At 41.8% G+C, this 121,896-nt stretch overlaps 1 protein-coding gene across 1 annotated transcript; it reads right to left on the reverse strand.

Annotated features, from left to right (window-relative positions):
• Positions 1-44,355: 44,355 nt before the first annotated feature.
• Positions 44,356-121,688, reverse strand: KCNK13 (potassium two pore domain channel subfamily K member 13). Its single transcript, XM_067556357.1, has 2 exons — positions 119,355-121,688; positions 44,356-45,248 (listed from the first exon to the last, which is right to left on the reverse strand). The coding sequence occupies exons 1-2, from the start codon at positions 119,695-119,697 to the stop codon at positions 44,356-44,358; spliced, it is 1,236 nt and encodes a 411-aa protein (XP_067412458.1). The 5' UTR covers positions 119,698-121,688.
• Between the last annotated feature and the right edge of the window lie 208 nt (positions 121,689-121,896).

Consider the following 121,896-nt stretch of genomic DNA (forward strand, 5'->3'; position numbering starts at 1 on the left):
TATCTGATTGATGTGGATTGGCTCTCTGTCACATGATTTGTACACCGACCATTTCAGGCTCATCCATTTCAATGATGGGCAGGAAAAATAAATTGCATTTATATTGCACCATTTAGGCCCCAGTTCAACAAAATATTTAAGCATGTGCTTAAGTCCCACTGAAGTTACTAGGACTTAGCAGGTGCTTAAGTGCTGTGCTGAATAAGGACACACTACTGCATCAGGGACTTAACCCAGAGAGATCCGAGCTGTGTAAACACATCACCACTGAAATGTATCCACCTCCAAAATGGGGGACAGCAACCAATCCACACATTACACAATAGTGGGACAAAGGAAAAATCCTCATTTCCACCCATTGGTATGGCTAATAGACCAAATACCACTTGCCTTACTTATACAAATTGTTCCGCTGATTTCAAGGAAGATGAGCACGGATTGTTCCAGCAGAGATCCTACCCCCAAATTCTCTTACTTCAGTAATTTAATTCTTTTCCAATCGTTTTTTACTATAGAGCTGCTTTTTTGGCAGTGAGTTTAGTTTGTAAGGCCTTTCCAACCAACCATCTATGAATGTTGCTATTTTATAATGCAACATTAAGTCAGTGAAGGAAATGTTCTGGTTCTCATAGCATGATTAATGCAATTATGTTTTACTTTAATATACAGCATGTGCAACATGGGTGAATTATGGTACACTTTTGATCAGCTCACTAGTAATTCAAAATACTACGTATGTGCCAAGTGGGTGATTTATGGCAACATTATAACCCCCCTTTTTCGTTGCCAGTTCTATAAGTGCCAAGACCCTGATTCAGCACAGCATTGAAGTACATGCTTAAATTCCATTGGAGTGGATGGAACCTAAGCACATCCTTGTTTGCCATGCTGAACTGATGCCCAACCTGAACTGAGAAACACTGAGTACCTACATGTCCCCTTGATTTCAATCAAGTTGCAGGAACCCCAGCAAATCATAGAATCATAGAAGATTAGGGTTGGAAGAGACCTCAGGAGGTCATCTAGTCCAACCCCCTGCTCAAAGCAGGACCCACCCCAACTAAATCATCCCAGCAAGGGCTTTGTCAAGTCGAGCCTTAAAAACCTAAGGATGGAGATTCCACCACCGCCCTAGGTAACCCATTCCAGTGCTTCACCACCCTCCTAGTGAAAAACATTTTCCTAATAGCCAACCTAGACCACCCTCACTGCAACTTGAGACCATTGCTCCTTGTTCTGTCATCTACTACCATTGAGAACAGCCTACCTCCAACCTCCCTGGAACCCCCTTTCAGGTAGCTAAAGGCTTCTATCAAATCCTTCCTCATTCTTCTCTTCTGCAGACTAAACAAGCCAAGTTCCCTCAGTCTCTCCTTTTAAGTCTTGTGCGCCAGCCCCCTAAACATTTTTGTTGCCCTCTGCTGGAATCTTTCCAATTTGTCCCCATCCTTTCTGTAGTGAGGGGCCTGAAACTGGACACAATACTCCAAATGAGGCCTCACCAGTGCTGAAGAGAGGGGAATAATCCCTTCCTATGATTTGGCCCTAAACGTATAACCCTGAAGTTGCACAAATACAAGGTTTTTTTGCATTTAATTTTCCTAGCTGTCTTTCTGTACAGAAAAATAAAATGTTGATTTCCTTGTTGCTTTTTCTTTAGAAAAAGAAGGGGGCCCACAAATAATTGCTCTGAGTGCACTTTTACACTGCGCTCGTTCATTTGAATGAGAGGTAGCATGGCAACGAAACTAATGATGATCTTAGTGCAAGCGATCTCAGCTGAAGACTGGCAAAACAATGTTGATGCAAATCTGTGGCGATAAGTGAGGTTATTTCTGCAGGCAGGACAAGGTCATTCGTCTTCTTCTGGGATGTGAAGGTTGCCAAGCCAATTTACAGCAGCCTCATCGACAAAGGGCCTAGCCCTCAGACCACTATCCAATCTGGTCAGAAGGCAGTCAGTGTCACTGAAAATAATACATCTAATTGCATAACATAACATATTGCCTGGCTGGCATACAGATATTCCAAAGTTTGAGGGGGTGAGGGGAAATGTGGATCCCAGGTTCTTGTGAAAGCCCATCTCTAAATAAGATCAACATCTAAAATAGGCCAACAGAATCCAAGGCTATTTATGCTGAATTAACAGAAATGGAGCTAATTGCAGTCAGAATCTAAGACAGATACATTTATGTAATGGGTCTAATCACAAGTAAATTCCATATGGCCTTCTTCCAGTTGTGCAACAAGGAAAGCTACTGAACAGCTTCTACTGATAAACTAGGGTTACAATAGCCATTAGAAACTGTGAAACATAACCAAACTCAAACAGCAATATACTGCAGCATCCTCATTTAGTTCAGAATCCAGCTGATAAATGAGGAGAGAAGTGAGAAATCCAAACAGCCAAAATATGCAAGAGATTGAATCTGTTACTGATTTCTTTGTCATCTAACAGCTAGATGAAAACTCAGCTGCTTTTATATCTCAAGCACAAGCTGCTTCAGTTGTTCACAGCTCTTTTGCATGCTGTAGGCTCACAAGGAGTCAGCATAGTTCAAGGGAGTTGTAAAGGCCACTATCAATCAGCAAAGCTATAATTATCATGATCATATTCTGTGGTGACTAATTAGGAATCAAATTATGATGTTACCCTTGTTTTTCATACAAGCCATTGGTGCTTTAAATTAGATATGATCTAAGGTTGCTGAAACGCTGATATCTGTTGAATTTTAATATTATAATTTCTGTACTTTACAGTAAATAATTATTGCAAATTTCAGCTCATCCTGCGAGCAGATCAGCAGAAATTTCCATTTCTGAAAAATGCTCTGACAATAGAAAACATCAACAATTCATCAGCTAACTAAAGAAAAACATTGCAAAGTTTAAACAATGAAAGACCTAGCTTTTTCAAGGTAATTAGGTGTTGTACTGCTGAGTGGAGCAACGCCTAATTACCCTGAAAAATCTGGATTTAAGTGCTTTATTTTAGGTTATATTCCTCGACAGAAAAGATGTACATGACAGAAACCTAACATGATACTGCAATGAACTGGCTAGTGTGTTATTACTATTGACCTCTACTGGAGTGAATCAGAACTGCTCAACTCTGTTTCATAGGCCCTATACCGCTAACAACTAAAGTAATGTCAACTTTAATGAAAAATTCTCTTACTCCCTTCTTACTCTTACTCTTACTCCTTCTTACTCTTACTCCCTTCTTCATTGGGTCCTGTGTAAAGTGCAGTTCTGCTGTCTAGAGGATTGGGGCCTGCATATTCCAGTTTCATGTGACTATTGGACTTTTCCTCACCCTCAAGGGAGCAGCCCTAATGCATCTTTTTAAATTAAAATATTGACATTTAGAAGTTCTTTTCCTTTTTCAGAATTGCCAGCAATTTAGCAGCTATAGCCCTCTCCTCAGATGCATGCTAATGCAGGCAGCATGCTCTACAATTTGCATCCAGATACAACACTCAAATTAAATTGGCAACACCTACTCTATGCTATTGTAATATACAGATGGTTCTTACTTTAATGAAAGATTGATGCCCTGTCTCTCCGTATTTTAAGTTTGGATTTTTTGCTCTGATTTGGGATAAATCCCATTACTCATAAATTGAGTGAAAGTATAAAGATTAGAGACAAACTCATAAAGAGAGACAACAAGATAACATAAAACATATTTTGACCCAGGGAAGAGGATGTCAATTCACAAAGCTATTTGCTTTATTAGAGATATTTTGTTGGCTGACACTTATTTTTACATTTAAATTTAATTTAGGCAGTCACACTGAGATTTTTGAATCAGTTACAGGATATGCCTTAATATTGATCTTAAAACTGGATTCTTCAAAAGCCTATCCCAAAGGCATCCAACAAGCATGTCAACTGTGCATTCATTATGAAGAAATTAACTTTTCTGATTAAAGAACATTCAGTTTCATTGGAATTGTACACTTCACAAAATATAGTTACCCAGGCATTTTTCATACTGATCAAAGCTAATTGCATGTAAAAGGAGGGTTTTCCTTTTCAAAGTCTGACTTCTACCACTTGAGCTCCCAGAGTTAATTCATAGAAGCAAATGCCATTCTCCTTACTCAGGGTTAAATTCTGGTACCTCTTTCAAGCCCAAGTGCAGATTTTTTTTTCCAGGGAACAAAATCCTCCTTCCAAATCAGAAGCAAGACTTGTGTATCTGTACAACTGGCATTAGTAGCTGCAGCTCACTACAGTCTTTCACCATCACCACCTGGGCTTTATGGCCAACAGACACATGCAATCTGCAGATTTCCTGTTGGCTAAATCCCTGCAGACCCCTCCATATTCCAGGCCTCCTCACTTCCTAGCCCTTCCACTCAGCAGAACCACAGCGGTTCCAGTGGTCTTGGGGCCCTTAGGTGCACCCCAGTCCTTAATCAGGCAGAACTTCCAGTGACTTTAATTGGGGTTTTGCTCAATTAAGCACCAGATAAGGACTGCAGAGTTTTGCCCATAATACGGAATACGGAACATCACCATCCATTTCCCCCACAAATACAGACTGTAGTGGATACGATATAGCATGAAGCTGTGATGCATTGGCTTTCTTTGCAGTGGACCTTTCATATAGAGCAGGGGTGGGGAACGTCTGGCCCGCGGGCCGTATACGGCCCGCCGAATGATTTGGTCCAGCCCACGAAATCATTTGTTGTGGACCTGGTGGCAGGGGGGAATTCGGCGGCGGGGGATAATTTGGCGGCGGCGCGGTTTCACGGCGGCAGCGGGGTTCCATGGGGGGGGGGGGGGGGGGGGGCAGTGTCCGCTGCCGAAACCCTGCCGCCATTTGTCCCTTTTCGGCAGCGGGGGACTTCGGCGGCAAGCAGTGCCCCCCGTCCCCCATGGAACCCCACCACCGCCGTGAAACTGCGCCGCCACCGAATTCTCCCCCACCACCGATTTCTCCCCCGCCGCCAGGGCCACCATCAGGCCCTTGACATAAAAAAGGTTCCCCACCCCTGATATAGAGGGTAGTAGCAGTAGTAGAATTCACATAGCACCTAGGAGCGCTAGTCATGGCCTAGAACACCATTGTATTAGTTGCTGCACATACACAAAACAAAAAAAGACAGTCCCTGCCCCAAGGAGCTTATGTGTATATTCTTGAGACACGAGGCATGGCCTGGCACCCTGATTGGTAGAGCACCAGTCAGATCCAGCCCAGCCCTGCAGGGAGAAGATAGAGCTACCAGTGGTGACCCAGACTGAATCTGGGGGTTGGGTCTCTATACAGTTCCCTGTAATTTTTCAGAAGTCAGTGGGATTGAGAGTGGGAAAACACCATAAAGGAGAAATCCATAGACTGGAGGTCAAATGTCTTCATGAGTTATGTAGCATAAATGAACAAAAGATACCATGTGAGCTGAACAACTACAGTACTTGTTAATTTTTCTTATTTTAATTTGTGTGTGCTTAATATTGTGGATGCTGACACAATTGTTTGTGGTAAAACAAAATGTTTTATCTAGTTGTCAGTATAATACCCAGGTTGAGCCTACATGAAAACAGAAGATCTCAAATTGTCATATGTCCCAATCCCTGCATTTATTTTGTAAGACAAATATATATATTTTAGTGTTTAAGTCCTGTGTTATATTCTTCATTTTAAAGGAAAACAACAAATCTGTAGTTGGGGGGGAGTTGTCTAGCTAGGGTGCTAGATGTTTGTCTAGTTACTGCTGTGCTATAACAGTTTATCTGTGGAATGTTATGTACAAAGCCTGTATTTTTTTGGATGGCTTTGCTCAAATGAGATGACTTGGCACTAATTTCCAGGTAGAAATAGGCTGTACTGCCTTATTGCTTCAATACCTGCATAGCCTTATTAGCTTCCTTATGAATCTAGCCTGTGCTATTTCAGAAAGTTGATATATCTGACACAGGGCAACGTAATTCCTGTTTCTGTGGAGTGCAGAATATGTCACACTTCCAATGACCCAATTTGCAGGAGTGTGTTGATTTTAAATTTGATTTAAAACATTCTGATTAATTTTTATTAAGACTTTGACGTAGTTTATTTTGTGTCTTCAGTTGCTGATATGGCAGGGTATCCATTGCTGTGACCATATAGGCACCTCATTCATTGTCAGTTTAAAGACAGATTAAAAAAAAAAAAGAGAGAGGAACTGGTTTCAGAGATTCAGTAAGCTGGCAGCTTCCCGCTGGTGGTCCTGTGAAGCTCAGATCCTACTAATGACAGCAAAAGCACCCTACTACATCTTAACCATGAGGATGGGAAATGAAGAGGTTCTGTAAACTAAGTCCCTAATGCTGTAGGACTTTTTTGTATATATTTATATTTGTAAAACTACTTGTAAAACCACCAGCCAAATAATTAATAAATAATAACAACACCTTGTATATTAGGGGTTCAGTACAAAGAAAACATCTTACAGCCAACAGTGATAGCCTTTGACTTCAGTGAGAATCAGATCAAGACTAGAGTGAGAGGCAGAGAAATGTCAATATGTCTCATTTGTAATATCCACAGTAGCAAGTTTCTAAGAGTCAAGAATGTTGTGTGCTGAACCTTGAAATAAAGAAATACGTCTCAAGGTGCAGAGAGGCATAAGAAGAAATGTGTATGCTACAACTATTACACAAAAGTAGCTTATATTAACAATTATATTGATAAATACTTAGGATGATTCATTATTATATTTGCTCCAGCCTCCTTTTTCAACAACATAATTGTGAAGGATAATCATTTCCCCAGATTATGCAATTCAAGAACAGAGAGAGATTTGTGACTTGCATACACATTATTTTGGGCTACCACAGGGGTGTTCTTTATTAAATCCAGCCCTTCTACAAGAGTGATCCATAAGGAAGCTTTAGAATTTATTTATTTATACCATAAAGCTTCAGGACATCCAAACTGACCAAGCGAAAACATATTTTATTTGATAATTGACAACTAAAGACAAAAACCCAGGTGATGCTCCACCCTAAGCACCTACCCATTTGCCATTCTTCAGTAAAGAACCTCTCATCTCAAATCAAAATGCTTCCCAATGTAAAACCATTCCTGTTTATTCATACCTAGGAAGGTGAGAGCATTCTCAAAGGCAGTCATTCTAACCAGCAGCTGAAGCCCATCAGCTGCAGGACAAATGTCATCCTTAGAGCTTTCTGTGCTCATAGTACTGTGCTCTCTTGACGCCAAGTTTTTAGGAACAGTTTGAGGCAGTATGGTCTAGCAGCTAAGGCACTGGGCTGCGAGCACTACTCTTCCTACTCACTGTTGCATGATCTCTTCTGTTTCCCCTCCCATCCTTTATTCTGTCTGTTTAGCTTGTAAGTTCTTTGAGGCAGGGACTGTCTCTTACTATGTGTTTGTACTGTATCTTGCACAATGGGGCTCTGATCTCTGCTGGGGACTAGCATAATAACTAAGGATGGGGGTGGGGAGAGGACATCACATGGTCACTAATATACAGAAAGGTCTGAATCTATCAGATCTGAAGGTGAACTTTCAAAAGTATTGACTCAGCTCATAGATATTGGATCAGCCATGAAGCTTCCATCAAAGGATGCTGGGTTTGACTGGGGGGTTTTGGTTGAGGCCTCTCTCCCAACGGCTGAGCTGTTTGAATGGTTGTTCTCAATGTTAAATTTGGCCTGCACCCTCTCTTCTGGAGAGATACCAAAACCTCTTCACAAGCTATTTAAATAAAGCATCCCTGAAATGTAGTTACCAGCTGGCCACAAAGCACACTGCATGAGTCAGAGGAAAGGAAACGTTGCCCAAGAACATAGGTCATACCCCTACTCTGACAGTAAGAGCCAAGGAATCTTAACAAAAGATACAACAGATTTGTTTCATTAACTTTCCAGCTGATCTAAATAGCAGCCAATTTCAGACCGGTCTCTCACAAAGCCTCCCATCCAAACAACCTCAACTTTGTCAAGGTCTGAATCCAAAGTCTCCAGAACAATGTTTACTGCCAGTGAAAAATGCTGTTTATTCTTTTTATTCTTCAGCATTACCCCAATTTGCAAGATGCATCTGCCTTTGTATGCATGGTGTGGATAGTCCCATTTATTTTTAAATTTCTTTAATGCTTTTTCTAATTTAGCCTTGAGCTCACCTGTCTAGTCCAGATTGCCAAGAAATAAGAAAGTATTTTGTCTGACTGAGGTTCTGCTGCTATCTCTGGGAAGTAAATCCTTTGTATTCTCTGTCTGGTTTCTGCATGACATTTACTAGACAACCCATTAAGAGCTTTGGGCAGATCATGTCTCCTTGTCTTACCCTTCTTTGGTTTTTGTTTATCTCAAAGTAAGGCAATAATTATAAGGACTGGGAAGGAGCATTGTGTCCCTGTTTCTACTAAGAAATTTCCTATTTTTTGTGAAAAAGAATCTTTCCCACTCTCTCTCATATATTATATACAGTGCTTAATTTGTGCTGAGCTTTAAGCAATTAGGGGTTGGGGTTCAAGCAATTTTTTTACATTCATAACTGATGCAGCACGCCCAGAGGTGCCAGGTCTATGAACTGCCAACTTTAGAGGAACCAGGGCTCAGCCCTGGCAAAAAATTGAGCACTGATTATATTTATCACATAAATAACCCTCCCTCCGCCCCCCCAACCCTCCTCCCCTCACACACATACACCCTAGTTTAAAAGAACACTAAGATTGCAAAGTTGCACACTAAAAAAATTAGGAAATGCCAAAACTAAGGTTGTTTGTGCAACCTTAAGCTCCCCCCCAAGGCATATGTATTATGAGACATTCTTTAATTACACGATTGCATAGGGTGTTTTCCAAATGACTCATCTTATTCAGTGCACAGGATGGATAGTGCTCAGCAAATGAATCAGAATTGTGTAGTGAATGAGTGCTGTTGGACCATTAGATTGCACTTTCCTCTGTATACAACACTTAGAAACAATTTTCACGTCAGTTCTGAGGGGTGATTCTTCCAATCCAAAGAAAGACTGAGCAGGACAGGATGATGATTGTAAAGTTCTCATAGCAGTTTACTTACTTGTCTATATATATTTCTAATTAAATGGAGCTTTTCAAAACAATGAATATATTTCTCAACCTGTCTTTAGAAGTTATGAGTAGAGAACTTTTTTCCATGCCACCTTCACAAGTGTTCAGAATGTTTTATGTAACTTAACACCAGCACAGATCAGTTGACACTAAAACAAATATTTGTAATTCTATATGGAGATCTTGCTGGTGGATCTGCTCTCTAATCAGCTCTTTAAGGATGAAATGCTGGTTTCCTTTTATATAATCATTCTTACACCAATGTATAATAAAATATTTTGTGCAGTAAACAGTGCTGAAGGACAGACAGATATATAAAAAGGGACACAGCCTAGTTCTTCTTATATCAGTCATGTGAACATTGCCTGATAATATCACATTATTCTCTTTTCTCTAAGTAGCTCTTGTTTCTTTCCATTCCACCACTTCTGCAATAAGAAATACTTTTGAACTTTGGCTTTAAACCTCCCTAAAAAACTTGGATCTGATCTTTCAAACACCACAAAGTTCACAGATGCTCACACCTTTGGTGGTTGAGTCCATTATAGAGATAGGGTCCTCTCTAGATTTGGCTTTGGCATAACTCCAAAGGTTGGGAGGGGTCATGCCTGGATTTTTGGCTCAACTCTTCTCTAAGTTTTATGCATGATTTATTTGTGTTATACTTCATATCTTGACATCTGAAAACATTTCTCCCCTCTAGAGTTTCAGGAATCCAATATTGGACTTAGTGTGTGTTTGGAACCAAATTTGACTGAGATTACAATACTATAAAAATAAGAGCAGGATGGATAGATGTGTGGACACTTTGTCCCAAGAGTCACAAGTCCAGGGCTTAATAGGCTTTGTCAGCTAAAAAGTTTTGTTTTGGGTTTTTTCCCCCAGAAGGAAACTTCTGGGATTGATCTTGTATTTCCCCAGGCCATAGGTAGTATCTTATTTTAGTTAAAATATTAAATATTTCCTCATAGTCACAGCCTCGCTCATTTTATGTGAATGTTCTCAAGAAACAGCTATTGGAGTCCTATTTGCACCTATTTCACTAGAGCATAAACATACAATGCATCATATTCAGTCTAAAATAGTATATGTGACCATTTGTGTTACAGAAATGAGAGCTGGAAGAGACCACGTAGGTCTTTTAGGGCATTCCCAGCCTGTCCAATATTGTTCCTAGACTGTATGTTGAGTGTTTTGTCCAAAGGTTATGTTTAGGCATTAGAGTTAGGGTTTGTTTTCCATTTATTATTTATTTCTAATATAGTAATACCTAGAGGCCTAGGTTAGGATGCTGTTGTCCAAAGGAAGAAGCAGTACCTGAAAATCTTACAAGAGAATGGATTAAAGTTTCTTAAAAATCAGAAAGTGTTCCTGTCATAATACTGCAGTAATACAGTATGTTTTTAAACATCTCTTCCTATTTCTGGGGTAGGGAGTGTCACAGGACATCAGCCATAACCAATGCTGGTTTCAGTCTTTCAACTAAATTACAATCTGAAACAGGCAACAAGTCTGCAAGACTCAAACTGAAGCATGGATGGCAGCGCTTCTAAACGGTTACCACTTTAGGAGGAGATGGGGAGGGTTGGAGACAGGAAGATGGGCAGTATGTCAGCACCGTGTGTATAAATGAGAATGAAAAGCCAATTTGATGAACAATTCTTCAGAAGATGATGCAAGATGAGCCAGGCTTGCAGGGGAAGGGAATCAATCTCCCTTACCATTTCCTTGGACACTGACAAGCCCCCAACATCTTTCTGGATTGTCCTGTTGTCTCAGTATAGGGGAAAAAAATTAACTGAGGGATAATTCTATCCCCAGACAGGATTATTTTGCTACTTCTCTTATTACTTATATGGCGCCCACTACCGTAGCATCTGAGCACCTCACAATTAGGGCTGGTTGAAATGTTTCCATTAAAAAAAACCCCAAAACAAATTGTTTTTTGTCAGAACACATTTGTGAAAAGTGCTTACTTTCCATGGAAAATATTGATATTGCACCAAAAAAAGAAAAGAAAAAAAAAAAACCCAAGCAAAAAGCAAACAAGTATTTCAGCTGAAAATTACAATATTTCTGCAGTTCCTCATGCAGTTGTCGTTTGGGTGCTTTATACTCCTAATCCACTGTGGGTAGGGTTCTCTGGCTAGACGCCCTCGCTCATGATTAGGGCTCTGTGTAGTTCACTGAAACTGTCTACAACAAAGAATTTGATTAAAAAAAATGACTTAGCCAGTCAATTTCAAGGATGGAATGAATTTTACAACTACATTTAGTCAATTTTATACTAAGTTGTAATGTCAATCAAATTTAGCCCCTCCCCCTCACCATCTCCATGTATGGAGGGGCAGATAGGCCAAACATGAATGGCACTATGTTCCATTTTAGCCACTTGAAGTGCTGGGAGGTCTGGTTATTCCATTTTACATGTGGGGAATAGAGGCAGAGAGAAACTAAGTGATTTGCTTAGGGACACACAGGAAATCTGCAGCAGATGTCAAAGTAGTTAATATTGTTATTTGAACCCCAGTGAAGCAGATCCTGCTAGAATCTCCTGGGGCACGGCATTTCAGACACTGATTAGACGTACTTTGGGGGCGGGGCAGAAGGGTTCCTGTGTATTTAATTCAAACTTTTTAAATTTAAATTTTAAGCATGTGCTAAAGCTGATCAAAATAAATTAAAAAGTGAACAAAATATGAAAGATATCAACCGGGAAGTATGATGAAGGTAGTTCAGAAGTAATCATGATTTAATGGAAAGATTGTACTTAAAACCCAGTGTCTATACTGTAATTTGTTTGCTTTTAGGATCAAACCTCATCCGGTATAACAGAGATGCCTCAAGGCTCTGGTAAACTCCATGGTCACTGCTTCCTCACTCCATGGGAGCTTTTGACTTGTGGATCATAAGATTTAAATAAATAATACATTTTAGGGTTTTATTTACCTTCTAGTTTCTGAACGTTTGGGTTGCAATTGGGCCATATTTTCTCCCAAACCATGATGGCTAGAAACTTGGGTGGTTTTTTGTTTTGGTTTTGTTTTTTAAGTAAAAGTTCAGATCCTTATGTAATCATTTGTCAGCAGGAGCTGAGGCTTTAAGAAAATACACCGTTTCACAAGACTCATGATGAAACTGAGTTGGCAATGAAATACCCTTGTTTACATTTTTCATTTTTTCCATCCAACATCATCATGTTTTGTATTGCCCATTTTGACTCTTTTGTTGTTTATTCCCAATTGACTGATCCACTACTATACAGTGTGGCCAGGCAGTTATCACTGCAGATAAAGGTCTTCTTTCTTCACTTAAGTTCTGCAGCTCTTACAAGTCATATAAGCAGAATGAAATTTGCTTGGTGTTGTTGCCTCTTTTGCATAAATTACGTTAGCATATTTATCAAGATCCAAGGGAACAGTGGCATCAGGATAAAGGGAAGTCTCATGTTAAGATCTTAAAATAGCTGTTAACAACTATGGCCATAATTTGCACAGCCTCCTCATTAAGAATCACAAATATCATAGTCGTGAAATCAATGGGAACCACCCACGCATGTGGATAGGCAGAGTTTGGCCTATTGTCTGTAACCAGTGAATGACTGACTAAACTACATGTACAGAGCCAAGTTTCAGAGCACAGCATCACCACCATGTTCCACTAGCTGTTTCAAAAGGTAGGTGACTAGTCTGTACATTTGCAGAATGAGATGGCAGTGTGGATTTTCTTTAGTAGAATGCAGCTGTACAGCTTAACACCCTACAGCAGTGTTTCTCAATTAAATTTGGCCACGGAACCCTTTTGAACTCCATAAATAATGCAGAACCCCCCAAACTCTTAACACCAAACGTCAGCATTTCTCTATTAAATTTCACTTAAATTACTCTTGCACTAGATACCCTCCGCCGACAAATCCGGGACATCTTCCCTTTTTCGGTGGCGCGGAGAACAGCTGCTCTCGGCGGCGTGGAGAACAGCTGCTCGCGGAACCCTAATAGTGTTCCCATGGAACCCCAGGGTTCCGCGGAAGGCCAGTTGAGAAACACTGCCCTACAGACAATAATGGTGCTCATTAACATAACTTCCTACATCATGTCTACAGTAGTGTAGCCATGTCAGTCCCAGGAGATGAGAGAGAAAAGATGGGTGAGGTAATATCTTTTATTGGACCAACTTCTGTTGGGAAGAGACACAAGGCTTTGAACTCGGTAAGCACAAAAGCTTGTCTCTCTCAGCAATAAGAGATATTACCTTACCCACGGTGTCTCTCTGCAGTAGATTATGAGATACTGCAAACATAGGATTCATTTAATGAACAAATGCCAATACTTCCCTCTTCCCACATGTTACCCTGAATCAGTCATAGAATGGTAAACACCACGCATATAGCTCAGGGCTTACAGGAAAACACAGCATGTGTCACCACAAATCAGTTTCCAGGGAATACCAGACAGGGTCAGTCCTGCTCACAGAAGTCACCTCGCTGAGTTCATCATGTCTGAGAAGGGCTTAGCACTGTTAGTCATTTATTATAGAGACCACATTCCTCATGCACAACATGGAATGGATACACATTGATCTGAAGATATTGCTACCGGGAATGTTTCAGAACAAAAGCCAAAGCCAATAAAGCTCGCCTGCTTTGGGGATTTGTTACAAACCTGAAACTTGAGCTCATGTTGTTGAGGTGGCCAAACATTTAGCACAGCCTGTGTAGTGACTACATCTGTTGCAAACAACAATTGTGATTAACAGATAAATCACTTGTGCAGCTTGGACTAGAATCTCGGTCCTTCAGCCTAAAAACAAATCCTCTGTCAACTTGCTAAAGAAGAGTCATAGATAGTAGTAGTAGGTCCTTCAACATCTCTGTGGGCCAGCCATTGGAAGGCCACACACACTGCTCCCTTCCCCTTAGGCGAGTTTCCAGTGCTACCTGATTTATGGCTTTGGTTGGGAAGCGCATGACACTGTTATGCTGAGAGGTACCACTGGCGACTGCATGAATCACAAACCTCTGAGACTGGGGGTGAATGCACCCTTCACTAAATATAACTGTCAGGAACTGTTAATCAGACACCCCCACCTAAGACAAAAGGGGGTTGTGAACCCCCTCTGGAGTCTGGACTGAGGGGGTCTTGCTGAGTATTGTTTGTGTGCATGCACGAAGGAGGAACGCACAGAAACTGAGACCAGGCACAAACAGAGAGCAGCAGAGGCAAAAAACAAGAAAACCAAGCAGCAGCCAGTGAGTAGTGTGACCCTGGAAAAAGCTAGACAGGGTTTTTGGATCTGTTGGCTTGGGGCTGTAAATGAAGAAACTGCTCCTTTTGTTCTTGGTTCCTCCTGCATTCAGAGCAGAACTTTGTACATTTCTTGTAAATAAACAAGACTGCATCAAAGAAGGTACCAGATGCCATCAAATTTCTACATCCAATGGGAACATCCCCAGGGCTCTGAGCTTTGACTAGGTGCTCAGGTCAGAAAGAGGCAACAATGCATTAAAGGAAGGATGGCCTTTAAATCAAAACCATGGATATGGATTTATTGTGGCCTCTGTCCCTGACTGCCACAGTCTTTCTATGTGACTGTGGGCAACTCTCTCATCTCTTGTTGAACCTCCGTTGTCCACTTTTAAAAGGGGAAGATAATGCTTCCCTACCTCTTAGATATTATATTAATGACTGGCATAGAAAGGACAAACTATTGCAAAGTGGCTGGGCTGTGAAACACACATAAACCAAAGTCAAATTCCAACTCTCCCTGCCACTTTGTGAGATAACACCACCTGTTTCTCACAGCTCAGATTGCTGAAGATAGAGCCCCCGCGTTCCATCCAAGCCTGGAACATGGCAGCTTACACACTCATCACATTATTGATTTTAAATCCATTGGCTCCTCTTTGTGAGCTGAGATGGGACTGTGAAGGGACAATCCTTGAAAGAATGTTTTAAAGCAATCAGATCATCCCTCAAACGAAGGATGTTAATTCATCTTAGCACAAGCAGGGTGATGAAATGACTGAATACCAATACGGAATACCAGTGAAGCATATAGTGATGGAATGATTAATAAGTTAGTCACAGTTCATAAAAGTTATTTGCAGTATTGCAGATCCCGAGTTGATCCCAGGATATGAGGGAGACCTGGTAAATGATGTAATATCTTTTACTGGACCAACTTTTAATTAAAGTTAGTCAGATACTATTTATAATAGAAACTGCAATGCTGAGACAAAAAGCATTGCTCTTTTTTCTCTGAATAGCTGTGATATGGAAGATTTGACTTATTTCATCTGTGTACTTGCCTTTAAAATAGCCCTGTGGAGCGAGGGTTTTGCAAAATCTGTGCAAACTGTGTTGGCAGTTTGCTTATCAGATGTGAAAGTAGCTCTCTTGCTATGGCTTTGGAAAGTAGGGATGGGCAAACTCCAGTGCCTTATTTTGAACCAACTTGAATATCAGAGGGAGGATGGTCTAGTGGTTAGGGCCTAGAGTTTGGGAGACCTGCAGTCAAATCCTGCTGCATCACAGCTTTTCTGTGTGATAATGGGGGAAATCCCTTAATTTAATCCCTGTGCCTCAGTTCCATATCTGTCAAATGAGGATAATAGCCCTTCTCTACCTCATAGGAGTGTTGTAAGGACAACTACATTAAAGATTGTGGGGTGCTCAGATCTTATGGAGACAGGGGCAATACGTGTTCCAAAGGTAGACTTGAACTTTAGTGAGTTTGTGTCCCACAAGAGGTCTGTGACAATGATCCAATGGCAGTATAGATTGAAAAATGGAGCAGATTGAGGAGAAAGTGAAAAATACAGTAAATGTGAAATAATAGAAGGGTAGAGAGGAATGAAAAAGCAATTAATATAGGTCATCTCCTTGTGGCAGCCTAGCCTATATGAAGAGAAGTAGAGGTCTCTTTATAAGAAAAGCTTCCCTTTAGCTAGAAAAGCACAGACTGTCTTTAGACAGACTGTCACTGACTGAAAATATTTGCACATTTAACTACTGTATTGTTGAACTAGGTTTGCAAAACCTCTCGCACCATGGCATTGTCTACACTAGTAAACTTCACTGAAATTCACCACTCATGCAGTTCCACTAATGGTAGCTGTTGTGTAGACAGGACTTAGTTGTTTTTGCCATGGTATTGTCTGGCCTTCCCTTCTTCTTCAGACTTAGTGACCAGATAAGGCAGGTATTTACTAAAATTCAGCACAGATAAGCAAATACCTGTTTAACTTTAATGTTATGGTACTGGAAATCGACTCTTCCCAATCCAATTTCTGTTCTGTTTAGTTTCTTATATTGCACCCATCAGGATGTATCAAACACTAGCCACTTATTCACTCTTAGGGACAGTTCATTCCTTCCAACTCATTTGGAGAGGGAGACCAAACCCGATGGATCCAGAGGGCAGCAGTATGAAAGGGAGAAGTGCCACCTTTCTATTATCCTCCTTTATCTCTTGACCTTGTGGAAAGCTTTCTGTGTGCACAAAGAATGGAGGGGTGAGCGGCTCTCTCTATGTCACTGTCCCTGCACCATGTCTGTAGGGAAATCAGCCAGTAGGCTAAAACTGACCCATTCCCCCCTCTCCTCCCCATCTGTGCTATGAACCCCCTTCCCCCATAAAAAAGATTCAGGGACATCTGCAATTGGGGACCCTGTGCAAGTATAGTTCCTATTGGAGTCATAAAGCCACAGGAGTCTCAGAGGTTGGAGGAAAGGCAGTAGAGATGCCCATGGCCTTGGCCTCCAGAAGATTTCCCCACAGGAGCCATGGGACAGTCCCCCCGGCTAGTGTTGCAGGAGACCAAAGCCCAAGCCCTGAAGGAATAGCCTTAGTGGAAACTAAAGTCACTTATTCAGGGAAAGTCCTATTAAACTGAACAACTGTGTCATGTCTGTTTGGGGAGACCAGCCAGGAGAGTGGAGCTAAGGTATTGAATATCTACATGACTTAGGAGACTGAGTGGGGTTAACCTCTCTTTCCATCAGCAATTAGCCATGATTATGGTTGTTTGTAAATGATCAGCTTATTCTATAGGGTGCTTGGAACTAACTGAGACACTGATGCATTGTCTGTACAGTAAAGGGTAGCCTGTTACACCTGGACCTCTATGAGTGAATGCTGCTCCACTCTAACCACTGTGTTCAGATCTTGCAGGAGACTTTGTCCATCCATCCACTCCAGGGTTACTGGGCCACATGGGAAAGGTGTGCAGGAAATGCAGAGGTATTAGTCAGCAGGTAGCTTTGAACATCAGCAAATACAAAACTGAACACATTTCTGATGCTGTGAGCCCAAGTCTTCACTGCCTTGCACCATAATAGTTTATCCACATTGTGTTTAAAATGTTATTACAATCAAAGATAACCCATAGAACTCACTGACATAATATGTTTTTAGAACTAACATCTTAACGTCACAGGGTTCAAAAAGAATGGACACATCCAGTTACATTAGATACATTTTCATCCTATCAGCAGTATAAACCCTATTGTTTCTGGACAGAAGTCAAGCTTTAACTGAGAGGAGTTAAGAAGAAACTTCCCCGGTCAGCAGGTTATTTCATAATTGTCCATTAATGGAATTCTTGCACCTTCCCCTGAAATATCTGTTATTGGCTACTCTAAGACATGGGACTAGATGGGGATTGCAATATTGGATCAGATTAATTGTTCTTTTTCCTACAGAATTATAAAGAAAGACCCAGATACTTTTGGGGGGGAAAAGCTAAATTATTTTTCTGAAGTGATTAACTCTCTGATATCTCCTTCTATAATGGCTTCATTTTCAATATTTGACATTTCTAATGTCAATTCAGAGAAATTAACTTCTCTTTGGACAACATTATAATGTTAACGAAAACAAATCCAGGAGAGACTTGCAGCCTTGGGTAATTTGTGAGAACCAGGTAATATGGAATTTGGGGCAAAATGGTCAGGGAAGATGGCAATGCAACTTTTGCATTTTTATAGTGCTCGTCATAATCACATAAGAATCTCAAAGGCACTTTACAAATAGTACTTAAACAAAACTGTGAGGCATTATCCCCAACAGGAGACTGAAGTGCCGACAGGTTTAACAATCACTCAGAGTATGTCTACACAACATTTTGGAGTGAGCCTTCCAGCCCCTGGGTAACGGGCTCAGACTAATGAGCCTTGTGCTAATGCTCTAAAAAAAGCTGTCTAAATGGAGCTTTGAAGTTGTGGCTCAGGCTGGAGCTCAGGCCTAGGGACGGGGGGGTGGGCTTCAGAGCTGGAGCCCCAACTTCAAAGTGCTGTATATCCAGCTATCTTTAGAGCGCTAGCACAAGTCTGTCAACCGAGGCTGGGAGGCTTACCCCAAAATACTGTGTAGACATGCATACCCACAGTGGCAGAACTGGGAACAGAACCCAGAACTGGATTCCAGTCCTCTAAGCGTTACCTCACTACTATCTCACATAGAAAAAATGGCTGATAAATCTGCTTTAGCCCATCTTTCAATGACTGGGCTAAGAACAAATTAGAGAGATTACAAAGTCTGACAAACTTAACAACTAACTCTTACTCAGTATGAAGTTCTTTCCTTAACACTGCTTCAGAGCACCCACAGAGCTTACAGGATGGAATGGACAATGAACAGGGACCACATTATTTATGCTGTTGTTTGAACTGGCTCATCACATGTTGACTTTCTAACCTCAGAATATTATTGCCTACTCCATAGTGAAGAGAAAACAGGCGAAAGTACCAGCCCCAAAGGTTGATTGTGTTGCTTTTTTGAGTTGATGAGGCATGCACAACGGAGTCTTGCCTGGGTTAATGGGCAGAGTTAGGCAATGTCTAGACATTGTCTCATACAATGTCCCTATCCTGAATTCATTGCTGAAAGAGACCTACTGAATCACTCAGTTCATGTTCTCTATAATAGCTGCTAGTGTTTCCTAGACTAGTTTCAAATGGTCAAGAAATGGAACTTCCATCCTCTCCTTTGGAGAGAGGAATATAGGCTGAATGACTCATGGACAGTGTCTCTATGGACGGATTTGGGAAAATAAGGGAACATCAGACTTTGTTGCCTACTCATCTCCATGACATGTAGTAGCAATGGCTTAACTATGGAGATTTTCATGCAGAGCCAGGCACTTCACTCACATTTTGCGTTGGTTTGGCCGACAAGCATTATGGAGAATTAGTTTGATTCCGACGTTGATTAATCTAGCTCCCAAAAATGAATTTAAACTCCCACTAGGATAAATCCTGAAGTTTTATTTGGTTTTTACTCTGTCCTCCCCCAGGCAACCTTCCCCTCCCCCAGAATTTTACTTCAACAAAGACTGAGTAACCAAACCTGGAACTAAACCCCACTCTTTTTACTCCCTGTAAGTAGGCCCACTGGAATCAATGGGATGATATGCAAGAGTAAAACAAGCAGGGCTTTGTATAAGAGTTGGAAGATTAAGACAATGAAACAGGCATAGATTGTATTATCAGTGTGTGTAAAGGCCTAGCGGGGAACATGAGTTTCCCTCATTGTTAATGTTCTTTCAGTTGGCCTGAGGAGCCATGTTGCTAATTTTCAGCTGGGTAGGTTGTATACACTTGATCATTATAATCTCATCTGTATTGCTGAGACTGCCCATTTAGGATCCGGGCCCTTAGCTAGTGACTGTACAAATATATATTAAGAAACCATTCTTTCCCCAGAGGTCTTAAATTACATTATATGATATGACACAACAAATAAGGGGCATTGGGGAGAGAGTGAAGGTAACAATGGTTGGAACATGTAGCTACATGGATTAGCTATGTGCAAAGTAAAGGTTTGAACTTTAAAGTCATTCAACCTTTTAAATATCATTCAGATATAAACAAAAAGTGACAGATATCAGTAATTGCTATGACCCACCTTCCACTTACCAGTTGGCAATTGACCATAGACGTTATGCCAAGGTTTTGTTTTTGAGGAGAGACACGAAGAGGGACAGGATAGTGGCTTTATGATTAGTTCAGGGAAAGCATTCCATGGATTAGGATGCATGGGAACAAATGGACAGTCAAGACTGGCCTCACTGGCAGAGGATGATATGATGAGATACAGAAACAGATAAACAGGGAGGCACCATTCTGATGGGCCTTACAGGTGACGGCAAGAATATGAATTTTGATATGGTGGAAAAGGGAGAGCCAGTGAGAGATGCAAAGTAGGAGCAACATTGTCAGCACTACAAGAACATATAGGCTCATTAATGGTGCTTCTGCAGAATGTATCTGCACCTGTTTGGGGCTGAGAAAGATGTTGCCTGTTTATAATAGCCAACCTAGGCAGTCTTTATTAAATGCAAATACTGGAGAATCCCTTTCCCCAACCGTTACAAAATATTACCACAATTGGTGGAGGAGCTGGACAACTGAAAGAGAATTGAGGGTGGGTGTCATGTCTATTCATTGGAACAAAACCTAATTGAACCCGACAGGACTGCAGCTATTTTGCCAGAGTTTGTTGGAGAGAGTGCTGCCAAGTGACATCAGTGAGAGAGGTTATTTTTCAATAAAATGTAAGCCCATATCCACTGCCACAGGTATAGTGTGTTGAGCTATAGCTTAGCCTAGACAAAGTTTCAGCTAATAGGGCTCTTCAAGTATATGGAGATGCTATCTAGACAGCTCACTTGGTATCCTGACAATAGGAAGAGGGAAGCAGTACAATTTATGATCCATCTTCAAACTAACAGTTTCCTTCTGAAGTGTTTGGCCAAGGAACAGGGAATACAAATCAGTGGTTTAATGAGAGATAGCATTAGTCTCTATTTTTTAAGGCTCCAATTTTGTAATTGCCAGAGCAACGCTGCTCTCTGAAGTCTCGAAGCACCATTGTAGTTTTCCCTTTCCTTGGACTCTCATTCTTTCTTTGACAAGAAAATATTCAGCAGAGCCACTTGAGACTGATGAGGTTTCAGAGGCTTATCATGGAGAGGTGCAGCTGTTATATGCTGAGAACTTAAATTGCAAGTTACCTTGATAGTCTATGATAAGCACAAATTCCCTACTATGCTGGAAGCTGTATAGTAGGTCTGAGAGATCCATTTTATTAAGAAATATAGCAGCAAACTGCATGTTGTTTTATGTTTAGCACAGACATGAAATGGCAAAACTGCTATAGTATGTGTTTAACATTGCCGCCTGACTACATTAAAGAAATGTGTAGCCGTGTAACTACAAGTCACTAATGTAGATCCAGAGCAGAGCAAGCTGCACTGGTGTAAACCCTGCTGTATATTGGTGCAGCACATCTACATAATGGATGTGGGGTGGTACAACCACATTGATGTTATTATACCACTGTAAATTTTGCTAGTGTAGATGTGATGTTTATTTCTCCATATCTGAAAAGCAGTGTCTGAATCCAGGTCTGACCATGATCTAGAATTGATGTAAAGTGTAACAATGGGCCAAATTCAGAGATACACCTGCTTGCAGCAGAGTGGACTTTGGTCCAGTTTCTCTTTTCTTCTTAGAGTGAGCAGTTTGGTGGAAGCATGACAGGTGCCAAATATGAAACCAAGACCCTCTGGAGTGGAAAAGTGCTTTGGCTATCAAGTATCTTGTATACATAGCACATTTCATCTGAGGATGTCAACAGTCTTCACGAACATAGGCCAGTTTTAATAAGTATTTTATTGAAAGAAAACTTCAAGCACAGAAAGGTAAAGGCCAACATTTTCAAAAGAGATTTAGCTGAAAAGTTATGAGTTATTGACAAGGGGGAAATTTCTTTGTAACCTTAACTACACCAGGCAGCTAGTCCCAGCATGTTAGAAGAGTATAACCTTTCTTTGATTCTTACTAAATTGTTTCCCTCCAAGTTATCCTGTGGCCTTGCATTATAACATTGAACCTTTGGAAATGTTAGTAGCGTCAAAATCATTAAGTAAATGCACATGTAAGATAGGGCACAGTTTCAATTAACTGTACATTTGGTACAGTGAAGGGTATCTAGGAAAGCAGAGCTTTTCAGGCAATAAGAATGGAACCTTAATGCTAGTTCTGATCCAGTAGAAATTGTATGAGTGTAACAAGTATATTGGACTACATATTTCATGGCCAAATATGATTTCAAGTTTTATGAGTCCTATAAATGAAAAAAATGTGAAGAACATTGTAATTGAACAATTAGTATGTATATGTGTCACTTCCCTCTACTGGCTCGAAGGGGAACTGCTCAACTTTGGACCACACGGCTTAAGATAATTGAGTGTTACCTTGAGCTCAAGTGGTAGAGAGACGTATGCTTTTGGAGCAGGATCACTCAATTTCTACTCTTGATGTCACTGCGAAAATCCAAGTGACCATGATGTACTGTGTAGTAACAGCCATGAAGTCCTAGGTTACAGGACTTACTGTTAAATGAAGAAAATAGCTGAGCGCATGCTAAAGATATGCCTACTCTGCTCCTTTATCTGAGGCAGATGACACAGTAGGAGTAAGTAGTTTAAAATATTTTTACTGTAAAACTGGTCCACAACCAAGTCCTTAAAAGGTAAATGATTCTGAAGTTCTGGAGGAGAACCACATAGTGGTGGAGACTGAAGATATTTGGAAGCAGGTAGACAAAACTAACCATTTGCTCAGAGCTGATATGCAGCAGTGCATAAAGATCATACAGTATCGATGTCGGAACAGGTAGGCAAAATTCTCCCCTTGCCTGCCCTGAGGAGTCTCCACTAGGAGTCTTGGAAACAGCGTGGGCTGTCTGCATTTACTAAGGACCTGCATGTAAGCTCGTTTTCTAGCTTTTCACATGAACAGCGTCAATTGGCATTGGCATTTAAACTATGAAGTGTCACGATTCTCCCGTCTAGCATTCAGTTATCCACCTCAGGAAACCTACAGGACTTGTATCTTCATCAGTGGAACTGGAGTTGGAGGGCCCCATGTTCCCCAAAGAGATTGTTATTTAAGGGACACCCAGGAAACAACTAATAGAATTATGCTGAAGGCAACTCAGCCAAATGAACTGAGCAGTGCATAGGGTTTGATAAAGTTCCACTTCTTCAACTTAATCTGCATTCAGTTTCACTCTTTGCAAATGAAACGTTTTGGAAGCATGTGAGCTCTGAGTTCTCCACAGTGCCGCAGCTGGCAGCACGAGCCATGGAACTCAGGCTGAAGCCCCTCAGCACCCTGGCTTTTGCAGACACAAACCTGGTACAGCGATGGACCCTGGTTGATGAAGAAGTTCCATCTTTACACAGACATGGCCACTGTTACCAAAGAGGTGAGACCCGCTGCAGCCAGAAGGATGTGGACACCGAGAAGAGATGGCCAACAGTCAGCAAAAGCAGGCACTAGAGTATGACAGGTCAGCCAAGGATCTACCAGCCCTGCACAAAAGCAGTCCTGTGAGGATCCCACCATTAGCAAGTTACCAGAAGGAGGGGACTAATGGAGTCTGAGGGGTGCAGTGGCACCCAGGTCACACACGGTGACTACAAAAGAGGAACACATTATCTGAAGGAACAGGAGACACTTACAAGTCAGCAAATACAACATCCAGAGACAGCCTTCAGGTATCATCACAGAATGGAGAGACAGAACCCTCCAGAGGCCAACCCCACAGGAAGGGAGGGAGACTCCACAGAGATTGTTTGCTAGACTTGAAAATAGGTGACAAGGAGACAAGACAGGCCACTCCTGGTGTGGTTGACTGTTGAAGAGACCAAGTTACCTCAAAGACTATGTAACCAGCTGAGTCTGTGGTAAAGATGAGACTCCAAATCAGTTACGTGCTAGCAACCTCTCGTTGAAGGGAAATGGGGTGGTGAGGCCTGGGTGTTTATTTGTTTCTAACATTTATATTAAAATCTCTGTAAAACAGAGAATATGGATCATGATCGCTGGAACTGGAGTTAGAGGGCCCGTATTCCCTGGAGAACCATTAATGAAGTGACACCAGAAAAAAAGAGAACTGGTGGAGTTAGGCTGGAAGCAACTCAGCCACATGGCTAGGGAGGTTCACAGGGTTTAATAAAGTTCTTCTTGTTCAATGTAACCTGCATTCAGCTTCACTCTTTACAAATGAACCAGTGCTGGGGGTGGTGGGGAAATGCAACACAAAGATGGAGAAGTTTAGAAGCGCGAGAAGAATTGATGCAAATAAGCAGGTTAAACCTATTCTCTTCAATAGGGTTTTCAGAAATCTAGGAAAATTGGGTTCCATGAATTCAAGCAGTTGCTAGGCAGCTATAATGAATATGACTGTGTGCTACAGAGATCACCACTCTAGGTCTCATTGTCCTTATCAGTGTGACAGAATCATGGCTTCACAGAGTGAATAATATTTCTAGAGTGTTTGGAAAAAGTAGGCAAATAAACTGGCAGCATCAGCTAATGCAGTCCAACAGCCAAAGCTTTTTACAGAGAGAGTCATGGGGGGGGAAGGGGCAGTAGTGAAGCTTTGCAGATAATTATGTTACTTACTGTTGCCATATAACCGCACTATTTCAATGAAGTTGCACTAGCGTAAATTTGGACCACTCTTCTTGCCTGAGGGTTTTGATCTAGCAGGCCACTTTGGAGTTTTACTCTCTCTCAGAACTGGTAATTACATATCTGTTTCTAAAAGATGCAGCTTCGTAGTCACCGGGGAGAATAACTTGCCTTGGTATACTTTTAAAACATATGCCTAGAGATTTTGAAGATATGAAAATTAAACCACAACCCCCTGTGGCTGTGGAGATGCTGATGTTGCTTAGAATATTCATCATTTTCTCGCAACTGTTCATGCAGTGCACACCTGTCATTTGCTGGTCTCATGCCAAGGTATCAACTCTGCATTCAGATGCAATGTCTTTTAGATGTTCTTGGGCCCCATCCTTTGTTGAGCACCCCTCTCAAGAACAGAGAATGGGAGTTAAGGTGCTTAACACTTTGCAGGAGGCATATAGCACCTTATAGGACTGCATCCTGTAAATTAGGCAATGCACACACAACTTTATCTAAGAATCCTACAACTCAGAAGATAAATATGAGGTCTTGTTCCAGCTAAATATAGGACAGAGAGGAAGATGTTATGATTCAATATCACTTGGCATTAGCTTTGTGTGTGTTACTTTCTCTAGTAATAAAAGATATTCAAGTTAATTGCAAGTGAAAAAAGAGAGACAAAGTAATTTTTTTTCCACAAGTTAAGTATCATTTGTGTCATATTACCCATTCTATTAAATAGTCTCCAAGAACCCTTGTGTACCACAATCAGGAAGAAACAGAACCCACAATCATCTCAATTTCAATCAGACATTTTAATCTTGAAGAAATATACGGTGGTATAGGAAGGTATGAAAACTCATTTTGCTGCTGCAAATCAGATAATTAACTTGTAAAGGTTACATCAGCTGCACACGGGGGGGAGAAAAGTAGAGGTGCCATGGAATGCAGAGAATGCCTTCAATGTGCTAAGTTGCAAATTTCCATGAACATCCGTAAATATCCATCAATCTATGTACCCGGGGCTGTCTATCTGAACAGGGTTTCTGACAAGCTGAACCAAAACTGATGAGCATGAGAAGCAAATTAAGCCACTTTCATTTATTTTCATCAGCAATAAGTAGTTTTGGATTGTCACAATGGCACTAGCATATGATGAAAGCCTGAATCAGTCAGGAAAGAACTATTCTAAGAAAAGTAAAAAGGCTTAGCAGAAGAGATAAACAGTGTACAGAGAAGGTGGAGGGGAGAGGCCCAGAGGGGGAAATGGTGATGGTCTATCATTCCCCAAAGGTATGAAAATGAAAATTCATTCCCTCTCACTGGCTGACAGTTAATGCCTGAGCAAGACTCTCAAAAGTAATTAAACTAACTAAATATCAAAGTCACTCTGTCACTTCAGTGGGACTGCACAAGTGTGTCTGAAGGAAGGATCCGGCCAATCTTACATTAAGTATTGCTAAGAGCCTTTTTTTTAAATTGTCAAAGTGGTAACACCTTTGGCCAATCATATTTCAGGATCCAAATTCTTGGGATTTTTAAAGGCATTTGTAGGTGAATTTGTTACTCATGAAAAAGGGGGGACAGCAGTGGCAAGAGCCTGGCAGAGCACAAGAGGCCCTGAGAGAACTTTCCAATGCAACTCCAAACCAAGCTGCCATGTAACGTTTTCCAAGCTTCAATCTCTTGAGCAGACTTGCTCATTACCATATAGATTTTTGCCAGATTCTGTGACTGTTTAGGGGCCTCAAGTGTCAAACAGTTAAAGTCAAGACTTGAACCTGGCTCTGAATGGAAGGGAGCAGGCACTAACCCTGTACATTAGCTAGGTTCCAAATACATAATAATCTGCACTGTTGTAAATTCAGGGTAATGTCACAGAAGTCAATGTAGGGTTACATTCAGAGTTACCCTGCCATAAATGAGATCAGAATATCCTACTCACCTCACCCTGCTCTAAACTAGGACAGATTCCTAACAGCAAATTTGCTACTTTATATGGCTTTGGCAGGGACCAGGGCAAACACAAGTTTTTTTTAAAGAGTGTAAATCAGTGAAAAGTGAATGTAAAAGAATCTTTATTAATGATCTGGAGGATGGGGTAGATTGCACCCTCAGCAAGTTTGCGGATGACACTAAACTGGGGGGAGCGGTAGATACCCTGGAAGGTAGGAATAGGATACAGAGTGACCTAAACAAACTGGAGGATTGGGCCAAAAGAAATCTAATGAGGTTCAACAAAGAAAAGTGCAGAGTCCTCCACTTAGGAAGGAAGAATCCCATGCACAGCTATAGACTGGGGACCGACAAGCTAGGCAGCAGCTCTGCAGAAAAGGACCTGGGGGTAACAGTGGATAAAAAGCTGGATATGAGTCAGCAGTGTGCCCTGGTTGTCAAGAAGGCTAACAGCATATTGGGCTGCATTAGGAGGGGAATTGCCAGCAGGTCACGGGAAGTGATTATTCCCCTCTATTCGGCATTGGTGAGGCCGCATTTAGAATATTGTGTCCAGTTTTGGGCCCCCACTACAAAAAGGATGTGGACAAGTTGGAGAGAGTACAGCGGAGGGCAACAAAAATGATTAGGGGGCTGGAGCACAGGACTTATGAGGAGAGGCTGAGGGAACTGGGCTTGTTTAGTCTGCGAAAGAGAAGAATGAGGGGAGATTTGATAGCGGCCTTTAACTACCTGAAAGGGGGTTCCAGGGAGGATGGGGCTAGGCTGTTCTCGGTGGTGGCAGATGACAGAACAAGGAACAACGGTCTCAAGTTGCAGGGCGGGAGGTCTAGGTTGGACATTAGGAAAAAGTTTTTCACTAGGAGGGTGGTGAAGTACTGGAATGGGTTACCTAGAGAGGTGGTGGAATCTCCATCTTTAGAGGTTTTTAACAAAGGTTAGAGGTTTTGACAAAGCCCTGGCTGGGATGATATAGCTGAGGTTAGTCCTGCTTTGAGCAGGGGGTTGGACTAGATGACCTCCTGAGGTCCCTTCCAACTCTAATATTCTATGATTCTATAATTCTATATACTTTTGCTGAGTCCCTTCCTACTTCAGTTGTTTGGTATGTGTTGTACATAGTCAACTTAACAGGCATGCTTCATCACTAATTCATCACTCCACTCCGGTGCAGCCTAATAGACATGACTGAGCCATTGTTTAAATGATACACAAGTGGGAATGGAATTCTTCTCATGCTCCCATAGCTGTGTTGGCTCTGCAGAACTAACAGGAGTAAAAAATAGCAAGATTATTTTTGTCACTAAAGTCATCAGCTGTGACACTGAATACACTTAGCAGGCAGGTCTGTTGAGTAAGAAAGTACTCGTTTTACAGAGCAGAACTGCACGTGAAGAGACTTAAAGCAGCTCTGCTGGCTCGTTTCCCAATGAGAGATCTCAATTAGAATATTCATCCTACACACACGCACGTGTGCGCATGCACGAGTGCAGGAGATAAATTTACTTCACCATTACTTGCATATGCCAGCAAATGAAGCCTGCAACACATAGCCATCAGGAAGTTGAGAAACAGAAACCTCAGCTTATTCTCTGCAAACAAGGTAGCTAATTTATTTCAAATAGAAGGGAAAATAAATATTTTGTGTGTCACACTGGTGGCATATTAGTCAGGAATGGAAAAGCAGCCACAATAACTTCCTAAGAATAAAACTGAAACAAAGATGTCAGAATAATCTTATATTAAAGTCACCCTTCATAACTGCAGTCACAGAAACCTCTGCCTTTCTGTGACTGGCATGCATGAGAGCCACATGCGTAGATTTGATACGTTTCATAAGAAAGGACAAATATCTAATTTAGCCATTTGCTGTCATGCCCTCAACATCTCGTTTAAACCACGGGAGCATTTTGACAAACTGTGTTAACAAACAAATAGGCTAGGTTAGACACACACTCTAGCAACCACCAAAGGCTAGTTTCTTGGCCTAAAGAAGACCTGAGACATTAACAAGCAAATTAAATTAGACCACATTTAATCGATACACTCTCTTTTCAGAAGTGAACCTTGACTCTCTCATCTCAGTGAGAGAGGTTAGCAAGGGCTAGGGGTAGGGCTGCGAAGTGGGCTGAGTACAGTAGCATCAAACTATTATAACAGTACAATATGAAGTGAACCATAGATAGTGAGGTCAGATAAAACTCATGCAGTCTCTGTTTCCCTCCGCACCCTGGCCATGTGTTTGGAGAGCGAATCATTGCTTCACTACAACAGACTTGTAACCTAGTATTAGGTATGTGTGAGAGCATGGATCTGCCACCTGTCTAGGGTTATGAGTAGTGTTGCTTCAGTGCCACTGACTTTCACTGCTAAAGTCACCAGGTCAGTCATGCGTGTTGACTCAGCATAAACCGCCTCTTCACCAGCCTTTCAAATCCCCAAATGATTTATGAAACTTTAGGCCAATATAAATCACATACCTTCTTCTCCCTTTCACCTATTTTCCTGCCCAGTAGCTGGTAAGTACATTTGCCATCCATCCTCCTCCATGCTCAGAGAGACCACATTTGTGTGCAGTGATTGCAACAGTCCTAATATTGCCAACACTCCAAAAACCCCAAGAAACCAAACCCATGTTGGCTTTTTAAGGGTATATTGTGGTTTTTGGTTTATCTTTTGATTTTTGAACTCCCTCTGCCCAGTCACAGTGTGCAGGGGGCAGTTACATGTTGCCAGCTCTCCCAGCTTTATGGCATAAGGTGATTTTGACTCCCACTGTAGGGGCTCTCAGGGGCTGCCTAGGGCTTGCAGCTTCTTGCCAAACCCAACTATTCTAATTAATTAATTAGGTGCACCTAATTATCTCCTCCCTGCAGCAATCACTGATCTCTAGACCCACCATCACTCAGGCTCTAAGGGGACAGCAATAGAAGAAAACCATAACCAGTTTTCCACTGACTGACCAGGGAACTGCCTTTATACTCCCCAGCAGGAAGTCTTGTGACTCAGTCAGCTGGCCCCATTCCCAGCTAGGTCTGATGATCCTACCAATCCCAAACACATGTTCTTAAAGAGGCCATCCTTTGGAACAGAGGTATCAGGCCCCAGCCTCTATTGCCCTGAAAAGGGAAGACTGCCCTGTTATACACTCCACACTGCTATTTGTAAAGGAATGTGTTCTGTGCTGTGTTAGTAAGACAAAGCAAACAGTCAGCTTGGTTTGGATTATGTGATAAAAGAAAAAAAAAGTCATCATATTCATGATATCATCACGGTCTTTTATTGAATAGAAAAATAGCATCAATATATGAACTTTTAAAATAACTTACAAACCATGTGTAGCCAAGAAAATAAATAGATTGCATGCTATCAAATACTTTCAATGGCTTCTAACATTCAGAAGACAGACTCTGAAGCTTTATGATCAAGGCTCTTTCAGAGAGACAGGTTTTATATTATTTTATTGCTTATCAACATACTACAGAAATCCTTCTCATGTCTGGTCAATGATTCAATATCGTCAGGAGACCTCATGGAGAAAATGTAATTAAAAATGGTACAAAATGATTTCATAAGATTTGAATTGGATAAAATCTGAGTTTTAGGCTATGTCTATTTTTATAAACCTTACTCACCTACCTTTACTGTTAGTTTATTGTTTTAGACTAAGATTTTGTGCCTGTTCTCAATCACTGCAAGAAGTAAATAGCCACTAAAAGTAGAATTTGACAGCTGCACACAATTTCTAATAATCCAGTCAAAAAGATTCACACTGGGACATGTATTAATTAGTATACACATATTTATTTATTTCCATGTGGGCCACTTAGGCTAACTGAGGCCTCAGTACTGTACCTGTAGTGCTGTTATTCTAATTGCTATTAGAGTTAGAAATGTCGGAACTACAGAACTCTTAAAAAAAATCAATATAATAATCTCATAAGAAAGAGCTGGCCTAACGTATTATTTCTTGGTGACTAATGCTTCAAAGGCCAGATTCTCATCTGGTGTAAATCTGTGTACATGAAGTTATGCCAATTTACATAATCTGAGGATCTATTCCCATAACCACATCCATTTTAAATATTTTATATGATTCACTCCAGATAAGAGGACACTTCCAATATTATGTATAGAATTATAATAAACCTGCATTCTTGTTAAGTACCTTTGAGCACAATAGAATTCTTTTGATGCATGATAAAACTGTTGTACAACTATACTATTTTGCTATTTTCATAAAGATTTTACTCTGATATTGAATATATATTGCTTTTGCCTGAAATATATTTGAGTGGATTTGTTTCTTTAAATGGTCCTATTGCCTTTTACTATGCAGTCTAGGAACACAGGATATCAATAGAGGTCTATCTAGTCTGGTATCTGATCTCCAGTGCCAGATGCTTCAGAGGAAAGTGCACTTAACTATGCAATAATATAGCCATGAGAGGAGGTGGCTATTTCTTCCTGACTCTAACTGGTCATCACTTTGTGCTCTGAAGCATGAGAATTTAAAGCCCTTATAATTTTATCCCATCTAGCGCAACTATTATTTATGTAAACGTCTAATATTTTTTTAATCTTACTAAACTATTTGCTTGGATAATACATGGAAGGGAGTTCTTTGGGTTAACTACACATTGTGTAAGAAGCATGGAATTTCCTTCTATTTGTTTTTTTGTCTTTTAATTTCAACAAGTGCTCCTTTGTTCTTCTCTTATGAGAATTTGCATGATTGGGTCTTCTACAATATTTTTCTCCATTAATTTACAGACCTCTCTGATATACCTTTTCACCATTCTCCTGTCCAAATTACAGTCCTGAGGCTGTGCACTTCTTACACAAACAAAGCTCACAATGATTCAGTGACTGGGATCTGTAAATAGTCCTACTCTTTTTAATCACGCCTTGAAGGTATCACTTTGTATTGAAGTCTATATCATTTTCATTGTCCTGCTTTGGTCTCTGGACCTTTTGATTTCTGCAATGTGCTTTTTGACATGTGGTGACAAAAATATAACTGAGTAATCACGATGTGGATGTATCACTGATCTATATCATGCAATAACAATAATTTCTGTATTAACACTTATAGTCTTCTTCATGCAGTGTAGCATCTTAAACATTCTTTTGATTTATGTTGCACAGTGAGCAGATAGTCTTCATTCAACTGTCCACAATGACACCTGCCATAGGTCTGTTTCTTGACTCTTTACATATAATTTGGAACCTATTATGGGTAGTTTAATGTTTTCTCTTTAATGTGCAGTACATTGTGATGAATTATATCTGCTACCATGTTTCCTAATAACCCAGTGCTTCTGGAGTTTCTCAAAATCCTCCAACAACCGGATTGTGGAAGGTCTCAGGGATGTGTAAGAGGAATGGAAAGGGTAAAATGGGCCTCCCCATTCTTTCAAGGACTGTCATGAGGTGAGCCACCATGGCAGTCCTTGTGCTCTGTGAGAGCGCAGATGGTATGGGATTAGCACACCCGAAGTTGCTAGCCATCCCAAAAGTAGTAGAGCAGACCTTGGTGCCATTTCCCACACTGTATCTGGTCAAGGAGAGTGGAATACATAGCACCCGTTCGGTGGTGCAGTAACTGGCTGGCTCCCACACAAAAGCCATGTACTCCCAGGAAGCATTTACTAGGATTTGATCCGAAATATATGCTTGTAGTAGTTCAGTGGCTTTGCCCTTGAAATGAGGTGATTTCTGCTGTTAATAAATAAAATGCTCAAATGAATTTGGGGCTAGTGAAAAAGTGCTAGGTTGACACCTAAAGAGATTTGTTTGTCTGTCCATAGAAGCAGCCCTGCTTGGGCAGCAAGTGCACTCTTTCACATTACCTCATCAATGTACCTCAACCTGCTTTTGGAGGAGTAATCTCTACTGTGGAGAGAAGAATTTAAACTCCTGGGCCAAAGTCAGACCTGGTGTAAGCAGTGCAAATTCAGCCACTCTGAATTTGGTGCCGTGCCTATTCAATACTTGCCCTCTCTGCTGAGACTGGTGATAGAAATGGTGATGGACTGACATCAACAGCTCATCACATAAGCCACCAACACACAGCAGATGGCAGTGACTTTTTTATTAGGAGATGTTTTGAGATGGGTTAGAACCAGTGACCTAGATAAAGTTATGGTCCCAATCCTCATAGCAGGTGATTGCCCACAACTCCCACTGCATTTAATACAAGGCTAGTATGCTCTGCTTCACCCAGGAGAGGCACTGAGGACCTTGCAGAAATGTGCCACTCTTTTTTAACTAGCATTATTGGTGTATTTTTAGATGGTATGGTTTGACACCATGCATGTTTATCCCTTAAAGGAAAACTGCAGAGTAATGTTAATGAATTACAAAGTGGCATGTAAACTCCGCGGGCTTGTTTGTGCATCGTCCTGAGGTCAATGGTAAAACTTTCATTTAGTTTCAGTGGAAGCTACAGCGAGTCTTGAGCCTTAATGCAGCAAAGCAACGAAGCACATGCTTAAAGTGTAGCATGTGCCTGAGTACTTTGTTGAATTGGGACCTTAGTTCTTAATTATAATTAGAAGCCCAGAATAATTAACAATCCAGAAGACACTGCCATTTTAGCAGTCTGGCAATGAATGTAGTCCCCTTCAGAATAGGAGAGAAAGTACAGTCTTCAAGGGTCACCATTAGCTACATTCAATTATTTTTATGATTTTAGAGCTACTTTATTAGCAGAAAAAGGTTTTTAAAATAACGGATGTTACCTCTCCACAACTCTGAGGGCAAGATTCTCAAACTGCCTCCCTCAAACACACCCACAAATCCTTCTGAGAGTTCGCATTTGCTAGTGACCTAGCATATGTGCATACCTGGATGATGATCTATCTCCTCAGGGTTAAGAGAGAAGGAAACATAATAGGAACTGAAAACACTTGCCAACCAGAAGAGCAGCCACCAGATAGAAAATGGCAGCCTTTGATGTAGAGCTGCTTGTCACGCCCTGCTAACCAACAAGAGCATGACTCAGACACTGGAGAGGTCAGTGGTGAGTAGGTTAATACAGAGGAAGGCATTCCTTGGGAAGTGGTTGCATACCCATCTTTCTGTGGGGATGGGATATGAGGTTTACAGATACCATTTTCAATAGCACCTCAATGATTCAGGAGGCTAAGGCTCATTTTCAGATGTGACCAAGGCACTTCAGAGCCTAAATGCCATTAACGTTCAACAAGACTTAGACTCCTAAGCCGCTTAGGCGCCTTGGAAATGTTACCCCGCAGCTGGAGCCTGGCGTGTTTGAGACAGTTACGTTCTTTGTTTTGATGTTAGTTTAATACAATAAAAATTCAGATGTTTTGCTCTGTGTGCTTAAAGTTCACCAGGCCAACAGGAGTACCACATCTGTGTATACAAGGGGACTTTTGCTGGCACATTTAGGGAAGGCACTTGGAAATGCAGCCCTGAAAACCTCCAGGTTTGCCATACATTCAAATGGACAGCTGCAATTCTCTGGGCTAAACTGTGCCTCTGTGGGGTGAATAATGAACTCTCCTCATTTAGTTTTTTCCTGAGCATCATGTTGGGATGTTTCTATCATCCTTTAGTCACATGCCTTTCATAGATTCATAGATTCCAAGGCCAGAAGCGACCACTATATAGTCTAGTCTGACCTCCTATATATCATAGACCATAGAATTTCCCCAAAATAATCCCTAGAGCAGCTCTTTTAGAAAAACATCCAAGCTTGATTTAAATATTGTCAGAGATGGAGAATTCACCACGACCCTTGGTAAAATGTTACAATGGTTGATAACTGTCACTGTTAAAAATGTCCGCCTGATGTCCAGTCTGAATTTGTCTAGCTTCAGCTTCTAGCCATTGGATCATCTTATGCGTGTCTCATCCCCCACACAGATCCATAGTTCAAAAAGACAATCAACAGCCTGAAGACTCAAGTCCATTTAAACGTAAAGAGCTTATTGAAAAAGCTTTTAGTCACAAAAGGACATAGTTGTTCTTCACTGCTGTGCTCTTTCCAATCAGTTAAAGAGTCTGGAGAGATAATTACACTTACAATGAAACTCAACAGGCAAAGTTAAATTAAAAACTGAACGTAAACATATTGTTGATGAAGGGCAATATTCTGCTCTGCTCTCAGATGATTTGTTTTTAGGACTTTATCTTTAGAACAGAAATGCTTGGTGTGAAGAAACAGCCATGTATCCCCAGACTACTTTTTAAAAACAGAAACTCCTATTTGACTTTTCCACTAGGTTCACCCTCCTTTCCAGCATTGAAAGTGCAGTTATTTTCTAAAAAGTGACTCTACAAAATGGCTGTGCAGAGTTCCAGGTTTGGGTCTCAATGAATCTAGTTCATATTTGTTGGATTTACAAGTAGAAATATTTTTCCTAATGATCAGCCCTGCAAATTTACCACAGGGATCTGAAAGTCTGCTGAGCCTCTCTGGCATAGCATCAGCACCAGCAAGCCAGGAGATACTTATTGATGCATCATTTTTTCATGAAAAATGTATTTTTCGAACCCAAAACTATTCACAAAAGAAGTTGAAAATGTGATTTATACTTATGGTTGACATTTTTTTTTTTGAGACTCAAATATTTCATTTTGACCATTACAAAACATTTTGTTTCAACTGTCGATTTGAAACAGCATTTCAATTTCAAATTTGGCCAATTAAAAAAACCAACAAAACCCCCCAAAACAATGAAAGGGTTAAAAAAAACACCTGGAACAGCTAAATTGAAAAGAAAAACTCAGGGAGTAAAGGGGGAGAGGAAATCATTTTGAGTTGACCAATACATTTCAGTCCACTTAAAACAAAATTTTTACAAGTTTTGGTATTTGGTATTTGAAAAAAATTTGGGTTGGTTCAAATCAAACCAGACTTTTTTTCCCCAGATTATTTGGTTTCGCCCTCAACCTGAAAACTCCATTATTTGTTCAGTTCTAATCAAAAGTAATAAAGATTTTACAACTGGCGCTTATTATCATTAACAATTCTGCCAGAACGGAATCTAGCTCACTCTTGTAACAGTAGCAGTCCGTCAGTGACACTGACATCTGCCACATCACACCCTTATTACATTGTATCAAAATTAAAAAGAGCATTTTCCAATATGGTGATTTATTTCAGCTGTTCTCTTGGATAGGTAAGTCCTCCAGCCTGGTACAGCCAATGCAAATAGCAAAAAAGTTGATTGGAATAATAACAAAATCCTGGCATATTAAAAGGATCCTAATTTAGCAATGTTAAAATATTGCAACAGTCCTCACCCTGCTTTACAAGGATTATCAGTTCAGTGACATATGAGTAGAAGGACAAAAATCTTAGTGCCAACATGGAACAAGTTCTTGATCCTAAGACAATTAGCTACACACCAGAAGACTAACACAGGAGAAAAAAAATATCATAAGAATGTAACATTGTTGCTCTCATTATAAGTGGGAGAGAATGTTAGATTTCAAACAGACAATGGCTGAAAAACTGCTCTGGTAACAGCTATACCATCAGCAGTGCCAGAGATGCCACTTTCATATAACCACTTTTTTTGACAATTACACTTTACTAATAGAAGTGGACAATTCCTAAGACCAGCCATGCATATGCTGCTGTTAACAATACCTGCATCATCTTAAGACATCTTGTTCAATTCTTTCTAGAAAGATAAACTACTTGCCATAGTACAATGAGGCTAGGAAAAAAGCCTTAATTTGTCAAAATTGTTGAAACTCACCAAATTATTGGCTACAAAATCCTCTTTACTCATGATGAGAATAATTTAGAAGACCCACGTACTGTGAAAGGACCAGTTTTAACTTAAAAGATGGGTTTGGCCCAGAAGTAAGCCCTATTATTTTGTATCCCAGACATCGATCCCAGGGTATTTATGCTCAGGTGAAGCTCAGGAATGAATGAGCAGGGTCTATGTAGCATCTGAACAGCTGCCAGTAAGGGCAAACCACAATGGCCAATACAGTTCGTTTCTGCAGATTATTGTTTAAATGAATTTAGTTCCTGTGAAAGGTGCTGGATAAAGAGCCTGACGAAAGCTCCTAAAGAAAGCTCCCATTGGCTTCAGTGGGAGTAGAATTACTCCCCAGCCTAGGCTGGGCCCAAAACCTCAGTACACATGGGCAGAGCCAGTGCAGGATTCTGAAGCTTGGTTGCCAAAGTGCCTAAACTCCATTCTGGAGGGACCAACTGTAGGGGCGGGAGGTGGGATTTAGTCTGACTGACCCTTTCAGTCCTTGCCTTCCATAATAACACTGCCAACAAGGAGGGTAACTAGGGACAGGGACACCTGTCTGCTAAGCACTAGACTGAGAACACGCCTTCCCATTTTCATACAGACACCTCTAAATTAGAGCTGCACCAGCATCCAAATGTGAAGGACACAGGGAAAATCCTGTTCTTCCCTCAGTCGTGTGGTAGCATGACCAGGATTTCAATGGGGAGAGAATGCAAAGGTGCAGTGCACCCCTACTCAGCTCTGGATTCCCAGCACTTGGGGAGCTTCCTCCAAAGCTGCATATCAGGCAGTTTGGGGGTGGGGTGGGCAGGAACTGGTGAATCTGCTGGATGTGCAGATCCACTTACCCCCCATGCAGTGTGGGTTCAGGCAGTTTGGGGACGAGGGCAGCCACAGGGCTGCTACAATGGCCAGTGCAGTGCCATGTTCACTTCATAGCCTGGGAGAGGATGAATCCTACCCCTACTACCTCCCCCCCCAGCTCACTAGCAACAGCCCACTGCTCAGGCTGAGAACTGATCCCTGGGATTTGGGCCTAAATGTGCAAATTAAGTATTCTAGTTCTTTATTTTTAACTGGAGTTGACTCTTAAGAAAACTTTTCCCTATCAGCCAGCAGAAGGAGAACCCTGCTGCTGAATTCTTCATGCTAGAGAAAGGAAGTGGGATTGAGCAGCATAAAATAGAAACAATTTTCTAAGCATGTAATTTTTGTTTTATTTTCTCCACATGCATAAATTTCATTTAAGTGCAACAGAGAAATGTGAAGTCTCTCTAGTGCAGGACACAAGCAGAAAACCTTCATGTTGTCTGATTGCTTAAAAGACTGAAAGAGAGACCCATTTATCAAGGCATTTCAAAGACAAAGTTTAAAAACTGGGCCACCTTGAGTCATTCTCTTACAACCTCTGCTCAGACATACTAGCATACAAGAAAGCCAAGGTGAATCCTAAATAATGGCACATATCGGACATAAAAAGTGAGGCTGTCAATTCTGCTCTTACGGACACGTTCTCTTTATAAAATGCTAGGAAGACCATGGAGGAAACAAAAAGATTTTGTTTTAAACAAGTCCCCCTGATATGTCACTCAAATCCTTGTAAACACATCCATCCTGCCAAATTATTGCAAATAATTCCAGATGACCAGACCTTTGTTAAAATATTATAACAGAATGATAGAAAGACAAAAGAAAAAATGGCTTATCTATTCCATTCCCTATATTTTCTGATGCTTTGTCCTGATTAGCTTTAAATGTCTGAAATGACGGGGCTTCTATCTGGTTTATGTGGTACAAGTGGGCCTATAGACATTACTTTCTGCTTTGCTGTAGTTGGAAACTTCTGATTACCTGGATTTACAGCACCCTGAGGCTTGATCCTGAAAACTCTTATTCCCCCATGCCTGATCCTCTTCCCATTGAAGCAAATAGCGATTTTGCCTTCAGCTTCATGAGGAATAGGATCAGGCCCTTAAAGTCAATGGGTCTACTCATGGGACTTTTGTTCTTCAAATGAAATATGATCTTTCATAAGCAGGTGAGGCAAAAGAATGCAATTTAATATAAAGTCAATGCTACCAAGAAACAGTTGGAAATGGGGAGGAAGTTCTTATTTTGCAGTGCAGGCAAAGCACCATAGTGAATCCCGCAGGCAGACAATATATACACAGTTATATTTAACAGTATTTGCTGCCCAAATGAAAAGCATCAGGTTAATGATGCGCCACAGCTTCAAACGTAACTGCACAAATGAATTTTCACTTCTTGGAAAAACCCGGGAATCTGTGGGGAACACAGCTTTGCCCCAGACTCTGGCAGCTATAATTATGCTGACAAGAGATGAGAACTAAGATCACTTTATCCATGTTGCTATCTCAACAAAGACAGTGATATTTTCAGACTGTATTTCCCTTTGTACAGGCACTGAAGGTGAGTGAGTCCAAAAAACCGCAATATCCTCCACCTTGAAATTAGCTTTCAAAGGAAATGTAATCAGCCTGCCTGAAAGCTCTCACTCCGCCAGTGTAATCTGCTTCTCCCAACAAATTAAAGATGAGAAATGAAACCACCCTGCTCTTCATGGCCGTCCCCAACTTCTGCTTGTTATTCAATTTCTAGATGTCTCAAATGCAATTAAAATTGGAGGGCAAGATTAAATGAACAAAACAGTAAACACTGCTGCTGTTATTTTGGTCTATGTGAAACCTTCACTACAAAAGGCTTTTAAATAAATGAGTCCAACAATGCAACACTTGAAACGGGGACCCCAGTAATCACATTTTTCAAGGACACTGCCAGGTTAATTAAAAGTTTAATTTTGGCTGGAATTTTTGAAGGTGCCTAAAGGAAGTAGGGGTCCAACTCCCACTGAAAGTCAATGAGACTCAGGCTGCTAATCGACTTCGTAGATGCCTTTGAAAATCCAAATCCTGCGCTTTGTAAATATAGGGTGAGATCCTCAGCTGTGTAAACCACTATAACTCAATTGATACCTACTTCACCCAGCAGAGGATCCAGGCCACAAAGTTTTACGAAATCCAAGGCCAATTAAAAAATGTCAAAGAACGACTGTTTGGTTAATTCCACTGATAACTGGGTTTTTTTGTTTGGCATTCAGCGGGTATAGCCCTTAGGCTGCAGCACTGTGCTAGAGCACAAGAGCCAAAGAGTGAAAATGGCTAGACATTAGCTCGTGTTTTCACTTCCCAAGCTGAGTGACCTGCAAAAACTAAAACTACCAGAAATTAGAGCTTTAAATCTCTTCCAGTTTTAGGCTCCAATCCTGCAGTTCACTGTGTAATCATTGCCGTTAGTCGTGCTACATATGGGCTCAAGGCCTGTGTCAATTGCAGGATCAGGGCCTCACTTCTAAGGTCCTCTTAAATAGCACTTGTATTTTTTTAAAAATATGATCCAAATTCTGTTCTCCCCAGTGCAAATCTACTGCAGCAATGGAAAAGAACCTGTGTAAATGACAGCAGAAATTTGCCCTATGGACTGAGACTTCCAAATTAAAAGGAATTAGGCATCCAAATCTCCTAGATGGCTTTGAAAACCTCAGCCATAATTTTTAACCTGAAAGTGTCTGTTTAATTCCCTATCGATATTTTAAAATGGCATTTACCTCAAAACACCGTGGTAGCCTAGAAGCTATTTGGCTCACAAGAGAGGATATTTGGCATCTCTATGCAAAGTTCCAGGTTTTGGCACATTGATGCTGAAGTTCAGAAGCAGTTCTAAGCCTTCATCAGTACCATGATGAAATGTGAATATGCCTTGCTGGAGCTGAGGGTTTCTCTGTCCGATGCTATTCTTGTAACAACTGTTGTAGTATCATTTTTTTCCAATTCCCAGCACTCTATCTGTCTGCAGAGGTTTTCTCTAACAATTCTTCTCTTCGTAGAGTCAGACATTCCAACATTCATTGTTCAGAATGGCTTCTAAAGGCTAGGGAACAGTGTGATATACCACCATAAGTTAGCACAGACAGTAAATGCACTAGCCGTTCACTCTGGGATATGGATTCAAATCTGGACAGGAGTGACTAGATAAAATGAGTGTGATAGTCCCATCTTAAGACTTAGTAAACATTTGACCAGATCATGAAACCACTATAAAATTAATTACAACTGGTAGCCTCTGCTCATAAGAAGCCCATGTATGAGATAGCAGAGGAAGGTAAGTTCAGGACTAGTATACAATGGCAGGACTATGATATATGGAAAAGCTTACGCAGCACTGGTCTACCCTATTTCTGGCTCTAGACTCTACGATTGGTTGGGGAAGAGTCAACACAGCTTTTGCAAAGGTAAATTGTGACTCATCAATCTATTAGAATTCTTTGAGGGGGACAACAAACCTGTGGACAAGGGTGATCCAGTGTATATAGTAAACTTGGACTTTCAGAAATCCTTTGACAAGGTCCCTCACCAAAGGCTCTTAAGCAAAGTAAGCCGTCATGGGATGAAAGGGGAGATCCACTCATGGATCAGAAACTGGTTAAAAGACAGAAAACAGAGAGTAGGAATAAATGGTCAGTTTTCACAATGGAGAGGTAAATAGTGGCGTCGCCCAGGGATTTGTACTGGGACCAGTGCTGTTCAACATATTTATAAATTACCTGGAAAAAGGGGTAAACAGTGAGGTGGCAAAATTTGCTGATGATACAAAATTACTTAAGATAGCTAAGTCCAAAGCAGACTGAAAAGAATTAGAAAAGGATCTCATAAAACTGGGTAACTGGGCAACAAAATGGCAGATGAAATTCAGTGTTGATAAATGCAAAGTAATGTACATTGGAAAACATAATCCTAGCTATATATACAAAATTATGGGATCTACATTAGCTGTTACCACTCAAGAAAGAGATCTTGGAGTCATTGTGGATAGGTCTCTGAAAACAGCTGTTCAATGTGCAGCAGCTGTCAAAAAAAACTAACAGAATGTTAGGAACCATTAGGAAAGTAATAGATGATAAGATGGAAAATATAATAATGCCACTACATAAATTCATGGTACATCCACACCTTGAATACTGTGTGCAGTTCTGGTTGCCCCATCTCAAAAGATAGATTAGAACTGGAAAAGGTACAGATCAGAGCAACAAAAATAATTAAGGGTATGGAACAGCTTCCATATGAGGAGAGATTAAAAAGACTGGATCTTTTCAGCTTGGCAAAGAGATGACTAAGGGGGGATAGGACAGCAGTCTATAAAATCATGATTGGTATGGAGAAAAAGCATTATTTACTCTTTCACATAACACAAGTACCAGGGGTCACCCAATGATATTAATAGGCAGCAGGTTTGAAACAAACGTAAGGAAGTACTTCTTCAAACAATGCACAGTTAACTTGTGGAACTTGTTGTCAAGGGTGATGTGAACGCCAAAACTAGAAAGGGGTTAAAAAAAAGCATTAGATAACTTTGTGGAGGATGGGTCATCAATGGTTGTTAGCCAAGATGGTCAGGGATGCAACCCCATGCTCTAGGTATCAATAGCCTATGACTGCCAGAAGCTAGGAGTGGACGACAGGGGATGATCACTCAATGATTGCCTGTTCTGTTCATTCCCTCTGAAGCAACTGGCATTGGCCATTGTCAGAAGACAGGATACTGGGCAAGAGGGACTATTGATCTGACCCAGTGTGGCTGTTCTTATATACTGTTAGTGCCTTGCTTGCATGACCACCGAATTTTCTCTTTTTTTTTTAAGGGTGGTAAAGATTCCTTTTTGACAATGAATAGCTGGGGTTGAGTATCCCGAAATACGATTCCTTAGCTAAAGACAGCAGTTTTCACATATTTGGGGAACACTGAAAACGGCCAGTTTAGTTATCTGCTACATGGATGCACCATATTGTATGAGCTAAATAATCACCGCCATACTCTTAGCCAATTCTACAGATCATAATACTTTACCAGTCCCCTCTACCATGCAACTTTCATGTTCTTTTTCTGTTTTCTTCCCCATCTCTGTTGTCCAAGACATGTATGTCTATAAACAGAAGCTATTTCTCTTCTAATTTAGAGATTACATTATGTCTAAACTATCTTATCTGTGATGCATTTAGAGTGTTAGCTCCTTGAGGCTGAGACTTCGTCATGGAATAATGGTATTCAATAAATAATAAATTATTTGTCTGTATATTTACAGTCAGATTGTGCCCTTGTCTTACTCAGCTGAGAAAGGGGGTAAGTAGAGTAAAGGTAGTAAGTGGAGTCAATTCTCCCCTCCTCTCCATCTCACAGTTTATATTTAAAATATTTAAATATTCCCCTGCAGTGTTATGAACCCAGATACAAGAGCAATTGCAAGGCAGAAGAACCAGAAGATGAAATGGATTCGTAACACAAATGAAACTGACCAGTCTACCTAGGTTGTTCCACATAAATGAAAAGAAAGAAAGAAAGAAAGAAACAAAGAAAGAAAGAAACTGCATGAATGGTGAAAAGTATGTTAGATATTTAAAATGTTTTTAAATTGTAATAATCTAAAAGGTATTATGGATACCAAAAGTAAGAATTTGTTTAATTCTATGAGCCTATATCCAATTCCTTTGACTTCAATAGGCACTAGATCAGGCCATATGTCACCAAATTCTGCTCATTTACTTCCACATAACCTCACTGACTTTAATAGCATTGCATGGATGTAAAGGAAGCAAGAATTTGTCCTAGAATTTTTACTTGGTAATATCCCTTTAATTTAATCCCTTATTTTTATTGTTACCTAATGCAAAATGCCACTCTATAGCCATTAACTTATCTAATTTCCTGTTTCTATGTTTTTCTGACCATTAATACAGTTCTCATTTAGGTCTTCAGCCAGTTCATAATGAGCACACAGATCCTTTTATTTAGCAAAATGATACATTTTCTATTTTCTCAATCAAGACCCTATCATTATCATCACCAAAGGCCAGAAAACAGGTGGAGTGTGATAGAGTTACTCAAATGTTAAAAAAGGACACTGTCAAAAGTGTTTTTAATCATTTCTTACATTTCCTGTGCTAATGGTTACTTGTAAAACTGCCTTGGACTGTTGAAGTTTCTGCAATGAGACCTGTTCATTAAGTGTTCATATTATGTCAGTGCTCTTTCACTACAATCAGGATGGGGCACTGTACACACAGATTTAGAAACAGTCCCTGTTTGTTACTATAAGGTTGCTCATGAGATCTGTCTGTCCATATTTAATTTTTTTAAAAAAGAAAGAAAACTGCAATGATTCAATATTTAGAAGAAAAACTAACTTAGAAAGTATTACACATACTATGCAACGGATGTAAGAAAGCAAATGTAGGTCTAATTTTGACTCTGCCACTTTTGACAATGTCCTTTTAAGGGGAAGACTAAATTACATTCTCAGGGTCAACTTCTGCTCTCAGTTACACCAGTGTCACACCAGAATTATTTTATTGGCTGTGACGGAATTACTCTGGATTTATACCAATGTATACAAATTAATACCAAAGCAGAATTTGGCTTTACCAACATAGTTTCACAGCAGAAATCTGTTTTGAGAAGATAGATTTAAAGAGAAATTGTTTGCTTTCACTCATTTAAACTAGTAGTGCAATAGTATAGCTATTGCACAGAAAAGCTTATAATGGTACCTCTTTTGGTTTCAGACAAGCTACATTCAGAAACCAAGTCTAAAAAGAATGGGACAGAAAATAAACAAAAATAAAAAAATCCTCAACACCAACTTTGAACTAAAAATCAGTTCAATATATAGTTTCAGTCTGGTGATGTGGAAGGTGATTTCTCCCCAGGCCATCAATTCCTTATGCCTGAAACTGATCTTAACATAAATACAGGAAAGACAGGCCATAGAAAATTGATGTTGGGGCTACATTACATTTAGTTTGAAATTTCTCCTCTGTGACCTGTTTTAGGGAGCAAATGGAAGGGGAGGAAAGAAGGTAGAGATCTGAGTTGTGCAAAAATCAATAGATATTAACGGACAAGACCCTTCCTCCGCCAAAAGTGAGAGATCTTCTAACAGAAGGTGTCCTGCTCAGTTAGCTCCACCTCTCTGATGACATTCATTCCCTAGTTATTTCCATACTTGGTGATGCATTCCCCATTGTTTTATCTTTTCTTTTTTCATTACCTATCCACGCTTGTCTCTGCCAGCCTGTTATTCATAATCGCTAGGGCTCCTACCCCGCCAGAGAATCCATTATGTTTACAACTAGAGTTCAATTGCCTTGGATAGCCATTGGCAGTTTCTGACAGCTGTTTCTGCATGATGGCTAGTGACACCTTGTTAGAGGCTAAGAAGTCTTTCATGGAGATCATCTCTCCAGACAGCCGGCGTCCGTCCGTATCGCTCTCATTGACGCCATCAGTTTCAATGGAGATGTTCCGCCGGCTCCGCACATTTCCTGGCATCACAACATTCCTCCGTGACCTAAAGAATTTTCTTTGGCATCTGGGGCAGGACCTGCAATCCAGCTTCTTTAATATCCAGTTTATGGACTGTTTGATAATGATTGAGATCACATTAAATAAGGAATAGATACAGCAGACTCCCATGAGTATGAATACAAAGTTGCCAAATCGGTAAAGGCCTTGGCTTTCATACTGGGCATTTTGGCTACTGACCAGGTCACCAAAACCAATAGTGCTGAAGGCCACGAAGCAAAAGTAAAGTGAGTCAAAGTAACTCCACCCTTCAATCGGTGTGTACATTGCAGAGGCACAACAGGAAATGATGAGTGATGCTACACATAAAATGAGCATGACATAGTATACAGATGGCTTCCACCCTGCCAAGCTGTCCGCCTCAGAGTTCCCTGAGCCCCGCCGGCTGTCATGAGGGAGGACTCCTTTCCTCCTCAGCTGTCTTTCATGGCAGGATTTCATGATGTAGGCTATGACCGTGATCAAGCGCTCCAGGAACAGGTTAAAGAATAAAATGGTCCCTGCACATCCTATAAGGCCATAAAATATCAGAAAAATTTTTCCTCCAATGGTGGCCGGGGTGGTCATACCAAACCCTGGAAGACAAAACAGAAGAGTTTAGTAAAATAATCCCTTAGTTACAGCATCAGGGATTTTGCCACATGCAAGGCAAAACAATTGCTAGGAAATCACTGTGGCTCATATTAGCTTTGAAAGAGAACTCTCCAAGTTCTACATACTTATGGCCGACATTGTTCCTATGCTAAAAGTAAGCAGAGATCACAAAAGCAGAGTGTGTGCACTTCCCCCTAATTAGAAAGTAAATGAAATAAAAGATAAAAGCAAATATATTTGAAGGAAGAGCTGTTTATCTGCTGTCTGCTGCAGAGCCCACTTTACCACAACCTTCGGCTCGGCTTCCTGGTTCAGAGCTGATCTTCTGAATTATGATATTGACCTCTTTTTCTCCCACTTCAGTCTGCTTCATGGGCCTGATCAAAGTCAGTAAAAAAATTCCCATTTACTTCAATAGTCCATGGATTTATGCCCTTGATCAGATCTATGATGCATTACCAGATTTCCCCTGCTTTCCCATCTCCCCATTCTCTGCTCCACAGTTCAGATCTGTGCTGGAGCACTGCAGGAGCAGCCCTGCTTCCCCATCTCCTGCTGTGTCGCTTTCCAACTCAGATCTGTTTTGCAACTTTACAAATATGTCCTCATGGATTTTTTTCTTCTTTCCAGTCTGAAAATCCCATTTGTGCTTGGGATAATTTTAGTGAAAAGACAAATTTGCTGTAAATAAGTTGTTTATAAAGAATCAAAATGAATAAATGTGTGCTGAATTTAATGGGCATATTAGAGGTAATATACATGCTGAACATGTTTGCTGTAATTTGAACAGGATCTAGAGAAATTTAACAAGCGATTAATTAACTGTCCAATTAAGTTAAAGCAGTCTTGCTGAGAGGCCAAAAAAAATAGCACTTTGAAGAAGACACACATCTGCATTTGTTCCCATGTCTGGAAGTGCAGGATATTAACTGCACTAAGTAAAGGAACTAGAGTATTGGAAATAAGGGAAATGTATCCAGTGTTTCAGAGTGCAATGCCCTTGTGCTGGGAGAGACAAATACAGGGATAAGGAGCTGAGAACATCCCTGTTTTTACATCCACAGCCCCATTAATGCTAAGCTACAAACCTTTACCCTTCATTAAAGAACCTTTCTATTAGCACAAGTCCTTGTATCCACGGTCTCCTCTAATTTCCTCACTTATTTCTTATTTCCTCTTCATAATGCAGCCCTTGCAGACGATGTAAATCCTCATTGGGCATTGCCAGGCTGGGGAGCTGAACCGTCCCCTTTTTACCTTTCCGTCCAGCTCAGAATGATACAATCTAAGTCTGTGCTCTTGAGTGTAACCGAGCTGAGTGTCTTGGAGAGCACAAGCAGGAGATTATCGAGGACCAGTACTTCATGGAATCATGGGATTAGAAAGGACCTCAAGGGTCATCTAATCTAACCCCCTGCCACGTTGCAGGATTTGTTGTGTCTAAACCATCCAGGATAGAGGGTTTAGACACACTTCATGCTTCATCAATTTTCCTTACTGGATGGACAAGAACTGGGCTGCAGCTCAATCCCAGGGAAAATGAAGTAGCCAGCAGATTTGAAGAGAATCACACAGACACAGTCATGTGTTCATAAAGATAACAACTTTTTGCTACTGCTCCACCCTCTCCTTCCCAACACAGACACTTTTCCATTCACACATTAGCTCCCCATGTGTCTCTCTGAACTGGTCTACGTACAGTGCTGGGAACCAAGAATCCCTGTGTTCTCATCCTAGTTCTAGTACCTACATATTCTTGCTGCATTTAGGTTTAGGTACAATCCTGACCTCTGCCCTGTGGACATGTGGGGGCTGACAGGTGGTAGGAATCATTGCATAGATGATCTGCAGGACAGTGGGGTGGGGAGGCTGCAGGGCCTGCACAGTTGAGCTTCCCAGATTGTATATGGGGCGTGAGGGAAAGAGGCATTACCAGTGGATGTGGAACTTTGCAAATAGCAGAGGTGGGCTGCAGGCTGGAAGGGATGAGGGTGATTTGTAGATACATAGCAGACCCACTCACAAGTGAAGAGGAAGTGGGGACCTGCACAGGATAATTCCCTCAGGGCACAGTAAAACCTGTGTCTGGCCCTAGGTAGTTAGGGCAAATTGTTCTAAACTATATGTCAACATTAGTGATGTGACTTAACCTCTGCTGGAGGCTTGAGTCCATGCCCATTGAAACCAGTGTGAATTTTGCCATTGACTTAGTAACTAGAGCCTGAACCCAAGCCCATCCAATTCATATCCCTTGTCAATTAAAATTCCCATCTGAGTCCAGATTTCCATAGGTAGAAGCCTAACAGCAAAGGCTCAACAAAGACACCCAGACAGTCAAGACAGGAAACCCATTCTGAATTGTAAATAATGGAAAAAAAAGGACATTAAACCAGAAAGCCAGTGAGCCCAGCCTTTTGTCCCTTGTCCTTTTTTCTTCCACAGTGGGAACTCAATTTTGACCTTTTGGAGAAAGAAAAAAAAAAGCACTTACTTTCTACTTACAAATCTCAAAATATATTAATCAAAACTAATGATAATTTCATGTACTGCTAGATCGGAAAACCTAAAAGCACAGAACAGTACAGATATTAATCTTAATCTAAATACATGGGGCCACAAATGATCCTTGGTGTCACTCTACGTACTTGAGTGCATGATTCTATTTAAAGATACTGTCCTGCAAACATCCCAGCTGGGCACTGCAGATACTGTATGATGCAAAATTATTTCCTTTTCAGCTTTTTTTTTTCTTTTCCTAGTGAGATGTCAGGGGTGGTGTAGGTCATTCAGTGACTAAAGAGCAAATCGATAGAACTCATGTCTAGGTAAAAGTACCCAGGACTGTCTGCTCTGCAAACACAGCAACTCTGCGGCTAAAAATCAATTTCTTTGCTAGGTCAGAAAAATCTCTAAAACCAAAACTCCTTCTTCTAATCAAACAGCAACAAAACAGCATTGCTATCTGTGGTCTGCTTCCATATACATTCTCCCTAAAACCTCAAAGGGCCTGGGTGGGGAACTTACTGTACCTGTGAAAGAAATCAGAAAGGCTACCTAGTGCCTAACCTCCCTTTGCTAAGCAAGCTAATTGAGAAGCTAGCAATGACAGCCTCTGTCACCATCTGTCAGCTTTAGGTATCCTGGTTAAAACTGGTTGGAAAATGTTTTTTTCCCCCTGCTGCAGAAAATTTGTACTTTTAGGCAACAAAACAAAATAAAACAAAAAAAACTTCAGCTGCCAACTGAAATACTGCTACACTACATCACCCACGATGCATCACAGTTTCCCTTGTTGGAGAGGGGAGGCAGCCTGGCCCATAGAGCAGAACAGAAGCATGAGGCACCCTAATTACAACTCCCATGAGGCACTGTGGCAGCATTTCTGAATCAAAATATTTCCGTTTGTGGCATAAAAATGTTGATTTTCAGAGTAAGCTTTTTAGTTTTCGGGCAATTTTTCAATGAAAAAAATAAAACATTTCTGTGAAAAGCGCACGCTTTTTGTGAAAAATTTTGTTTCTTCCAAAACCTAATTTTCTACTGAAAAACAGTTGTGATGGAAATTTTTTTGCCAGCCTTAACACTGGATTCCTCCCAGACAGACTTCAAGCAATGACATGATACAGAGACACTTGTTGCTCTCGTGGCTAACTTCTTTCTGACCATAGACCAGTGAAGGGGATCCATATTCATCCTTCTGGATCTCTATGTGGCATTAGATATCACAGATCATCCATATATAGCATTGATGCCCCAGGCTTGGGACCAGACCCCGCAACACCAGAGCAGTCCCACTTCAGAAAGATTCCTTGCATTTTCTCCTCCACTCAAACACAATCTGGCCCTTTATATTTGTACCAAGAAAACATACTTCTCAGAACTAGAGAAGAAACTCATTGCCACAGTCATGATCACACAATGTATCAGCTCTGAAGACTGGAATGTGCACATGAATATCACCAAAGAGTGGAATTATTTACCTGTTTAAAAGGCTTATACTTTAGTATAAAGGAAGTTTAGAAACAGCAGTGAAAACATTTTCTAAATAGGTTCACAACCAGATAGCAGTGTCTTCTTTAGTCGTTGATTTGTTAGGCAATGGAGAGCCCAGCCATGCAAATAGAGGGCTTTCAATTATTCCTGTTTCCTTGCACATGCAAATCCTTTGATCCGATACAACTAGAGTTCGAGGTCTGACTCCCTTGAATATTCACTTTAGCCTTTAAGTAGTTGGCCATGCACATAGGGCAGCCCATTATTTTTGCTGTCTTCTTGGGGTGTGCAAAAGATTTGAACCTGCCAGTATTTATCCATCCTAAACATCACATTCACATTCTAAGCATTCACACATTGTACCTACATGTTTTTTGGCAGGTTCAATTCAGGTACATATATCAGAAAACGTAGCTCTAACTGTTGTTATTGGTCCATGTGGTGCAAAAATATGCATTCTCATTTTGTGAGTACACTTCTGCCTACTAGCTTTAAAAATCTGGTGCTAGAATAACATGATTAGATACAATTACCGTTCTCCTGCTCTTCAACTCCTTTGAAGTAGTTAAAAGCATGGACAAGAAAGTGAACATTAGGGATCTCAGTTGGAAGATTGGGGACTTCAGTTGGTCCTGAGTGATCAGGACTGAGATCTATTTCAGATGGAAAGCAGTCCCAATGTAGACTGAAAAGGGTGATACTACAGAGACGGGAAACAGCTACATGTATAACTAGAACAGCAGACTGGTGCAATAGTGAAAGAGCAAGAAGTTAAGTCGCAGACTGAGAAAAGAATGAAGAGAATGAAACTGTATGAGGAAATAAAAACAATGGGAAATACATGAAAATAATATATTTCTGTGAGGCAGAACTAAAAGGAAGAGAACTGCAGAATAAAAAAAGCACTGCATGGAATGACTGAAGTCTTTATGTTATGAGTGGAGGATGTCGAAATCAGAATGATTAATACATTTTACTTTGAAAGTTGTTTTGTGACAGATGTCTTGAAACCCACTTATTGATGGACAAAATACACAGAAAGTCTACAGAAGACAGGATTGTGTATAATCAAGTGGAAATCAGTTGTTTTTTTGGGGGAAATTGCATGTTTTTAAAATACTGAAAAATATTCCCTCAATCTACAGCTGCCTGGATACAGCTAGGTGTTGTTGACATTGCTACAAATGCATGACACAAAGGTTTCCAATGAGAGGGAAGAAAGACTGTACTATCAACAAGTTTTCTTACTTTCATTCAATTTCTATTTGTGCAAGAGCAAGGTTTAGGCATGTTATGACAATCATCAGCTGAGAGTTCACACAGAGTAAGCATCTGTGATCTGACAGTACTATAGGCATCTCTAATAAAGGATCTGTCATACATGGAGGAAATATCAATCTGCTTATAGAGAAAATCCACAGGCTTATGACTTTTCTGTAGAGCCTGTTTTCTCTAGGCTCAGTGATTTACTTTTACATAAATGAAGTCTCTGGCCCATTTGGTAGTAGAGATAGATTTTTCTGTATAAGTCAATACACTGCTCTCCTGTTAAATCTGGATCTAAAACAACTGAAAAATTGGTACCAACAGAAGTGCAAGCATCTCCATTCCTCTTCATCAAGTTTTGCCGGGGCCAGTTAAATGATAACATCATTAAAACAAGCCAAGCACAAATACCCAGTTTGAGTAACTGGAACACAACTGTAAATATTACTGTATAATATCAAAATCATGTACACACGGAGGGGTTTGGTTTTGCAAACTAAAAGGGAAAGAAAATGAACATTATATCAGGCCCAATTTTTTCCCTTCACAGATTTAAACATATAATTACGTATAGTGAACAGCTACTTCTAATCTTCTATTTGGATGTAACACATCGTTATTATAGCCTCACAAGCTCTACTTCAGGATGAAGTTATTATAGTGCCATCAAGTGCCCTGTCCTGGGCACAAGTAGTTATTATAGTGACCTGTCCTGGGCATGAATGAGCTCAATGTACACAAGCCATCATCTCACCTGTCCCTCTTGGAAGTTAGATACAGGAAGGATCAGCACTCCCAACCTGTGACATGAAATCCTGGCCCCACTGAAGTCAATAGAAAATGTCAACTTGAAACATTTCAACATTTCCGAACTGATTTTTTTGTAATTTCTGTTTCATGAAAAAATTTTTTAAAATGTCAATTTTTTGTCCTGATTTAGGATGAAAACAAATGCCGAAATGTAGGAATTTCCTGTAGGATGGGAATTCTGAAAGTCATTCAGTTCTATATTTAGATGCTTCTAAGGATTGCTATCTAGCTTTTAGATGTTTTTGTGGCAAGTACCCATGTTTCTGGTTTTATGTCCTGGGTAGTTGCCTGAAGGTTTTAGAATCTTTTTTACTTAGAAAAGGAATGGTCTCGTAATAAAACTGCTCAACTTCCAACGCTCAACTGTTGATATCCAAATTTGATTTCTCTCTTCAGCTAATCATTCTGTTGTAAAATAGTAGATGGGTGTGAAAGATAGAGATTGAAAATACTTTGTATGTCATCAAGTCCATTTCCTTGCCAGTGTGACATAGGGCCTAATGCAATGTCAATGGAAAGACTCCTGTTTACTTCAGTGAGCTTTGGGTCAGACCCACAGTCCACTGAGTAAACATGTATCTGACATTACCCTTCACATTATCCAGATGGACTAAGTAGATATGCTCCTTAATATCTTCAGTTTTTCCAATATGATTTTTTTTCTCCTTGCACTCTAATGTTAAACATGAATTTGAATATGGTTTGCTGAATATTCATCCTGATTTAGAATTTCACTCTACTAGGGCTAATTTTTCAGGGACTTGAATTGAATTTTAGCTCCTATTAAAGTCAATGAGAGTTCTAGTAGAGCACCACATAACTCTTACAAAAGTCCACTCAAGAAGTTTTGCCTGAGAGCTAAGCTTCTTTTTTAAGAGCAGATAGTTCAAAATGCTCTAAAATCTACATGCATATTCAGATTTTACTTTGGAAGTATGGTCAAGAAAAATAGCAGTAAATAAAAAGCAAAATCATGAAAGGTTCTAGTAAGCCACAGTGTAAGGCTAATGTAATCATGCCACATGTTCCTCACCCATTTCCTGAACAATAGGACTTAATGTGATCAAAGAAAAGCAAGTAGCTGTGACTCTGAATATCAGCATGATCAAAAGGGTTGATGACCATCCGGAAATGCACCCCTAATAGAAGACTTGATTTTAAAGACTGGCATAAGGTGGACATTGACTAATGTGGTATCAGGATACTCTTCTCAGTTAAACAGTAACTTATGTTTATCATGAAAAATAAAGAGAAACAACAAATTTCAGAGGGGGTAGCTGTGTTAGTCTGTATACAGCAAAAACAATGAGAGTTCTGTAGCACTTTAAAGATTAACAAATTTAATTTCTACAGGCATAAGCTTTTGTGGGCTGTAACCCACTTAATCAGATGTAAGGAATAGAAATCAGATTGGGGATATATATATACATCTAAGGTTAAGGAACAACAATGGGGAAGTTAGGCATAAGCAAAGTCCATTCAGTTAGAGTAGTTGAGGCCTATACACAACCACTGATTAGGAGGTGAGAATGTGTGAACAGTGACAATTGCTTCTTGTAATGAGAGAACCATTCCAAGTTCCTATTTAGACCCAGTTTCATTGTGTGAAGTTTGCAGATGAGTTCCAATTCTGCAGTTTCTCTTTGAAGTCTATTTTTGAAGTTTTTTTGTAGAAGTATAGCAACTTTCAAATCAGCTACAGAGTGTCCTGGGAGGTTGAAGTGCTCTCCGATTGGTTTATGGATGTTACTATTTCTTATGTCTGATTTGTGTCCATTTATTCTTTTTCATAGTGACAGTCTGGTTTGGCCAATGTACATGGCAGAGGGGCATTGCTGGTACATGATGGCATATATTACATTAGTAGATGTGCAGGTGAATGAGCTTCTTATGGTGTGGCTGATGTGGTTAGGAACTGTGATGCTGTCACTAGAGTCAGTGTGTGGGCAGAGCTGGCAACGGGGTTTGTTGCAGGGCTATGTTCCTGCGTTAGTGATCTTCTTGTATGGTATATGGTTGCTGGTGAGTATTTGCTTCAGGTGGGGGGCTGTCTGTAAGCAAGGATAGGTCTGCCCCCCACAGCTTGAGCAAGTGAGGGATCATCTGCTGGGATAGGTTGTAGATCCTTAATGATGTGTTGGAGAGATTTTAGTTTGGGAGCTGTAGGTGATGACCAGTGGTGTTCTGTTGTTTTCTTTGTTGGGTCTGTCCTGTAGTAGATGACTTCTGGGTACCCGTCTGGCTCTGTCAATTTGTTTCTTCACCTCTCCAGGTGGGTATTGTAGTTTTAAGAATGTTTTATGGAGATCCTATAGGTGTTTGTCTCTGTCTGAAGGATCGCAGCAAATCCGGTTGTATCTTAAGAGTTGGCTGTAGACAATGGATCGTGTAATGTGTCCAGGGTGGAAGCTGGAGGCATGAAGATATGTATTGCAGTCAGTTGGTTTTCGGTATAGGGTGGAATTAATGTGACCATCCTTTATTTGTATTGTAGTGTCCAGGAAGTGGATTTCTTGTGTGGACTGGTCCAGGCTGATGTTGATGGTGGAGTGGAAATTATTGAAATCCCAGTGGAATTCTTTGAGGGACTCTTTCCCATGGTCCAGATGATGAAAATGTCATCAATGTAGCATAGGTAAAGGAGAGGTGCTTGCGGACGAGTGTTGAGGAAACGTTGTTCTAGGTCAGCCATAAAAATGTTGGCATACTGTGGGGCCATGCGGGTGCCCATAGCTGTGCCACTGACTTGAAGGTATAGATTGTCTCCAAATCTGAAGTAGTTGTGGGTCAGGACAAAGTCACAAAGTTCAGCTACCAGACTTTTTCCACCTTTCTGAAAATGGAAATTCTGATGCATCCACCTGAGGGCCAGGGGTAGAGCTAGTGGTGCAAATTGTGGTCATCCGGTCAGCGGGATGTCTCATCAACATAGAGTGCCTTCACTAGATGCACTACAGCACCAGTGCAGCTGCGCTGCTTTAGCACTTCTAGTGTAGACTAACACTTAGTCATTCCTCATGTCTACATATTATAGGGCAGCCTTGGCTGTAACATACATTCTACAACCCCAGTAGGTCTTGCCAGCTCCTGGGGCAGTGTTAGGCTGCAGGGCAGAGCTGATATGTATCTTAACTCTTTATTTCCTGGTTTTCAGAGGATTAAATATAGGCCCCTCAATATCCTGGAAGGGTCTGAGGCACTGCTGTTCAACTTTAACTCTGCATTAGTGACTTTTGGGGCAGTGAATCTGTGTGTGTATGGGGGGTGGGGGGGAGATTGCGATACATTTTTCAATCCATTTAAGATCTTGAATGCAGTGGTTTTTTCATAATGCTGCAAAGATTCTTTCTTGTTACTGCTCCAGCAGGCTTAATTTCCTTTTCGAATGTGTATGTGTGTGTCTACTCTCAGTGTTATAATAGATACTCCAATACTTTCCCAGAAAGAGGAAGTGGACAGAAAGAGGGGCTAAGACTATAGCAAAAGTAATGAGTCACTTGATGCTGCTAATATTGAAATAGCTTTGCAATTTAACCTACAATCAGAGGTCTTTGATTGTCTGCCTGTGATGTCATGCCTATACTTATAATGCCTTTTCAGCCAATGTGATTAATTGTTTTCCTTTGTTTAATGTATCAGTTCGATTTCTTATTGTATTTTTCATGTGGTTAAAAATCCCTTCGCCCTGCAGCCTTATTTTGCCACCTAGGGGATCCTATAACTATCCCAGGATAGAACTTGTTGCACCCAATTATTTAGAGCTCAATGGTGGCTTTGTAGTGTACCATGGCGTGTGGCACCTGGAGGTACCCAGCATGCAGAGCAACACACTTCTACTATACCCCAAGAGCACTGAGGGATAGGGAATATCAGCTAATTTGCTCCTTTATCATACCAAGCCCCCTGTGGGGAGATTAGCTCCCATGAAACACTAGCAAGAGCTGGGATTATGCCTGGCCCCTGCACAAACAAGGAGAAAAGACAGGTTTGATGTTTACACCCTCCCTCATTCCCTGCCCAGGGACAGCTACAATCTGGGCCCACGTTAGAAATCAGCACACCGCTCTCAAGGTGTGTGTCTTACAGAGCAGTGATGGTCTCATCCTGTAATCCTTACATGAATGGCCCTGCTGAAACCAGTGGGAGCGAATAAAGAAAACAATGAAACCCCTCGACTGAAAAGGCCTTGTAAATAAAGGCACATCTCACAAACACAATCAAAGCACTCCCTCGCTGAGCTAAGCTGTGAAGCTGGCTGAGCATTCCACTTCTTTAATGAATAGCACTTAAGGTGCCAGTCACAAGGGTGATGGACTCTGGTGCTATGGAGTTACCAGGGGAGGGAAGGCATGAAAACAAGACTAAAAGGTCTTGTCAACACTAGCACTTTATGCCGACAAAACTTTCGTTGCTCAGGGGTGTGAAAAAAAACCAACCCCTGAGTGACAAGTTTTGCTGGCATAAGCACTTGCATGGAGAGCATCTCCCGCCAACTTAACTATTGCCACCCATTTAGGTGTTTTATTATGTCGGCAGGAGAACTCTCTCCCATCTAACTCAGCTACACAAGTGCTCTTACAGCGGCCCAGCTGTATCTTACACTGATACAGCTGTGCCGCTGTAAGTTTTAAGTGTAGACTAGCCCTAACTTCTTAGTTTTAAAACTAAGTTATAATTTGTTATTGCTGAATTGCTTTAAAATGTGGCTACCCTGAATTAGAATGATCATAAGTTGCCTCTTTCATGTTCTGAGTGAAACATTAAGCTTTGCTTTCGCTGTCCTCTACCTGCCAGACTAAAGTTTCATGCTGCAGCTTATTGCTTAATCAGAAGGAACCTTATAAAGCATTCAAATCATCCTCATGTTAAAAAGAACCAGATCAGCCAGCTAAACAATGTCATGGCTTGTTAGGTAAATCCATATGCCATCCAGTGGTACAACAACATGAAAATAGCTGAGGAGTGGGAAACCAGGAGTAAACATCCACAGGACTTTACACGGCATCCAGGGGGTCCGGTCATCAACACAGCAGTAAAAAGTTAGGGAAAATATTTCCCTCTCCTCCCCCAATGGTTGCACCTACGGTCTTGTATATCTGAACTGACTATTGCTCTACTTTCCTCTCTCCAGCCCTATTGCAGAGGAGCAGACATTCTATGCCAGGGGTGGCCAAACTTACTGACTCTCCGAGCCGTATAAAACAATCTTCACAAGTTTGAGAGCCAGGGTACGCCTGCTGAGGCTAGGGACTTAAGCCCTGCCTGGATGTGGGGGGAGGGAGGGAGAATCTTGGGGCTTTAGCCCAGAGGGAGGTGCCTGCAGGAGCTCAGGGCTCCAGTCTTACTTCTGCTGAAGTCCTGAGCCTAGGTCGGCATGCCCATTGGGGCTGAAGCCCTGAGCCCCTCCTTTCCCACTAGACTGAAGCCCCTACTTCCACTACTCCGCTGCAGGGCAGAAGCCCTGAGCTCCCCCCACCAGTCTGGTAGGCAGCAAACGGGGGAGGAGGGGAAAGAAGCATGGAGGGTTCCGCAAGCCGCACTTTAACTGTAAAAGAGCCCTGTGCAGCTCATGAGCTGCAGTTTGGACACCCCTGTTCTATGCTGTAATGTTGTGCAATAAGAATGGCTGGGAAACTGGTCTGCATGTACAAGTGTTGCTGGCATGGCTATGTCAGTTAGGCGTGCTTAAAAAAAACATCAATCGCTCTCCTGTCATAGCTATGCCAGCTAAAGCCCTGGTGGAGAAGTAGTTATACCAGCCAAAAAACATCCTTTTGCTACTATCGTTTATTTTGTTTGGGGAACTAGTATAAACTTTACCAGCAAAAGCTCTCTTCTTCTGGTATAGCTGAGCTTTGCGTTGCCAATACAGCTATACTTGTATAACTATACTGGAAAAGCATTCTTAGGCCTGGTCTGCACCTAAACATACCTCTGATACATGACATTAAGCTGATGTAAGCCCTGGTCTAGACACCACTTTAGACTTCCATCACCCTAACTACCACCTCTTGAAGGGTGGATTTACTACAGTGATGGAAAATCCCCTTCCATCGCTGTAGCAAGTGTCTACACTGCAGCTCTAAAGCAGTGCAGCTTTGCTGCTGTACTGCTTGTAGTGTAGACATACCTCTGGTGTTGGTTTGTCTATACATGCAAAACTGTGCTTTTGCCAGTCTAGCTTATTCCAGACTGCCTGAGCAAAAGGTAAAACTAGCAAAAACACAGGGGCTTTCACCGACAGAGCTGTTGGTCACAAATCACTCTTTATCACAACCCAACTGACATAGCTATGCCAGCAAAAGTTATAGTGTAGACTTGGCCTAAGAAGGGGAAAGGTTAATGTTGCAAATGCCAGTGAGTCCACTTAAGACAGAAAGAAGAGACAAGTCTTTGCTGAAAGATTCAGTGCTTAGGATGATGAGAGGTCCTTGGGAGTGACTACAGCCCGTTGTTCCAAATCCCTGACAACAGCAGAATGGGATACGTACAACTGACAAAGCAAAAAATTGCCTATCACAGTTCATTGTGCTAGCTGAACACGCACACACGTTATTTGAATGGAGTGGAGACCCTGCATCTCAACTCAGTCACTATTTGGTGAGATCCTCTCTCTCTTTCTCTCACTCACACACACACACACACACACACACACACACAAAACCAGTGTCCAGTCCCTTGACTGCATGGGGGAAGAATCATTTACTGAAACAAACATTTGCCAAAATGTGTTTTTAAACAAAATGGGATTGCCTGGTGTGAAACAACATTTGTTTCATCGACGGTCCTCCCTGCTGTCTCATGCATGGGGCTTCTTAGTGGACTGCTGCAGAGAAGGAGGATGTTCAGAGTGCTCTGGAAAGCAGCTGGCATGCACAGCAGCACTCATTTTCCTTTTATTCAGTTCCATCTACAAATCTGTCTGGCTGAGTGGACTATGCAGTTTGCAACCTGGGATCCAGAAGAGTCTCCCGCAGGGCTGCATAGATCTGTATGTAAATGCTGGGAATTTCTCCAGAAATGCTGTGGCTGGGTCTAACTACAAATATGTTCCTACGCCAAGTGACCTGGCTTCTTGGCGAGCTGTGACTCTGACCTCGACAGGTCTCTTTTGCTGTTTCATTCTTTGCATGTCACATTAATAATTTCATATTCATGGTTCAGACAAGCTTAGAGGGACTTTAATCCTCCATAAAACTCCTGCCGGATCAATTCCATTCATGAAAGGCAATATTGAAGTTGATGCTAATGACAGAACATGTTTTGGTGACACAATAAAACACTCCCTAGATCCACCCCTACACTTTTTCTTATGCTTACAGATTTCCCTCCCTCTCTAACCTCACTGGCAGACAGCACTTTCTCCACTGTCTCCAACAATGTTATAATTCCCAAAGGAGGTGGAGATCAAACCATAAAGTAGGTAGCACTTTCCCCCATAATTATTTTTAACCAAATGTTTAATCAGTGCTAGTACTGGTCTCATTCCAACAATTAAAAGTTTCCTACTTCATTTGCACAGCCTTGCCATATAAATTTGTAGTCGCAAGCAATAATGGAAAATAACTGCCAGAGGGAAGTGTAATTCTGGAATCTCCTTTTATGGCCTCCATTACTGAATTATCTGAACATCTCCCAATCTTTAATGTATTTATCCTCAGTATTATCCTCATTTTAAAGATGAAGCACAAAAGGCTAGGTAACTCGCTTAAGTTCACACAGGAATTCTGAGGTGGTCCCAGGGTCCACAAGTCCGAGGCTCTAACCACTAGACTATGCTCCCTCTTGGCCCAATCTTTCATGATTTATATTCAAATTCTCCAAACTTATTGTTTTTCCATCTTTCTTTATCTGTACATGAACTGCTCAGCATTCTGTGCAAATGGGACAAAAATAAACCCTACAGTGCAAAATTAAAGGGGCTCCCCAGTCTTACTAACGTGGCCACAAGATCAAGTCACTTGGAGCTCTATGGTTTCCTGTATCCTCCTCTACTGAAGTATCAGAACACATGAGAGAGAGAGAGAGAGAGAGAGAGAGCTCTAGTTGTTTGAACAGGTGTAACACAAGGACAAAGTATGTTTTGTGCCTCTGTAGCGGCTAGTCCACCAGATGACAACAGCCTACTACTACTACCAGTTAATGGAGCTACTTCTTTTGCTCAAGTGTTAGAGAGCTATGATTTGGTACTGAAGTTCCCAGCTTCAAACCTAGGTGATGACCCATGTTGTGGATTGTTACACAGTGGACTGGGAGTCAGGAATCCTGGGCCCAGCTTTGCTGCTGACTCAGTATGACCCTGGACAAATTACTTAGGCCACTGTTTTCAAATTTTCTAGAATTAGGCCCCAAATCCATTATATAAGTGTCTTTACTTTCCAAGGTGCTGAGCACCCACAGTCCCCACTGAATCCACCTAGAGTTTCTACACTGATTTTAGTGGCAGCACAATCAAGTCTTTTTTCAATACTGTGTAGTACTGCACCATTTCTGCTGCAAGATGTTCTTTCACACTCACAAATAAGGGGGCAGGATTTGCCCTTAAATATAACAGGGCATTGTGGAGTGAACTTCACCCCAAGAGAAGATCTGAGTGGACAGACAATATGTCCTCCCCACCCTACATCTCCTATGCTTTGTAACCCTGCTTATCACTGCCTCTGCTACACTGCCTGCATGCCACACTGCTAGCCCTAAAATGCCCGACTTTGAATCTCTCTCCCCAGCTGTATTTCACCTGCCATCTCCAAGCCCCAGCTCTCCAGCACATGCAGAATGCTGCTGCTCGCGTTCTCACACAAACCAGAGCAAACCCATACTCAGACAACTCCACTGACTTCCAGTTCATTTCAGGACACGGCTCAAGACTGCCCTTACTGTGTTCCAAACCTTGTGTTGACTTCCCATTTTATGGACCTTTACTCCATGCCCCTTGCTGCTTCTCTAGCATCATCAACCTCCTCTTCTCTCCATACAAACGTGACTCTAAAAGGGTGCAGGAGGCTTTCACATCAAAGCTCTCTCCTGCCTGGCCTGGCATGAAAACACCATACTAAACAAAATTGCACAGAGCTGAAAATAGTACACCAAATTCTGTCTTCATTGTCTCTACTTAGGATCTCTGATTTTGAATGAAAGATTGCGTGTCAAATAAAGCTGTACTGCGTAGAAAAAAAATGGGCCATACCGTGCCATCATTTTTAAAGCAGAACTCCCCACTGATTTCAATACAACATGTAATACAATTTGCAACAAATGGGGAATTCTGCTTAAAAACTGATGGCATAATACATTTCAGAATGTAAAATATGGTTTCTTCTAAGAGAAGTGAAGTGACTGAGCTTATGGTACTATATCTCCTCTCCATTCTCTTACACAGCAGATTTGTCAGTGGTCACACTTGTCTTCCACCTTGAAAAGTATTTATATATGTCTAAGCTCTGTGGTTTCCTATTTACTCTAATCCCCATTTATGCCACTTCCAAAATGACAAATTAAACTGAAAAAAAAAACATTTCTTCTGGAATCAAAGTGTCCCCGGGGGAGTTATACTGGTACTACTGTAGTGGTATAATTATACCTGCATAACTGTGCTGGGAAATCTCCTGATGTGGGCAAGCCCTTAGTATTACAATGTGTTACAAGAAAGCAACACTTTCTGTGATTCTTCACCATCATCACATGACTCCCTGGAGAAGGCCACCCTGAAGTGAAGCCTGGTTATGTGGAGTGAAGGGATTTCCATAGCACTTCTTACCATACACACAGGCCTAAGGATAGAATTCCACAACCTGAATTTTAAAGTGGGCTAAATATATTTTAGGCAAATGAAATATACTGGTACACTGCTATCAGCCTGGCAAGATTTCAATAACATTTCAATATTTTACTATGATTAGCTACATTCTTATGATTAGCTATATCATTAGCAAAATTATGAGTTTGAGTTACAGGAAGGCTATGACTTCTAAGACTGAAGGGTCAATTTTTAATGTCAATTTAAAATGATAAGGTAAGAGGTCAGAACTGGGCACCTGATTCTCCATCCATTTACACCATTATCTCCTAAATTCCACTGGTATAACTAAGAAAAGTATGAGATCCTCTAATTGTAGAATGAGATTATGAGGTTTCTTATTTGTTCTCTCACTCTGGCTTCCAGATCAGACTTTATCAGTTTTCAGCTCAATAGATTTTCTTGTTAACTGCCAGACCTGTAAATTCAATCTGAGATCTGATAGTCAAGCTGGGTTCTTTCTGGCTGAGGCTTCTCCACTAGCAATAAGAATTCTGTAACTTCAATTTAGCTGCTAAACTGGACATAATGTATTACCTTTGCAGGGCCAACAGTATTACCATTTGCTTTTGTTATTAATGAAGGGGAATATAAATTGAAGGTGAATGGATTAAAGTACAGCTCCATTTGGGGGCACAAATTCTACACCAATTTCTACCTGCATAATTAAATTGTGTCTACAAATCTGAGCCTTTGCACTTCTTATTACTGATGGTCCTCACTAAATAGAAGGGTGGGCCTCAGCCCTACTGAAAATACATCTGTGTGCATAGAGCTTCACAAAGAAACCCAAAACCCCAGCTTGTTCGATGTGAAATTATATCAGTATAACTACGTTATTCAGAGCTGTGAAAAACCCACGCCCCTGACCAACACAGGTATGCTGACAAAACCCCTAGGGTAGACACAGCCCTGCTGACAGACGAGTGCTTCCATCGACATAGCTAACATCATTCAGGGAGGTGTTGTTCCTACACTGACAGAAAAACAGTTGGTGTGGGCTGCACCTACACTAGGGGGTTACAGCACTATAGCTGTGCTGGTATAGTGTCCATAGTGTAGACATACCCACAGTCCTTGCCCCAAGGAGCTTACAATGCAAGAGCCTGATCCTGCAAACCTTTACTCATGCAACTTATCCTGACTCCCACACGTCACAGGAGTAAGATCGGCAAGATCAGACTTTTGGGTACGAAGGTACCATTTTCAGATTGTAATCTCTTTGTGGCAGAGAGTCTCTTACAACATGCTGGTATTGTGCTGAACCCAATGGGGCTCTGCTTCTGATAAATAAAAATAAAGATTAATAGTAATTTTCCATAAGTGGAATCATAGGACTGGAAGGGACCTCGATAGGTCTTCTAGTTCAGTCCCCTGCACTCAGGAAAGGCCAAGCATTATCTAGACCATCCCTGACAGTTGTCTGTCCAACCTACTCTTAAAAATCTCCAATGGTGGAGATTCCACAACCTTCCAAGACAACTTATTCTATTGCTTAACTACTCTGACAGTTAGGAAGTTTTTCCTAATGTCCAACCTAAACTGCCCCTGTTGCAATTTAAGCCCATTGCCTCTTGTCCTATCCTCAGAGGTTAACGAGAACAATTTTTCTCCCTTCTCCTTGTAACAACTTTTTATGTACTTGAAAATGTTATCATGTCCCCCCTCAGTCTTCTGTTCTCTAGACTAAACAAACCCAATTTTTCAGGTTTCTCTCACAGATCATGTTTTCTAGACCTTTAATCATTTTTGTTGCTCTTCTCTGAACTTTCTCTAATTTGTTCACAACTTTCCTGAAATGTGACACCCAGAACTGGACACAATACTTCAGGGGAGGCTTAATCAGTGCGAGCAGAGTGCAAAAATTCTCATGTCTTGCTTACAACACTCCTGCTAACGCATCCCTGATGTTTGCTATATTTTTGCAACAGTATTACACCGTTGATTCATATTTAGCTTCTCAGTGGGATATTTGCATAAGTAGAGGATGCAAGATTTGGCCCATTGTCACTCAGCTTTAAGGAGTCTGAATAATTCAAGCTAAGGACTCTTTCAGGTAGATTCTGTTGAAAAAGCATTTATCTGTGTGAGTAGTCCCTTTCCAGCAAGGTGACTACACGCTGCGGCTGCCATTCTGAAAGCTGCCTAAAGGATTTGACCACCCAGTTTCCATTAAAATGAATGGCAATTGGGTGTCCAAATTCCCCAGATGGCTTTGAGATCCCACACTATACCTGCTATTAGTATTTTGCAGTATCAGGCCCTAAAAGAAACATAGATCTCTAAATATACACTTGACAACGTTTTCCTTCCATTTACTAAAAATATTGAATTGCTAAGTGACTATTATTTCAGTTCAATCCCTGCTGGAGTCTGACAAATGGAATCATGAATACTACTCTTATTTCTGCATGGTTCTTTTGAATACAACTCCAACCTGAGCAAACGCTTGCTGGCTTCTCCACCAAGTAATATCACAGAACAGGAGAGGCAAAATTTGTTAATTTTCAGATTTTTTATGTTCTCTTCCATATTTTTAAAAAAAGGCATTTCCTCTTCCTTTGTACACCAGACCTAATCCTTATGCACTACAACATAGCTCAAAGAGTGTTTTTTAAAAAAGCAACAAAAAACAAGCAGAGGAGTACAATTTGAACTTTTATCTGTGTTTTCAATGCTTTGAATAAAGTCGTCCCTGAATAGTTCTTATGTGCTAGATAAAGGAAGAATATGATAGAATTCTCAGATATGAATTTAAAAGAAACATAAATGCTATAGAAAAGTTAAGGGAAAGAAATAGAAAGATGCAACATGGATCAGTACTGTAATATTCATGTAAACCTAACCAAAAAACTCATTGGAATAAAGTTTAAAAAACTGTCACCTCTTTAGACTTAACAAGAAGTCCTGTGGAAATTCAACTACAAATATTTGTTCTATGATAACTATCCAGAACAAGAAAGAGAATCCAGAATTCTTAGAAGTTGTTCCCTTTAAAATCTGCAATCACTTCATTATCAGAACACTTACAATTTAACCCCCAAAATGCTTTATTGCCTGGTTAAATTTTCGCTGTACTACACCATGGAGGATGTGGTTTCAGACAGCAAGGACATGAGATGTGGAGCTGTGCCTTCACTATGAGTAGATCTCTGCAATCAAAGCACACAAATATTAAATGATAAAAAGAAAATTAGTAAACGTGTCCTTTCTGCCATCATCTTACATCTCTAGAAGATGGGTTCTGCATGCAGTTAGTGTTATGGAGTCCTTTGGGATTTATAGGGTACCCATCACCTAAGGGCCTCATCCTGCATACATTGAAATTAGGGGGAGTTTTGCTATTGATTTCAGTGGGAGCAGGATGAAAGTCTAAATTCAGAACCAAACTAGGAAGAGCCAAAAGATTGGTGCAGAGTGGAGATCATGTATTCCCTGATGTATTATTCATCTCTCTCCCCGTTTCCATTGGTTTGCCTAGTATTGTCCAGGATCGTACAGCAACACTCTACAGCCTGGCAGCTTTGCCTGATAAATGAATGAGTAAGCCACATGACCTCCTAGTCAACACTGCCTTGAATTCACATAATTTTATTTACAGGGGATGAGAATTCACTTGCAGAGTGGCCGGGTACTGTGTTTTGCAGAGTGGCCAGCTACTGTACTGTGGAGATCTCTTGGACACTGGATACATCTCAAAGGTATCAGACACATATATTCACTGTGAAGCAAATCTTGAAATAATTACCAAGTCTTTAGCAACAATTCCCAGTGAATGAGTAATAACTTCAGGACCTGGCCCTAAATATAAGGGACTCTGTTCGCTCCCTCAGTTGTGGTTGCAGGAGCTGGTACAACCTAGGACTGAAGTCCCCATCAATGTAATTCATTGTCCTTCTCCAGAGGTACAGTGCTTCCATGGGGGTCAAAGAGGTACTAATTGCTGAATGAATGATTCACAATTAATGGCATATTCAGGGTCAAATCTCCTCCCAGCCCATTGCACGGCTGCATTAGAGCTCCCTGATCTTACGTATGGGTGAGAGGGGGAGGGATGAGGGAGCAGGAGCTGCACTTTTGGAATTCCTGGCCAAGCAGGCGGTCAGGAAGGGGACAGTCGGAGGGGGCTGTATGCTGTATGTATGTATGTATGGAGTATGTATGCTATACCCTGTAAAGTGCTGTAGCAAATCCCTTCCCTGCTCCAGGAGCAAGAGAGAGCAGAGGTGGCATACTGAGTGAGTCTAATTGCCTTCCTAGGCTCTGTCTACTGCAGTGCAGCTGCATAACAGTCATAGTGAGGGCACTGAGCAAATCTCAGGGTTAATTTGATCTCTTTTCCTGTCTCCGAGCAGATGGCCATTTTTCAGATTCACATTGTTCTAAATTATTTGTGGAACGATTTCTGCAAACAATTCCTAGTCTGTAAATTCTTCCCAAAAAGCTTAGTGCCAGTCATTGATATTAAACATTCAAACTGTGTTGCTTGGTTTTGATTGGACACATAGACCACATATTATGGTGTCTCTTTCCTGTCTGGACAGAATTAGAATTGAATTAGTGCTCCTGTGTGAAGCACTTGCGATTACGAACTCAAAATTCACTTCCTGAAAATAGTTTTTCACTGTCAGTCTTTCCACACACGTGCCTGCCAGTTAGACCATCAAATGAATTGGTTTAGATATATAAATATGTGCAGAAAATCTTATGCAGCATTTGCTAAGCAGGCACAATGGAGAGTACAAAATAAATACGTTTGTAAGTGGAACCAACCATAAGTCCTTATTCTGACTGTTCATAGGCAAAATTCACATTGACTTAACTAGAGGTTTTGCCTGAGTAAGGATTGAGTAAAATCTTCACGATCTGTACCAATAATAACCATTCTAGAGTACATCAGACAAGAGAGTAAAGACACCAGTTTATAGTTGGCCACTGACAAAGGGCCCAATCTTGTGAAGTGCAGAGCACCCTCATCTCCTATCAATTTCATTGGGATCTGGCTATGTTCAACATCTTGTAGACCCAGAACAGTGACTGCCCCAGCCAGTTTGTGTTCAGTACCACGAAGTACTTTTGGTCCTACCATATAAAAGCCCATTATATTATGAATTAAAAATCAATGGGCTTCAACCTCTTTCCAAATGCATGGGACTGCAACACAATGTGGTGGAAACTCCACTGCTGTGCAAATTGTGCACACAAGTGTAAACAGAGTAGTTAGAGAGCCAAAGCGGGTGAGTTAATATCTTTTATTGAACCAGCTTCTGTTGATGAGAGAGACGAGCCTTTAAGCTTACGCAGTATCTCTCTAATATGCTGGGACCGACAGGGCTATAATCTCACTGCATACAATAATAGAGTAGTTGACCTTCAAACCTGTATATTCATATTCACCTACATACTGGAGTCGAGAATGACACAAATAGCACTGCATGTACAAATAACACTTTTTAAGGGAGAAGCATGCCGTTTCACAATTGCTATGGTGGCATTAACAAACAAGTATCACTTTCCTACACATCAATTTAAATTTGAATAGGGTGTTTTAAACCTAAAAACATTATACCTCAAACTCCAAATCATTGTACTCTCTCCATATACTTCTACAGAATATACATAATCACAGGTTTTCTTTCTATAACAAAATAGCAATTGCTACAGATGCTCCGAACAGCCTTGTGTGTTATTCATCAGTTAAAATGCACAGTGACTTTCTACATCTGCTGTATCACAAGTGAATGCCTTCAAGTTTGCAAGGTTGTACTGCACTCTTCATTGTCCTCCTTCCACAGAACAATCACAGCTACAATTAAATACTTTTCCATTTTCACCTTGTGACAATTGACTCTGAGGAGATTTGATGATCCAGCAAATGTACCGGTGACTTTGCAATGCTTTTAATGTGAGGAAATCATCATTCCTTTCTCTCAGGGACTTGACTCAGTAATGGCGAATTCTTTCTAGGCATGGCTGTCCTCATCAGTTAGTTACTTTGATAGCTGTCAAAATGCAACTCTCACAGGATGGCACTGGCCCTTTAAGAGGGAGCAGGGCCAGAGCACCTATGCTTAATTATGACCCCAACTGGGCCATAAAAGAAGGCACTTGGGCCCTAAGAGGAAAAGCATGAGTGAATATGGCGGGGATGGGAGTAGAGACCCAGAAGGACTGAACGATAAAGAGGAAAAGACCCTGGAAGCTGGAGCTCAGGCTGGGCTGAGGAATTGTTTTTGTGTTGTGTTTGTCCAATGTTTGGAGAAATACAAGTGTCTGGAAAGGGATGCTGGGTTTGGCACTGGGTCCTTTGTGAGCAGGGGAGAAGGCCAGCTTGTTAAAAACCATTTAAAAAACTGCCACCTCCTGCAAATGTGAAGAGCAAGTTTCATTGGGTTGGGTTTTGTTTCATCTCTGATGCTGAAGTATATGATTGTCCCCTGCATTTTACAAGTGAATGTTGACTTATGCTGTTTATTAAGACTAACAGTTTGGGAGTCTTTATTATGGCAACCACAAATATTTCAAATGAACCAAAAACGAGTATCTTTAAACTCCCCAGCCCTATGGCTACGATTTGGTAATGTACTCCAGAACATGTATAAGTTTAAGCATGTGAGTTAATTCCACTAAAGTCAGCGGGTTCACCCATGTGCCTAAAATTAGGCTCCTGCTTAAGTAACCTTGTGTTAGTGACAGTAGCATAGTATTTAGGCCTGTTTGTTTGCCTGAGTTAGGATTTTGGGTTTGTTTGCCCGCTTGAGAGCTGAGGTCTTTGAGATGTAGTTGTCTGTGTATTACAATCTTATTGACATGTGTAAACAAAGACACCGTGTGTTGCTTCTGCCCACCCTACAGCCAGATGCGCTTTGGGTTGTTTTTTTTTATTACTATGAGAAAAGATAAGGGGTATAGTTAAAGTGTACAGTGGGAGTGTGATACATGGACTCTGCTCCCAAGACACATACCAGAACAAGGTCAAGCAAGCAGCTGGGAAAAGCAAGGGGGATGGGTTGTGTGTGTAAGAAAGAAACACTCACTCCAAAGGGAAGGTTACCATGGTCAAAACATAACCTCACTTCCTGCCCCTCCTATGGAGTACAGAAAAGGTGGTACCTAAGCCCCCAGACCCTTCAGAAGAGAATATGACCATAAATTGTAAGGGGTGGTATCAGGGGAGGGCACTACAGGTATAATTAAGCCCACCATGAAGGAGGAAAGGAAAAAGTGAGAAAGCTTTACTGGTGTGGAAACCTGTGGTTTGTCCTTGCTAGCTAACCCCAATAAACATTGGTCTGATCCAGGCATAAGAGCTCTGAAAGCTTTCTACCCTCAGCTTTGACAGTACACCATCATCCTGACTTCAACATGTCTCCATCCCATGAGTTTTGAATCACAAATGGATTCTTCTCAACTCGCCACACTGTATCAGGTTTTGCTGTAGGTTTGCTACATCTATTTTTCATCTAGAGTTTCATTTGGACATGACAAGAGCCATAGCTGAGAAAACAGAAATAATACTCAGCAAAATCATTTTCTTTAATGTGAGAGTGAGTTTAATGATTGTAAAAGCAGGAGAAATGGCTTTGGCCTGATCCAGGCATAAGGCACATAGGAGGTCAGAAAGCTTTCTACCAGAGCTTTCACAGTGCGCCATCAGCCTGAGTTCAACATGCCTGCTATTGCAGTCTGTGATCAGAGATCTAACTGAGCCAAATGCGTGTGGTGGTTTTGCTACATAAATAAATGGGGCTGGGGTCATGTAAAGGATTAATGGATACAGACGTGGTTCCATGTAGCTTAATCAGGTACAAGTCGGTGTGTGGGAAATGTGAATAGGGAGGACAGAGATTGTAGAAGGAGGCTAATGTTGAATACAAATGGCCTGAGGCAGAAAATTTAGATCTGGCTCCAAACTTACTCAAAGCTTTGAGGTTGTTCAGATCAAGGGCTTCTGGGTCATGCAGTGGAAGGAAGAGTGTGCATGGTAGGCTCAGGAACTCTATTAACACTGTAGTGCTAGTGGCAGCTCATTCACACTGTCGGTCTACTTTGTATTTTTCACCCAGTACAGGACTTGAAGCCAGGTCTCTAGCTAACAACTAACTGCCACTCCCTGCTGGCCTTGCTTTTCATACCCAGACTAATTGGCCTTCCAGGTTTGTGTCTCATACCCCTGCTAAATGCTCTTCCATGTTTGGCAATAGTTGCTTTCCAAAGATATGGCCCTAGGGAAGACTGTGAACGCAAAACTCTTTTGGTAGTTACTGCTCAGACTGGCAGAGCTCCACGCTAGAGAAGCCTGAAGTGGCATCATGGCCCCTTCAGCTCAGTGTTGCTATGGGAAACAATATGCAGGAGAAGGCATGCTAATGGCAGAGAAAGCCACAGATATGAAGGGAGAATAACAGCCTAGCAGGAGAAGTGCTCTCAAAGCTGGTATAATCACAAGCTGGTCTAGCATCAGTAAAGGCAGCCTGACAGCTGTTGGAGTGAATTGCAGGCAACACACCATGGCCTTGAAGTCATCACTCAACCCTGGCAGCAGGCTGAGGCATTTATATTTCCTAAATGCCTAAGCAAATGGAGCTGGTCATTTCTCTGAGGATGGAGAGCAGATGACCCCTTCAGGTGGAAGGTGGTGTGAAGTGATGGAACAATTGAGCCAGTTTAGCATCTCTCTGTGTTGCTGTCTTTCCTCCTGTGAAAGCCAGCAGAGCTGAGTTCCTCTGAGGCAGCGCTGCCTGTGGTGATGAAATAACAATTGCTTCCCTCAAGTCTAGTGGAGCACAATTAAATTTGGTTTATTTTGTACCACCAGGGAGATTTGATTTTTGTCTCCCAAGGCAATTGCAGAGCATCTGACAAGCCTATACCGATGATGGGACAAGCCAGATTAACATTAGCTTTTCTCTCAGTAGATAAAATGCTACGGATATGAAAAAGAATAAATAACTCTCTATCAATTGGAATAATTTGTGCTTTAGCATTGAAAGGCTAAATATAAAACTGAACTATGGTCATCCCTACATGAACCTGTCTCAGCAATAGTCATTCTACTTCTATATTTAGGGTTCTAAGATGCAAGCGAGGAACCATACAAGCTTATCTCCTGTCCTCTGTACTGGGAGCCATTCCTTGCTCCTTTGCTCACAGAACTCTGGCTCTGCATTGGATGCAACTATGAAACTCTGATGCCTTTTGCTTTCTCTCTTCTGTTGGGGACAGTTTAAAGAATTTGCTTTCTCTCCTCAAGCCCATACCATTCCTTTTCCTCTATCTTTGCTCCAGCCATCTAACACAGTGGATGTGGGGATTTTATTACCTTGCAGAGAGGATGAACCAACTGTGCATTGCCATGAGTTGGTGCATGAGTGATTAAAAAGGGCTAAACAGTCAAGTCAGGACATTCCTATTTTTCTTAACATTATCATCTTATGCACCTCACACAGCTATTGTTGCCTCATTGCCCTTCCAACTAGGAAAAAAAATTACCTTGTTTGTCTGTTCTAGTTCTCCTCACAATCTGTTTTCTTCCTCCGTTGGCAGGCACCCACTGACTCACTACAGTAGGAGTAAACTTGGAACACTTTTAAATAAGAAACAAAAGCTGAAGCCCTGGTCATGCAGGCCTTATTCACAAAACCTCCAACTGGTTTCAGTGGGGATTTTTGTAAGTGAAGCCTGCACAGGGGGCTGCTGTTAAAAACATGGCTAACCTTCCCTCTTTATACACACAGTTTAACACGTATCCACACGGTGATTTGCAAACATCTCTCCACTCAGTTGTTTCTTCCTCTTGAGTGAAGTTCAAAAAGCCTAGTGTTAGTGAGATCTCAACTCATCTGTGCCTGTAGGGTAGATGAGTGGCTCAAGTGAACCATTGGTCACATCTTCCAGTCTCCCACAATCAGATGTACATGGATACTGGTGGAGCCATTCTCCAGAACACAGAATTGTACATATTGGGTTCTCTCCACACCTCTGATATATATTAAAGCACTCTCAGTAAATCAGTCTTCTTGCAAATACAGCAAATTCAGGTTTTTGAACACTCATTCACATTAGACTAAAGTCTAATAGTTTCTCATTCAGCCAATCTCTATTCATTCATGGCTATGAGATTTACACCCTATGACATCTTTTTAAGATAAGAAATTGATTGAGAAATGCCATAATTTACCCTGAGGTTTCCAAACAGCCTTTTAAAGTATACCATTCAATTATTTCCCCCCTTTCCTAGTGGACATAGTCATGCTCTCTCTCACAGAAGTGGCAGAGAATTATTCATCCCCAATATGTGTCCTACTAGCATCTCCATATTTAAGGAAGAAAGGATGACTTTTTCCTGAGTTCAACTTTCAGAAATTCAAATGTCACACCAGTAACTTCCACATCTTCAAGTCTCCACTTATTCTCTTGTATCTTTAAAGAGGAACATAAAAAACTTGACACCTCATGGAAAAATGAAATGTTCTAATTAGACCATGTTTCTGCCTAGAGACAATATCCAATTTCCTTCTGCATTTCTCTTTCTCCACTTTCTTTTAATAGAAGCACATTTGTTTGAAAACAAACAATCTAGTTTCTTAAATGCTCATCTGTTCCTGTCACCTGAAGTTACGAGTCTCTCTCTATGGCATCCCACTCTGGTACTCACCAAGTAACTATGATGTCTCACAGAGAAAATTATGACTTTAGCTGAGGAGTCAGAAGTAGCAGCAGACAACTCTTAAGCAAGTAATAACACTAAACGTATTTCTAAAATTTCTCCCCACTTACATGTTAGAGGTACAATAGATCATCATAAAAAAAATAAAACAAACATGAATAAGACGCTGCCCTTTTCATATCTTGAAAGAGTTTGGTTTTGGCACACTAGCTATGGAAGATAGAAAGGGGAGGAATAATTAAGACAGAAAATTTCTGATAAGGGAGTCTAACATGTCACATTTTAGACTGTGCAATAAAATTACAGCAATACAATGTGGCCACTGAGAATTTAAACAGACAAGATTCAGGAAACTGGAACTTGCCCTCTTTGTGGAAAGCGAACTTTTCTTATGGCACATTCCTGAAGCCTCAAAATTGTGACAGATTCTTCTGCACTGCAGGATGACTCCCAGGGTGATTGTATTGAATTCCTGCTAAAAAACACCGCCTGCTGGCAGGACAGGAGGAATTATAACCCTAGCTGTGAAATGTATGTCTTGATTTGTGCGTGTAACAGAGTTGGCCACCTCCCGGGCACCCCCTTGTGACATTGGGTGGCTCTGCAGAGACCTGCCTCACTTTCCCCTTGACTCAGGCTCCTCAGTAACTCCACAAAAGCTTGTCTCTAGCAACAGCCCTTCTTGGGTACTGGCTTATTAACATGAAATAGTCTCTTCCAACCCAGCCTTTCCCTAGGCACAGGCAGGCCCTCTTCCCCAAGGTCAGTCTGTCTCTTTAAAGTTCCTTTCTTTCATCCCAGTCTCAACTGTGGGTACAGCCCCTCCACCCAGAGGATCTGTCTGCTTACTCTCCCAGCACTTCTTACCCTGGAGTTTGACCCTCCCTGCTGGCATCTTCCCCAGCTAACTCAAAGCCCTGCAGGAGCCTTTATTCTTTGCAGTGTCTGCAGGCATTTGCCAACACCCACCTGCAGTCCCTTCTTTTTCCAGACCTCTTCTTTATCCACCTCAGGTCTGATGGTCATCTGACCCACAGTCACATGACCTTCATTCTCCCCACTTGGGGAGATGAGTTAAGCTTATCAGAGCTGGACTATAAGGCCTATCTCCCCTTCAGGGTATGTCTACATTGCAGCTGGGAGCAAGCCTACCAGCCCCTGGAGACAGGCTGTGCTAGCATGCTAAAAATAGCAGCCTGGCGGTTGCAGCTCCAGCAGAGAGTTGGGCTATCCACCCGAGCTCAGACCCAGGGGTTGAGTGGGCTTGATAGCCCAAGCTGCAATCTCCACACTGCTAATTTTAGGCCTTGTCTACACTAGAAAGTTTTGACAAAAGTTTTGCCAGCATACAGCCACCGCTGTAATTAAATCGCTGTTGCGTGTCTTCACTGTCTGCTTCTGCCAGCGGAGTGCATTCACACTATCAGCTCTTTTGTAGACCAAGTGAGCAGTGCACTGTGGGTAGCTATCCCACTGTGCACCTGCACGCAGGGTGCTTTGGGAAGGGTTTGCAGTGCCTCACGGGACAGGCACAGCATCGCACGATGAAGGTTTCTGAATCCCATCGTTCCACGGGCATCCTACTAGTTTGACAGCCGCTTTTCAACTGCCCTGTCAGCCCTGCGCTGTGGAGTGAGCTCCATGGTGAGTTAACTTGAAAACTGTCTGGGGCTTTGAAAGGGGAGGGGCGGAGGCGGATGGCTGCAGGGCAGTGGAGGTCGAACTGCTTACCAGAGCAGCGCTCACGATGGCATGCTGGGGTAATCGGGAGGCTATTTTCAGTGATATAACTAAGGACAGTGTTTGCACATGTGCTTTTTCACAAAAACTTTGCCGAAAAAGGCTCTACGCCTCTCGTCTAGGTGATTGTTTTGTCGACAAAACAGGGCAGTTTTGTTGACAAAAGAGTCATTGCAGTGTGTACACCAGAATTGTTTTGTCGACAAAAGGTGACTTTTGTCGACCAAACTCTCTAGTGTAGACCAGCCCTTAACGTGCTAGCTCATGACAAGCCCTGCTAGTGCAAGCCCATCTTCCTTCCTGTCATTCCCAACTACTGTACAGCCATACCCTAAGGCAGAGATCCCAAGGACTGGCTGTTCTTAAGAGTGAGATTTACAGCCCCAAAGAGTGAGATTCAAGGCCAAAGGGTGAGGCTTTCCAGGAGGTGTATTAGGTCATTGCTTAAGACAAGGACTCTCATCTTTGGGGACATCCAATAGTCCAGATTTCTAATCCAACCAGCATTTCATAGTTTGTTTTAAAATGTACACTGCTTAATATTGCATCTGAAGCACTGAAATGTCCGAATTCATGCTGAAGTCTAGGGCATGTGAGAACTCTGTATGTAATGCAAACCAGTGGATTTTAATAAAAACAATCATTTGCTGGTTGGAACAAACACCTGGATGGTGGGAGATCCCTGAGGACATGAATGATTCCACTATGGTTTAAATTTTGAACTGTATTTTGCAGAACCCACACACTTTCAATCAAGTCCTGCTCATTTTTTGGGCAAACTCTTTTTTTTTTTTTGACCATCAAGTATTCACAAACACACACGTGCACACACACAAAAAACCCCTGAGTAGCTTCCACTCCCATCACACCACAGGCCTGAAGTCTCCATGGTTACCACAGTACATCTATGCCCTGTGCCTGTGGCCCTGGATGTACTGTTGTCTCTTGCAGCACCTCAGGAAAAATATTTTAAATCTTTATATATTTACTCAAAATGAGTGATACAAGCTTAGGAATGTGTGTGAGAGTGAGATACCATGCTAATGAGTGAGTCTCACACCCAATGAGTGAGACTTGATATGTCTGCCAAGGGGTCAGCTCCGTGCAGGGGTGTTGGGAAAATAAGAACTGTGACTTCTCTTTCAAAAAGAAAAAAAGAGAACGGTGGGTGACTGCACATTCAGATAGCAGTTGACTTTGTGATGTGTGCTCCAGATAAATGCATTGGATTCTCAGATACACAGGCACAACTTCCTCTTGAATGAAAGCTCAAAAGATGAACATTTGAGAATGTTATGATTGCATTGAAAACAGAGGGGTAAATGAATGAAACTATTTTGTAATCCTGACTATCGCGAGCACTTAGTGGCTGCTACAGCCTTTACATTTAGGTTGCTTAACAGTATAGGAATCCTTCACATAAAGACACAAACAAATTTAACATAAGAAGGTAACGATCCTGCAAGGATTTTCATGTGTGTTTAATGTTATGGATTGGAAATAGCGCCATTGTCTGCAGATCAAGTCAAAGTTAAATAAATGCCTCTGTAAGTTGCTGCAGGATGGGAGCCTGAATGATAAACCGCTATTCAGTATCACTAATGACTTTCACTACACTTAATTACAAGAGAATAGTCTGGCTTTTTTCTTTTAATGGTAAAGCAATTTGACAAGTTTCTTTTTTTTAAATGATGAGCAAAATTCATCCCTGGTGCAATTCCACTTAAGGCATCATCAGTTATACCAGAAATAAATTTAGCCCATTTAGTTTAAAATAAATGGTCATTTCAAAAGTCAGCTATTTTAAAAAACTCCAATTTTTTTTTACCATTGCTACTAATAATCAAAGATTTTACTACAAGTGGTGGTGGTGGTGGTGGTGGGGGTTGTGAACGAACCTATACATTTTTCACTATTTGTGCTTTTTGTATATTTTCTGCACTTCTCCTAGTTTTCAGTGAAAACAGGCAGCATTTTTGCTTTTACTTGCAGACAGGTTTTCACACATAAGTAAAATGTTGCAATGCTTGGTTACAAACACTGCACAGGAATGCTCACTTTCACTTTAAAAAACAAACCAAACCAAACCTGTTTCCATTAATCACTATGATTGGCACAATCAGCATGTGGAATCTTAGTTAAAAGGACCCTGAAGGAAGCATTATTGGGATTTACTGTGTCCCTCGGGACAAATCTTCTATATAGCATATTTGCATACACTGTCATACCTAGAATGCAGAAAAAAAGTCATTCTTTTTTTTCCTATGTGGTATTACATCAAATTTGCCCTCTTAAAGAACTTAAAACATGGGAAATCATTGGAGGAAAAAGCTGTGCACTTTAAGTGCGATATCTTGTTTAATACGTCATAAAAAGAATACACAGACAAGAATATGAGACCTTATTTAAATCAGTAGGAAACAGACCACGTCTACACTAGAAACTTACATCGGTATAACTACGTCACTCTGGGATGAAAAATCTACACTCCTGAGCTATGTAGTTATACCTAGCTCACCCCCAGTGTAGACAGCATTAAATTGATGGGAGACTTCTTCTGTTGACATAGCTACTGCCTCTCAGGGAGGTGGAGGGGAAAGGCCATCCCATCAGCATAGGTAGCATCTTCACTGAGCGCCACAGCAGTACTGCTGTTGCAGTATTTTAAGTGTAGACCTGCCCATATGCCTAGTTTAGCTTCAGCTGCTTCTATGTATTTACTTGTCGCTAGTACCTCCCTATGATAGAACTGCAGTGGAACCTATATTGGCAGTTGGTTAAAACTTTTCTGGCATATCAGTATTGAAAAAGCAAACTCTAATTGGAAGAATTCTCACTTATAATGGCCAAATTCTGACGCCTCCCCCCCCACACTCTGGCAACACAAAAGGACCATAAAATGGCCTAGCTGCACAACACACACAGTTCCCCTGGTTTGGTGCGACCCCATATGTTTTTCTAAAAGATATGCTCTAACTCAATCAATTTTTTTAAAATTTCCAGTAGCGAAGAATCCACCACAAGTTGTTCCAATAGTTACTCAATCTCACTATTAAAACTCTGTGCTTTCACATCTTAATTTATCTAGTTTCAACTCCCAGCTATTAGATGTTTTCATATTTTAGTCTGCTAGATTGAAGAGCCCTCATCAAATTTCTCTTCCCCATGTAGTTAGTTATTTTGACTCCGTGAATTATGACGGAATCTAAACTTTTGTTCATCTTTGGATGTCCTGCATATGTCATGATGATAGCTAGAGTGGCGAAAATCGTGTGATACTGGACCCTTTTCCAGTCACCAATGGCACCAAATAAGGTCATCTGCTGGCTCCCATGCTCTTTTCAGTCCTTTTTTCAGCTATGTTTATGAACGCATGTCATGATATTGACAAGAGTATTGAAAACTGAGGTTGCTAATGGAAACATGTAGCACTTACATGGGAATTCTAGGGCTATATTTACCTGCACCCTCTCTCTGTTGAAGAGGCCAAAGGGCATGGCTCTGGGGAGCAGGGTGTGGTCTCCACAGGAGAATTTAGTGCAATGTACTCTCAATTCTGAAAGGACTCATCAGCATTCAGGAGTGTGCAAGCTGTGTATGTTGTTTTTAAGTTTACTAAATTTAATAAAATTCCGGTTTTAAAACCGACTCTGCTCTGGGTGTATAACAAAGGTTGATCATGAACCATTTAACACTAGTATTTATTTGTACATTTCATCATCCACGATCTCAAATATTACATTACCTTATAGACATGACTTAATTAACCCTCATGGTACACACATGAGGTAGTCAAGAGTTCTTTCAGATGGTTAAATTGAGGCACAGAGAACATAGGGTATGTCTATACTGTAATGTAAACCCAGATCTATAGGCCCCAGACTTGTGGACTCAGTATTTCCAAGCCCACACTTGAGCATCCACATTGTATTGTAAACCTGTGCTTACAATTGCTAGACTCAGGTGTCTCAGTTCACTAATGCCTGCACAGTGCAGTATAGACACTTTCTGACTTGGGTCTGCATCTTGACCAGTAGCATCCTGCAAAATGACACAGGTCTTCGACTTGAGTTCCAGTGCGATTTGGGCTGTGACCCACTCCCCTATCAGGGCCTGGTTCACTACCATGTTACTCCATTTTTATGCCTGTATAACTCCACTGCAATAAATATATTTACATAGATATAAAATCAGAGTAACAGTGGTGAGGCAGACCCAAAGAAAGCAAATTCAGTGATACAAATGTGCTGTAAACAACAGATGTAAAACTTTGCACAAATGAGTCAGAACCAAATAAACAAAATTAATATTATCTGTTAGTGATGACTAATATTAAGGAAAATACTGAAGTAGGTTTTTTAATTGCCGTTTGAAAAGTAATTAGTTACACAATAGCTCAGCTATGTGTGCTCTGATTTTACATTGAATCATTGAAAAGTTTTTGCCTTCTGAAAACTAAATGTTGAGTATCACATTTGCATTAGCATCAAAGATTCATCATATCACAAAATCTAGATCCAACGGACCTATTATTCAGAAGATTTATTTCCAAGTCTATTCCCTGGAATTGTAAGATTATTTTCTATTGTGCACCAAGTTGACATATACCAAGTAATGGGACATGCACCACTTTTCATGAAGAGCTCCTCAGGGGCTAATTAGAGGTTCACATTTTTTTCACAGTGTGGAACACAACTTATGGACACCTCTCCTCTCATTCATGATTGTGCAGACCAGTTCCCCTCCCATTCACAGGCACAATACATCCCTGTGGCAACTGCAGTAGGTTTTAACTTGGAAAGTAATAATGGGAAATGACTGGGTATATTTTTAGCTGCCTTTACCATGATTTCACAGCTGGAAAAAAGGGAAATGGATCCCCCCAGCAAGTGCTATGTGGACAACCTGTAAGCCACAAACCACAGTTTGACAGACAGTGGATTAATAGATCTGTTTCAGGAAGATTTTCCTGAAACTCATCCTAATTTTTGTCCTTCCTTAATTTCAGTCCTTTAGACCTAGTCATGCACTATTTCATATGCTAAATAATTCCTCTTCTTGGTGTTTACATCCTTCAAATATCTGTGTGTTACCACCATATTTATCCTGTATTATCAAATATTTGCAGCCTGCTAATTAGCTGATTCTTACCATGCTATTAATATTTTTCTCCTCATCTTTCTTCATCAGTCAATCCTTCCTGCCCCTTGATCATTTTTGTAGCGCTCCTCTGAACTCCCTTCAATTTGCCAACAAGAGGATCAAAACTGGGCATAATGAGCCAGATGAACTGTACCAACTTACATCAGCTAATGTTCTGACTTGAAACACTTAGGCCCAAATTGTCTCCTCTGATTCTGTCAGCAGAATGGACCTTTCACATGACTAGCTCCCCTTGTGCTTTAAGAACAAGCAAATGCCATCGCCATGGCACAGACACTCTCTTCTGGGGTCTATGTAGGACTTATGAGGCAGGAAGGGTTACAACAAGGGACTGGCTGTGCTCCATTACCATCTCCACAGATAACACAAAGGATTTTGTAGTAAGGGCTAATGCCACTTCCAGCAGCATTAACTCATAGGTTTCCTTCAGGGGATGCTGCTTGAGGGGAACTAGGCTAATTATAACAAGGCTGCTAAGGTAGAGGGGGTCAGCACAACTAGATGAAGGGAGGAGAGGTTTCTTCTCTGTGGTTCCTCTGGCTCCTCAGGATTGGGAAGCCTCCTCAACCCTCTGACTCAAAGCACTGGTTACAGGACTCTGCATTGGTTACAGGATAGCTGACTAGCAGGCAACACGTAGTACAACAAAAGTACCCATCCTGCCTGGCAGCCAAGAGCATGTTTTCCTGGACATCTCTCTCTGAAGCATTTGCTGTAAAGATACAATACTGGTTGTTTATACTGTAGATGGCTGCGGCAGTGGAAGATAATTTTTTTGGTAAAGAAAATGCTCACAGGAGGTAGGAGTTTCTCAGAAGCCAGGGCTGTGGGTTTTTAAAACATTCATATGAAATTCACCTGGGTTCCACACAAGGGTTTTAAAACAATTACATATATATATTGATAGGCAGGCTCTTGCTGTCTGTTTTCTAATGTTCATTTTTGCTCTAACAGTGGCCGCAAACTGCCCCTGGGATTCTGAAAGTTAAATAGGGAAGGAGTTTGGAAATTCACCAGTCTTCCAGGCTAACATAAGATATCATGTTCTCAACAGTCTAATCTTAGCAATCTCTTAAAGCAACTTTGAATAGCACTTGTGAGAAAATCTAAAGGCAGTTCTTACTAAATCTGTGGCAGATGGCTACACCACAATCAGCAATCTCTAGAGATGGCCCTGGGCTGCCAAATTCTCATACGGATCTACATTTCCCCAAAGCCTAGGGATGTTTGGATCTGGGATTTAGGTTTGGGCCCATTTATAGTTACCTTTAAAAATACACTGCTTAGTGTGTAGCTGGGCATAATTGCCCATGCAAATGTAAGTATGGCACTGGGCAACACTTTTTTTTAACAACTGAAAACATGCCCCACAATGGCTACAGATACGTGGGTAGCAGAATGGCTAAAAGAAAGTGACATAGCGGAAGTCTGAAATGCATTTTTTAGTTCACAATTGTCCTAAATATTTTAGCTTTCCTGCCTCTTTGGCTTTGTTTTGCCACTTTTCCCTAGAATCTTTTTTTTTTTTTTAAAAAGCTTGTTTCAGACATTTTAGATTAATGCTTCTTTTCTGCTTAATTTCAAAGTGCCATGCACAAAAATGTTTTACAGAAGTAAAATATATACAATAACTGTTTATGCAGATGCGAAGCAACTGATAAAAGATCACTGAGCAAAGACTAGATTATGTTTGGCCTTCATGATGCTATTTGAAAGTATAGGCCCAATTCTAGACTGTCACATCAGTGTAAAGCTAAAGTAACTTGACCGAAGTCAATCAATACCCCTAGATAGACACCAGTGACAGAATGTAACTATTGTAACTAGGATCAGCATCTGTCCACATATACTAAACCAGATGGAGTACAAGCAGTGTCATCCATGAATTCATGTACACTTCCTCACTTATAATTTTAAACTGCAACATCAGCTACCTTAGTTTCCATTACAAACTTATGGATCTAACCTATGGTCACTTATATCAATAAGGACTCTGCCACTGTCTGCAGTGGAAGGAGGTTGAGAATGTGTTGCCTTGAATAAGAGTTTTGATGATACCAACTTATGTGCATGCAATGCAACTATTGTTCAAGGCTAGTCTAGCATACTTTGTTCCCCCCCCATACACACACTTTAATTGTATACCCTGGCCACGCACAAAGCATTTGTTTCAGTCTGCACTAAAAAGAAAAATTGTGACCCGATGATTAACACAATTAATATTAACAACAAGGGGGAAGGAACACAAGCCAGAATAGGGAAAGAACTTCTTAAAGAATATTTAGATAAGTTAGATTTATTCAAGTAAGCGAGGTATTATGAAATTCACCCATGGATACTTAAGGAACTAGCATGAAGCAATCTTGGAAACATTAACAATTATTTTCAAAAAATCCTGGAGGATGTGAGATGTCCTAGAGGAATGGAGAAGGGCAAACATAGTACCTGTCTTTAAAGAGGAGAACAAAAAGAATCTTGGGAATTATACACCAGTCAGTCTAAATTTGATACCTGGGAATATACAAGAACAAATTGTTAAACAATCAATTTGTAAGCACTGGTCCTAGAGATAATAGGGTAATAAGTAATAGCCAGCATGGATTTGTCAAGAAAAAAAATCATGCCAAACCAATCTAATTTCCTTTTTTGACAAGGCTACTGGCCCAGTGCATAAAGGGAGGAGGAGGACGCAGTAAATGTGATGTACCTTGATTTTAGTAGAGCTTTTCACAGAGTTTATGTATTATTGTGTGCCAGTAGTGTACTGAACATCTCTATGGGAGAGATGTGACGGATGTGAGACCTGGGAGCTCCAAAGACTATACTGGAAATGTACCAGACAGGTATGGACTTTTGGGACAATAAGTGGATTTCCTGAGGAATCTCTAGGAAGAGGTGAATGCAAAATAGCCAACTCTAGTTATGGAAAAATGCAGCCTTTGGACACTAAGCCCTGAAGAGGGGCTTTGTCTACTGATTGCCTGTTGCACAAGGCCAAGATCAAAACAGCTGGAGCTGTATAAAGGAACGACTGATCTGCCCAGCCTTCATTCTGGATCTAAGTTGGATGTGAACTGGTAACCACAGGAAGACCCCATTTGTTAGTTTTGAAGGAGTAAAACCTACCAGAGCCCCAGGTTTGAGTTGGAGGTGACGTCTGGTAAGCTTTTAGTATGCATGGAGGACCTGTCATTATTTTTATATGTTTTCTCTATAATGCTTTTACATTAAAGAATAAATGTGCTCGCTTAGAAGGAACTGTGTAGTGATTTACAATTAAGGCTGCAAGTCTGTCACGGAGGTTGCGGAAGTCATGACTTCTGCAGCTGCAGTGGCCAGTATGGCTGATCCCAGAGCGGCTCAAACAGCCAGCTACTGGCCAGTGTGGCTGGCCCAGGGCAGCAGTGGTCCCGGGGGCCTTAGAGCACCGGGCGACCAGGGGCAGTCAGCCCGCACCGCCAGAGCAGGGGTCAGTTGTCAGCTCCCAGAACCCGCACAGTGGCGGTGCCCCAGGAGTAGCTAAGATTTTGTCAGGAGAATTTTTAGTAAAGTCACGGATGGAACATGGGCCATGAATTTTTGTTTATTGCCCATGACCTGTCCATGACTTTTACTAAAAATATCCAGGACTAAATCTTAGCCTTACTTATAATTGCCCTAGGAGAGAAAGCAAATTGCAGGCACTGGCTTTTTGAAGCAGTCTGGCTTGCTGAGGATATCACAGTGTAAATCAGGGAGTTGTGCAGCTTTAAAATGCCTCGTCTGAAGGAAGTGAAATGCAGGTCTCCACCCAGAAGAGGTGCCAGCTGGGAATTGAAAACCTTGAAGTGAGTGTCCTTGGTCGATCATGGAGAGGCAATACAGGTGCATTTCCCTGAAAATGTGATGGTAACTAGTGGCATACCACAGGGCTCATTCCTGGGTCTGCTACTATTTAAAATTTTCAGTAATGACTTGGATAATGGAGTGGAGAATATGATTATAAACATTGCAGATGACACCATGCTGGGAAGGGTTGCTAGCACTTTGGAGGACAGGATCAGAATTCAAAACAGTCTTTACAAATTAGTCTGAAATAAACAAGATGAAATTCAATAAAAACAAGTGAAAAAATTACACTTAGGAAGAAAAAATCAAATGCATAGCTACAAAATGGGGATTAACTGGCTAGTCAATAGTACTGCTGAAAAGGAGCTAGGGGTATAGAGGAACAAAAATTCAATAGGAGTCAACAATGCGATGCAGTTGTGAAAGAGGCTAATATTCTGGGGTGTATTAATAGAAGTGTCATATATAAAACAAAGGAAGGTAATTGGCCTATTCTACTTGGCACTGGTGACGTCCCAGCTGGATTAGTGTCCAGTTTTGGATGCCACACTTTAGGGAAGATGTGGACAAATTGTAGAGAGTCCAGAAGATTGCAACAAAAAAGAAAAATGTTTAGAAAACCTGTCCAGCTCTTTTAACCTTTCCTCATAGCTCAGGTTTAGTCTTGAGAAAAGAACACTGAGGGAGAACCTGATAAGAGTCTTCAAATATGTTAAGGACTGTTAGAAAGAGGACAGTGATCAATTGTTCTCCATGTCGACTAAAAATAGAATAAGAAGCAATGGGCTCAATCTGCAAACAGGGAGTTGTTAGATATTAAGAAAAACTTTCTAAATATAAGGCTAGTTAAGCAGTGGAACAGGCTTCCAAGGGAGGTTGAGGAATCCCTGTCATTGGAGGTCTTTAAGAACAGATTAGACAAAACACCTGTCTAGGATAGTTTAGGCTAGGTCCTGCCTCCGTACACCGTGTTGGACTACATGACTTCTCAAGGTTATTTCCAGTTGTACATTGCTATTATTCACTGTACTGAACAACAACAAAAAAGCACAATTAGTGCTAACATTAAAATAGCCCAAAGCACACAGACATCGTGGCAATTTTACCACTTTCAATTAACAGTTATAACAGGTGTGAAGAGCATTTACTTCATTTAAAGCTGAATTATGTGGTGCTGTAAATACACACAGTTACAGTGTAAAATCAGTCATTTTGGAGAAAGCCCCCTTTTTAATATACAGATCACTTCCACAGTCACCTCCAGCTCTCCCCTGTAGAACAACATAAGCCCACGTTCTTTCAGGCCAACTGCAATTTGAGGCTTTCATGACAGCTCCTACCTGAGTCTGGGTATGATTCTCCTCTCACACTGGTTTTACACTGGTGTAACTCTAGTGTACAGAAAATGTCATCATGTGGTGGAAAGATATAAATAAAATACACCAAATAGAAGAGACAAAGCAAACTAAGAGGACTGCAAGTTTTAATGAACAGGGATATCCTAATACCAGCCTTTGGAGAGAATGTCAAGAGGGTCATGGCAATCATAAGCAGGGAGATGGGCTCACTGATCTGTACAAAAAGCATTTTATTGCCAATAAAAAAGAAGAGTAAAAGTAATAACAGTGTGAAAAGACTCGGTGTCACTGTGGACAGCCCAATGAAAATTTCCGCTCAGTGCTCAGCCAACAAAATATTAAGATATGTAAAGAATGGGATAAAAATAATCCTGGAAATATTACAGTGCCAATGGGACTACGCACATGCTTACAGTTAAACATGTGTTTAATGCTTTGCCAGACTTGGAGTTAGAGTAACCAGCATCTTCCAGGATGGGCCCCTAAATCGATAGCATGCCCTCATGTGGAATAGGGAGTTCAATGCCTGGTCACACTCCCTATATATATATATATATATATATATATATATATATATATATAAACAGAAAGAGAAGGAGTCCACAGACATGACAAGACTGGAAAGACTTCTGAATGGAAAGAAATTGAGAAAGCTGGGATGGTGTAATTTAAAAAGGAGATATAATAAGACAGAGGGATACAAAATAATATGGTGCAGAGAAGGTTCTTTACCCTTCCTTAGAATACAAAAACAAACAGGATAATTATTTAAATTAAAAATTAATTAAAAAAATTAAATTAAAAATTAAACAATGGATCCAAGGAAATATTTTCACACCCAAAATAAGCTTTTTAGTGTGGAGATTGCCATTTAGTATGTGTTTGTATAAATGCATAGCATAATGAGGCCCAACCTAGCTGTGGCTTGTAAGTACTAATAAAATATACATGTTAAATAAATATTAATAATTAATATTAAAGCTGTGGCACTCATTGCCACATAACATTGAGTATAGTAGGATTTAAAAAAAAAAAGACAGGTGTATTATAGCAGATCTCTGCTATAGTTAATGTTAAAACCAGCCTTCTGTTTAAAGGTTGATTCTAAATGTTCTAAAATCCACAGTTATTTGGAAGGCCTCGAAATTTGGTGTGTCTCACAGAAGTCCAGCATTCTGTTAGTAACCCAAATTTGGGACACTTTGACCAAGGGATACAAACACAGAAATAAAACAGCTTTTCTTAAAATTGAGAAATTATGGCAACCTTTTAATGCTCATAGACAGAGATCAAACCAGGGCTCAACTCATCACATCAGGGTCTCCAGTGCTTGCAAGTTACCTCAACAGAGTACATGGCACCCACCTGCCGCTTTGGGGAAATCAAATTAAAATGTTACTTTGACCAGGTCTACACTTACCTGGAAATTTGGTGGCAGTCAATGGGAGTTACGCAAGCTTCTATGCGGCGTCTTCACTGTGCTGCGCCGACAGGAAATGAGTTCCCGTTAATGCAGTGTTATGCCACCCCAGGGGGTGGTTTTACTGCGTCAATTTCTGGATAAATTGAGTGGGTCTTCACTGACCGCTCAATCGATCCAGATAGATTGATCTGATGGTGGCGAATTTGCCAAATGGCTTTCAGAAATCTTGGTATAATATTTCCTGAATTTGCCTTACTTAGCACGGGAGTAATAATTGGTTTTAAAGAATCATTAAAACTAAATTAAGCAAGATCTCCCTCACAAATACCAGCTGGCCAGTTCAGGTTAAATTATGCTTGTCACACACAGTTTCTTTCACGAATATTGAATCATTGTTTAGTATTTTCTCCTTGAGTGAAGTTAATACAGCAAGTAGTTACAGGCCTGCTAGTTTATGTGGTGCATATGGTAATGGTATAAAGTCTGCCACTAAGCGCGTCATTAGTCAGCTTCCAAAAACTGTCCATGAAGGGGGTCACTAATTTTTAAATAATTTCTATTTCCTTTACATCTCCTAAATGTATATGATCTGGACCTAGTTTATCTCTCTGAACTGTATCCAACTGTAATCTGCACAATTCCTATCCAGCTGTTCCAGAAATGTACCATTGTTTTATGCAGTGGTGTCATAGCTTTGTTGGTCCCATGATATTAGAGAGACAAGGTGGGTGAGGTAGGTCCAATAAAACATATTACCTCACCCACCTTGTCTCTCTAGGAAATATAATCAGTTTGTTGGCAAATCTCTATCCCCTTCTGGGAAAGCAGAATTGAAATAGGAAATGAAAGGAAAACGTATTCCCCTGTCCAGTTCTACATGATCATTTTTAGTAAACAGCCTGTCTCATTGCCTGCCTACTGTCAGTACGTTTTAAGCTAACAAATGATGATCTCCATCAAGCAGGAAACCACATATTCCTATTCTAAGTGGCAGAGCTTCCAGTCTTCTTCCTTACTAGCTGTCTTGTGTTCTGTACAATCCTTCCAACTGTCACTTAGGGATGAATTGCAAAGTAAAATGTTTGCTCCCTGTGAATTGTTCCTTTGTGCTGACTCATAAATTTAAGAATTTTTCCTTCTGCTATTTTTTTTTTTAAACATGAGAAGTAGCAGGATTTGATTTCCCTCTTTTTGCTGGAGAACTCTTCAAAGGACTGGAAAGAGACAAACATTTGTTATTTCAGTTGTGCCTAGAGCCTAAAGCGCCATCACACATGCAAGTGTGGTACCAGTATGCACAAATGTGAAACATGCATGCACAATTTTTAACATGATTCCTGGCCTACATTTTAAAAAAGAATGTGTGGATCCTAGTGTAACCCCCTTTTTTTTCTGGGTTACTTGGGAGCAGGCAACACTCACCAGTGTGCAAGGGCGCCTAAGGTTGTGACAACAAAGGAGATCCTGAGTATCCCAGTGATGATGTAGGATATGTGGAAACCTTCTATCTACCCCTCTGCTGCAGTCTCTTTACTCTTAAAGGAATTTAAAATTGGCTGTGCCTCCACCTGGCTGGCCCCTGTATATGCTTAATAGCATGCCTTGGGAGCTTCCAGGACTAAACCTGGTCTAATAATAATAATAATCTGTGACATACGTCTAACTCAACAATTGCAATTATGCAAACTAAACATCCAATATACTTAAGTTAGAGTTAACACACCGTTACTTAACAAATGAAGGAAATATGGCATAACAGACTGAAATTAAACATCACTACCATTTTAAATCCACAGGGGCAGCTGAATAAATCAATTCATAAAAATAGTATACAGTAATAAATGGAACTTGTCTAGCGGCATTTACACTGCCACTATTTACCCCTCCTCCAGAGTGTGCACTCCCCTAGAGTTCAGAGCCCTGACCCCTTGCTGGCATGGGCACACTTGAAGATCTGAAGAAGGAGGCAGCACTCTGTTGGTTCAGTGTACCAGTTCAGCCCAGGTATCAAGCTGGCGATTTGGAGTTGGCCCAACCAAATGTCTGCAGTCCTGGCCCTGCTTGAAAGGACTCTCTCTCTGCCTCTTCTCAGGCCCAGTCAAAGTCTCTCTGCTCTGCCCCTTCCTTTACAAGCCCTGCCCCAAACAGAGGGGAGTGTATGGGAGGCTCACTCACACTTCACTGCAGGCCCATCTCAGTCAGCTCCAGGCTCAGTCCCTGCCCTGGCTTGGGCAATGCCAACCTCCGAAGCTCCCTGCTCGATCAAAACTCCAGCAGGCTCTCAGGAGCATCTTTGGGACCCCAGCAGCAGCTGGCAGCCAGCAGCTTCCAGCCTCAGCTGCACTCCACCCCAGCACTAAAATGGAGTCTCCATATGCTTTTCCTCTGACGCCCTGGAAGTGGAAGAGTCTCTCTCCTTTTCCCCCAAGGCATCATGGAAATCGTAGTCTCCCAGGATCTTCCCAACTAAACTCCCAATTAAGTTCCAAGGCCCCTGAAGTAAAGGGTGCCTACACTAGGGTATATCACCACTGTGGCCTCATCAACATTTTCAATTACAGTCTCAAAGTGATCTTAGAAGCTGGTAAAATTCAGTCTTTTCTTTTCTATTAGTATTGTCTCCTTCACCAGGATGAGGCACAAAAAGCCCCTCAGCCCTTGACAATGTACAGAATAGCCTCAACTACAGATCATCTCCAATCATGCAGGGGTTCAGGAACTTGCACTGGAGAACAGTCCAGCACAGTTCCTCTAAATGGATTAACTTTCTTTGTATGTGTTATCCTAGTAACTACAAGTCACAACCATCATGTTCAGAATTAATCTTTAATCATAAACCTTTTATCTCTAGAAGTTCACAAGGAGGAAGATGGTCCAATGATCAGGGTGCTAATTTAAGGTTCAGGAGACCTGGGCTTGATTCCTTATTCCATCTGACTACCTTTGTGACATTGGGAAGTGACTTAGTCTCCCTCCCTCATGAGAATAATAGCACTTTCTTACCTCACAGGAGTGTTGGAAGGACAAATTTAACAGTTGTGAGGTGCTGACCTACGAGGTAAGCCATGTAAATACCAGAAAGAGGTCTACATTCTTCAGTTTTCTCAAAAGTCTGGAGCAAAACCACAAGTCATCTGAGAATGTTTCTTCTTCTTGACTTCTAACAAAATGTTCTCTGTTGTGTCCTTATAGCATCTTCCTCTACAAACTTATCTCCTCCCAACAGTAGCTTTGTGCACTCTCCCTTCTTAGTTTATCTAACCCCTTGGTAAAAATCTTTGGCCAAATTTTGAATGGAAATTTTGAATCAGTGAGGCTAATTGAGTATAATCATTGGTGTTATAAAACAGGGCCAAATGGTACAATCATTTTCTTGGTATACTCATGAATCTTATCTGTTCATTTATAGCTTATCCCTAAAGAAGTGCAATCCATTTTAGTCCACATTGTGTATGTGATTGTAGTATTTGGTTGTATATTTGATTTTCCTCCCTTTGCAATATTTTCCTTTACCTTATTACACATCAGACAGAGCGTATGAGGCAGTATCTGACAAAATCCTTCATTACTAATCAAAATAGCTATATAGTTTTACATATTGGCAAACAGATTTCCTGATTCCCCATCGTGAGATGTAGCCACATGATTATCTTTCTCTTTTGCAATACATTTATCAATCATCCTCTAAAGTCAATGATTACTCCAAATTTACACCAGTGTCAGTGAAAGCATTTGGCCTGCTCTTTAAGACAGGGTACTGTATGATACTTGTAGCATCGAGAATCCTTTTCTCTGTGGGATTTATCTATGTGTCATGCAATAGTTTGGATGCTAGACTTTATCCTTTGCCTTGTCTGACCTACTGCAGAAATAAAGGTCGATAAAACCTTGCTGCTGAAAGAGTGGCACCAACACAGCCTCCTTACTTAACAGGTCAATGGGACAGATTGGCCCCTCTGCTCTTTGCAAAAAAATCATTTAGCAAACAAATCTTGTTCTTTCATTGAAGGCAATCTGCCCTTATCGTTGTTTTCATTTTGAATTAGTCCTACAGAGAAAGATGAATAGTCCTACAGAGAAGATGAATACTGCTTTCATTTGTAAAGAATGATAGAATAAGCAGTCATTGCCTGCCGGCTTTAAAATGAGACGTTAAACCGAGGTCCCTTCTACCCATCCATGGATGCTCTGAACCAAAATATTTTCAAGCAGCATAGGGGATGGCTCTGGAGTACTGTCCAACATTCCCCTTGCAATAATTTATTTTCCTATGTATCCTTTTGCAGCTCCAGCCATATCAGCTCAGGTTGTGATCATTTTAATTCTCGCAAGGTGAAGTCAAGCTCCCTCCAGCCCGAGTCCAGAATAGAAAAAGTAAAGCTACCTCCCATTCATCTGACTCACCTTTTCTCACTCCCTGCTGCTCGTTTGTAGCTCCCTACCAATGAGGGAGGGGGGATTTATCAGATATGCTGCCAGTTCAGGCCATTAGCCTCTCCCTGACAGAATTCCTGCTGCCCAATGAGATTGGCTGCTGGCCTGAAGGCAGCCAAAGCCTCCAGGTGGCTGTTTCCATTACAAGTCCAATTATAAGTCCAGATATGGCTCTACGATAGGCTTCGGACCCCTGGACTGCCAGATGGGATGAGTGGCTCAATCACCCTATCTCATGTGGAAAGGTTGTTTGTAAGGTCAACAGTGAAAGATACTTTACACAAATTTTTGCCCAATTCTCTTCTTACACTGTTTTTACACCAGTGTAACTTCAATAACCTAAGCAAGGTTATTATAAGTTTACATCAACATGGAGGAGCAACATAACTGAAGTCCTCCTCAGAATCATTTCTATGGAGGCCATGGATGGTCCAACTTTCCTTCTTGCCCTAGGAAAATTAAGAATCTTCTGAGAAAGCTGCTCATGACACCAGCCCCATCTTATCAGCCCTTTAGCTCTGCAGAAACAGGACTCATCAGAAGTGGCTAGTTATGGCACAGGCCTCTCTGGACTTCAGAGAAGCTGGACCTTTGAGATAACTAGTTATGATTTAATCCTGCTCTGGAGCAACACTTTTCAGATAAGACAACTCATGGCCTAATGGCAGCAAAAAGGCCTCAGTCCCCCTTATGTGGTCACAAAACACATGTGAATTGCCAGAAACAAAATGATATCCTCATACAAAGTTAGAATTCATTCAAAGCAATTTTATAAACACGTAAAAAACATATGAATTCTGTGTGTTTAGCAACAGCCATTGACTCTCATCTTTCCATTAGAAGTGACATGTTTTACTAAGCTTTCAAACAAAATCTGATACATCATTAAAATTCTGTAAAGATTTTAGAGTCTCCAGATAGACCATTTCTATGCAACCCATTTCTCCATTTTAAGAAGAAACATCTCCCATTAACAATCCCACTGTTATTACTTCTATCATCTCCATATTTGGAGAAGATGGAGTTCATGATCAGATGAAACAAAGCCAATACATGTGTTTCCAAATACAAACTATCCTATAGCTAACTTTGCAATATTTATATCTGCATCTGCTCCCATGGGTCCAGCTCTTTTACCTTACCAAGTTGCGTGAGATCCCACAAAGTTAGTCACATTTTTTGTCCTTGATGTTACCAAATTGCTCCACTCTGAAAGGGCAAATGCTAATGATCAAATTACCAGTATAAGGATTAATGGCACCTATTGGATAAGATACTGTTCAGAAGTCTCTTTCCAGTCCTTTGGAACAGTTGCTGTTTTTACTATATAAAAAATTACATTTGATCCAACCAGAGCTTTTGCTTCTCTATATCTACAGGCTCTTTGATCACCTCCTAATTAGTGAACTGACGACAGCCAATTAAATTTACATATAACGAGGTGTATTGTTATCTATCATAGTCACTTAACTTTCCTCTCAAAAACAGTGTTGTCATCTAGACTATTTTATACCTTCCCCCACCCCTACTTGGTGCATTAATGAGGATGGTTATTCCTTTTTAACAAAGTGAGGGTTGCTAGTGAATATGTTTTTTGTTATTAATGGCTCAGAGAAATTCTCCTAGCTGTGGTGGGACTGCACATGGTCCTAAATGCAGTGGAACTACTACTCTTTTGCTGTGCAGTGGGAAAGGACTGACTGTAGAGAGGATAGACCCACACATCTTTTGCATCCCACAGCACACTCACAACCAAAAAGTAAGTATTTTTCAGGGCCACATATTATATATAGTTTTCCCAGTGAGAGAAGTGTGTGCATGGGAATTTTTTGGTAGGATTAAATAAATCCTGCCAAAACAAAACATCCCACTACATGCACCATCAGAAGAAGGTGAGAGAAACTCCACATGACCAATGTTAATCATGTCGCTTAATGCACTACTGCAAGGCACTCAAATGCTATGGTGATGAGCCTAGTATAAGAACGTATATAGAACAGAAGTACAGTTAACAACAGTCAGAGAAATCAGAGGAGATTAATTTGACCATATAGCATTGAAACAGCCTGGAAAATGATCCCCTATGGATCCAAACACACTCGTTGCATATGGCTTTCACCAGTTTCAGATAAGTAACAAAGATAAAAGAATCTGTAATTTCAGAATTCTGATGCTGAGCATCGGACTGAAAGAAAAGGGAGACTTCCCATGGGCAAATCATTTAGGCCAAAGAATGTTTAAGGGCAGGTCTACACTTAAGTGCACCGCTGCATCATTAAGTGAAGGCACCTTCATACCAACAGGAGAGCTTCTCCCATCAGCATAGTTAACCCACATCCCCGAGAGGCAGTAGCTATGTCGACAGGAAACACTCTCCAATCAACATAGCGCCATCTACATGCAGGGTTAGGTCAGTATAACTACTTTGCTCAGGGGTGTGGATTTTTCACAGCCGTGAGCAATGTAGTTATACCACTATAGGTCTGTAGCATAGACCTGGCCTCAGGCATCAAGAGCAGGCTATGAGGGCCAAAGTCAGCTCTTTGTCTGGAGGTCACATTCCTTGGCATGGTAGCCACTTACACCAAGCTTGAAGTTGGCTCTGTGGTGATGGCAGAGTCTTATGATAACCCCTGTTGAATAAGATATTTGTTGTCTCTGGATTCCAGTGAAATACTATCTGGCTATCCTGGCTTAATGTCACTGGGTAGAATAAATTGAGTCTCAAATCCCATAATTATTGCTTGACAAGAGAAAAGCCTTGCTTTTCCCCCCCATCGCTGGTGTACTCTTTATTACCATATATTGGATTTGAAAATGATTTAAAAATCAGAAAATCTCAAGAACAAAACAAAGCCACAAACAATAAGGAACCAGAAATAGAGAAAATACCTTGCATACAATTTGTCTCTAAGTAGCATGGTGCTCCAAGCCCTCAGCAGGTGTGTAGTACCATGGCCATCACTCACTTCCATTTCCCTTTCACCAGGGACCCTTCCAGAACTCACATAGTTTCCAGTTATTTTCTCAGTCCCAGATTATTTAATTCATTCTTCACCAGGCAGGCAACAGAGTTTGTCAAAAACCCGAACTAAAAAATCCCAACCCAAACACCAAGTATTTAGTCAATTCCAGCTCCACACAGTCAACTCCTGTTTACTAGGCTTGCCTAGCTTACTACCAGGCCTTCTGCTTCAAGCCGCCCGCCTTTTATCTTTGAATCACCTGATTCATCTCAGGTACGGCTCATCTTGTCCTCAGGGCTGGCTTCTAGCCCAAGGCTCTCCAGCCCAAGGGCAAGCCACCTAGTTACACGGTCTTTGAATAGTTTACTGATTCTCTGTTTTAGTGCTTGGAATATTTCCTACCAGAAATGTGACTGAGTTGCAAAGCTCTGATCTGGAATATTTTCAAAATTCATGACTGTTCAGATCAGGGGATTTGGTTTGGGCCCATCTCTAATTTCTACCTATTTCTGTTATTGCTAGAGTAGAACATCTGTTTTCATAAACATTCTGTTAGGTAAGCATCCTCATTGTGGAATTGTTTCTATGATATATAATTACCCTGTAGAATTTAGAGCAAGGCCTTGGGCAGTCAGATATATCCCACAGTTATAAGCCTGCCACTAAGAGGGTGGTTCTATAACCAATGACACCTTGTAAATTATGGAAACTGAGATACTGATGATCAAACCTGATTCTTCTAGTCAGAAAGGTGATCTTCTACCAGGGTCAGGAAGAGCTTTCTCCTCTTGATATCCACCATTGCATAACTAGCTTATGCATTATCACTATTATGTATCTGTGTTGTGGCAGTGGGTAGAAACTGCAGTCAGCTCCCCACTCCCTTAGTTACTGTGTAGATAAGTAAAAAGTGTCCCTCCCCCAGACAATTTAAGTGTCAGAGGGGACAGGACAGATGGATGAAAACAGACAAATGGGTGGAGGAGCATGGGAGGATGGGGCAACAAAAAGAACAGTTTTGCAGAAAAATAGAAGTCTTAAGGGTTTTAGTCTCCCTTTGATGGAATAGGCATTATTAGCAAGTGCCAATATGGGGAAGGGGAATTGATAGACCAATGCTCTGAGCCAGTAAGACAAATCTTACACTCCTATAAATAGGACAATCCTACAACAGCCAAAGACTGTACAGTAGATGGAGGATTTTATATACTGCTTTACTGAAGGCATCTTACAGCTAGTGAACCTAGTGTGCATCAATCCCTTAATGTGTGAACATTCAGTTTTCTAATTTATATCATTCAAGGACACCCTTCCAGTTAATATACAGGTCAACATCCAAAGCAATGCAGATGCTGCTCTTGGACATAAGATGCCACTTAAGACAAAAGGGAAACTATCACACAGTCTGCTCCATCTTGGGCTGATGTCATTTTAATATTTCAGCACAACCAAACACATAATTCTAACTGTCAGCAGAAGACAGCCTGTTCAATTAGTGTTTAACATTGCAAAGTCCTAGGTTCCAAGTTCATTTCTGATCATTGACCAAAATTATTTATGGAACTGAAACAAACCCCAAAATCCAAATCCTCACAAACTTCGAGTAAGTTCGGATTCCAATCCAAACTTTGTGTTTTAGTTCTCCTTGCCCCTAAATGGTGGCCAGGTTTTGATACCATCCCCCACCAACAGCTCTGCGCTGCCTTTCCCATCCCTCAAATGTGTTTCTCACTGGCATTATCATTATTATTTCAACAGCTGCTGAGGTTTATGTCTCTCAGGTTGCCAGTCTTTGCTAAAGCTCCATCCTTAATCTGTAAAATGGGCAATTCTACCTGTGAGCCTGCTGTATCTAACAGCTCTAGCAGGAAAAAACACATCAGAACCTGAAGTCTTTGCACATGTCAGGTTTATTCATTTTCGTGCTGGATCTGGGCTCCTGTCCATTACTTCCTTCTTGTGCAATGATTTCTCTGTCACAGAAAAAATTATCAGTTGTCAGTTTAAGATGTTGCTCAAAGAGCGCACTGCTGCAAGGAAGAAATAAAGAGGGGAAAACATATTTTAGGCATGGAGTCTAACCAGCAACAACAACAAATAAGACACAGATCACGTGATTCAGCCCAGTGAGAACAAGCGTGGGGCCAGTTATACCCCAGGCAACCACAGCAGGAGTAGTTCTGCTTATGGGGATTGTCCCCTTGGGTAGGACAGGCAGCAGTTCCACACCCAGGGGCCCCAGTGAAGGCCAGCTTTGAATTCTGGCTAGGACTGCACAACGGCCCCTGTGAGGGAGGATGCCCTGAAGGTATGCTGACTTCCTGATGCTCATCCCACCTGTTACATTCAGTGCATACATCCAGAGAAGCCAGATAAAAACAAATGTTCTTGCTGGAAGATTGCAATGTAACACTACTTTATTTCTGACTAGTCGGAATGATCACACACAGGACCCAAACACACACCGAGAAAAAAAAAGAGGCTGCTCCCTAAGGCAGAGAACCATAACTCACCCCACTGTGCGTCAGCAGGTTCATTACATACTGACTGCAGCTCCCAGACACTTCACTACAGAGAGCCCCCTATACTACAAGCAGAACCAGGAGAATGTCCCCCTCTGAAAATGATAGCTTGAAATGGCAACACAATCCTCAGTACACAATCCCACCTCTTCCCCAGCCAGCTTTCTCCACTTTTGGGCCTGTGTGGCTATGGGCTCCAATGAGACCAACCTGCAGCAAAACTTCCTGCCACTGGAGCAAATATAGCCCAGTGCATCTAACTGGTTTCTAGTATATGTATACCCAGAATACACAAACCCCAGATGCAAACACCCCCAAACTTTGGGAAAGTTGGGATCTGGATCTAGATCTTTACAGACTGGGCCTGTGAGGAAATGCAAACTGTTTCTTTAGCTATGTGAAACGAAGCCAGGCAGGAGTGGGTCTGGCAAAGGCTCTAAGCTCCACAGTGAAGCAGAGAGAGACACAACAGTCAGAGGGATATTACTGTTTTCCTTATTAAAATAAAGTTCCTTGTTAGAAGAAAGTGACTCTCTCTGTGATTCATTAGTATTGTCACGACAGGGCCTGCTTCTGCTCATGCATGTACATGAAGTTTTGCCTATTTGTTGAGCTGAGTGACAGTGATCTATGCAGCCTAGAAGATTGGAAGGGGGTGTGTGTGATTATTTTATTTCCTGCCCATGGTATAGGGCACAGATAAGCTGTTTGCTTCCTGCCTAAGAGGTAATATTTTAAGCCTTGGTCCAGGGTAACAGAAAGGGTCAACCCCATCCTATTCTATTTCCTCTCTAAGGGACCCTACACTTCACACTAATGTCCTGAAAAGAGAAACAGACATACCATGCATGAAATAAATGAATGCTCAGCAGCACTGAAAAGATCCTTTAATTACATTAAAGCTTTTCTCTCTCTAGGAAATAGAGCTTTGTCAGTTATTAACGAAGTCTCTAGCTACAAGTTGCTAATGAAAGAACGAGACGTTGCAAAAAGCAGCATCAGTGCAGGGTAATCCCTGTCACGTATACGTCGTGAACCTCTTATTGACTCATTGCATTCAGAGAGAGAAGCCGGGGTCATGTGAGGGTAGAGTTTATGGAGCACAATTCTGCTATTTGAAAAGGTGATGTCTAGTATAATCAAATTGTATATGCTCTTTAGTTAGACTTGTATCTCTGTAGTATCTGGAATCTCTTTTAATGAGGGTTTTAATTAATTTAAAGAGAAGGTATTAAATGTGGATAATGCTACTCAAGCAGAGAGCCTGGGATTAGCACCTTGCAATTCAGTCTGAGCCTATGTCTACACTTGCTGCCAAAAGTCGACAGGAGATACGCAAGCTACGTAGAGTAGCTTGCATATTTCCCGTTGACTTCTCAACTCCTACTTACCACGGTGTCTTCAGTCTGCTGCGCCGATGGGAAATGAACTCCCGTCGACACAGCGTTACTCCATCTGGAGGAGGTGGATTAATAGCGTCGATTTCTGGGTTGACTGAGCGGGTCTCCACTTCTGCTCAATCGATCTGGATAAATTGATCTGATGGCAGCGAATTTGCCACTGTCAGTCTGGACTGTGCACAGCTGTGCTGTCCCTGGGGCTGAGCAAGAACCGAATCGTGATTCACACTCACAATGCACTCCCTGCTTCCCCCTTGCTCCATGGCCAATATAAACTGGGCCAGCCCTTTTCTTGGTGCAGTTAACTTTCCCATCCATGCTGGCCCAGCTGTGTTAGCTAGCTGCTTCCCCACCACACCTGTCCATTCCCCACCCCCTGCTTTGCAGAGGGGGATTGGCAACTTGGGGGTGGCTGCTTTCCTTCCATCCATGCACTGCACTGACAGCCTACGCAGAGGAGTAAGCAGGCGCTTTCTGTCATGTTACGCAGCTGTGTTTGCTGTCTCACAACTGAGCCCAGAAGGCTTGAGAAAGAGCTTTAGAAATAACAGATGAATAAAGTAGTAATAATGATTGATGCATAATGATATTTTGTCTGTGGGGTCACCCTAGGGTGAGAGCACAATCTGGGTCCAATGACTTTAAAGTACAGCTCTACTCTGAAAAACAACTGTGTAAAATGGCCCTTTCTTCTTCAGCATATCTGCTTTCTGGACATTCACAGTCATACCAGTGTTCCCTCTGGGCTGTGGCAGCTCTGCATGTAGGCAATGTACAATGTGCACCATCTAGCTCCAAACCGTCACATTAAAATTAAAAACTAAGCACGGGGATCTCTAGCAGCCCTTCTATTTAACAGATTTTCCAAGACTTGACGTCCTTTTTGGAGTAAATAAGAGCTTTAATTCAGAAAACAGTTCTATATTTGCCTGTCTATGACTGCATCCAAACACTTTGCGGTCAATGTGAAGTATATTATAAAATATACTTTTAAACTGACTGTGAACTAACCAAATGTTTCTGCAGTAAACAGTGATCCTGTTAACTCACTATCTCAAGAGCTCTCTTTAACTTATTCAGTAAACAGGAGATAACTCTCATCGCTGGGAAAGTGGCAGGGAAAACACTGCAAAAGGAATATTTTTTTAATGAAAGTATCATTTGCAAAACAATAATTCAGATCTCACTTCACCAAGAACAAAATATCCAAGCTCTAGTTGAGAAGTTCTCACATCACTCCCAGGACTGTCCTCGAGTCTACAGGAATTAAAGATTAATCTTTAATGAAAGATTGTCATGTGATGAAACCTCCAGGAATATGTCCAATCAGAATTGGTAACCCTATTTCTGCACTTATTTCCTGGGGGAAATCAATAATGAGGAAGAAATCTGGGGAATTTTACAATTGTCTTTAATGGAATCAAAATCAAACCCTTAAAAACTGAAACATTGTAATTTCTAGGTAAAATTTATAATGCTAATAACTTCAGTAGCACATTTCATCCCAAAACACACTGTGGAGCTTTTCATGTGCGGTAGCAGGGTCCACCTAGTGGACTTAGAGCCTGGCAGGCTAGTGTGCTTGTCACAAGGTGTGCCTGCCCTGTCGTGCTCCCTCCTGACCTAGCAAGGCACTGCAGGCACTTCCTGCCTCAGTTTCCCTTCTCTGGGGCTCCTTAAGAAGTCTACACAGTCCAAAAGACAAAATTCCCCTGCTGGGGTTCTACTTCATTAATTTCAAATAAACTTGAAATAAAGTCTCCTCCCTTGGCTCAGAGGTTGCACAGCCCTCTCCTAGGGGCCTGTGGGTCTTGGTCCTGGCCTCTCTGGCCTGTATCTCTCCCTAAGGCTCAGAGGTTGCACGGTTCCTCTTCTTGGAGCATGTTGTCTCTGGGAATGTCTCTCCCTTAGGAGAACTTCTCTCTTTGTAAGCACCTCCTTGCAACTAAGCCTTTTGCTCATTATTCAATTAACTACCTAGATAGGTTCATTTCCTTTAAATCATGGGTAACCTGGGCCCGGACTTGTCTTAAAGGGGCCAGCAACCTCATGACATACCTTCCTCCCCACCCTGCTGAGTTGACATGTACTGAAAGGTAGTCTCAACAATGGCTACTGCTCGGTCATGTTCTCCACCCCAGGGGGTAACTTCCTGTTCAGCAGCAACCAGGAACGACTTGACAATGTTCTTGTCCTCTTCAGTAAAATATTACTTGACCAAGACTTAGATTCTGCTAAGTTGTAAGTGCCTCATGCGGTGAACATATTCCTCCATAGTTCTTGGCATGTCATAATTTACCACATGCCGTACTCCCTGAGTGTCTAGTTCCTCAACTACTTCTGTTATGGTCAACATCACAAAGCTTTCAATACAGTTGAACTGACTAAAGACTACAGCTTGATCTCTTGGGGAGACGCCTCCCTGTTTACGGACACAAGCGCCGCCATAGGATTAAAAATGTCTCTATCCAAGTCCAATTTCCTTTCAGGGCTTCTGAGCACTAAGCTCTTTATTCTTAACCAAGCTGAATTTTAACCCCTGCTGGACCTTAAGCAGGTTCTGGAGTTTAGTCAGCTTCTTAGCAACAGCAACCACTTCTGGTCCCCAGTCTCCTTTCCAAGTGGGAAGCGGGTCAGATAGTTCTATGATCCTTTCCCATGAAGAGCACAACTCTGCCAGCTCCCACCAGTACTCGACATCCCTGTCTGAAGTTCCAGGATTTCAGCCTGCTTCCTGTCAGCAGTAGGAGCCTACTCATCCAGCTCGATGAACTCCATTATTGTCAGTCCTGCTGAAGGGGCTACTGCCATTATCACAACTTCTGTTGTGCAAGGGACCCTAGTGTTTATGCCGTGGGACACGCAGTCCTTTGTCAAACAATCAGTTCTTCTTGGACAACCTTTCTGGTGGCCTGGCATGCAGTCAGGCACCTTGTATAACACAAGCCTTCTGATACTCCATTTTTTGTGCTGACTGTCTTATCACATTTCTCTACACATACTTCCGTGGCCTGCTCTGACATGCCTAACCAATCCTGGGCCAACTTTCCCCACAACGCAGGTTCTTCTGTCTGGGTGTGTAGGGCTACTACCTCAGCAGTCAGTTCCTGGAACTCACTGGAACATCTCCTTTTCCATCTTGGTTTCCTGTTGCTCCAAGGTATGCTTGACATTCTCTAGTTCCAGCTTCTTTTTAGGCCTTCCTCCATTGCTCTGCTCTAGGAGAGTGTTCTCTGTCTCCTGTTCCTGTACTTCTATTTCAGTACATCTCCATTTGTCTCTGCAGTAGGCAGAGCTTTTCCTTCCCAAAACAAGCAGACAGGAGCTGGAATGTCCATCTTTAAAGTTAGAGACCTCTTTCTCAAGGTTTTGGTTTAGCTTGGCTCCTTTCAGTGCTTCTTCTCATCCTCCATCTGTTCCACCTTGGTACTGAGACTCTTGCATCATCTGCAGTGAGGTTCCCAAGTCTGCCAGTTTATCCATTGGCTTAAATTACTTGCTCTCCAATGAGTTTGGCTGTGCTGAGCTGCTTTTTAAGTTGACTTGCAAATTGGTCATTTCCTGTTAGCTATGATGGAACACATAGGTAGGAAGTAGCCCAGAGTGGCTGACTTAGACTCTCTGCAGGGAATACCCTACCAGTGTTAATTCCCACAGGGCCCTGGGCTGGGGACCCAATGGAGAGGGAGGGCCTGTGTCCCCCTCCCATGCTGCCCAGACGCGATTGGAGGCCTAAACACTCCCAGCCTGGGGTCAGGAGTCAGAGAAGGGGCTGACAAGGGACAAGTGGCTGGAGGTCAGGTGCAGTAACCACTGGCCTCTGAGTGTCCTATCAGAGACTCCTAAGTCACTTAGGTACTATTGAAAATCCTAGTCTTAGGTGCCCATATATGCATTTAGGAGCCTAGCTTTTTTTAAAAAAATGTTGGTCTGTGTATATATAATCATTCAATCTAACTTTGTTAATGTACTGGAAGTCTAGACAATTTTTTACTGTTAACACTCAAGGAATTTGGTTTTGAAGTAAAAAGATATGCCACTAAGAGAGAAGGGTTTTTTTTAAATAAAAATACAATATTAGCCCTTGATGCTGCAATCATTTATACACATGGTTAGTGTTAAGCATGTCAGTAGTACCACTGGAGTCAATGGAATTATTCATGACAATAAAATTAAATGGTCTTTATTATCAGTATTTGATTTCTTGCTTATATTAGTTTTGTTAAATTCAGTTAAGATACACTACGAATAATGGCATTGAACAAAACCAATATTTATAATGTAGTGAATTAAATTTATGATATAGTTGCAATTGCTCAAGTTTTCAAGTGACAACAGTGAAATCTCAGACGGCTATCAATCCTAACACATTTCTTCTCTGCAATAGAAAATACACTACACTCGGCAACTCCTATGCCCACAGATCTTTGATTTTATGTTACAAGATATTTCTCAATTATCCCAAATATCTTTCTTTGGCAATTTAAACATAAGGGAGACGCAGGTATAAGACCCATCAAAATAACAATTGATTATAATTTTGCAATTTACCAGAATAGCCTCTCATGTATAGTATTTTTTTTTTCAGAACAGTCCCATTATTTCTTGTACCTAGCCCCTCTAAGCCAATAACACTGATCCACTGGACAAATTAAAATTACTCCTATAACCAGAAAGTAATTTCATTAAATTACTGCTTTTCTTTTCGCTGTCCAACTCTTCTCACTCCATGGCACGTCTAATGTTCTCAGCACTGATTAGGCTTTTGCTTTCAATTAGAAAAGTAATTTTCCCTCCAGGAAATAGGGAAGCTTGGTACCGTAGATGTTACCTGCTCCAGCCAGAAAACAGCCTTATTACTGTATATATGTTCCATTATGTGGCATTAACCTCCAGCTCAGACTGCAGCGTGCTAGTCAGCATGCCTGGGGCTTGGCAACTGATGGATGCCTTAGAATTAGACAACACAATGACAGTCCTGGTATCTAGTTTTGAGGTTACAATGCACTGAGCAAAGGTTCAGAGATGAGTCACGATTAGCCTGTATTGCTCAGTCTTAGGGCATCACATCTCTAAAAGAAGCATCCGCTTTCTTTCTTTAGTCAATGGACTACACTCACTCCTGCTTGACAAAGAGGTGCAATTCGCACCTCTTTCTCTTGGTGTTTTTAACAAGCCTGTCACTATGATAAAGGAGAATCAGCACATCTCTTTGTGCCAGAGATGGCGGGGATTCACCCACAGGGACAGACAGGTGGAATTATGCCAGGGGAGGACAGCTCTGAGCAAAATGGTTACGGTGGATCTGGAGTAAACCAATCTGTACCAGAACCATCCTTGGACTGAGAGTGCCTTCCATCCCACAACAGTCAGTGCATTCAACAAGCTTCCCTGTGGGCATCTGAAATAAGTTCCTTCCTATACTAAGTTTCCTCCTTTCTGAGAGTTTAGAGTTTTGGATACTCTGTTTACAGACTTGAGCACTTTGCTTTAACCTTCTGGAGAGCTAACTTCCACAGCATTATTCTGTGGCCTCTCCTTGGAGGTGGCTCTAGGTAGACATCAGTAGTCCCTTTATGAGGAGATCATTGCCGCCAAAACCTCTGAATGTGTTCAGAAATAAACTGTAATTGTTTTAAAACCATGGGGTCTAATCTGTAGCTACAAATTCACGTACATTAGAAGCAGGAGCAGGCCTTGTCTGGGTGATCTGTGACAACTCTGCCCTCTCTCCGATATCATTTGAAAAGCATATTTTTTTAAACTTTTTCAAAATGTTCTCAAACATTTTTCTTTAAACTTTAAAAATCTATTTTTAAAAAGTGCGCTCTTTGAGGCAGAGGAGGGGAAAGACCCACTCCTAAAATGCCCTTTTCTCCCTAACCCTCCCCTAGCCCAACCCAATCCCACCCCACCCAATCCCACCACCAGGCTGGTGTAAGAATGATCAGAGAAAAACTCCTTCTAGACCTCCAGGAAGGGTGGTCAGCTACATTCAGCAATAAAATGGACTGCTTCCCCCTTTACCTTATTAAATTCCATATAGTCATCCACGTTTTACTTAAACACAATAATGCTGACTCCAGCAACTGATCTGGAAACCCATTCCACCAACTGATCACCCTCTGTAAAATAATAACAACTCTTTAATTTGCTTCTGAACCTCACAGACACTTATAAATGGGGGAACATGTCTGTTTAATTACTTGCCTAGGCCACATGACCATAATATCATAGTATCTGAGTGCCCTTGGGAGGGATTTCTAGTTTATGGTCCAAAGATCCTTTTTTTTGCATTACTAACTGATGTGAGTGGATACTTTGGTACACTGCTTGTTAGGTAACTGTTTTTTATTAAACCAATAGGGGGAATACACAGCATGGTGTTTTGATAGATTCTACAAAACTAATGGAGGTGGTGGAGGGATTTCAATTCCTTGTTGATGGACTGGCAGATTTTAAAAAAAGTAAGATATTTTTGAATCTGGAGGATTTTTCTCATCCAGTCAGAAGGCAGGAATTACTAGGAACCTTGACAGTGCTCCTTCCTCCAAAACATTATTTACAGTGCAATGTGTTGGGGCAGTGGGCAAATGCATTGCAATGTGACTCAGTCATTAGTAAATTGCATTTGCTCTCAGGTTGCATTTTTGCAAATACTGTATGTTGAGTGCAATCTATTTAAACAATTAAGCTAAGATTTCAGCACATCTCCTTACTAATTTAACATAATGTTCCTCAATAACCACAGTAATATATGTTTATTGGAATGTTATATATGTCCCCATAATACATAAGTGAGGCTAAAGCCTGAGGAACCTAAACAGACAACATCAGACTCTTGCTAATCTGCATACCTGATAAGTCTCACAAATTACTTGTAATTTTCCATTCCGTTTACGTTCATACTGTATCCAGTATTGTGAAGAAAGGAAGGATGGTTTTGTGGTTAAGGCACTGGGCTGGGACTCAAGAGACTTTGGATTCCTGGCTCTACCACAAACTATGCCTCTGTGACTTTGGGCAAGACACTTAGGTGCATAAATACCTTTAAAAACCTGGGTCTCTGACAAATAGCTAAGTCCCATTTTCAAAAATGACACATTTATAGTGGGATTTTCAAAAAGTGCCTACGGTTAGGAGTTAGGTGCTTTTGAAAATCCCACTGTAACTGCCCAAGTCACTTTTGAAAATGGGACTTACCCATAGATGGCTATGTCTACACAGCACATAAAGCCCGAGTTCTGACTTAAGTGTATGCTCAAGCCTGCCTTCCATCCACACAGAAATCAGTCTGTCTCAGGCCAGGAATCCCTCTGAACTTGGGCACACAGACTTAGATAAGGTGATGGTCAGAGCTCTAGTCCCATTGTGACACAAGTCAGAGCCCAAGCATTTTTTAGTATGGGTACAGCTCAAGTCCAGGCCACAAGACTCAGGTCTGAAGAGTCTGCCAACACTACCCCACAATTCCCTGGGGCTGCATTTTCCAGTCCTTCCATCCCCAAACTTCCCACTTGTTTCCTAGGAACCAGAAGTAGCCTCCTGGGGTTCAAATGCAGTTGCTTGTCTTTTAACCCTTCGTTTCTACATGGACTGCTCAACTAGAAATACAGTCAACTCTCATGTGTATTACTATGTCCAGCACTAAGAAGAAGTCCTGCATCAAACACACTACTAGTTGGTCAGAGGAACAGAGACAGATTCTGGTAAACCTCTGGTGTGAAGCGAGAAAGACATTTGACTTCAGCAAGAGCACAAGAAATGATCATATCTACAAAGTTATATCTGAGGGGCTGGTGATGATAGACACCGACCAAACAGCAGAACAATGCTGAGAGTAAATCAAATGGCTGAAGACAGATTACCATGAAGTATAGGATACTAATGGCATCTCTGGAAACTCCCCATCTTCCTGCCTATTTTACGAGGAATTTGATTAGGTGCAGGGAACTGTAGTGAGCACTGAGCCCACAGTGATGCATGCCAATCTGCCAAGCAGGTATGACATCCTTCTAACCCCACAGTCACAGGCACTGCTGGAAGACAGTCAGCTACCACAGGAAGTGCAAGACATGACCCTGGTGCTTAGGCTGCTAACTGAAGAGACTATGCTGCTAGAGCAGCTACAGAACATCCTGGATCTGTACTCAGAGGAGCTATTTGGGGACGGCCATGGGGATCACCCAGCTGCGGAACCAGCATCAAAGCAGGTGCCAGAGCCAAAGCCTGATAAGTTTCTGCTGCTGTGTTTGTTTTTATTAATATATGGATGGGGGGGATTTCTGGTTTATGGCCCTATTAAGTTATTAATACAGTTGGAGTTTTGCTGTGCTTCCATTCATGGTGCAACCCATAGCATCCCCCTGACACACTTCCCTCTTCCCCCCACACCACATGGTATTCAAAACGGACACCACAAAAAAAGGAAAACAGTTACACAAGCGGTTATCATGAAATTTTACTAGTTACTCACTGATTGTTATAAGTATGGATTGTGGATTGGGGATCCACAATTCATAGCCTCCCGTCTAACAGAGAGCACCTTATAAACTGGCCAGACCTGCACTGTCCTGGGCCACCTGTGAATTGAGTCCCAAAAAAAACCTAGCTGTTGTCAGTTGAAACAAAGCTGGAGTGTGTATTTAGTCCAAAGCTAGCTTTAATATATGAGTCCAAATTAGAGCAGAGGGTGACTGGCTGGCTGTGTTAGGAGTTGCCATGAGTGAGTTGACTGCTTCCTGCCAGTGAGCTGTGGTGGAACCTGCCTCCAGGGACTATAGGCAAGTGAACTGTTACCGGACTGTGAAAAGACCCTAGGAGTGAGCTGAACTCCTGCTGGGAACAATGAGATTGCCAGAATCGGGGATCCTGGAGGGGACCCAGGGGCAAGAGACTCAATGAGACTACATGCAAGCCCAGGTTGAGGGTTGGCCGACTACGCTTCTTAGTAATCTTTACCAGGAGTTTTGATTTAAAGGCCACATCCCAAAACAAGATTTTGCTGGTGTGAATGACCTGGAAACTTGCCAAGTACAGGAGGGAATGAGAAATGCCTTCAGCAATAAAGTCTGTTTAAAATGCTGTTAAATATCTGTCTCCTTTGTTGCATTGCAAGGAACGAGTCTGGGGAAGTGAGTAATTCAAATCCATCTCTTTTAGTTTTCTCTGTTTCAGCTGCTGCAGCCAGAATTCTCTCTCCTTCCTGGGCATTTGTAAAGACTACAGGGCTGTACTGTCCTCAGTAATATGTCCCTTCAGTGGGGGATCTAGTAGCACTAGCTAATAAACACTGAGTCCTTCACTGTATCCAAGCTCAGTTGGGCAAGAATTTCGTTTTCTGTTGGTGCCATGAGAAATGCCTCTTCTTAGGAGCTCTGAAGATTTGGAAATTTTTGCTAGGACAGGCTGTTCAGAGGTGCTCCTTCACTCACTCCATAGACCTTGTTTCATAATTGTTTTCTGGATTCAAACAGAATAGAAAACCATCTTCATTGTATGGGGTCATTGCTGATCCCTTTAAGACCTTTTCTTAATAATATGTGGGGTTCAACCTGCGTCCTCGCCAACTTCCATTACATTCTGCCTTCCCAAAGGCCTGATGCTGCTCCCCACAACATCATGGGACACATCAAATAGGTGTTAATAATGGACAGCCAAGGGAATTTCAGTGTAATTAACAGGAAGTTTCTGATAGTTCAAGTTCAGCTAGTCAAGGACGTTCTGTAATATTTTTTAGCCTTCCTAGAATACCTTCTATTCAAGGATCTCCAAGTATAGGATAAATATGAAATCTTACTATACCCCATCAGGCATAAATAGATCTCACTTCACCGGCCAATGAAATTCAGACACGTCAAGGATGGAATGTGGCAGGTGTTTAACAATGCACGGCTACAGTCCACAACAGTTTAGGTCAGGAAGTGAATAAGAATGTAATATCAAATTGAAACTGCAGGAGTAATTTATCTATCTATCCCATGTAGGCACTTCTCACCTGGTAGCTAAGCTCCTACCATGAGGGCCCAATTTGGCCTCCTTTAATTATGCTGAAAAGTACTGTGTAACAGGATGGCAGTTTTTGAGACCCTGCATAGAAATGCCAACTTTCTGTATGGCGCCACCCTTACCTCAAGTGCTAGAGCCCCTACAAGGATGCAGACTGCGGACAGGTAGATTTTGTTAACTTCCATTAGGATGTAAGAGGGTTTGGAGTGTCTCTTTGGGGTGCAAGGAATCAGAGGCTGGGACAGAGGAAGTCCTGCAGGGAATCCCTAGAAACAGCCAACCTTGGACAGAAAAAGACTGAGGCTAGGGTTTGCTTTGTGCTATCAGTAAAACCAAACCCTATGAAGGGGGTAAGTTTGGACTGTACATATATGTAGGAACTTTACCTGCTCACATCCCTATTCCTAAGAGCAGCCAATCGGAGGAAGAGAGAGATCCAGTTGTTTTCCTTAGCTATTAGGCAAGAGGGCCCAGCTCTTCAAAGATAATTTGGCACCTAACTCTCACTGATTTCACTGGAAGTTTGGACTTTAAATACCTTTGAAGATCTGGGCTTACACAGATAGAACTGTTGGCTTGGATTCTGCTGCCTACAGCGTATCTCATTTAGGATGCTGATGAGCCATCACATAGTAGTGAATCCATACTGCTAACAATATGCACTGGATTTGAATTGGTAACCAAGAGGGGAAAGGCTAGGTTCCCCAGCCCCATGCCCTCCATTCCCATGCTGCTTGGGATCTTTCTCATAGATGAAATTGGAAAGGCCCTCTTGAGTTAGCTCATTTCATACTCGTTTTATATGATGCATGTGGCTTTGCTTGAACATTCTTGCCTTGCTCTGTTTAGAACACAGCCCTGTTGCCACTGAAGTTATATGACAGCTCATTTGTTCCTCTCTACGTCTGTCACACTGCAGGTTTGATTTATGCAAATGTGCCCCTGTGACGTAAAAACATTTCAGCAAGAAAGTGCAGTGAACTGTTCATCCCCTGACAGGCAGCTCAGGCAAACAAGCCTTTCAAAGCTTGGGAACTGTCTGTCGTTTGTCTCATAAATGTAATCCTTACTGCCTTGGGGAGTGCTGAAATTGGTGCCACCAAGCTAGGAGGCAAGTGATAGCCCTGGGGCTATCAGAAATAAAATGTCACAGTGAGGATGCAGCCAGCATATACCTTGCTTTCACTGTAGACACAAGCAGGTAGGAGGATGAGGCACAGGTAGGACAAAGTCATGCCAAGGCACAGTAGAACCAGCAGTGGTGACAAAGAGGAGGTCATACATGGAACAATGCAGAAAATGGCACTTTAAAGTGGCTTCTGACTCCCTCCTAAAAGTGATAGTAAGAGAGAGAAAAGGGGTGGGAGGTTGCTCAGGGGATTGGTAGTGGATTACAGACTTTCTTTGCTTCAACACTGGCCCAGGCTGGTAGTGGTTGAGAGGCAATCATGTTGATGGCTATTTGGTGGCCTCTGTGAAATAAGCTAGTGATGTCAGTCCAGTTTCTAGACAAGTGTCTACATCCCAATTGGTTCCTTTGCTGGGAGTCCCAGGAGAGAGGCCAAGTATGGCTGTCAAAAGTGAATTACCTTCAACCCTAGAAGTGGTCCCTCCCACGTAGGGTAAAGGAACACTGATAAGGAACCATTCCACTATCTGCTCTGTGAATACAGAACTTACGCCTCCGGGGCTGCTAGTTCAGCAGCATTGAATTCACTTTTAACAAATATAATTAATAAGAGACGTGGGCAGGACACTGTGCTTTACTGACACACCAGCAAGTACGTTGTGATTTTTTTCTTCTAACAGTGTTAGAATGAGAGCAGAAAGGGGATGTTACCTTCCTTTTTCACTCTGCCAATTGTTTGCACGTCACACCACCCTCCTTGACTTTCCCTAGCTAATTCCAGCCTCTTTGCTTAACATCTAGTTTCTCTTATTGGCACTGAGCAGGCCTTGCCATTACAGTCTTATTTCGGGGGGTTCTCTAAGACATCTGCTGAGAAAGGTGTTTTTCTTAATTAACATCCTCTTTGTGGTTCTATAAACAAAATTGCTGCATTCCTTGAACAAGCTGTACTGCTCTGTTTGCAACATTAAGTCTAGCATATTCATGTCTATCAGTAAGTAGGCTTCTATACAACCAGAATGTGAAATTATCAGTGTAATAGTTTTGGGTTTTCTTGGTTCTTATGCCCAGGAACCGTTCTCCCAGAGGAATGTTTCATTGTAAATTTCAGCTCCTCTAATCAATATTGCTCACTTACCCAAAGACACTTCTTAGTCTCCACTCTTTCCACATATGCATACTCACTGTTTCTCAACTGATTATAGTGTCTGATGCAGGCAATGTTAATTCCTGCTACCACATTTCTGATGTCTCTTTTCTGCTATTTCTATTTATCAGGATTCCTCTATTTTCTGCAGAAAAAGTGAGATCTTAGAACATCTCCAGTAATTTGCAATCATGGCAAAAATTAATCATTTGAAAAGCGTGCCATGGGGACAGGTACTACACACAGTACATTCAGTATCCTGAACAAGTGGAATAGAGGTCAGACAAATCAGCAAGTGCATTGTTTGGGAAATTCAAAACAAAAAGAAATGGCTGCCTGGGGAATTATAGACCAGTCAGCCTAATTTCAAAACCTGGAAAGATACTAGAACAAATTATTAAGCAATCAGCTTGTAAGCACCCAGAGGATACCAGGGTTATAAGGAATAGCCAGCATGGATTAATCAAGAGAAAATAATTCCAAATCAACTGAATTTCCTTCTTTGGCAGGGTTACAAGCCTAGGGGACAGGTGGGAAGCAGTAGACATGATACATCTTCATTTTAGTAAGACTTTTGACATATGACATTTTCAAACTAATAGAAATGTGATCTAGATGAAATTAGCATAAGGTGCGTGCACAACTGGTTGAAAGACCATACTCAAGGAATAGTTTTCAATGGTTCACTGTTAAACTGAGAGGACATATCTAGAGGGGTATCACACTGGTCAGTCCTGGATATGGTACTATTCACTATTTTCATTGGTGACTTGAATAATAGAATGGAGACTATACCTATAAAATTTGCAGATGACACCAAACTTGGAGAGATTGCTAGTACTTTGGAAGACAGGATTAGAATTCAAAACAATCTTGACAAATTAAAGAATTGGTCTGAAATGAGATGTAATTCAATTAAGAAAAGTGCAAAGTACTACACTTAGGAAGGAAAAATCAAATGCACAACTATAAAATGGGCAATAACTGGCTAGGTGGTAGTACTGCTGAAAGGGATCAGGGGCTATAGTTGATCACAAATTGAATATGACTCATTAGTGATGCAGTTGCAAAAAAAGCTAATACATGGGGTATATTAACATGAGTGTCATATGTAAGACACAGGTGGTAACTGTCCCCCTCTACTTGGCAACGATGAGGCCTCACCTGGATTATTGTGTCCAATTCTGTGCCACACGTAGGCAAAGCTGTGGATAAATTGGATAGTTCAGAGGAAAGCAACAAAAATGATAAAAGGTTCAGAAAATATGACCTGTGAGAAGAAGTTAAACAAACTGGTCATGTTTAGTCTTGCTAAAAGAAGACTGAGGGAGGACTGGTAACAGTCTTCAAATATGTTAGGACTGTTACAAAGAGGATGGAGATCAATTGTTCTCTGTGTCCACTGAAGGTAGGACAAGAAGTAATGGGCTTAATCTGCAGCAAGGGAAATTTAGGTTAAATGTTAGGGAAAACTTTCTGACTATAAGGGTAGTTAAACTCTGGAATAGGCATCCAATGGAGATTATGGAATTCCTGTCATTGGACATTTTTAAGAACAGGTTGGACAAACAGCTGTCAGGGATTGCCTGTGTTTAGTTGGTCCTGCCTTAGAGCAGGGGGCTGGACTTCGTGACTTCTCAAGGTCTCTTCCAGCTCTACATTTCTATGGTTCTATGGTAATGGCACATGCTGACACATGGGGACCTGTGGGCAGGGAACAACCGCAGCACACCTCCTGTTCAAGCCAACATAAATTAGGAGACATAACAAAAACTGTAAGGAATCCACCTCCACTAAAACTCCTTGGATTTAAAAGCTGTACATCTGAAACGTAAGCTAAAGAAAAATCTCTGTTATAAACCAAAGGTGGTAGCCCTGATATGTTCTTTTGGGCCTCTATTCTCTAGTATGAGACGTCAACAAAAGGCACTTTCTTGCTGGGGACTGGACAATGGAGCTCGGATTGCACTATGAGAATAATAAACACTTTTATAGGGGACAAGGACCTCAAAGCACTTTACACTCAATAAATGAACTTAATATCCCATGGGACAGGAAATCAGTTTTATCCTTGCTACTGAGATGGATGAACTGAGACTGTGATGGATGAAGTGACTCAGCTAAATTCAGAGAGTCAGTGGCAGAACTGGGAACAGATGATACCAGGAGTACAGACTCACAGTGTACTGCTCTACCCAGTGTCTTGCTCTGCACTTCCTGTAGAGGTGCATCTCTCTTGAAAGGATGGCTGAGAAAAAAGACAGAGGACCTAAGATTAGAAAAATCTAGTAGCTGAATGAAGCAATGAATGAGAAACCACCAGCTCCAGTGAGCTCAATCCATTGTCCTGCCTCGGCGTGTTTAGTTCTTTGCCTTCAAGGTAAATTGGAGTCCAGTGGGTGATTGTTATTATGCAGCCCTTCCTCAGAGCACTCTCCTGTGGCAGGCCACAGTACAAGTGTACCTGCCTCAGTTTCTCCTTTCTTTCACCCATGAAAAGAACATCGGGTGGGATCCACAAAGGTAATTTGGCATCTAAATCTCAGACTTCAGTGCCTAAATTTTGGGTTTACGTGTCTAAGGCGCAGTTTTAGGCTCCACTGCAATCCACAAAATTCCCATCCAACCCTGTAGTCAACCTAAACTCACGCCGAACCTAAATTTTCAGGGTAAAAGTTCCCTAGATGCCTATTATTTCTGCCTTTGAGCACATACACAGCCACCTCCCTGTAGGCGTTGAACGCCTGTCTTCTGACTAAGCCCCTATCTCACGTGCAGGGCCTGATCCAGTAGATATATGCTCAGATGCCAACTACCAGATTGGGTCCCATTGAAAATCTGGCCACCCCAGGTGGAGGCAGTGGTGTGACCTAATTTATGACTTTTAGTCCAGTGGGCAGAGCAGTCCCCTGGGATGTCAGAGAGCCACATTCAATAATCCCCTTTTTGCCAGAGGGGGAGAAAGAATTTGAACCTGGGTCACCCGCCCCTCAGGCAAGTGCTTTAACCACTGAGCTAACAGTTATACAGTGGGCACCCTAACCACCTCCACCTCCTCTGGCTATTTTGTGAGGGGAAGGCAGCACCTCACTCATTCTCCAAGAAACACCTTAAGGCTCCTAAGCTGCCTGACTCCAGGCAGCTGGTTCCTGTTTGTGAATCACTAAGCAGAGCGAGACACCTCCTGCAGCCCTTCCTTAGGTACCTGTCTCTGAGAGAGAGGCAAGGTTTAGCACACACCCTTCTTGTCAGCAGCTCCCATTGGCTAGCTTAGGCAGCTCCCTGCCTAGCATGCTGGCTTTTGTGGATCACTTGCTAAGGTGCCTGTCTCTCCCCATTCACTGTATAGGGAGCCTAGATGCCTTACTCAGCTTTGTGGAAGTCAATGATGTTCCTGTGATTTTCTAGGCACTAAAAATTAAGAGACATGATATGCAGCATTGCAATGCCCAAGTGCTTTTGTGGATCTGAGCCCTAGTCTCTCACAGTGTCCAGTTCAAAAGCACACCTCAAGGTATAATTTATTCTTGTACATTCTCAATAGTCCACAGAACCCTAGTAAAACCAATCTCCCAAAATCCCCAAAGTACACCAAGTTCCCAGCAGTCTTCCATGCCCTCTCCCAGGACAACACTTCCAGTTCACCCTCCCAAGAGTCCATCTCCAGTCTGCGCCCCGACTCCTTCTGACCTTGTTCCAGGGCCCCACGCTCCAGGCCATCCGCCTGAGAGGTCCCAGATTCGCTTCTTTCCTGCAACTCTTCTCCAGTGGCTCCAACTCAGGTCTCCCATGAGGCAACTCCCAGCAGTGTTCCACTCACTCAGGCTTCCCTGCCAGTGAGGCCTACCCTGGCCCAGGGAACATCAATCCAGGACCAACCCCTTGTTCTGGGCTCAGCGTCCCCCAGCCCTCTGTTCTGGTCTGTTGCAAAGGGTAACTGTCTTTCTGAGCAACAATCTTTTCTTGTTTATGAAGGTTTTGCACTGATGTAACTCCATTCAATAGTTACCACTGATTTTACGTTGGTGTGAGTGAGAGGGGAATTGGGACCTTTCTCTGACATTGATCAGCACTCCCTCCTTGTTTCTTGGATAGAATTCATCTATATTTTGCTTGATATAGATTTCTCCCTTAGTGAACAATAATGTTTCCTCTTCAGAGGCACCCTATAGCTGCCTTCTATAGGTGCTCTATCTCTTCGCACTCCCTTTTGTGCCACAGACTGATATGATTGCCAGTGGCTCTCTCATTTTATTATGCAACACATCCTCCAGAGAAGGAAACATTACTCACAAGAGCTTTGGATCATGTATGTGGTTGCCAATCTTTTTTCCACTCCCCCATTTGGGTTTCACATCCTCCACAACACAGCGCACTGCAGCTGCTTGCATATAGGAATGACAGAGAATTTCAATAATGTCTCAGGAAAGGATCCCTTGCTTTTCTGAGTAAAATTATACAAGTCTCCCCCGTCACCCTCATACATAGCACACACAGAAAGGGATGCTAGCTCCATGTGTCTGTTATGCCAGCTTGATAAGTTGCTTCCTTTCCTTAATCAAGATCATGACATTGGCTCTGATAGGCACATTTTAAATTAACAGAAATAAAGAAAACATGTCCCTTTGACTCTGCCAGGCAATATTAGTCAGAGAGATACCACATCGTCAATAAGATAAGGAGACAGATAAAAACAACATAGTTAAAAAATAAGGACTTAATCTAATGCACATTGAAGTCAATAGGAGACCCTCTGTTGGTTTCAGAGGCCATTGGATGGGGCCCTAATCGTTGCTATCGTAGCCCAAATCCTATGAGTTGCTGAGATACCTGACCTTCCATTTACTTCAGTGGGAACAGAGGATGCTCAGCACTTTTCAGGATCTGAGTCTAAATGATTAAACTGAAAAAATAACAAATCTAATTTATTTTTCCACCCCTTGTACTCTGTTTATTTGTGCATTTGACACAGCTTGGGCAGTGGAACTAAGTTGGTCAGTTTTACTTTCTAGTTCTCATTTACTAACACAAACCTATTGTGTTTGGGTTATGGACACTGGAGCTAAATGTTTGCATTAAAAAGACTTTCTGCATTTTTTTCTATTAAAACTTTTCTGTTAAGTATTGTGAAACTTCTCCTCCTAACTCCCAAAGCCAAAAATCCCTGACAGTGTATCTCCTCAGACACAGTACCCTGAGGCAGCTCACTCCATGGGTAGCACTGTTTCAGCAATGCATAAGTCATATACTGAAATGTTTAAATTTGCTTCATTTATGAGGGGAACATTCATTTACTTGATGTTGCTCTAGTACCATAGTAAAGGAAGTTTGGTAGGCCAGCATGGAAAAGAGTGAGAACAATATACCAAATTGTAAGTTCACATGAGAAATAAATCCACATTTTATTAGGGCTGTTTTCCTGCTAATTCAATAGCTTACTACATGGGTTCATAATATGGCGTGAGGAAGGTGCTGTTAATAGGAATATGTCATAAAGAAGTCTATTCCTGAAAAACTACTTGCAACAGAAACAGCTGGTCCATGTTTCTATTGGAGAGATCAAATTTTATGGGAATTTGAAAAGCAGTCTAGCTAATTAGGAAAACAAGTGAAGAAGATAGCCACGACAGAGACAAGCTTTACTAAAGAAGATCAATGAATAGCAAGAAAGTGTCCATTTACAAACTTGCCAGATTTTTCCCATCAAAAAATAGATACATGAAAGGATATGATAAAACTGAAAAACAAAAGCCATAACATCTCTCACAAACAGGTATCACAGTATTGTATGCTGCTATAACAACCCAATACAGCAAAGGATTTAAGCATATGCTTAACTTTAAGTATGTTCTTAAATCCTATTGACTCAAGTTCAAAGAACATGAAACACTCAAATCTACATGCTGTAAAATAACACAGAAGAACTAAAATAAATATGAGGTCCATCTTACACAATACAGTTTACCATAAGAGTTAATTAAGAGATTCAACTAACCTTAGAAAAGGCTTAGCACAACCTCTTGAAGGTCTCAGGCATTCATCACATAGCAGGACAACTCAAAGCTGTTGTATGTGGATAAAGTATTAACAGAGAATTCCATGAAGAATTCCTATATGTAATTAAATAATCATTCCTCAATAAATGGATCATACTTGGAAACAAAGAAACCAGTTTAATCTGGAGATCCCGTTAGAAAGATTTTGTTTCCATTTTTCACACGTTAAATGAACACAAGACAGTGTTCACTTGTTATCTCATTTCTTATCTCAGTAAAGCAAGCTCACTTTGTCTAGAGCTTTTGGCTGTCTCTGGCAATCTCATTTAAGCCTTCTTCCTAGCACACCCTGACCCCTTAGGGCCTTTTTTTCGGCACTTGAGAACATGAGAGTGGTCATACTGAGTCAGACCAATGATCTATCAAGCCCATTATCCTGTCTCTGAAAGTGGTTAGTGCCAGATGCTTCTGGCACTTGGCCCTTTAGGGACATCCAGAGCATGGGGTTGGGTCCCAGACCATCTTGCCTAATAGTCTTTGACGGACCTATCCTTCATGAACTTATCTTATTCTGTTTTGAATCCAGTTATAATTTTGGCCATGGCACTGAGTTCCACAGGTTGACTGTGCATTGTGTGAAGAAGTACTTGCTTTTGTTTGTTTTAAACCAGCTGCCTATTAACTTCATCAGATGACCTCTAGTTCTTGTGCTTTGTGAAGAAGTAAATAACACTTCCCTATTCATTTTATCATTCATGATTTTATAGACCTCTATCATATCTCCCCTTAGTCATCTCTCTTCTAAGATGAACAGTCCCAGTCTTTTTAATCTCTCCTCATATGGAAGCTGTTCCATTCCCCTATTCATTTCCGTTGCCCTTCTTTGCATCTTTTCCAATTTTAAAATATCTTTTTTGAGATGAGGTGACCAGAACTGCATGGAGGATTCAAGGTGTGACAATAACATGGATTTATATAGCAGCATTATATCATCTTCTGTTTTATTGTCTATCCCTTTCCTAATGGTTCCTAATATTCTGTTAGATTTTAGACTTCTTCTGCACATTGAGTGGATGTTTTCAGAGAACTATCCAGGATGACTGTAAGATCTCTTTCTTGAGTAGTAATAGCTAATGTAGACCCCATCATTTTGTATATATAGTTGGGATTATTTTTTCCAATTTTTTCACTTAACACTGAATTTCATCTTCCGTTTTGTCACCCACTTTCTCAGGTTTATGAGATCCTTTTGTAACTCTGCAGTCTGCTTTGAACTTAACTATCTTGAGTAATTGTACTGTCTACAAATTTTGCCACCCCACTGTTCACCCCGTTTTCCAGGTAATTCAGAAATATGTTGAACTGCACAGGTCTCAGTACAGATCATTGGGGGACCTTGCTATTTACCTCTCTGCATTGTGAAAACTGACCATTTATTCCTACCTTTTGTTTCCAAGCTTTTAACTAGTTACTGATCCATGAGTGGATCTTCCCTCTTATCCCACGACTGCTCATTTTGCTTAAGAGCCTTTGATGCGGGACCTTGTCAAAGGCTTTCTGAAAGTCCAAGTACACTATATCCACTGGATCATCCTTGTCCACATGCTCGTTGACTCCCTCAAAGAATTCTAGCAAATTGGTGAGCCATGATTTCCCTTTACAAAAGCCATGTTGACTCTTTCCCAACATATTGTGTTTATCTATGTCTGATAATTCTATTCCTTACTATGGTTTCAATCAATTTGCCTGGTACTGAAGTTAGATTTACCAGCCTGTAATTGCCCGGATTGCCTCTGGAGCCTTTTTAAAAAATAAGTGTTACATTAGCTATCCTCCAGTAATCTAATACAGAGAATGATTTAAGTGATAGGTTACATACCACAATTAGTGGTTCTGCAATTTCATATTTGAGTTTTTTCAGAACTCTTGGGTAAATACCATCTGGTTCTGGTGATTTGTTACTGTTTATCAATTTGTTCCAAAAACTCCTCTATTGATGCCTTAATCTGGAACAGTTCCTTAGATCTGTCATCTAAAAGGAATGGTTTGGGTGTTGCGGATTCCCCCCCCCCCCCCCCCCCCCCGGCCACATCCTCTGCAGTGACGACCAATGCAAGACATTAATTTAGCTTTCTCCGCAATGACCTTGTCTTCCTTGACTGCTCCTTTAGCACCTTGATTGTGCAGTGACCCCACTCGCTGTTTGGCAGGCTTCCAGCTTCTGATGTACTTTAAAATGTTGCTGTTAGATTTTGTGTTCTTAGCTAGTAGTTCTTCAAATTCTTTCCTGACCTGCCTCATTATACTTTTACACTTGACTTGCCAGAGTGTATGCTCCTATCCATTTTCGTCACTAGAATTTGACTTCTAATTTTTAAAGAATGCCTTTTTGCTTCTAAGCGCCTCTTTTACTGTGTTGTTTAGCCATGCTGGCAATTTGTTGGGCTGCTTTCTGTTTGGGATTTTTTTTAAATTTGGGGTATGTGTCTAGTTTTAGCCTCTACTATGGTGTTTTTAAATATCCTCAATGGGGTATGCAGACATTTCACTCTTGTGACGGTTCCTTTTAACCACAGTTTAACTAGCTTCGTCATTTTTATGTTATCCCCTTTTTAAGTTAAATACTATTGTGGTGGGTTTCTTTAGCATTCCCCCCCCACCCACAAGGATGTTAAATTTAATTACATTATGATTGCTGTTATCAAGTAGTTCAGCTACATTCACTGCCTGGACCAGACCCTGTGCTTCACTTAGGACTAAGTCAAGAATTTCCTCTCCCCTTGTGGATTCCAGGACAAGCTGTTCCAAGAAGCATCATTAAATTTCATCTCTGCATCCCTTCCTGAGGTGACATGTACCCAGTCAATATGGAAATAGATGAAATCCCCCTTATCATTGCATTTTCTATCATTGCAGCCTCTTTAATCTCCCTGGGCATTTCACAATCACTGTCATCACCCTAAATCAGGTGATCAGTAGTATATTCCTACTGCTATACTCTTATTATTCAAGCATGGAAATTTCTACCCCTTTTATTCATTTAAGATTTTTACTATTTGACTCTATGCTTTCTTTCACATATAGTGCCACTCTCCCACAGCAGAATCTACTCTGTCATTCCTATATGTCTTGCACTCTGGTGTTACCATGTTGCATTGATTATCCTCATTTTACCAAGTTTCCACAATGCCCTTTATATAAATACTCTCATTTAATGCCAGATACTGTAGTTTACCCATCTTAGTATTTAAACTTCTAGCATTTGTATACAAGCACTTGTACATTTTGTCAATATTCAGTTGCTTGCCTTCATGTGTTATATGTAAACTTGCAGTCCCAGTAAGGCCAACACCATCAGCCCCTTTGTTATTCCTGTTCAGTAGCCACATCCCCCTAAAGGCTTTTCTTCTGCCCCTCCAACCTGAAAAGTCTAGGGACAAAACAAGATGAACAGAACACACGGACTTGTTGATCCTGCTACAGAAAAGCAAAGGATTTGCATGATTTAAGAGCCAACATTTGTAAAGCCAATTGCACATACTATATCCTACAGTTAATGGGATGCTGTAAAGTGTGTTATATGGGATATGTTACACAGGAGGTGACACTAGATGACACTAATGGTCTCTTCTGGCCTTAAAATCAAACAAAATCTCAATTTAGGTTTTGTTATAATAAGATTTTACAAAACCTAAAAATCAAGAAACATCAGTGAAGACAAAGCTTTTGGTTTAGATGTAAATGTTCCTCTACAGGGTTTGTCACTGCAGAATTGGGTTAATTCAATGCAGGCAAGTGCAACTGAGTAGGGAAAAGTGAAGGTGACTACTTTCACTGGCCCCAGTTGAGTGAAATGCCAAAAAACCAAGAAGTCGACATGACTGATGAAAAATCAATGAGTTTTTAAAGGCTGCTTCACATTCAGAGAGGTGAGGTGCCTAATGTTAATACACCTGGGGAAATTTGCATTTTTGTTAACACAGGACCTTTCACTTGACCATGTCCCTTTAACAAAGAAAGAGAATGAATGAGGAGAAAAGGTGTGGTCTCTTGTTCTGTACTACAGTGAAACCTGTTTCAAACCAGGGCACCAGGGAATTGGAGTGCTTAAAGAGGATTAATAAAGGAGGGGGGGAGGGGGAAACTATACTCAATATGTTTTGGGACATTTTCCCAGGTCTCCTAAACCAGGAAGTTGCCCAAGTAGGGTTTCATTGTGTAGGACTGGGGTCCACCCTTTCCTCTTGTTTGTTGTGTAGTCTTGTGGGAGTGGGACTTTCCGTGGGAGTGGGACTTTCCATGGGAATAAAGTGGGGGCAGATGATAGCATCCTTTTGCTGCTCCTGGGGATTGAATGCCTACTTTAGTTATCCCCCGTCCATTGTCATGGGTCACACGAGCGATCCAATGTGATCGGCAGGGAAATTCTTGCCACTTACCTATTGTTGAAACCACCGTCCCCACAAAATAAAAGGCCCCAGTAAAATCCCATCGGGGTCGGATGTCATCGACCCGGATCCCGGCCACGCTGGCCTCTTGGTACTCGCGGAGGAAGTCTTGCAGCTCTGCCCGGCTCAGGTTGTGTCTCTGGCTGAAGTTCTCGAACCTCTCCTCCCACTTCTCCTTGGCCTCCCGCTCGGTGGGCAGCTCGATGGCCGAGAACACGGCGGCCCCGCACAGCATGTACAGGATGATGAGCGCGGCCAGCAGCAGGAAGCGGGCGTTGTCCTCGTTCAGGTGACCCAGGCTGGAGCAGCAGCAGCAGCCGCCGCGCCACGCCATTCTCTGCCCCGGGGAATCAGGCCGAAGAGGCGGCTGGAGCCAGGCACTAAGTTGGCACCCGGCCACAGCGCCCCCAAACTCCGACAACCGCAGCGGCGCCCCGGGTTATGCTCCCGGGGGCCCCAGGGCTGCCGCTGGCCGTGAGCGCCGGCGGATCCGGCCGGTCTCTCCAGGGCACTCGGCTGTCAGGGATGTGCAGCGCCTGGGGGATTCGTATCGCCACTTTCCCACCGTTCAAAGGGCTCGCGGGGCTGGGGCTCATCCTCGGGCCATTCCCCACTTGGGCCTGCAGCCTTTGAAAGTGACTCTCCGCCCTGGGGGTCTTGGCATCCAGCAAACAGCCTGTTCCCGCGGGCGCCCCGCCTTGTCCCCGCCACCCAGCCCCGAGGCAGCCTGGCCTTCTCTTCCCCTTCAGTTTCAGATCCTTTTCTTCCTCCGCCCCGCACGCGGCCACTTAGCCAAGGGAAACCGACAGCCCAACTTCAGCTCGCCGGGCGGGAGGGAGGGACGGCACCGAACTCCATGCTACGCGCCTGTCCCGGGAGCGCTCAGGTGCAAACGCGCAAGCTCATCTCTCCACGCCCCCAAGGCGAGAACTTCCTTCCTCTCACAACTCTCAGCCACGCTGCCCCCGACCCATCCCACCATGTCTGCGCCTGCAGAGCGGCCGCAGGAACTCGCCGGACACGCGGGAGTCCTCTAGCGACTTTAAAGCGCACTCAGGACGGAACTTGTCCAAAAGAAAGCGGAGCGGGACCGAGACTGATCACTTCGGCTGAGACCCAGTCCCGAAGCTGGAAATCTCGGCTATCGCCCTGCCCATACGGCCCAGGGCAAGTTCCCATCGGCTTCGCTCCGGGTGTGTGTAAACTGGGTCAAATCAACCCCGACGCCCCACGGCAGCGGTAAAGCCCAGGCAGAAGCGATCTGGAGTGGCACCTGTTGGCCAACCCGGCTCTGACGCGCTCCCGCGGAGCCAGTGCAGAGCTCGCCAGCCCGAGCGCTGATCCGCGGGCCGTGCGCTCCAGTCTGCCGGAGGTGCCTAGTCCTTCCCGGGAGTTAGGGGGCCAGCCCCAGAGGCGGCTGTTGGAGCGGGGCGATGCTGACAGCCCCCCAACCCCAGCCCAGCCGGCTCGTGTGTCAGCCGCAGAAGGGAGAAGACGAGGCTCGGGCGGTCCCTCTGCCTCCCTTGCCGGCCGGCGGCTCCTGTTTTCCTCCTCCGGGAGTCACAGCCCGTCACAGCCCCTGCCCCATACCCGGGAGCCGGGGCAGGGAGCGCTTCTTCGTGCGCAGCGCCCGCCGGGGCCGGAGCCGGGTCGGCGTGTGCTGGGGGCTGGCTGCGCGTTGCTCTGCTCCGTCTCTGCCGTAGCGCCCCCCAGCTCTTCGCCAAGGGCCGCCGGGTGCAGCGACGCCTCCGCCCGCCACCTTCCTCCACAGCCCGCCAGGTAGCCCCCGCCCCCGGCGGCACACAGCGCTGCAGCAGGCGGAGAGCCGCAACTGCAGCTCCTGCGTTCCCCACCTCAGTCCCTGGCTGCCGTGCGAAGCCCAGCCGGGGCTGCCGCGGGAGGCGCCCCCCCATCCACCTGCGGAGGCTGAAGACAGGGGACAGCTGAGCTGCCTCTGCGCGCGGGCGCCTGCCTCCGCAGTGTCTGGGCGCCACGTGGGAGGCGAGCGCCCGCGGGCTGCAGCTCTTGTTCCTGGGTTCGCCCGGCGGTCAGAGCGGGGCTTGGGGAGCCGAACAGACGGGGAAAAGGTCGGGCCCAGCTGTCACACCAGCTGTCCACGGGCGGTGCGGATTAAGGCAGAAGGGGCCGATGGCCGCAGAGGGGGCCGTAGGTGAGTCGTTACTGGCTTCTCCTGCGATGCCCGGAGGGACTGGCCAGCTGATAATTGCTAGGTAGAGGCGGGCGCAGACTGCAAACAACATTTAATGATTCGGGACCATCACCCTGTGCATATGGCTGGCCAGTAGAAAATTTGATCTTTTTCTGCCCTACGCTTCTCCTCTTAGTTCCCGCCTCTTGCTTGTCAGGCTCATCTGTTGCATCTTGTCTTAAATTAAGGCCTGATCATGACCCTGGGAACAGGCACAGATGCCTAACTTTAGCTGTACCAGTAATACCACTGAAATCCATAGTCTGCTCACATGAGTAATAATAATACCTAGCTCTTAAAGCTTAAAGTTATGCAAACACATTA

This window comes from Emydura macquarii, unplaced genomic scaffold, assembly GCF_026122565.2.
Source record: "Emydura macquarii macquarii isolate MOO-44397 ecotype Brisbane River unplaced genomic scaffold, CSIRO-AGI_Emac_v2 contig_1713, whole genome shotgun sequence".
Lineage (NCBI taxonomy): Eukaryota > Metazoa > Chordata > Testudines > Chelidae > Emydura > Emydura macquarii.

What these genes read in the sequence shown, in the direction of transcription:
- KCNK13 (XM_067556357.1), bottom strand. Translation starts at nt 119,697, where the DNA reads ATGGCGTGGCGCGGCGGCTGCTGCTGCTGCTCCAGCCTGGGTCACCTG. An exon ending in GACGGTGGTTTCAACAATAG is followed by an intron (nt 45,249 to 119,354) that starts GTAAGTGGCAAG and finishes TTTGTCTTCCAG; the next exon opens with GGTTTGGTATGACCACCCCG.